The sequence below is a fragment of the Perognathus longimembris genome, chromosome 1, assembly GCF_023159225.1.
Source record: "Perognathus longimembris pacificus isolate PPM17 chromosome 1, ASM2315922v1, whole genome shotgun sequence".
In the NCBI taxonomy this organism is placed as follows: domain Eukaryota; kingdom Metazoa; phylum Chordata; class Mammalia; order Rodentia; family Heteromyidae; genus Perognathus; species Perognathus longimembris.
In genome coordinates, this window is record NC_063161.1 from 162,534,590 (window position 1) to 162,674,687 (window position 140,098).

The 140,098-nt window shown below is 48.9% G+C and overlaps 5 protein-coding genes across 21 annotated transcripts; 1 reads left to right on the forward strand and 4 right to left on the reverse strand.

Moving 5' to 3' along the window:
* Positions 1 to 1,600: 1,600 nt before the first annotated feature.
* On the reverse strand, positions 1,601 to 13,583 carry Nsmf (NMDA receptor synaptonuclear signaling and neuronal migration factor). 5 transcript variants are annotated; one of them, XM_048346985.1, is made up of 15 exons: positions 13,070 to 13,583; positions 12,683 to 12,744; positions 11,549 to 12,049; positions 9,726 to 9,801; positions 8,693 to 8,761; positions 7,790 to 7,842; positions 7,291 to 7,380; positions 5,439 to 5,563; positions 4,954 to 5,037; positions 4,563 to 4,596; positions 4,402 to 4,472; positions 4,145 to 4,224; positions 3,859 to 3,961; positions 3,523 to 3,598; positions 1,601 to 2,710 (listed from the first exon to the last, which is right to left on the reverse strand). In XM_048346985.1, exons 1-15 carry the CDS (start codon positions 13,138 to 13,140, stop codon positions 2,613 to 2,615), a joined length of 1,593 nt encoding a protein of 530 aa, XP_048202942.1. In that variant the 5' UTR covers positions 13,141 to 13,583; the 3' UTR covers positions 1,601 to 2,612. The 5 variants fall into 5 exon arrangements, with proteins under 5 accessions (XP_048202942.1, XP_048202934.1, XP_048202966.1 ...); XM_048346977.1 differs by having other exon boundaries at positions 8,693 to 8,785; XM_048346992.1 differs by having other exon boundaries at positions 2,602 to 2,702; positions 8,693 to 8,785.
* A 135-nt stretch (positions 13,584 to 13,718) lies between these two features.
* On the reverse strand, positions 13,719 to 101,398 carry Pnpla7 (patatin like phospholipase domain containing 7). 9 transcript variants are annotated; one of them, XM_048346922.1, is made up of 35 exons: positions 100,986 to 101,396; positions 98,731 to 98,805; positions 98,551 to 98,638; positions 98,055 to 98,134; positions 96,698 to 96,789; positions 96,399 to 96,539; positions 95,134 to 95,293; positions 86,239 to 86,319; positions 79,789 to 79,917; positions 78,952 to 79,032; positions 75,741 to 75,867; positions 74,407 to 74,547; positions 65,325 to 65,425; positions 64,995 to 65,141; positions 62,203 to 62,280; positions 60,424 to 60,629; positions 56,299 to 56,430; positions 55,464 to 55,587; positions 54,156 to 54,269; positions 43,557 to 43,626; positions 39,469 to 39,618; positions 30,127 to 30,190; positions 29,560 to 29,728; positions 27,768 to 27,950; positions 26,869 to 26,987; positions 19,732 to 19,888; positions 17,916 to 18,032; positions 17,679 to 17,748; positions 17,074 to 17,190; positions 16,325 to 16,473; positions 15,647 to 15,799; positions 15,406 to 15,516; positions 15,198 to 15,282; positions 14,319 to 14,428; positions 13,719 to 14,110 (listed from the first exon to the last, which is right to left on the reverse strand). In XM_048346922.1, the coding sequence occupies exons 1-35, from the start codon at positions 101,013 to 101,015 to the stop codon at positions 14,012 to 14,014; spliced, it is 4,050 nt and encodes a 1,349-aa protein (XP_048202879.1). In that variant the 5' UTR covers positions 101,016 to 101,396; the 3' UTR covers positions 13,719 to 14,011. The 9 variants fall into 9 exon arrangements, 7 of the variants coding, with proteins under 7 accessions (XP_048202879.1, XP_048202870.1, XP_048202887.1 ...); XM_048346913.1 differs by having other exon boundaries at positions 64,995 to 65,144; XM_048346930.1 differs by lacking the exon at positions 27,768 to 27,950 and having other exon boundaries at positions 64,995 to 65,144.
* A 474-nt stretch (positions 101,399 to 101,872) lies between these two features.
* Positions 101,873 to 102,644, forward strand: Mrpl41 (mitochondrial ribosomal protein L41). The gene is made up of 2 exons (XM_048347018.1): positions 101,873 to 102,007; positions 102,108 to 102,644. Exon 2 carries the CDS (start codon positions 102,116 to 102,118, stop codon positions 102,521 to 102,523), a length of 408 nt encoding a protein of 135 aa, XP_048202975.1. The 5' UTR covers positions 101,873 to 102,007; positions 102,108 to 102,115; the 3' UTR covers positions 102,524 to 102,644.
* A 2,072-nt stretch (positions 102,645 to 104,716) lies between these two features.
* Positions 104,717 to 118,624, reverse strand: Dph7 (diphthamide biosynthesis 7). Of its 4 annotated transcripts, none has more exons than XM_048347046.1 (9): positions 118,390 to 118,624; positions 117,762 to 117,895; positions 117,303 to 117,378; positions 115,102 to 115,199; positions 114,258 to 114,430; positions 107,685 to 107,754; positions 107,545 to 107,610; positions 107,138 to 107,310; positions 104,717 to 105,468 (listed from the first exon to the last, which is right to left on the reverse strand). In XM_048347046.1, exons 1-9 carry the CDS (start codon positions 118,546 to 118,548, stop codon positions 105,104 to 105,106), a joined length of 1,314 nt encoding a protein of 437 aa, XP_048203003.1. In that variant the 5' UTR covers positions 118,549 to 118,624; the 3' UTR covers positions 104,717 to 105,103. The 4 variants fall into 4 exon arrangements, with proteins under 4 accessions (XP_048203003.1, XP_048202994.1, XP_048202986.1 ...); XM_048347037.1 differs by having other exon boundaries at positions 115,102 to 115,196; positions 117,291 to 117,378; XM_048347029.1 differs by having other exon boundaries at positions 117,291 to 117,378.
* A 3,330-nt stretch (positions 118,625 to 121,954) lies between these two features.
* On the reverse strand, positions 121,955 to 131,388 carry Zmynd19 (zinc finger MYND-type containing 19). 2 transcript variants are annotated; one of them, XM_048347068.1, is made up of 6 exons: positions 131,157 to 131,388; positions 129,845 to 129,904; positions 128,410 to 128,516; positions 127,276 to 127,416; positions 123,350 to 123,530; positions 121,955 to 122,549 (listed from the first exon to the last, which is right to left on the reverse strand). In XM_048347068.1, the coding sequence occupies exons 1-6, from the start codon at positions 131,205 to 131,207 to the stop codon at positions 122,406 to 122,408; spliced, it is 684 nt and encodes a 227-aa protein (XP_048203025.1). In that variant the 5' UTR covers positions 131,208 to 131,388; the 3' UTR covers positions 121,955 to 122,405. The 2 variants fall into 2 exon arrangements, with proteins under 2 accessions (XP_048203025.1, XP_048203032.1); XM_048347075.1 differs by lacking the exon at positions 123,350 to 123,530 and having other exon boundaries at positions 131,157 to 131,381.
* Between the last annotated feature and the right edge of the window lie 8,710 nt (positions 131,389 to 140,098).

The following is a 140,098-nucleotide window of genomic DNA, read 5'->3' on the forward strand; positions in this document are numbered from 1 at the left end:
CTTTATCATACAAATACCCTGATGTGGAAGAGCTCGGAGTCTCTCCTTTTGAGCACCTGCACTGTTAATGTGTGCCTTGGCCTTGCTACTGGTCTGCTGGCCCATTTGCTTGCTTACTCGGCAAAGCTCTACCGAGTTTGCGTGCCACCGTGACCTGTCCAGGGGCCCCTGTCCCACAGGTCCCCTGCATTCTTTGTAATGTCCTTTGCCATGAACTGGGACAGTTCTGTGAGTTCTGAGAGCCACTCCAGCCAGTGAGTTGAAGTGAGGAAGAGGCTGTGGAGCCCTGGTTTCCAGCTGGCCAGTGGGATGTGGAGAGGAGATGGCATCCACAGGTGAAGGAGACGCTACCCCTGCAGCACCGCAGACCTCAGCTCCCACAGTCTGCTTCGAGCCACCTGCTGGCCTTCTCACCCTGAGCTGCCAAGCCGCGTGCTCCCGTACAGCAGAGGCGTCTTTCCCCTCGAGTTTCTTTGTGGCTTTGACTACTGTGTCTGGACTTCCTTGGGTTTATCCTGTTTGAGGTGGCCACTTCTCAGACTGGTAGGCTTAGAACGCACTAAACTTCAGATATTTTCATCTTGATTTATTCAAATGATTTCCTCAGCACTCCATTTTCCCCTTGGCTTCTGAGGGCTCCAGCATGCCAATGCTACTTCTCTTTTCACGCATAGGGGGGTGTCTGCACTCAAGAGGAGAGGCAGGGGTGGAGCAGCAGCAAGCAGCAGAGGTTGGGTGGCCCCTGGCTGGTGGTTACAAAGCTTCCTGGGCAATGGGGAAGGTGGGCCCGTGATGGGAGAGGCACTGGGGGGTGTATGGAGGGAGGGAGGCAGGTGATAATTTGCCAGTTTGTGGTGAGATCTGATGACTGATGTGGTATTCAGCCTCCGGCAGGCTTGCTCACGCTTCCCGAGTGGTCAGCCTTTCCTCAGGGAGCTGGCGGGAGGACCTGGCTCTGCCCTGCTCCCTGGACATGACAGAGAGGACTGAATAGAGATTCTGTATCTCTTTTGCATGGTGTCAGGATTTCTGCCCCAACCGTTCTGGTAGGTTGCCCCACTTACTTCTACTGCAGCAGGCTGGCAGATGGACTCCCTTCTGAAGACCCAGGAGCACCCAGAAGACCTGGCTCTCTCACCAGCATCTGGCTACTTCTGGCCCAACTCCCCCAGGCACTGGTCTCTTCTCACCATGTCTCCTGGTGCTTGTGGGTAGAAGCTGCACTGGGGGCTTCCCCACAACCAGCTAGCCCTCAGGGATATGGGCCTTGGCCCCACAGCAACAGGGATGGGGTCTGACTGCTACTCCCAGGGCTCAGGGAGGAGCCTACCCAGGATGCAGAGCAGCACTGCACGGACCACCGGGCTCCGACTGCCACGCCTGGGATGGAGTGGGCACGGGGGTCCCCGTTCAGCTCATCCCTTAACCCTCTCTTAGGGGCTCCTCTACTTCCAGCGCTGGGTGCTCTGAGAACCCGCTCCCCCCTCCTGTGGTCTAACTTCGGGGAGTGGCTGTGGCCCAGGGGCCCTGGCCCACCCAGGCAGGGGCCCAGGGCCCCTGGGACATGGAGGCAAGTGAGGAGAGCACACTGAGTCCGGCAACAGAGGGTCAGGTTTAATGGTCACTCTAGGGGACATGGTACACTGTTCAGAGCCCAGCCCCCACCCCCTTGGCCAGGGACACAGCCAGGTGCCCTCAGGCCCCAGGCTCTGAAAAGGGGGGCCAGCCCCCAAACCCCAACTATATACAAGAAAGCCCACTCTGTGGGACTCCCACAGCCAACCAGCTACTTGGCTCTTGGACCTGGGTGCTGGGTCCAGACTCCACTCCAGAGCTTGGTGAGGTTCTGGCCATCTGGGGCTCAGCCCCAACCAGGCTCCCGCCAGGCCTCCAGATGAGCTGAGCTCAGCAGCAGTGAGGGAAATGGGCAGGCTTGGAAGTGGGGAGTGGGCGCCAACCTAGCCCCCCCTACAAGAAGAGGGGGGCTAGGCTCTTTCCTCATACTGCCCAGGTTGCCCCTTGCCAGGCCCAGTGCCAACTGAGGTCAGAGCGAGCAGTGGGCGGCAGGAGGGGAGGGAGCTGACCAAACTGGTCAGTGCAGACAGGGCCAGGCTGGGCAGCTGGGCAGCGCCGCCTCACACAGAAGGGCCACCCTGGTGCTGGTGATCAAATACGGCAGGGCTGAGGGGCTGGGAGACAGAGACCTGAACACACACCGGACTGAGTCTGCTGTAACGCGCAGCACAGAGCTGAAACAGGTAACTGGTAACTCTGCTTCCCTTCAAATTGTTTCAGGGTTGTAAAAAATTGCACTTATTTCTATAACCCCATGGAGGGGATTCTCAACACTGCAGCCTCCAGGCGAGGCTTGGCAGGTCAGTGCCTGGCCACCAAGAGTCCACTGGTTCCTCCAGGCCCTCAGGACTGAAGGCTCTGTGGCCCATTGGTGCAGTGAGGACCTGGCCCCACGAGAACCTGAGCAATGTCTTGAGGGTCCCTGAAGAGCTCTGGACAAGTCACGGGCCGCACGACCCTGTGCGCAGGAGGCAGCCCAGCCCTAGCTTCCCAGACCAGAGGAAGCATCTGGTGGTACTGGGCGCGCCCTGTGTTCCTCAGAGGACATCCTCAAAGTCCAGCAGCTTTGAGTGCTGGCGGCTCTTCCACAGGCGGTACAGGCGGAAGTCAAAGTAGGTCTCGATCATCTGCTTCCCTGGGGGAGAGGGCGTCCTGGGCTCAGGCTCTGGGATAGGCTTCTGGGATTGACCTGCTGTGGCCTCTAGGACTCGGGGCTCCAGGGGATTGGCCTGCTGTGGCCTCCAGGACTCGGGGCTCCAGGGGATTGGCCTGCTGTGGCCTCTAGGACTCGGGGCTCCAGGGGATTGGCCTGCTGTGGCCCCTTGGGGCTCTGGCTCCAGGGGGTTGGCCTGCTGTGGCCTCCAGGACTCGGGGCTCCAGGGGATTGGCCTGCTATGGCCTCTAGGACTCGGGGCTCCAGGGGATTGGCCTGCTGTGGCCTCTAGGACTCGGGGCTCCAGGGGGTTGGCCTGCTGTGGCCTCCAGGACTCGGGGCTCCAGGGGATTGGCCTGCTGTGGCCTCCAGGACTCGGGGCTCCAGGGGATTGGCCTGCTGTGGCCTCTAGGACTCGGGGCTCCAGGGGATTGGCCTGCTGTGGCCCCTTGGGGCTCTGGCTCCAGGGGGTTGGCCTGCTGTGGCCTCCAGGACTCGGGGCTCCAGGGGATTGGCCTGCTATGGCCTCTAGGACTCGGGGCTCCAGGGGATTGGCCTGCTGTGGCCTCTAGGACTCGGGGCTCCAGGGGATTGGCCTGCTGTGGCCTCTAGGACTCGGGGCTCCAGGGGATTGGCCTGCTGTGGCCTCTAGGACTCGGGGCTCCAGGGGATTGGCCTGCTGTGGCCCCTTGGGGCTCTGGCTCCAGGGGGTTGGCCTGCTGTGGCCCCTTGGGGCTCTGGCTCCAGGAGATTGGCCTGCTGTGGACTCTCAGCCATACTGCTGGCTAACTCACCTTGGGCAGACAGCTCTAAGGGCGACTCGAAGGTGACCCTGTAAGGGGTCATGAGGGTCCTGAGGTTCTGGAACAGCTGCAAGAGGAGCCAAGCAGTGAGTGTGTGGTCAAGGGGGTCCCACTCCCAGTCGTCCCCCACTCCCCAGACCAGCTCAACTCAGGTACAGAGCATTTCCTAGAAGGGCTGAAGAAGTAAGGGCAGTGCTGAGACCAGCAGAGGGCCTCACCCTCTTCTCCCAGGTCTGGGGTCCCACTGCCTCTTCTCTGTTGGGCTCCCCAGAATGTAGCAGTCCATGACTGCTCCACCCTCTTCTCCCAGGTCTGGAGTCCCACTACCTTCTCCCCGTTGGGGTTCCCCAGGATGTAGCAGCCCATGATGTGGACAACATTCGGCTCGGGGTTTACTTTGCTCATCAGGCGGCTCAGTCGTTTCCAGAAGCTGGTGGGGAAGGGGTGGGTCACAGGAGGCCTCAGCCCAGGCCCCCAGATTTCAAGGGCCGAGCTCCACAGGCAACATCATGGCGGGAGCGAGTGGGAAGGTGTGTCGTCGGGCCCAGGCCCCCCTCCACCCATCCCCCCTCCCTAGATCCAGGCCCCCTCAGCCCTCCCCCTCCCCACTCACTGGATCATGTCCTCTTCCTTCTCCACTTTGGCAAACGTGGCTACCTTGTTCTTGAGCAAATAGAGGTGTCCGGGGCCTCCCTGTAAGATGCCAAGGTTAGGCAGCCAGGGGGCCACAAGGAGGCTGGCATGAGGTGTCCACGTGGAAGCACATGTGTATGCAGACCCTGGCCCCCATAACACACACATGCATGTGACCCTGGACTCCCCTTCATGGCTACACTGGGCTCCTCTAACAAGACGGCGTCTGGATAGTACCTGGCAGAAAATCAGCATCTTCCAGATCTTGGCCCCCTTGTGATACACATTCAGTTTCTTCTCTATCTCCTCTGTGGAAAAAGAATCTAAGTGCCACCCCTCTACCTCTCCATACGGGGCCACCTTCCCACCAGCAACAGATGGAGTCAGAGGACACCTACCCAAGATGTCCTCAAAGGTCGCATGCTCATGGTCCTAGGAACAGACAGGACACAAGTTAAGAGACCCTGGGAGTTCCCTAACAGGCACGTGGGTACTAGAGAGGTGGGCCGACAGCAAAAGGGTGGGTGGGACTGGCACCCCTACGATCTACATGAGAATGGGTGGGCAAGGGCAGACACTTAGAGAATAGGGATGATGGAGGGACAGGCACTCACGTAGAGAACAGGGATGTGGGAGGGTCAGGCACTCACGTAAACAGGGATGATGGAGGGACAGACTCACGTAGAGAACAGGGATGATGGAGGGACAGGCACTCACGTAGAGAACAGGGATGTGGGAGGGTCAGGCACTCACGTAGAGAACAGGGATGATGGAGGGTCAGGCACTCACGTAGAGAATAGGGATGATGGAGGGATCGTCCCTGCGGATGATGGTGGGGATATACTCAGCCTTCGGCACCTTGGAGGAGATGAGCTGGAGAGACAGGAGCTTCTCAGTGCTCCAGGCCCATCCCAGTGGGAATCCTATAAACCCCCAAAACCAAGTAAAAGAAGACACCCCATAGCCAAGTTGGAGCCTAAGGGTCCCATAGCCAAGTTGGAGTCCCTAAGACCTGCATAGGAAGGCAGAGCCTGAATCCCTCTATTAAGCCAAGGTGAAGTCCCTGAAGCCTGCCCCCCACCCCCTTGCCTGCCCCACCCCATGGCCAAGGTGGAGGCCCTACAACCCTCCTATAGCAAAAGTGGAGTTCCTGAGATTACAACAGGCAACTGAGGTGGAGACGAGAGCCCTCACACCTAGGCTGAGGGAAGTCAGGAGGAAAGGGCTGCATTCCACCCAGGGGACATGGAGAAGCACCTAGGAACCATGCTCACCATGACCTTGGGTGGCAAGAAGCCCTCAGTGTCGCAGGCCACAGCCTCCAGGCCTCTCTCGGTGTCCCAGTCTAGGTCCTCACAGGCCTCGTCCAGTGTGCAGTGTGAGCTCTGCAGATCACTGCCTGGGAGGTAGGAGGGGTCACCAGGACCATGGCCCACCACCCAGAGCCCAAGCTGCATACTGGAGGTCTTTGGGGTGGGAGGGACTGTGAGGTCACCGCCTCCCTAGTAGGACTGGGCTGGTGCCATCAGTGAAAAGTGCATCCACCGGGGAAGAGGGACCCGAGTGCATCGTGCCCAGTGTTGCCAACTATGACTGCAGCCGGGGCCCCTGGAACGGCAGTCAGCACAGCCCTGCAGCCGCCTGTCCCTGCAGCAGCCCTTAGTTAACCCCTTCTAAGAGACCGGAGATGCCAGGCACCCCCTTCTCACAGAGAGGTAAACTGAGGCTCAGTGAGCACAAGCGCAGAAGCCTAGCACTACTGTCATGAGACCCTGGCAGGGGCTGGGCTGGGCCTGGAGGTCCTCTGGTGGGAGGTGGGCCGGGCCTGGGGGGTCCTCTGGTGGGAGGTGGGCTGGGCCTGGGGGTCCTCTGGTGGAAGGGGGGTTGGGTGCGGGGGGTCCTCTGGTGGGAGGTGGGCTGGGCCTGGGGGTCCTCTGGTGGAAGATGGGCTGGGCCTGGGGGGGGTCCTCTGGTGGGAGGTGGCTGAGCCTGGGGGTCCTCTGGTGGGAGGTGGGCTGGGCCTGGGGGGGTCCTCTGGTGGAGGGGGGTTGGGTGCGGGGGGTCCTCTGGTGGGAGGTGGGCTGGGGCCTGGGGGTCCTCTGGTGGGAGGTGGGCTGGGCCTGGGGGGGTCCTCTGGTGGAGGGGGGTTGGGTGCGGGGGGTCCTCTGGTGGGAGGTGGGCTGGGCCTGGGGGTCCTCTGGTGGGAGGTGGGCTGGGCCTGGGGGTCCTCTGGTGGAAGGAGGGCTGGGTCTGGGGGGGGTCCTCTGGTGGGAGGTGGGCTGGGCCTGGGGGTCCTCTGGTGGGAGGTGGGCTGGGCCTGGGGATCCTCTGGTGGGAGGGGGGCTGGGTCTGGGGGGGGTCCTCTGGTGGAAGGGGGGCCGGGCCTGGGGGTCCTCTGGTGGGAGGGGGGTTGGGTGCAGGGGGTCCTCTGGTGGGAGGTGGGCCGGGCCTGGGGGTCCTCTGGTGGGAGGGGGGTTGGGTGCGGGGGGTCCTCTGGTGGAAGGGGGGCTGGGCCTGGGGGTCATCTGGTGGGAGGGGGGTTGGGTGCAGGGGGTCCTCTGGTGGGAGGTGGGCTGGGCCTGGGGGTCCTCTGGTGGGAGGTGGGCTGGGCCTGAGGGTCCTCTGGTGGGAGGTGGGCTGGGCCTGGGGGTCCTCTGGTGGGAGGGGGGTTGGGTGCGGGGGGTCCTCTGGTGGAAGGGGGGCTGGGCCTGGGGGTCCTCTGGTGGGAGGGGGGTTGGGTGCGGGGGGTCCTCTGGTGGGAGGTGGGCTGGGCCTGGGGGTCCTCTGGTGGGAGGTGGGCTGGGCCTGGGGGTCCTCTGGTGGGAGGTGGGCTGGGCCTGGGGGTTGGGTGCGGGGGGGTTCTCTGGTGGGAGGTGGGCTGAGCCTGGGGGTCCTCTGGTGGGATGTGGGCCGGGCCTGGGGGTCCTCTGGTGGGAGGTGGGCCGGGCCTGGGGGTCCTCTGGTGGGAGGTGGGCTGGGCCTGGGGGTCCTCTGGTGGGAGGTGGGCCGGGCCTGGGGGTCCTCTGGTGGGATGTGGGCCGGGCCTGGGGGTCCTCTGGTGGGAGGTGGGCCGGGCCTGGGGGTCCTCTGGTGGGAGGTGGGCTGACTAAATGTCCAGACACCTACTGTCTCGGGAGTCGTGGGAAGTGTCGGCTTTCATGGGGGTGGGGTCGCTCCAGGACCGGCTGAAGCTCCGCTCGCGCCGCTCAGCGAACGCTGTGGTGAGAGCAAAACCCCTATTAGCCAGCGAGGGTGAGAGCAGAGCTGACTAGGAGGTCCAGGGGAATGGTGGGACGAGGACGCACACGGAGCCCACGGAGCGCAGGGTGGGCAAGGGCCAACGGCTGTGCTGGCACAGGAGCACGGACACTAGAGTGGTTTGGCCTGAAGAACACTGGGTTGGGGCAGAGGTGTGGGGAAGGTTCACGGCTATTCCTGCTGGATGGGTGGGGGTGTGGCCAGCTGGAAGCAGGCCTTAGCATGGCAGGGGCAAGGCAGGGAGCAGGGGCGAAGCCTGCAGGCTGGAGCAGGCCCAGGGATGTGGGTCTTTCACAGGCTGCCAGGCACAGGGAAAGCTCCAAGTGGCCAAACGCAGTGCTGCCCCCTCCCCTACCCCAGGTCTTACTCTGGGCCTTCACCCGCCGACTGCCGACCATGCGTAGGTGTTTTCGGAAGTTTCTAGGGGAGAAAGCACAGGTCTGATAAGGGCCGAGGGTGGGTTGTCAGTGCCTGCCCACCCGGTCCTGAAGACACAAAGACTCCATGTTCTCCCTCGGCATACAGGCCAGAGGCCTACCCCAAGACGCCGCACTCTCTCTTGCCTTCGGCCCTTCTGTCCCTCCTTTGCCATGCAAAGGCAATTCCCATCCTACATTGTGCTGAGCCCCCTCTCGGACTCCTCTTCTCACAGTGCCTGTGACTCCCGAGCAAGCTGCCTCTTTCCACCAGTTTTGCTCCTTACTGAGACTTCAGGCAGGCATCCCTTTCGTGCACAGCCTTCCTGGTACCCTCTCCCTGGGCCTGGGCCCAACCTGACTCCACTGGGTTGCCCTCTCAGGAGGCTCCTGGGCAGCAGCCAGGGTCATCCTGTATACTCCATTCCCTGGTTGGTCTGGGGCCAGCAGGGACCCCCTCCCGCCTCAGAGGCAGGTCCTCTCTTCGCCCCAAACTTTGTGCCCTGCCAAGGATCCATATCGAGATAGACAGTGAAGCCTCCCAGGCACACCTCCGAGATTAGTGGGAGCAGGAAGGGTAGGGCTTGCCACTGGGCCCACAAGTGGTGGGCTTCAGGTCTGGACACACATCGGTGCGTGAGCTGGCTGCAGTTCAACGGTCAATGCACCCTCAAAGAGTGGGTCCAGGGGCTGAAGTGCAGCCTGGTCACGTGGCCTCTCCTGCCTGCCACGTCCCCAGAGCAGGGCCAGGCCAGTGGTCGCCACCACCCTTCCCCATCAGGTCTGTCAGGGCCAGGAGGGCCCTCTGGCCAGGCAGAGGCAGACCCTGGTGGCGAGTGGCTGGCAGGCCCTACCTCTGGATTACCGACGCGGAATCATTCTCCCGTTTCCGGCGCTTCCTCTCCGCGTAGCCCCTGAACACCCTGGGAAACCACCGCAAGTCAGCACTGCCCTTGATCGGAGGCAGGAGGGACACAGACATGGGGATAGAGGGACAAGCAGAGGACCCAGCAGGGCATCCGAGGACCGGCTCCTGACTGCTGTGGCGCAGGGGGCGCCCGGCTGCCCACAGGGAGCCAAGCCCAATGGCTCAGCGGTCCTCGCGGTGCAGGCCCAGTCCCTGGCCTGCACAAACCTATCTGGAGGTAGGTGGTGTCGTGCCCCCCACCCCCACCCCCAAGCATGGCTGGGTCCTTACGTACAAGCCCAACGGGGTACTTACGAAATGCTGAAGCCACAGCAGGAAAAGGCAGCGTGAGAGAGAAGACAGAGTGAGCCTGGATCCCAGGCTTCCCTCAGCCTCAGGGTCTCTGAGGTTAGTTCCCTGTCACTCAGGGAAAGGAGGTCCCTCTGAGGTACTCAGTCCCTGATGGGACCCGTGCTGGGCTGTGGGCTAGCCCTGACAGTACTAGAAGCTGATGGGCTGGGTGTTAGATCTGCAGAAGCCAGAGCTCTGCATCAGAGGGTGGGCATCTGCTCTGGTTTTACCATGGGGGCCCTGTAGCGAAGGTCAGACTCCAAGACCCACTGGGTTAATCACGTGTTGTCCATGAAACAGAGGCTGCAGTTTAGAACACACATGAGGCCCAGACACCCCCATCCTACAGACCCCATGTTGGTGCCACCAGCGACAACTCAAGACTAGGTTCCCTGAGGCGGGCCACAGGGATTGTGCAAGGTCTGTGGGGGGCCATGGAGGAGGGAAGGTGAGGAAGCACAGGGAGAAGAGGGGTTAGGACACCAGTCCTTCCCTGGACTCAGCCTCAGCCTGGCCTGCCAGCATGGCATTGTGGCTGTTGAGGCCCCAAGGGTAGGGCTGTCAATCTTTCTTGAGCACCAGGAGGAGGCTGACTGGCTCTGGATCCCTGTGGCAGACATTTGACTCACGCTTGCATAGTTGTGGTTGCTGTCTGGAAGCTGAAAAGGTTTTCCTTGGGGAACCAGGTTCGGATGGGGACCTCATCTGGAAGACAGAAAGAGGTCTGTGGCGAGCACGGATAGGGGGCCTGATGCCTGACCCCTCCTTGTCAGGTCCAGGGGACTAGCAGCAGCAAAGTCAAGGCAGCAGGATACCTGGCCCTTTCCTAGCAGGGAGGAAGCTGGCTAGGACAGAGTCTCTATGTAGGCCCCAGTCAGCATTTACCCTCAGAAACTCAGGATTTGATTTCTGTTTAATTCTCCCTTTAGCTGCTCAACATGAGGAACATTTTCAAAGTGTGGTCTGTCTCCAGCAGTACGTGAAAAGGATGCATTGTTTTTTGTTGTTGTTTGTTTTGCCAGTCTTGGGGCTATAACTCAGGGACTGAGCACTGTCCTGGCTTCTTTTTGCTCAAGGCTAGCACTCTACCACTTGAGCCCCAGCGCCACTCTTGGCTTTTTCTATATATGTGGTACTGAGGAATCAAACCCAGGGCTTCATGCATACCAGGCAAGCACTCTACCACTAAGCCACATTCCCAGCCCCAAAGGATGTGTTTTGTCTCATTTGAGACTTCTTAGGTATCAACTAGCCAGATGTTGCCTTCCTTGGACCCCCACCAGGATAAGCTGGAGGCCCTGGCGGAGAGTAGAGAAGAACAATTTGAAGAATCTCCTGTCCATAGTCCTCTCTGGAGCTGTGTAGATCCTAGGCATGAGCCTGCTGGCACATCCGAAAAAAACCATGCTGCAGGCTGGGAATATGGCTTAACTTGCCTTGCGTGCATGAAGCCCTGGGTTCAATTCCCCAGCACCACTTATGTAGAAAACGGCCAGAAGTAGCACTGTGGCTCAAGTGGTAGAGTGCTAGCCTTGAGGAAAAAGAAGCCAGGGACAGTGCTTAGGCCATGAGTTCAGGCCCCAGGACTGGCAAAAAAAAAAAAAAAAAAAAAAAAACTGAAACCATCCTGCAGGGAGAGGTAGCTCCTAGGAGCTCCTAGGAGCCCCAGGCCCTAGACAGCTCTTTAGAGTTGCCAAACAGTCCAGTCTTCGAGTTGAGCCATATTTCTGCCTATCCTTCCTCTCAGTCCTCACAGGCTCCTTTTCCCAGGAAGCAGTTCTAATGGACATGCACTAGGAGGGAAAAGCCATCCACAAGCACTGGCAGAGATTTTTCTCAAGAACCGTGGGAAGCCACAGTTTATACAGGGTTGGGGGTGGCAGTAGGAGCCTAAGGGTTTTTGGTTTTTATAATACCAGGGGTAGAACTCAGAGGCTGACACTTGCTCGGCTTGCATTCTACCACTTGAGTCATTCCTCCAGCTTGGGGTGTGTGTGTGTGTGTGTGTGTGTGTGTGTGTGTGTGTGTGTGTGTGTAATTGAAGAGTCTCATGGACTGGCACTGTACCACTTGAGCCATACCTCTACTCTACCTTTCTGGCTAGTTAATTGGAGACAGAGTCTCTCCCTAGACTATTCTTCCTAGGCTGGCTTTGAACCATGATCCTCTGATCTCAGTCTCTGAGTAGTTAGGATTACAGACATGAGCCACCAGCCTCAGCCCATGTTTTTTTTTGTTCAAGTCTCTTGAGACTTTTCTGCTCAGGCTGGCCTTGAACCTTGATCCTCTAGGTCTGAGCCTCCTAAGTAGCTCAGATTACTGATACGAGCCTCTGGCACCACTCTGAGGGATTTAACCCTGACTTCTGATTTCACACCATAGATGGGCACCTTGCACCCTCAGATCCCAGCATGCGCCCATGCCTGCTCATGCCTGAGACAGGCCCTCTCACCAGACACTCGATCAACGCTGTACATCCTTTCTAGCTTCTTGCGGCGGCCAGAGGCCTCAGGCAAAGGCGGCTGCTCCAGCCCAAAGGCTCGAGGGGAGGGCCCAGGGGCCAGCTGGGCACATCCAGGACATTCCTTAGAGCCCTGGCGGCTACCCGCCCAACTCTGGCATGGCCTGCTGACATCCTCGCGGCTGCTGCCTGGGCTGGCACGCAGGGGCTGGCTATGGTGGTGAGGATGCCGCTCCCGTTGCCGCCGCCCCTTTACCACAGCCAGCTCAATGGACTCGGCCTCAGAGTTGGGCAGCAGGGTGGGCTCCCCAGAGATGGTGTATACACGGGGCTGGGGGCCCTCTGCGGCAGGTTCCCCACTGGCAGCCTCTTCTGAGAGGCTGCCCTCATAGCGGCCGTTGGAGACGAGGGAGAGGCGGCGCTTGTTCTGGGGGGCGGGCTGCATCTCAGGGGACCCCTCGTGGCCAGAGTAGGCGTCAGCCAGCAGGTGATCTGGGGAAGAGGCATCGGGTAAGCCTGTAGCCTGATGGTTAGTTAGCTCTCCCAGCATCCTGACATGAGGAAGGCAAGGAATACATAGTAGGCCTTGGGCCTGATGTGGGGGCTCTGGCTGCTGGAATCTTGGTCCCTAAACACCTTTAAGAAAGGTGTTTCCAAGTCTCCTCCTCCTATCTAGGCCTGAGATCCTTGTGTGCATGCATGCGTCTGTGTGCATGTGTGTGAGAGCGAGGAAAGACAGAGAGAGACAGAGGCCTTGCTACCTCTGTATGCTTCTGGGGGAATCAGGAACAGGCAAGCCACCCCTACCCTCCTGCAGTCGCACCCATTAGCCTGGTGCCAACTTCTCCCCTCCCCCCCACCAGCTGGCCCCTAGAGACAGTGGTGCCAGCCCTGGGGGGTGCCAGGAGGCCTGTTGCCATGCCAACATCCCAGGCTGGGAGAGTGTCATGGTGATGAGTGATTGGAGCTCCTCCTGATCTCCTGGGGCTCTGGACCAGGAGGGCAGAGGTGTGCAGAAGCCAGCCCTGTGGAGTTCCTAGGTCACACTCGGCCCTCGTTGGGTCGGGTCTGGGTCAGAGCACCTCCGACCTCACCCTGGCACAGCCCTGCCTCACGTGCCCTTACCTGCACCGTTGCGGTTCTCAGGGTGACTCTGGGACAGGTACTCTCCAAACGCTCTGGCTGCCCTGCAGGTTGGCAGGGGTGAGAACGGTCAGCACACACGCGCAGATCCGCCCTCGGTCCTAGTGCGCCCCGGCAGGCGCAGGCCCCAGCTCTCCTTCGGCCCTCTATCCAGCCATCAGTCGGGGGCCGGAGGGAGAGGCCTGAGCTGCTCCCACCGCTCTCCCCACCATAACAGTGGGAGGGCGCAGGAGGAGGGGGTGCAGTATGAGTGGGGGTGCTGGAGAAGCAGGAACAGGGGTGCAGGAAGGGCGGGGGTGCAGAAGGGGCGCGCGGCGGGAAGCCCTGCGGAAGCGGACAGAGCCGCCTGACCTCCTTTCCCGCACTCACCGCACTTTGGCCGCCACGGAGGACATGGCCTCGCTTCTCAGCGCCCTCCTCCTGGAGGCGGCAGCGCCCATGGCTGCGGCGGCGGCGGCGCATCCCCCGGGCCTCAGAGCGCGCCCCGCGCCCGCCGCCTCCGCCGGGGGAGCCGCACCGCGCCGGGGGTCGCGCTGGGTTTGGGGCTCGGGGCTGCGCTCGGGATCGGACCCGGGGCCCGCATGGCCGCACTGATCACGCTGCGTTCTGCGGGCCCGCAGAGCCCGCGGCCCGACCACAGGCGACGGCCCCGCCCCGTGACGCAGGCCTTGGGCGGGGCTTGCGATAACCCCTCCCCTCCCGTGACGCAGACTTGGGCGGGGCTAGGCCATCCTCCCTCCAGCTACCCCTGAGTCTCTGGGACCCAGGGCAAGAGCTAGGGGTCCCGTCCTGTCCAGTGCAGGTGGCCGAGGACTAGCATGCTCCCCCTCAGGGCAGCAGGCGTGCATACCAGGGAGGAACAAGGGCTGAGGGGCTCGCCTTGGCTTGGGGGGGGGGTGTCCCTCGGCTCCACTCAGATCCACTCAGATCCAGAGCGCCCTGCATGCCTGGCCTGGAGTTACTCAGTCCCGTCTTGCTCTTTGTCTTAACGACCTGGGCACTCACAGCGGAGACATAGTCACACAGATAAAACTTTATTAACATACCAACGCTGGGCTCCCACACCTCATAGAGGCTTCAGTCCTTCCCTGGGACTGCTGCCTGGGCACAGGAAGTACCAGCACAGAGAAGAGGCCCAGCCTCCCGGGACCCAGCCTACAACCCCAGGGAGAAGCTGGACATACTGGCCTGAGGCCTAGACATCTTGCCTGTTCCAACTGTCAGGCAGGGGGAATGGCCTCACAGAGGGTCCGTGGAGCCTCGCCCAGGCTTAGTGGGATCAGTAGGAGGAGGGCATTAGAGATAAGGCTTCTAGGCATCTTGGTTAGGTAGCCAGGAGCATGAGGAGTCCTGGGGTGGTTCTGGGGAAGGCAGGCCAGGGTGCTGTTGCCATAGGACGGGCTCCTCCTCCTGGGAGCAAACAAGAATGGTGTGGCTGTGCCCACCAGGGTGGCCCAGATCTGGGAAGGCGGACCTTGGGCTATATCACCTGCAGTGTAGGCCTCCATTTCAAAGTGTGTTAGACAGAAACCAGGACCCAAGAAACCATGTCCTGTTTGGAACCCTCAAGGTGGGTTCAACAAGAGATACTGGGCCAGGGCTGGCCCTAGCAGCTCACCGAGTCAGAGCCCAACTCCTCCTGAGTGCTCCTGCTCTGGAAATCAGCATAAGTGTCCTGGGGGACACCTGGCAGCTCCTCTTCATACTCAGTCTGGTAGTCAGATTCATCTGGAGCAGAAGGCAGGGCCATATTGGTCCTCTCCCCAAGGGTACTGGCTGTGTCAAGCACAGCTGAAATGGAGGCAGAACACAGCCACAGACTTTCTTCTCTCTCCCACTTGGTGGCACTCATCTCCACACACAGCTATCTTAATGACAGGGCTACCGGAAGCAGCTACTGCAGGCCAGGCTCTGTGGCGCATGACACATCTTTGTCATGTGAAGCCTCTAACCCAAGATTGGTGGGTCTTCCACAAAGACATGGATCAAGTTGGCCCTCCTCACTCACTTTCAACCAGGACTGAGGGACTGGTGCCCATGATCAGGCCTCTGTGGGCAGAGGCTACAGTCTCAGGCTAACATACAGGCAGCTTAGAGTCTGGGGTTCTCTTGCCATGGACAGCCTCGAGGGTATCTCTTAGGACATGTTTTGCTGTGAGGTAGGCCACTGGCCAATAACTCCTATTGCAGGATCTAGCCTGTCTGTCCCTGCAGGCTCTGTACTTGGGCAGTCTATACTTCCATCTCCTGCTGGGTTGGGTAGGGATGGGAGGCTTCCACTTGGGTGTATGGTGTGAATGAGGGAGAGGCCTGCGTAGCCTGAGGAAGACGGTCCCATTGTTGTGGAGACTGGTGCTGGGCAAAGGGTCTCATAGAATGGGGCAGTACTGGCCATTGTAGCCCAAATGTGGATAACTTCCTCCAGTGCAAGAACAAAGGCCTCTGGGGGAGCTTGGATCTAGCCAGGTCCTATCTGTGCAGGCCCAATCCAACTCACCATCCACTGCAGCTGCCTTGGCTGGTTCAATGCGTGACACGATCTCAGCAAGGTCCGTGAAAGAGGTGTTGGGGCAGGTGAGGACCTGGGGCATGGCAGAGACAGGCTAGGGTGAATGCACAAGCACCACCAACTCAGTCCAGGGTGGACCTCTGCTGTGCCACACTCCCTGTCCCACTTCCCATGAGGAGACTCTGCCCTCTCTCACTGTGCAGGCCTTCCTCTTGCTTGTCCCCTGCTGGTCTTGAAGCATCTTCTCTAGTACACCACTCCGACCCCAGATGTCAAACACTGTTCTTCCATGCTGGTATCCCACTTCCTGTGCACAGAGCAGGTGGATGTAAGGAGCCTCCCCCTTCTCAGGCTCTCAGGATGAGGAGGAGGCAACCACCAGCGTGGACCCCTGCTAGCCATGCCCTCAGTCCCTGAGGCCAGGAGCTGACACTCACACAGATTTCGTCGAACCTGCCAAAGTCCAGGGTGCGGTAGCTGTCGATGGGGGGCCGCAGGTACTCACAGTAGCCGCTGCTCTTCACCATCTCTAGCTGCCGGACGCAGCACACATAGGCTAGGCGAGTCTGAATCTCAGCCATGTTCAACACCTGTAGAGATACACCCGAGTCTCCTGTGTTGGCCTGGGCCATCCCTTCCTGGCCCAGGCCAGAATGGACTCTGAGCTGGTTAAGCTGTGCAGCCTCTGGTCTTTTTTTTTTTTTTTTTTTAATAAGCGTTGTTTATTTGTTTTTTTTGCCAGTCCTGGGGCTTGAACTCAGGGCTTTGCACTGTCCCTGGCTTCCTTTGGCTCAAGGCTAGCACTCTACCATTTGAGCCACAGTGCTACTTCCGGCTTTGTCTGTATATATGCTGCTGAGGAATTGAACCCAGGGCTTCATGCATGCTAGGCAAGTACTCTGCCGCTAAGCCACATTCCCAGCCCTGCCTCTGGTCTTCTTGCCAGATCTCTTCTGTCCCTTTACCCCAAGCTGGCCCTAGGGCCTGGGCAGCAGTGTGGGAAATGACCCAGAGCTGCTGAACTCAGAGCCTGGGAGACAATTATAGACCCCAGGATGAGAGCTGCAGGCAAAAGCCCCAGGGAGGCCACCGCAGTGCATCTGGTACCACTTTACCTTGACTTTTGTGGCCAAAGGGTTCCACCGTTTCCAAAGCAACCACCAACCGGACAGGGAATCACCATAATTTGTGAGGTCTGTCTCGTCCCGGCTGCCCACATCAATGGCGATCACCACCTTTGCCCCCATGGATCTGGCCACATCCGCTATGGAGAAGAGGAAGCCGCAGAGCCAGGGGATAAGGCAGCAAAATACTTTTGTGGGCGGGGGGGGGGGGAGGAGAAGGTCAGGGGGAAAGGTGTAGAGTCCTGAGGGCCCGGCTTTGTGAGGTGAGGCCTGGACCTGGGGCCCCTGTGGTCTCCAGCATTCCTCCTGGGTTTATGGAGGCAGGAAGTCCAATGGTCCCAGCTGTGTGGGCAGTCATGTGCAATAAAACTGTTTAGGCCCTTTTGTCTAACAGGTAACAGGTTTGGCCTCACCCACAGCACACAGGACAGCTGCAGTCTGTTAGTTCCTCACTGTGGGTACAGATGGAACTTAATTGCTTCTAGTTTGTCTACTTGGCCTTTGTTCTGTGTGCTGCTGTGCTAACAGGCAGAGCCATATGCTGGTGGCAGACTGTGTGTGCGCATGCGTGTGCACATGCGTGTAAGTTTCTGTGCTCTGCTGCCAGCCTGACATTTTCCCTTGGCACACTCTAAGGAAAACGTGTGCCACCCCAGCCTTCCTGACACGGAGGCGGCATGGCAGGCAGCCAGGGGCAGAGGGGCCAGGGTAGGCGAGTACTCCCTTACTTTCTGCAGTACCTGGGAGGTTGTTGATGTAGCCCCCATCCATCAGGAGGTGTCCATCCTTGGGGTCGCAGAGGGGGGGCATATAGCCCGAGAGGGACATGCTAGCACGCACATACCTCCATAGAGAGCCTGAGAGATTAGAGGGACTGGTGAAGGGGGACAGGGATACCTTTCCCTGCCCACTGTGGGCTCCTGTCCCATCTTGCCTTGGTCAGTCTGAAAGCCTGTATGTCTGACCTCCAGAGAGGACAGGTGGCTCAGTGGCCAGACCACCTGCCACTAAAGGGACCCCCTCAACCCTAGAGGGACTTGTCTCCCAAATGGAGGGAGGATCTAGAGGGTCTTCTCCTGGGATCTGTAGACATCAATGCTATTCTTCTCCCATGGGATCCTTCTGTCCATCTGGACATTCTTACTCCTGTCTCTCCTGCTCCTCCTGGCCAGGGCCTGAAGCAAGGTCATCCTCTACCCTCCCTGTCTGTGACCTTTGCTTCCTTTGTGAGGCCCTCAGCACCCCCCACAACCTCACAGAGCTACCAGCTTTCCTATTCATCCTCCTGGGCCTGCTCATACCCTAGCCTACCTGCTAACACACCTGATGGGAGAAAAGCACTTACCATCTGTGTGGACCCGCATGGCAGAGGCTGTGATATCGGTGGTAATGGCAAAGTAGGGGAGCCACAGGTCCTGTGGGGAGGACAGGCTCAGAAGGGAGCTTCTCTTGTGCTGCTCCCCACCCTGCACTGACCAAGCTTGCCGAAGGCCAAAGTGAGCAGGGGAAGATGGGAGGGTTTTGAGCAGCCAGTCAAAGTCCTATGTGGCTATTCTCCTGAGGGTATTGCTAGGCAGCGCACCTCAATCTGTCGGTCCTGGAAGATGCTGCAGAGGGTGCTATTGAAGCCAGCTCCAGAGAACATGGATGTGATCGGGTAGGTCAGGTCCAGCATGGTCTTCACCATCGATGTCATATTCTAGAGACACAGGAGACCTCTACAAAGGGTTCATGCACTCTGGCTAGAGCAGCACATGAGCATATCTAAGCACATACCCCCAGCCATAGGAGCACCCTCAGGTCCAGATGATCTGACCCTAGGGGCACATGTGCTGCGGCTTGAGACTCAGAGTGGGAGGAGGCCAGAAGAAGCTTTTAGGACCTAGAAGCTGGGGCACATTCCCATGGAGCCCCAAATCCCATGTCCCTTCTTGTTCTCAGGCAGGATTTGCCAGTCCAGCCTTAGAGGGTTCTAGGGCACCCTCCTACCCTGAGGTTCCATCCAGATCTGCCTGCTTGGCACAGAGAGCACCAGGCAAGGTAGAGCAACCAGTGCTGGAGGGTCAGCAGCAAGAAATGCTCCAAGTCCAGAGCTCATTTCTTATGTGGAGTGAGGACCTGCCCTGTTTGAAGACAAATGAGTGATCAACACAAGAGATGAGAACTTGGAGATGCCATGCAGGGCCTAAATCCATTCTCAAGGAAGCCCTGCTCAGCCCCATAATTCACCCAGTTTGCCAGCACAGCAGGTAGGCAGGCATGCAACTCCACTCCCATCCTGGCCAGCAAGGGATCCCTGCAGGGTGGCTATGCTTGGAGGTACACACAGTTCACTCTCAGGATGAGGGAAGGACCAGTTCAACCTGCCTTGACTTCTCCTCGACCAGTAGGGGAGGGGTGGGGAGGGGAGGGCGAGGCTTCTCCACAGGCCCTGGGCTGGTCTCAGCCTGTGACTGCGCACTAAGCTGTACTATGCCTGCTGTCCCACATGGTGGCTGCTTGTGGAGGCCATCCCTAGTGACCACTGCCACATCACTAAGGGTGCGGGTTGCACTGCCAGGCCCTCTCTCTTGAGGATCACCTACGGGCTGATGGGGATCATTATGGAGAAGAATCATGGAGTGGCAGCATCCTTGGGGACCTGGGAAGGCAGCAGATAGCCTGTCCCTCAGCTTAAACATAGAGGATGATCAATTTTTTCCTCTTTAAAAAGTAGAACACGAATGCTTTTGATCCCACGCATGGTTTCAGCAAAGCATCATTGATGTCACAGGAGCAGCCCAGCCCTGGGAGGGTGATGAGCCACCTGCCTGCTGGGGAGCTGCAGCCAAAGGAGCCTGTTCTGTTTCCTCTGACTCTGTATTTGATGTTTGCATTCTGGCATCCATTTATGACAAGGCCAGGCTATTGGTCAGAGCAGCTCACATCTTCCCTGTGGTGTGCAGCCTGCACCCACCCCTCCCTGGTCTGAGTCATACCAAGGTAATGTTCTCCTAAGTCACCCAGGGCCAAGGACAAGGCAATAAGAGGACTCCCAAGCCTGCTGGATTGACCCACATTAGCTGATCTGAAGTTGCTCACCCTGTTATAGAAACTCCAGACCAGAGCCTCCCTTCCTCCACCTTACTACTCTCTGCTCCTGACCAGTCCTAGGCTTCTGCTGCCCCCCTCCCCAACCTATGCCTCTGGCATAGCTGTTCCTATCATTTACAGGGATTGTGAGTAACACCAACTCTTCCTCCAGTAGCAGTGTCCAATCATGCTGTCCCTCAGTGACCTCCCTCAGCAGGGACCTAGTACCACCAGACCATTTCCCATCATGGGCCTCAGTCCACCTCCTACCCAGCTGCATCCTTTCCTTCTCCAGGTTCCCCTGAGGCCTGCTTCACTGAACTTACCTCTGCCCATTGCTTGGCTCGGATCCGCATCTGGCTGTAGCACCGTTCCTCAGAATACAGGGCACCCATGAAGGCCCCAATAGATGTCCCTCCAACCATGTCCACAGGGATGCCACACTCCGCCAGTGCCCTGAGAACACCCACTTGGGCGCAGCCTCTTCATCAGCAGCAGAAACACAGAGAAGAAGTAGGTATTTCCAGGCCAATCATAGAGCTATGCCCCACCAGAGGACCTGCAGTCTGATGCCTGTGACCAGCCTGCAAGTCCCTTCTCAGTTCCTAGATAATGGTGCAAAGTCTAGGTCTGAGATGCAGAGGAGGAAAGTAACCAGGGAGAGCCACTGTGGGGTCTCTTCTACCTATAAATATAACACTTGAGACCCCAACAGGCTGAAAAGGAGAGGTCCTGGTAAATACCTAGAAGGCCACCCCAGGAGTCAGGGCAAACTGGACAGGGACAAGCCCTCACAGAAACCAGGAAGCCAGCTCAGAATGGCTTCAAACCCAGACTGAAGTTATCATCCAGAGCCTCAAATAATTGTTACCATCTTTATGCCAAATGTGAGATACTCAACCAAATTATTACCAGTTGAAAAGACTACATGACCATGAGGGGGGAAGAAAACAGACAGCAAAAGTGGACCCATAGGAAAACCAGACAATAGAGACTCCAAACACAGGTACAAACACAACCATGCTCAAAGTACCCAAGGAATGGAAAGGGAGAAACAGACTATCAGTGCTGACCAACAAAGGAGTGGGTGAACACAGCATATGTACATAGCTGTAGTGTGTACATTAGTATGCTCAGCAAAGAAGGCAGATAAAAAGACATTTACATGAGGTTCCTAGTGCAGGCAAGTGGAAAGCAGAGCTGGTTACCACAGGTAAAGGGAGAGGGGAATGGGAGGGAGCGAGTATACTCTGAGTAGGTACAGAGACACTTTGCATAATGAAAAGGTTCTGGAAATGGACAGTGCTGATGGTTGCACAATAATAGGAATGTACTTCATTGTATACAAAATTGCTAATGTTGTAAAACATACACACACACACACACACACACACACACATATATATATATAACCACAACAAAAAACTGTACTACCACCATGAAAAATGAAAAATTATGTAATTATAACTGTAAAAATTAAAGGGTTGAGCTGGGCACTGGTAGCTCATGCCGGTAACCCTAGCTACTCATTTAACCATTAATTTATACATTAACCATTCAGAAAAGAAAACCATGTCACCGAACCCATAGGTGCCACTGTTTGTGTTTAAAACAGACAAGAGAGGCAACTGCCTCATGAGAGACAGCTACAGTTTTCAGCCAGGATATCCTTATCCTGAGTGGTGACCTGGGTGGCATCTACTCTGCCCTGAGACAGGGATGGGAACTAGCATCTACCTACACACCTTCCTTTAACACTGGCAGGAAGGAAGGAAAGGGAACAAGGTGTGTGTATGTACATTGGACAGAATAAGGAAATACTGTTTCATTCTCAGAAAACATAACTGTGTCGATTGAAAATACAAAGAAATATAAAAAAGGCTACCGGCAATGATGGCTCTCATCTGTCATCCTAGCTACTCAGAAGGTGGAGATCTGAGGATCACAGTTCAAAGTCACCCCAGGGGGAAAAGGTCCATGAGATTCTTATATCCAATTAACCAGGACAAAGCCAAATATAGAGGTGTAGCTCAACTGGTAGAGTTCCAACCTTGGTCAAAAAGGCCAAGCAAGAGCAGAAGGCTCTGAGTTCAAGAGTCAATACTGGCACAAATGCATGTACACACACACACACACACACACACACACACACACACACACACACACACACAGAGGCTATCAGAAAAAGTTGTTTGAGTCAAGTTATAAAAGATAAGATTAGGGGCTGGGGATATAGCCTAGTGGCAAGAGTGCCTGCCTCGGATACACGAGGCCCTAGGTTCGATTCCCCAGCACCACATATACAGAAAACGGCCAGAAGCGGCGCTGTGGCTCAAGTGGCAGAGTGCTAGCCTTGAGCGGGAAGAAGCCAGGGACAGTGCTCAGGCCCTGAGTCCAAGGCCCAGGACTGGCCAAAAAAAAAAAAAAAAAAAAGATAAGATTAAGTTGGGTATTGGTGGCTCACATCTGAGATCCTAGCTATATATACACTGGAGGCTGAGATCTGAGGATCATGCCATCTAAAGCCAGTGCAGGCAGAAAAGTCCCTGAGTCTCTTACCTCCAGTTAACCACTCAAAAACCAGAAGTGGAACTATTGCTCAAAATGGTAGAGTGCTAGCTTTGAGTAGAAGAACTTAGGGGCAGTGCCTAGGCCCTGAGTTTAAGCCCCAGGTCAGGCCAGAGAGACAGAGAGGGAGAGAGAAAATGCTTATTCAAAACGGGAAAAGAACTTAAGTGAATACACTTTACAAAAGAAGGTAAATGGGGCTGGATTATATTTCACTAGCAAAACACGCAAGTACAAGGTCCTGGGTTCAATCCCCAGTAAACCGCGCACCCCCCCCCAATTAAGAAAATACAATTAAAAAGCCAAGCACTGGTGGGTTGGACCTATGATTGTAGTTACTCAAGAGGCTGAGATCTGAGGATCATGGTTCAAAGCCAGCCTGGCAGGAAAGTCCATGAGACTCTTGTCTCCAATTAACTACCAGAAAACATGAAGTGGCACTGTGGCTCAAGGTAGTAGAATTTTGTTCCTAATAATAAAAAACAGAAAACAACCCAAACGTCTATCAGCAAGAAGCGATACAAGGAAAGTATGGTGTAGGACCAAATAGTAATACAGTCACAGAGATGATCAGGAACACAAATCGTTAATATTATGTTGCATGAACACAACCACACACACACACAAGTGCAAGCAAACTAACAAGGAAAACATCTGCCACTGTGTTCTCAGAGAAATATAATTACTGCTTTAGTGAAACAAAGAGATAATGCCATGAAAACAAAAGTACTTACATGTACACTGTGTATACTGTATACTCTGCACACTTCTAGTCCCAGGACTTGAGAGGCCAAGGGAAGGGGATCTTTAATTCTAAGCCAGTCTGGGGGTTATACTGCATGACCCTGTTTCAAAAAGAATTTGAAGACCTGGTCTTCAAAGAATAAAAAATATTCAGGTAGCTAGGTGCCAGTGGCCCACAGCTGTAATCCTAGTTACTTAGGAGGCTGAGATCTGAGGATTGTGGTTTGAAGCCAGCCCAGGCAGGAAAGTCTGTGAGACTCATCTTTAATTAACCATCCAAAAGCCAGAAGTGGAGCTGTGGCTCAAGTGATAGAGCACTAGCCTTGAGCACAAAAATCTCAGGAACAGCATCCACATCTTGAGTATATGCCCTAGGACTTGGGGGGAGAAGGCAGGGGTAGTACTCCGGTATTACAAATATTTTAGCAGGAAAGAGTAATTGAAAGGCACATTTGAAAAACAATCCTCAAAAAAAGATGGAAAAAAGAAGAAATAATTATGAAATATAAGCATTATATGATTTACCCTAGGATGATCATGATATGCTCTAGGAAGAGAGTACAGAGAAAACTATCATCCTAGCTTCTCAGGAACCTGAGACCTGATTGTCACAGTTCAAAGCCAGCCTGAGTAGGAAAGTCTGTGAGACTCCAATTAGCCTACAATTAACTACTAAAAACCAGAAATGGCACTAACTCAAAGTGATAGTTCACTAGCCTTGAGCATAAAAGCTCAGGGCCAGTACCCAGTCCCTGAGTTTAAGCTTTCCCCTAAAAGAGACCAGACACAGTGGCTCACACTGTAATTGTAGCTACTTGGGAGTCAGAGGTTGAAAATAGCATTGCTGAAGGCCAACTTAGGCTAAAAGTGAATGAGACTCCTATCTCAATCAATAAAGGGCTCCTATTATCATAACTACCTGGGAAGCTTGGTCCGGAGAGGATCGAGGTCCAGAGATTCCCAGGCACAAGTGTGAGGCCCTCTTCAAAAAACAGTAAGCAGGAGAAAGGACTAGGGTGTGGCTCAAGTGGCAAAGCATCTGCCTGGCAAGGATGAGACCCTGAGTAAAAGCCCCAGCACAGCCCCTCCCCCACCCATTCCCAAAGCTGAAGCTCACAGAGGCACATCATCATGTACTTCCAGGATACCAAGAGTTAAAAAGAATGTCCTTTTAAAGAGATTGCTTTTAAACAGGTCTCATGATTAGAAATATCACTGGATGTCTCAACAACATGAAAATCTGTGAACACAGTATCACTAAGTGAAACTTCTCAGGGAAAATTATTTCCACTTGGAATTCTATATCTATCATTCAAGCATGAAAGCAAAATGAGGACATCCTCTCATAAGATGGTCTTGTCATTTTATCTCTTATTCATCCACCACAAAAATAAGCCATCAAAAAATAAGGAATACATCAAGACAGAGAAATCAAGAAATGTAGAAAATGAGTTGAACATAGGGCAGAAAAAAAGCAGTTCCAGAGATTATAGTGGAGAAAAATTCCAATACTAGGAGTATGCTAGAGAGCAACAAGCAGAAATAAGAGAGGGTTGGTAGGCGGGGGAAGGTGACATGAACGACTTAGAGATGACCTGGCTTGTCTGAACCTACTCAGAGGATGGAAGTCTTCCAGCAGAGTGTCTATGGGTGGACCAGTGACATCCTTTGAAACATAACAGATGAAAATGCAATAGTTATTATTTCCAAGGAAGTAAATGTGATCATAGGGAGCCATCCAGTATGACTTAGCTCTGAAACAGCCACATCACCATGATGCCACACAGTGAATGCTGGCTGGACAAGTAGGAACTGTAAATGGGGGTAGGGTAGAGAGGCAGAACAACAGATACAAGATGAGATATTCAGATTAACAGAAGTCATATGTCAAAGGGTTAGGAAATCAATCATCTAAGACTGAAAAGATCACACAATTAGTCCAATAGGAATACTATCTAGAAATGCAGAGAAGCAGCTGACCACAAAGAATTGAAAGTGGTTATTTCTGGGAAATCTCTAGATTTGGCATTGGGGTTATGAGGATAGATGGAGGAATGCTTTTTTATTTTTTAAACTAAGCCTTACAGAATAGCATGACTTTCATATGTACCTTGATTAATGTGCTATTTTCAGCCTGGCACCCATGGCTCACACTGGTAATGCCAGCTACTCAGGAGACTGAGATCCAGAAGAGTATGGGTTTGAAGGCAACCCAGGAAGAAAAGTCCTTCAGACTCTATCAACAAAGTAACCAGAAAAGGGGATGGGAAGGTGGCTTAGTGGTAGAGTGCTTGCCTAGCATGCATGAAGCCCTGGGTTCAATTCCTCAGTACCACATAAGCAGAAAAAGCCAGAAGTGGTGCTATGGCTCAAGTGGCAGAGTGCTAGCCTTGAGCAAATGAAGCTCAGGGACAGTGCCCAGGCCCTGAATTCAAGCCCCAGGATGGGCAAACATCATCATCATCATCATCATCATCATCATCATCATCATCACAACAACCAGAAAAAAAGCAGGCTGAGCATGGCACTGCTGGCTCCTGCCTGTAATCCTAGCTACTCAGGAGGCTAAGATCTGAGGATCTGATTTCCAAGTCAGCACAGGCAGGAAAGTCCATGAGACTCTTATCTCCAATAAACTACTCAATAAAGCTGGAAGTGGCACTGTGGCTCAAGTGGTAGAGCATTCACCTTGAGCAAAAGAAGCTCAAAGAGAGCTCCCAAGCCTAGAGATCAGGCCCTAGGACAGGCAAAAACCAGGCTAGAGGCATGAATCAAGTAGTAGAACACCAGACAAGCAATTGCCAGTGCAGCACAAGCACAAGATTAGCAAGTATGATGCCTTTAGTACAAAGCCCCAGAACTGGCAAAAATAAGTGCATGGAATTTTTAGAATGCCATTTTCATTGAAAATGCTCTTAATCTGGTCCATAAACCAGGCAAGGGTTTGGGTTTAATTGCCCTAATTCCCTACTGTCCAGGTTTACAGAAAGGATGTGAGCCTCTCTCCCACCTGAGAAATGTAGGCAATCACCTTATTTCTCTAAACCAGTTCTTTTTTTTCTTTTTTTGTTGCCAGTCCTTGGGCTTGAACTGAACCTGGGCACTGTCTTTGAGCTCCTTTTGCTCAAGGCTAGCACTCTATCATTTGAGCCACAGTGCCACTTCCCGCCAGGGCTTCAGGCATGCTAGCCAAGCACTTTACCACTAGGCCACACTCCTGGCCCCTAAATCAGTTTTCTGAACGTTCACATGCTAGGTACAAAGGAACAAGTGAGGTGAAGTTTCTCAGACCATGGGATCCCAAACTAAGATGAGCCCAGTGCCATCATTTCACCACCAGATGGCGCCGGGCGTCAGGGCCTCAGTGCCATCATTTCACCAGATGGAGCAGGGTATCGGGGGCCCAGTGTCATCATTTCACCCTCCAGGGCTCTGGAGGACCCCATCACTCTACACCACTGTACACCACTGCCTACCCTGCCAGGGGCCACTTCACTCCTCAACAGTACAACTAGAGCTCCAGGACAGGGCACTGGCAGTTCCCTCTCCTGGGGAGGAGCAGTATCGTGCACATTTGGGTTATCTGACCCTCCTCATACTGCTTGCTCCTAGCCTCCATTTCCCTTTAAGTTCAGAAGAAGGGTGGTAAGGGTCAGACCATATCTCAGGGTAGGAACTACTTGGCTATAGGTCCTCTGAAGAACTCACAGCCCAAAGAACTAAAGAATACTTCTCTAGTTTGTGAGAGATTATGGACTCTATACAGCACTATTAAAATGGAAAGAAACTCACTGGGATCTCAATGGGGACACTTGGCAAAAGAACAGAACAGCCAGTGTTCAGAAGCGGAGCCAGCAGTAGCTAACCAGCAAGTGAACGCTTCTAAGCAAAGACCATCGAGACACAATTTCTTTTATCTAGTTGGCAACAACAAACCCCAGCCATTCTGGGTCTGCACACACATGCACCCCAGTGCTTCAGATGTCAACCATACCCCTGCTACTCATGGGGACTTTTCCTGATGAGGATAGAGCCCATGTGCTCTTAGGGTCTCTCCATTTCTGGCCTGACCCCACCATCCTCCTGTCACCTGTAGGGGTAACCATCACCTCCACATACAAGTGGAACAGCACATGGGCGCAGGGGCTCACCTTGCTCCCCCTCCTCCAAGCACTAAGGCGATGGCATTGCCTGTCAGCACCCGTGCCAAGCGGGAGAAGTCTGAGTGTCGGTCTGGAGTTCTCTGGAAGACACGCTCATACATCTCCACCTGATAGAAGAGCCAAAAGACAGGAGATTGTATAGAATCCTAGCTAACACCCTATTTGTCCTGACTGACTGGGTGGCTTCTTCCACTCCTCACCAAAGTCCTCTCTTCTCTAGAATCTCCAGAACACAGGCCCATGAGCACATGCCCAGAGAAACCCAGGCTCACTGCCCGGAGGAGACTGCTGGGCTGCTAGAGGCTACGTGGGCCCCTTGGAGGTGTTCCCACAGGAATTACCCCACCAGATCCTGGCTAGATGCAGCCATCAAGATAAGTTGAGGCATGTGAACAGCCTCAATGTTTCCCCTCCCCACCTACCCTCTGGGCCTGGAGGGAAAGGGCACTCTCAGGAAGAAGTACCAAGGGTTTGTCAGTTTCTGCTGAGTTGGGTTAGGGATGTCAGTGCTGACCTGACTAGGAGGGATTCTGAAGCGCTCTGCTGAAAGTGAAACTCAGCTTAGCCCCTGGTTAGTATCCTGACCCATCAGGCCATCTTTCTGGATTCACTGGTCCCCAGGCTCCACCCTGATGGACCTCCCCTCATCTGCAGGACATAGGACTCTTTGGTGGCCCAAGAAAACCAAAGTCATGGTCAAGCAAACAAGCTCATGGAGAGTTCAGAAGTAGCATAGGTAAGTTTCCTAACCAGAGCTCACAGAGCTCCCATGTTGGGCAACTGAGAAAGAGGAAGATGATTTTGAATACGCTAGCATGAAGTGAGAGATCACAGGAGGATGTTGTCAAGGCCCAAGAGCCCCACTGAGCAAGTCCACCAGGCCTCACCAGCTTGGGCAAGCTCCTTCTAGAGAAGACACGACGTGGGCAGCGGAGGTGCAGGTGGCCAGAGCACCAGCTCCGCATGTTGAGCCACTCTGCAGTGTGGGCTGGCGCAGGTCCCTCTTCCCTGTGCAGTAGGACCAGTTGTTTCTGGGCACGCATGGCTGTGCTCTCCAGCATCCGCTCCAGCTGCAGGGAAGCAGGGCCCAGGGTCAGCTAGCTCAAACTAACCTGAGGACTGAGGGCACACACAGCAGAGCCAAGAACCAGCACAGGGCTGCCACCAAGGTCTGCACTGGAGATTGTTCTGTTTGCTGGCCCCACACAGGACAGAAGCCTGTAGGCAGGTCCAATGAGCTGGGCTATGATAGGGCCTCTCCTGGAGAGACTGATGTGTGCTGGGCAGTCAGGCTCAAGGGAGCAGGGTGTGAGGACCCTTTCTGCGAGCACATGCCATGTCACCCTCACAAGAGAGCGTCTCCTGAAGAATAGGAGGATACATCAGAGAGGAGGATTGGACAGGCTGGGCAGAAGCTGAAGATGAGGGCAAAACAGGGGAACAGAGGAACAATAACACATCACACCACACACACAATTGGAGAAAATAAACAGGCTGACAAAGCCCAGTACTGGGAAGGACATGGAGTGGAGCCCTGTGGCTGAACCTGCAGCCATGCACAGAGAAAACCACAAATGAACTCACAGAAAAGCAATCTGGCAATGTCTGGTAAGCCAGGAGGCACATCACTGGGTCAGTGGCTCTTAGGTATCTGAAGGCACCATGTACATGTCTTGTTACTATACAGTAACCTCACAGCCCACGGATTGAGAACACATGAGAAGATGCCTTCTGTGGGAAACCAAACAGCCATAAAAATGGATGGATAAAAATCCACCTATAAAAATGGATGGAGGGCTGGGAACATGGCCCAGTGGCAAGAGAGCTTGCCTCGTATACATGAAGCCCTGGGTTCAATTCCTCAGCACCACATACACAGAAAAAGCCAAAAGTAGCGCTGTGGCTCAAGTGGCAGAGTGCTAGCCTTGGGCAAAAAGAAGCCAGGGACAGTGCTCAGGCCCTGAGTCCAAGGCCCAGGACTGGCAAAAAAAAAAAAAAAAAAGGATGGACAAGGGGCTGGGAATGTGGTAGAGTGCTTGTCTAGTATGCATGAAGCCCTGGGTCAATTCCTCAGAACCACATAATCAGAAAAAAAAAAAACAAACTAGAAGTATGAAAAGCTAAAAGCTGTGACTCAAGTGGTAGAGTGCTAGCCTTTGAGCAAAAGAAGCTCAGGGAAAAAAAAAAAGTCCATGAAGCATTTATCTCCAATTAATCACCTAAAAACTAGAAATGGCGCTGTGGCTCAAAGTGGTAGAGTGCTAGCCGAGCAAAAGAAGCTTAGGGACCATGCCCAGGCCCTGAGTTCAAGCCCCAGGACTGGCCAAAAAAGAAAAGAAAAAAAGATGAACAAGCTGAAAACCCTATTTAGGAAAAAGGAAAATTCAGAATGATATGAAATAAGGCACTCTTTCTATAAAATCTTAAACACATGAGGAGCACTTTATATAACCTTGTGAAAGTGTGAGACAGGCTGTCTTTATAGGGAACCACCTGGGGCCAGGGGTACTTTAGGGCCCCTGCTGGGTTTGTGCTAAAGCCCCAGAGGCGAGGAACAGAAGCTGTGAAAGTGTGCTACAGTGTGTGCCACAGGCCACCACATCCCCTCTGAGTTCTTGAAATGTTTCATTCCAAGGACTAAGAATCAGGACTCTGAGGAGGGAGACCTCAGGCTCTCACCTCCCCCACGGTTGGCTCCTGCTCACCCAGGCCCACAATGAGGATGCAGTCGGCCTGTCGGATGCAACGCTGGGTCCAAGGAGTAAGTGTGCTGTCTGCTTGGTAGAGCACAATTCGGTGGGTGTCCTCCTGCTGCCCCAGCCAGCTGGACAGCCGATACTCGTGGATACTGAAAAGCATGGACGCAGCCCTTCACTTTCTGTGGCAGCTCTCAGAGGCCCTCAAAGAACAGTGGCACCTTTACTCAAACCTTCCTCCTACAGAAGCACAAGGGCCTAGGTCTAGGCAGCAAAGCAGAGGCTGTGGCTGAGCCTAGAGCTTGGGACTCAAGAAAGTGTGGTGTGCAGAATTGTTCATATAATAAGGGGGGGGGGGACTGGTGGTCCCCTGCAAGCTCTGATGGTGCCCAGCATGTGTGTAGAATGGGGTGTAGCCAGACAGTAAACACTGGAGCAGCAGAAGGGCAGTGAGGGTGTATTAGAATGACACCTACACCAAATCAGAGAAGTGAAAGTTTTCCAGGCTGCTTCTATGTGGGGAAAAACAAAGTACTAGAGGCCAGTGTACCTGTCCAGAGCAGCAGAGCCAAAGCGCTGTTTGATGTTCTCACTGGTCAGTAGCAAGACAGGGCCTGAGAATACAACCACAGTTACACAGGTCTGCCCTGAAAGCCACCTCTAAACACTAGCAAGGGTCCAGAAGGCTTGCTTCTTGTCCTGAGGGCAGCACCACTGGAGGGCACTGCACCACTGGAGGGCACTGCACCACTGGAGGGCACTGCACCACTGGAGGGCACTGCACCACTGGAGGGCACTGGCAGCCACTCGACAGAGGCTGTCATCCCCTCTTGCCTGACAAGGGCCCCAGAGCAGCATCTCTGAGCCCCGCATCCCAGTGTGTTTGTGTGTTAGTGTGTGTGTGTGTGTGTGTGTGTGTGTGTGTGTGTGTGTGCGCGCGTGCACATACTGGTGGCAGAGGCAGCAAAAGCTCTAACTTCCCAAGCCCAAATCAAAGTGGCTGCCTGGTTACCACTCTAGTTCATCCACATCTCTTTGCATTTGTGTCTCTCAGGTTAACATATCTGAGCCAGTGTCAGCATCTGAGGAAAGAACATGGTGTTACTCTCACTCTCATTATGTGGCATGCTATGGCAGAAAAGTAAGCACCTTAGTGACCTCAGAGGCTGTTTTCCTCTTAGGGTCCAAGGTCACATCATTCCAAACAAGCTTTTCTAAGAGTATGTAATGAACTAAGCACTAGCCAAGCACTGATGGCTCAGGCCTGTAATCCTAGCTACTTTAGAGGCTGAGATCTAAGATCACAGTTCAAAGCCAGCCCAGGCAGAAAAGTCTATGAGAAATGTCTGTGAGACATTTATCTCCAACAAACTACAAAAAAAAAAAAAAAAAAAAAAAAAGCTGGAGGGCTGGGAATATAGCCTAGTGGCAAGAGTGCTTGACTCGTATACATGTAGCCCTGGGTTCGATTCCCCAGCACCACATATATAGAAAATGGCCAGAAGTGGCGCTGTGGCTCAAGTGGCAGAGTGCTAGCCTTGAGCAAAGAGAAGCCAGGGACAGTGCTCTGACAGGGCCCTGAGTCCAAGGCCCAGGACTGGCAAAAAAAAATAAAAAATCTGGAAGGCTGGGAATGTGGCTTACCGGTAGAGGGCTTGCCTAGCATGCATGAAGCCCTGAATTCGATTCCTACTATCACATAAACAGAAAAAGCTAGAAGTGGCGTGTGGCTCAAGTGGTAAAGCACTATACTTGAGCAAAAAGGAGCTACAGAACAGCACTCAGGCCCTGACTTTAAATCCAAAGACTAGCACAAAAAAAAAAAAAAAAAAAAAAGAAAGGAAGTGGCGGGGCAGGGGAAAAATGAGGGAGGAGGTTACAAGTTGGATAAGAAATGTACTTACTGCTTTATGTATGAAACTGTAACCCCTCTATATTTCACTTTGACAATAAAGGAAAAAAAAAGGAAAGAAGGAAGAAAGAAAACAACTAAGCACTAATAAAAGATCACTTTTTTTTTGGCCAGTCCTGGGCTTTGGACTCAGGGCCTGAGCACTGTCCCTGGCTTGTTTTTGCTCAAGGCTAGCACTCTGCCACTTGAGCCACAGCGCCACTTCTGGCCGTTTTCTATATATGTGGTGCTGGGGAATCGAACCCAGGGCTTCATGTATACGAGACGAGCTCTCTTGCCACTAGGCCATATCTCCAGCCCAAGATCACTTTTTTTTGAGACCATGTCTTTCTGTGTTGCTCAGGGTGGCCTTGAACTCTTAGCCTCAAGTGATTCTCCTCAATCATCAAAAAACCATTTAAATGCCAGGCGCTGGTAGCTCACACCTATAATCTTAGCTATTCAGGAGACTGACATCTGCAGATCATGATTCAAAGCCAGCCAGGCAGAAAAGTCTATGAGACTCTTCTCTCCAATTAATCACCAGAAAACCGGAAGTGGTGCTGTGGATCAAAGTGGTAGAGTGCTAATCTTGAGCAAAAGAACTCAGGGACAGCATACAAGAAAGTAAACAGAAGATAAGAATTTTATCAAACAGAATATATGCAACAGTAAATAAATACATGAAAAATGTTCCATAATATTAAGCATTAGAGAAAAGCAAGTTAAATATAGGGTATAGTTCATTATTATCCACTTATTAGGACAGCTTAAATTAAAAAAATATTTTGCAAACACAAAATGTTGGTATGAGGGACAAGGTAACAAACAGTACTGTTGTGCCAAGTTGCAAGACCACCCCCAAGAAGACCACCGAGATTCAGACACTCCGAAATGCAAAAGCAAGGCAAGGCAAGGCTTTATTTAACGAGCTGCCAACTCGGGCCTCGTCCTACCCACCGACACAGCGGAGGTTAGGAGGGAGCCCCGAGCTGTGATTACACAGGGCTTATAAAGGCAAAGAACAAGGTTACAACAATCAGCTATGCAAGCAAGATTAGAACACAGGTACATATCTGATTGGCTCAGGGTTCGATTCTAAAATGGGGTTCACATGGTGGGGCCTGACTTCAAAGTCTGGCACCTCATTTCCCCCTTTTTCTTTTTGGTACCTTGGGAGCCAATCATGGCTCCATTCTGTCCATTTCAATGGCTTGCATGTCTAGGGGATGATATAGAGGTAAGGCATGGGCCAGTAGGGCCAAAAGTAACTCTGGTCCCTCGGTTTTAAAGGGGGGCTGATGGGTGAAGATCATCCATCTTCTGTAATTTCTTCAGGCTGACTCAGGGGCGTTGACCTTACCTAGCCAGGAACCTATAACCTTAGTCTACTTTACCAAGGGACTGCAGGATTCACCTCACTTTGGACTAACCACTATCACAGATGACTGGTAAATTCCTGCCCAGTAGACAGACATGGGCATTGGAAAGGCATGCTTATGAACTATTCTTCTAGGACTTCCCGGCTTTAACTTTTGAAAGGCCAACAGTAGTGACTCTAGGATCTGACACCATCTCTGCCATCCAAGCAGTGGCTTACTGCCTCTGGATGCTCCATCACTTTTGTCCCAGGAGGAGTGACTTTCGACTTGGACTCAGGGCCTGAGTGCTGTCCCTCAGCTCTCCAGCTCAAGACTAGCACCGTACCACTTTTGAGCTCCACACCACTCCGTTCCCAGCACTCTGCTGGCTGATTAGAGACAAGTCTCTCCCAGGGACCTTTCTTTGCCCGGGCTGGCTTTTAACCGCAGATTCAGATCAATGAGTCTTATAAGGGGCCACTTTACTCCAATTATAAGCAACAAGGTGGTCCACACAGAAGTAGTTTTTAAGCATGCTCTCTTACCTGGAACTTATTAAGGGTCAGTATTAGATCTCGACAAACTTGTAGGAATCACCTGTGCTTCTCTGTGGGCCTGCTGGAAACGGTTACAAAAAACCTACAAAAAAGCTGGAATGGCAATTAAACATTTTGGTAGCCATAATTCTCCTTTTCTCACTTTGCAATAATTATTTAGGACAATTTTACTTCCAAATTTCTTATCTAGAAATGTATTCTTGATTTCCAAAGCCTTTCTAACACTAACACAACACTTTAGCTTTTATCTGCATCGGAAAAACTGAAGCTCACAGGCATTCTGAAACCAGGTGCCGCCCTTTGCTTACAGGCTGCTTGTTTCAAAAGAGCCTCTTTTTTTTTTCTTCTTCAGTCCCAGTTACTGCATGGCATGAAGACCTTTGAATTTAAACTTAGTTTTGCACCATACTGCAGTCTTGAACATGTTCACACTCACACATGCACACACACATACATTTTCAAAAGATCTTAAAGCGCGCTGAATAAGCATCGGCCGTACATTTTAAGACAAAAACCTTTAACAAATGATTTTAGCATTCTCCAGCCTCATTTTCCAGGGCTTGATAGTTTTAGTAAAACATTTTTAGTCTTAGTAAAACATTTTAGCGCACCAAACAATTTTCTGCTTAAGAAGGCTGGGTGGGGGGCTGGGGAAATGGCCAAGTGGCAAGAGAGCTTGCCTCGTATACATGAGGCCCTGGGTTCGATTCCCCAGCACCACATATACAGAAAACGGCCCGAAGTGGCGCTGTGGCTCAAGAGGCAGAGTGCTAACCTTGAGCAAAAGGAAGCCAGGGACAGTGCTCAGGCCCTGAGTCCAAGGCCCAGGACTGGCCAAAAAAAAAAAAAAAAAAAAAGAAGGCTGGGTGGGGGTCCCCCTAGAGTTCTTTTTTGCAGACATTCTCACTGATTGACTGATTGTGGGCTGTCACCTGTACATCTTTCCAGTGAGCTAAAGTCAAGTCCAGGGGAGTGGAAGGAACATTCCCCATCATCCATTTGTCAGTCAGGCACAGTGCAAGAAAGAAACACACAAAAATGAGCTATCTCCTTAACCTCCCTCCAGTGAGCTAGGATCAAGTCTAGGGGGCTAGATGGAGGTCCTCAAGATAGAACGTTATCCATAACTCTGATCAGATGTTCAGTCCAAAAGGCTACAAAAAACAAACAATTAATACAAAAGGAGGAAAACACACAGGCCTAAGAAAAGCTACGAGTTGGAGATCTCCCAAGCTGGCCCACAACCTCCTACAAGGGTGCAGAAGGAATGGACCCGAGTTGGCCCACAACCTCCTGCAAGGGTGCAGAAGGAGTGGACCCGAGTACAAGGTGGGAGGTTTGAGTCTCGTTTAGGAGGCCCTCCTGGTCAGTTCTGGCCAAAAACCAAACTGACTCGCGCCCTACAAGTATAAGCAAAAGCAAAACAGACAAACAGACAAATTACAGGACAAGACAAATGAACAGCGCTGTTTTCTTACCTTCGGATTCTGGGATCTCGGGGTCTCTGGGGCTATCCCGGACGAGCCCCCAAATGTTGTGCCAAGTTGTAAGACCACCCCCAAGAAGACCACCGAGATTCAGACACTCCGAAATGCAAAAGCAAGGCAAGGCTTTATTTAACGAGCTGCCAACTCGGGTCTCGTCCTACCCACCAACACAGCGGAGGTTAGGAGGGAGCCCCGAGCTGTGATTACACAGGGCTTATAAAGGCAAAGAACAATGTTACAACAATCAGCTGTGCAAGCAAGATTAGAACACAGGTACAAATCTGATTGGCTCAGGGTTCGATTCTAAAATGGGGTTCACGTGGTGGGGCCTGACTTCAAAGTCTGGCACCTCAGTACAAGAAATGTATCCAATGCCTAACGTATGAAACTGTAACCTCTCTGTATATCAGTTTGATAATAAAAATTTGAAAAAAAATCAACACAAAATGTTGGAAAGGATGTGAAGAAACTGGGTTCTTCATACACTGCTAGTGTGATGTTCTATGAAGACAGCCTGGCAATTTCCTGTAAGACTGAACATATTCTTATTATATTTATCAGAGTCTTCAGTATTTCAGAGCAATGAAAATTCCTAAGCACTGGCTAAATTCCTGGCCTTAATATCAGGTATGGTGTTACCACTGACAAAAACCTAAGGAAGGGCTGGGAATGTGGCCTAGTGGTAGAGTGCTTGCCTAGCATAAATGAAGCCCTGGGTTCGATTCCTCAGTACCACATAAAAACAGAAAAAGCTGGAAGTGGTGCTATGGCTCAAGTGGTAGAGTGCTAGCCTTGAGCAATAAGAAGCCAGGGACAATGCTTAGGCCCTGAGTTCAAGCCCCAGGACTGGCAAAAAAAAAAAAAAAAAAAAAAAAAAAGAAAGAAAAACCTAGCAAAGAGGACATGGAGTCTTTTTTTTTTTTTTTTTACTTACCTTTTTGCAATTTCCTAGGAGTTTGTAATTGCTTAAAAATATTAAAGAAAACACATGTATATAAAGCAACATGTCTCTACAGAGCAACCAGAAGCTGCTTTTGAAAATATCCTAAACAATCCAAATAACATCACTGGAATGAATGGGATTTTCTACACATATCTTCAATACTGGCTGTGAAACAAAGAACAAGACTATCAGCTGCGTGTCAGTGATTCATGCTATAATCCTCGCTATTTGGGAAGCTGAGTGCAGAAGGATAACAGTTTGAACATAAAAGTTCATGATACCCTATCTTGGGGGTAAAACAAACAGACACAGCAACAAACAGGACTTAACAGGCTCAACTGTAAAGCACTAGCCTAGCAAACCCAAGGCCTTAAGTTCAAATCCCAGTACTGGAAAAAAAAAAAAAAAAGACTGGTAGTCAAGGCAATTAATACTTCATGTTTTAAGATTTCTTTTTAAAACAAAAATAAATAAAGGAGTGTACAGACAGGCCGTCTGTTGTAGGCGGGTGAGTGTAGAACCTGTGTGTGAGCAGGCTGGCAGCAAGGGCAGCGGAGGCCTGGGCTGTGAAGCCAAGGGCTGGATGGCAGGAATGGATGACTGTGGAGGAGGAACAGTGAGACACTGTTCTCCATTTAAAGTCTTGCTCACTCACTGTTTACTGGGATGTTGGTTTGGTGTTTTTTTAAACCACAACCTAACAACTCAGAATGATAAATGTAAAATACTTAATAAATAAGTATTAATTAAATAAGATAAAGACCCACAACTGACAAAAATAAATAAAAAGGTTAATTAAATATAAATTTATTGTAAGTTGTGCCAATAGTACAACTAGTAATATTGTAGTAACATTAGTAACATTGTTATTGCTGAAAAATGATGGAAATACATGATGTTAAATAAAATGTGTCCTAGAAATGGTGCTGTGTCTCAAGTGGTAGAGCACTAGCCTTGAGCCAAAGAAGCTCAGGGACAGCACCCAGCCCTGGTTCCAGCCCCAGGACCAGCAAAAACACACACATACAAAATTAACTTTATGCCAGACACCAATGGCTCATGCCTGTAATCCTAGCTACTCAGGAGGCTGAGATTTGAGGATCACAGTTCAAAGCTAGCCCAGGGAGAAAAGTCCCTATAAGACTCATCTCCAATTAGCCACTCAAACACCAGAAGTGGAGCCACTTGTGGCTCAAAGTGACAGAGTGCTAGCCTTGGGCAAAAGAGCTCAGGGACAGAGCCTGGGCTCTGAGTTCAAGCCATACAACCAACAAAAATAAATAAACGACAAGGACACCTGCACTTTCATGTTCATTGCTGGACTGTTCACAATAGCCAAGATAGGTAAACAACCCAGATGTCCTGCTACAGAGGAATGGATTAAAAAAAACTGTGGTACCTATATACAATAGAATTTTACACAGCCATTAGAAAGGATAAAATAATGGCATTCGCAGGGAAATGGATAGAACTAGAACAAATCATGTTGAGCGAGGTAAGCCAAGGTCAGAGAGACAGCCCTAGCCCTTTTTGCTTTCACTTACTTTTCAAATCCCAATCAGAGAAATCTAATCACTTCTTCCCAGCCTGGCCCAGACCATGGTTCTCCTTTTTACACTTCCCACATAGCTTGGAGGACAGATTCATGCCACCATGCTCATCTTTTTATTGGTTGAGATAGGGTCTTGTAAACTGCTTTGCCTAGGCTGGCCTCAAATTGTAGATCTTACTTGTGAGTAAAGGCTACAGCACCCAACTTTATCATCCAATTTTATAGATTTTCTTTGGCATGTGTTTAAGGTTTTCTATAATTGTTTGTGTCACGTAGAGAGCATTTTCTCATGGTGTTAAAATATACACTCCAGTCACAATATATTGTTTCATATACAACACTCATTACATTCATTTTCACATCGTTTTATACTGACCACTCTAAAATTTTAAGTATAAACCTATCACAAAAAATTGGCTTACTAGACTACTGTCGACATATTGTCTAATGTCGACATTACATTTAAAGTCCTAGGTGAATTTTCTTTGGCGTAGGCCACGTGGTTACTATATATGTTCTTGGTACATTGGGTATTGTATATATGTCTGCCTGACCTAGGGAAGGGAAAGAAAAACAGGGTGTAAGATATCACAAGAAATGTACACACTGCCCTACTATGTAACTGTACCCTTTTTGCACAATACCTTATCAAAAAATTTTGTTTAATTAATAAATAAATTTAAATTAAAAAAAATTGGCTTACTAGAGGATCACAGGAGCCCAATAGTTATACCCTTACGAACACATAAGATAATGCTAAGTGAAAGGAACTACATGTTATGGAAACGATTGTTATATCACAGTTGTAACTACTTTCAATGTGCCATATGTAACTGTAGCCTCTATTATTGATGATCTTCTTGTATCACCTTCCTGTGGTTGTACCTACACTTTCTCTGTATCTTATCTGAGTATATTGGAAACCGGGTATACTGATATTAGAACTAGGAAATTGTAAGCAAATACCAAAATCGAGAGACACAGGGTAAAAAAAGACAAACAACTACAAAAGCAATACTTGCAAAACTGTTTGGTGTAGGGCTGGGGATATGGCCTAGTGGCAAGAGAGCTTGCCTCGTATACATGAGGCCCTGGGTTCAATTCCCCAGCACCACATATACAGAAAACGGCCAGAAGTGGTGCTGTGGCTCAAGTGGCAGAGTGCTAGCCTTCAGCAAAAGGAAGCCAGGGACAGTGCTCAGGCCTTGAGTCCAAGGCCCAGGACTGGCCAAAAACAAAACAAAACAACAACAACAAAAAAAACACTGTTTGGTGTAAATGAACTGAACAACTCATGTGGGAAGGGAAAGGGGGAGGGGGGAATGAAGGACGAGGTAACAAACAGTACAAGAAATGTATCCAATGCCTAATGTATGAAACTGTAACCTCTCTGTAATTCAGTTTGATAATAAAAAAAAAAACTGGCTTACTATGTATCATTGTAGTCACTCACAATTACATAAAAACTTGTAAATAAAGCGTTAAGGATATTACAAAATGCCACATAGACCTGGGAATTCCCAAGAGTTCTCAGGTTGTATTTTTTGTTCTTAAAGTTCAAATTTTAACAGCTGTCAGAAATGTGCTTCTTCCTGCTGGACAGACAGTCCTTGGTTCCACACAGGACTTAGGGGCTCCCTGTGCCTGTACCGGGAGGGGACTCATCCTCACCTTCTCCTATACAAGCCATCGACCCCAAATAGGACCTTCCTCCAGGACGCCAACCAGCCCTCTGAACACTCCTGAAATACCCCCCAGAATAGAGGCATGTGTCCCCAGAAGCCTTAAAACCCAGACAGGGTCTATTACTTCTGTGCTGAGGGACAGGGATGGTGTTCTAGAGAGAGGGTCTGGGCTGAGGAACCTACCAGAAGCTCCAGAGCACACTCCCACCCTAGTGGGGCACCTGGGGCAGCTGGCACAAAAGCTCCCATACCAAAGTGCCTAAGCAGACCTTATAACCTTCTTAGAGCAGAGCCCTCCTCCCGTGCAGGTCTGTCCCAGTAAGGAGGAGAGCTCTCACTCTTCAACACTCTTCTCCACTCTCTTCTTCAACACTCAAGGGCTCTGCGTTACAGGGCACGAGATGATGTAGGCTTACCAATGGCACTTAGGGCATGCTGGAGCTCCAAGGCAAAGGCAGTGAGGGGCACATCCTCAGACACGGGCATCACTGCCACTGTGGACAGGTTGCTGGCTGGGTTTCCTGAGTCCCACTTGCTGCCCACTGTGCGGAGCCCAAGCTGGTGACCTGCAGAGTACAAGGCCAAGCATCAGTCTGAAAGGCTAATGCCAGGACAGCCTCAGTGTTTTTCCAGATGATATATGGTACCAACAGTCTCACAATGGCCAGTAATGCCCTGCCCTCTTCCTGCTGGACAATCCTGGCCTTTTCCTGATGGATAATGATCTCCCAGATTCCACACCAGGTCTGCATGCGACCAACACTGGCCCCAGGAGTAAACTAGTTTTGGTCCTAGGGAGCTTGAAGACTCAGATAACAGTGGAATTTGGAAATTTAGAAAATATTCTTCTAGATAAGAGAGCATGGAATAGGCTTTGCCACTTTGCTCTATGCCTTTGGATCAACACCTTGATCAGAACTCCAGACAAGAACAAAGCCAGATTGTAGCCCGTGGTAGTACTTCTACCCTGACACACACCAGGCTGCCCTCTGGACTGTGTCTCCCACATCCTTGAACTTGACCAGGCTGTAGACCATTGCTAGCAGACATAGGGCACACTGCAGCATTGTAATTTTAGATGTCTAAAAAATGGGGAAAACAACTAAACAAATAACCACATATCTATCAGAAAGGAATAAAACACATCTTTATACACTGACAAGAAAAACTTCATGGCTAGGTATGGTGGCTCACACTTACATTCCTAGCTACTCAAAAGGCAGCGATCAGCAGGGCATCAGTGGCTCACACTTGTAATCCTAGTTACACTCAGGAGGCTGAGATCTGAGGATTGCAGCTTGAAGCCAGCTCAGGCAGAATAGTCCCCATGAGACTCTTATATACCATAAACTACTCAAAAAGCTGGCACTGGCACTGTGGCTAAAGTGGTACAGCACTAGCCTTGGGTACAAAGAGGCTCAGGTTCAAGGATAGCACCCAGGTCCTGAGTTCAGTCCCCAGGACCGGGGGGTGGGGGGGAGAGGCAGTGATCAGAAGGACTGAAGTTCCAGGCCAGCCAGGGAAGAAAGTTAGCAAGGCTCCATCTCAAGTAATAAAAAGCTGGGTGTGGTGGTACAAAGTTGTCATGTGAGCTACCTAGGAGTATAAATCGGAAGATCACAGTCCAGTCTGGCGCAGGCATAAACACAAGACAAAAAGGGCTGGAGGCATGGCTCAAGAGATAGAACTTTCACTTTTCTAAAAAGTACAAGTCCCATAGTTCAAATCCTGGTATTATATTAAAAAAAACAACTTTCTGAGTTCCAATCCCAGTATTTTTCCTACAAAAAGGATGCAGGTGAGCAAGAAAGGAAGAAAGGAAGGGAGGGAGGGAGGGAGTGAGAGAGGGAGGGAGGGAGGAAGGAAGGAAGGAAGGAAGGAAGGAAGGAAGGAAGGAAGGAAGGAAGGAAGGAAGGCAGGCCAAAGCAGAAAAGGTTGAGAATCACCTCCCCAGACCCAATAGTAGACCTGAATCTTTCCCTCCCTCCCTCCTTGGTCCCTTCCTCTTCCTCCTCCTTTTTCTTCTTTCTCCGTCCCACGCCAATATACTCTTGCTCTTCATGCGACAGATCCTCCTTGGGAAATCCCCTACCTCTCATCTTTCTCAGTAATCTCAGATGTTAGAACCCTCCATTTAGGGAAGGAGGCTTTACTGCTTAGTTTACATAGTTCTTTCTTAGTCTCTCAGGAGGGGACTTGTGAAAGTTCTGGTTCTTACCCAAAGAAAGGTAGAGAAGGGGGAGAAAATGAAGGATGGGGTAACACTGCATTAAAAACAAATGTAATCAGGGCTGGAAATGTGGCCTAGTGGTAGAGTGCTTGCCTAGCATGCATGAAGCCCTGGGCTTGATTCTCAGTACCACATACACAGAAAAAGCTGGAAGTGGCACTGTGGCTCAAACGGTAGAGTGCTAGCCTTCAGCAAAAAGAAAAGCCAGAGACAGTGCTCAGGTCCTAAGTTGAAACCCCAGGATTGGAAAAAAAAAAAAAGGGGTGGGGGGTGGGGGGTGGAGAAAGAACATTTTACCTAGCTGCTACAAGCTATAGGGAGATGCTGGATGTGGCCAGGTTTCAGCAAGTGAAGGGAAGCACCAGGCTCGGGGGCCTGCAGGCTCAAGGTCAGACCCACTCTGCTTTAAAAAAAGAAACAAGAGGGCTGGGGATGTGTTCGCCTCGTATACATGAAGCCCTGGGTTCGATTCCTCAGCACCACATATATAGAAAACGGCCAGAAGTGGCGCTGTGGCTCAAGTGGCAGAGTGCTAGCCTTGAGCAAAAAGAAGCCAGGGACAGTGCTCAGGCCCTGAGTCCAAGGCCCAGGACTGGCAAAATAAATAAATAAATAAATAAAAAATAAACAGAAGACTTAAACTGATTATTTAATAAGACTGTTAATGGATTTAAGGGTATTTGCAGAAAGAAAATAAAAAAAAAAAGAAACAAGACCCCTTCTTATGGGATCTTTCTCCAGGGAGACTGACCAGCTATAAGCAAGCACCAGCAAACATCTAGCTCCTACCAACCTCTTCATCTATCTATACCCGGCCCTAAGGTAAAAGGTAGAGAAAGCAATTCTCCAGATCTGCTTGTGCTAACCTGGCCTCAGTAGGGACTATCCAGAATCCCTACGATGGCTCTGAGAACTGGAGATGGTACAGAACATCAAGCAGATCTCAGGATGGCGCTGGGAAGCACATGGCTTTGACAGCTGAGTGGACTAGGACGTGAGCCAAAAGTATGAGCACAATGGCAGCCTGCTAAAAGAGATGGAAACGGGAACATAGCCCAAAATATCAAGATAGGATCCAAATTGCCAGGTGTACTAAAAGCCAGAAATAAGGAAAGTCAACAGACAAAATGACATGTCATAGATGTTAGAATTGGTTGAAAAAACAAAAACAAAAAAATAATCAAAAAAAAGAAAAAGTAGCTGCTATTATAAACAGCAACAATTGACACTCCAGAAACAAATACAGCAACACAAAGTCTTCCGAAATACAACAACTGAAATAAAAAACTTTGCAGGGCCTGGATAAAGTGTCACACACCTGCAAATCCCAGCACTCAGTAGTCTGAGGCAGAAGGAGGCAAGTGTGAGGCCAGCCTATACCACAAATGAATTTCAGGCCAGTTTGGACTAACTACACAGTGAGACTTTGTCTCCAACACAAACTAAGAAACAAAAAAAATTATCTGTATAGGCCTAATACCAGAATCAGGGTAACAGAGGAAATGATATGAAGACTTATCAAAGAACCTATTCTATCTGAACATCAAAGAGAGAAAGATATAAAAAAAAAAAACAGTTGCAGGGCGCTGGTAGCTTCACGCCTGTAATCCTAGCTACTGAGGAGACTGAGATCTGAGGATTGAGGTTCAAAACCAGCCCAGTCAGGAAAATTCAGGAGACTCTTATCTCCAATTAATCACCAGAAAACCAGAAGTGGCACTGTGGCTCAAAGTGGTAGAAAAAGAGGTCAAGGGCAGCACCCAGGCCCAGTGTTCAAGCTTCACAACTGAAAAGAAAGGGAAGAAGAAGAAGAAAAAAGAATAGTTCCCCAGATATCTTAATTCTAGAAAAGGGGAAAGAATACAAGTTGAAAAACATGTAAGCTGGGCACTAGTGGCTCACACACCTGTAATCCTGGCTACTCATGAGGCTGAGATCTGAGGATGATGGTTCAAAGCCAGCCTGGACAGGGAAAGCCCATGAGACTCTTATCTCAAATTAACTACCAAAAAGCTAGAAGAAGAGCTATGGCTCAAGTGCTAAATGTGCTACTCAGGGCCAGTGCCTCACTCTGTTCGAAGTTGCCCAGGGTAAGAGCTTTGGGGCCTTTCTGAAAGTTGGACAGTCCAGTATCTCATGTCACTCCAAAGGTCTTCACATGGGCTAGGCAGGGGTCTGGTTTGGGACTGCATTCCATAGTAAGCTGCTGGAGTGAGCAGGAGAGTCAAAGCACCATACCTAGGCTACAGGGAGCACAGTAGGGGCCCAACTCACCTGTAACAGATCCCTGCTGGAGGCTGCCAAGGATCTGCTCGCCCAAGAGATGAATCAAGCGAGTTACCACCTTGAGGCAGAAAAAGAAACCCCAAGCCACACATTTTATTCTATTTTATTATTATTATTATTATTATTATTATTATTGTTATTATTAGTTATACAAATGAGTTACAATTCCATAGGTCAGGTTATGAGTACAATGCTTCTTTTTTTTTTTTTTTTTTTTTTGGCCAGTCCTGGGCCTTGGACTCAGGGCCCGAGCACCGTTCCTGGCTTCTTCCCGCTCAAGGCTAGCACTCTGCCACTTGAGCCACAGCGCTGCTTCTGGCCGTTTTCCGTATATGTGGTGCTGGGGAATCGAACCTAGGGCCTCGTGTATCCGAGGCAGGCATTCTTGCCACTAGGCTATATCCCCAGCCATACAATGCTTCTTGATCAATGTCTCCCCATCCTTCATTCTCCCCCATTTTCCCCTTCCCATCCCTACTCACAAGTTACACAGTTCGTATTTTACATAATGTATATTAAATACAATGACTGCATTTGCTCACCCTTCCTCCCTCCATATATCTTCCCCCATTGCCCTCTCCTCAAAACATGTCTCCACTTCCTGGTATATGTTTTGTTTTTGTTTTTGTGCTGGACCTGGGGTTGTACTCAGGGCTTAGGCACTCCCTCAGCTTTGTTGCTCAAAGCTAGTGTTCTACCATTTGACTCATAGCTCCACTTCTAGCTTTTTGTTGGTTAATTGGAGACAAGAGTCTCACAGACTTTCCTGCCTGGGCTGGCTTTGAACTGTAATTCTCAGATCTCAGCCTCCTGAGTAGCTAGGATCACAGGCATGAGCCACCGGCACCCAGGTAAAAAATAATTTTTAATTTGATAAAAATGGTTATGACTTAGTTTAAATGCTTTTACATAAAAATAAAGTGATTTAAGACATATTTCTCCAAAATAATGTTAAATATCAATGAACTTAATTTCCCAAAAGATGCAGAGCAACAGACAGGATCAAAAAACAAGATCTAACTATTGGTGTCACCCAGAAACAAATCTCACAACAGTCAAAGATACACATAAATTCCGTGTGAAAGGATAGAAAAAGATCTTTCAAGCAAATGTACCCTACAAGGAGACAGGAGTCATCATATTGTTACTGGATAAAACAGACTTGAGGTGAAAAGCAGTAAGAAGAGACAAAGAAGGTCACTACATATTAAGAAAGAGAATGATCCACAAAGAGGAAATTACAGTGGTCAATATATATGTACCAAACAATAAAGCACCTAAATACATTAAGCAAACAGGCTTACAAAGACTGATAGATCCCAACACAACAATAATAGGACACTTTAACATCCCACTCTCACTGAAGGACAGGTCAACCAAATAAAGGATCAGCAAAGAAGCCTCTGAGTTGTATGACACCATAAATCCAAATAGACTTAATAGACATCTACAGAGTAATCCACTCAACAACCACACAATTCACATTCTCCTCAGCAGCCCATGGAACCTTCTCCAAAATAGATCACATCCACGGACAGTCAACAAGTCTGAGCAAGTACAAAAGAACTGACATAACTCCCTGTATCCTATCTGATCACAGTGCAATTAAACTAGATCTCAACAGCAAAAGATACTACAGAAAACATTCAAACACATGCAGACTGAACAACACAACCATGAATAACAGGTGAGCCACTGAAGAAATAAAGGAAGAAATCAGGAAGTTTTTACAATCCAATGAAAATAAAAACACATCATACCAGAACCTCTGGGATACAGAAAATGCAGAGTTGAAAGTTCATAGCTCTAAGCACACACATAAAGAAAACAGAAACTGGGTGCCAGTGTCTCACACCTTTAATCCTAGCTACTCAGGAGAAAAATCAATGGAACAGACTGGAAGAACCAGAAATAAAGCTGTTTATCTACAGTTATTTGATATTTGACAAGGGAGCCAAAGAAATACTATGGAAAAAAGATAGCCTCTTCAATAACTGGTGTTCGGGTAGAAAACTAAAATTTAATCCCTGTTAGTCACAGTAAACCAATATCAACTCAAAGTGTACAAAAGATCTTAACATCAGATCTAAAACTTTGAACCTACTGAAAGATGAGAGTAGGAGAAACATTAGAAATTATAGGCATAGATAGAAACTTTTTGAAAGGAGTACAACAGATAGGAGAGAGACTTGACCAATGGTATTACATCAAAATAAAAAGTTTCTGTACTGTAAAGGACATGGTTACTAAACTAAAAGACAGCCAAGAGACTGGGAGAAGATCTTTACCATCAATACATCAGACAGAGGCCTACTATCCAAAATATACAAGGAGCTCAAAAAAACTAACTCCTCCCAAAGCTAATAAACCAATCAATAACGAGCAAAGGAGCTAAAGAGAGACTTCTCCAAATAAGTAACAATGGCAAATAGAAACACAAGGAAATACAAATGTCACAAAGGAAATGCAAATGAAAAAATAACTTTGAGATTCTATTGCACCCCAGTAAGATTGGCCAATGTCAAGAATCTGAAGAACAAATACTGGTGGGTAAGTAGGGAAAGAGGAACCCTAGTTGTAAACTAGTATAGCTACTCTGGAAGGAGGTTTGGAAATTTCTCAAAAAACTAAACATAGATCTTCCCTATAACCCAGCCATACTACTCTTGGGCATCTACCCAAAGCATTACAAGTCAGAATACTGGAAAGACACTTGCACATCCATGTTTACTGCTGCACTATTCACAACAGCCAAGACAGGGAGCAGCCCAGATGAATGGGTTAATAAAATGTACATATACACAATGGATTAATAAAATGCATACATACACAGTGCAACTTTACTCATCCATTAGAAAGAATAAGATGATGTTATTTGCAGGGAAATGGATGGACCTAGAAAAATTATACTGAGGTAAGTCAAGTTTGGAAACTTCTCAGAAGGAAGAATGGCAAATTGAAATACAAGGAAATGCAAATGCCACAAAGGAAATGCAAATCAAAAAATAACTTTGAAGGCTGAGAATGTGGCTTAGTGGTAGACTGCTAGCCTAGCATGCTAGAAGCCCTTGGGTTCCATTCCTCAGTACCACATAAAAAGAAAAAGTCATGCTGTGGCTCAAATAGTAGAGTGCTAGTTTTGAGAAGAAGCAGAGGAACAAAAAAGAAAGGGAAGGGGGGAGGGCAGGCGCCAATGGCTCACGCCTGTAATCCTAACTATTCAGGAGGTTGAAATCTGAAGATTGTGGTTCATAGCCACCCCAGGCAGGAAAGCCCCTGAGACTCTTATCTCCTATTAACCATCAGAAAACCGGAAGTGAAACTGTGGCTCAAAGTGGTAGAGCACTAGCCTTCAGCTGAAGAGCTCAGGGACAGTGCCCAGGCACAGAGTTCAAGCCCCACAACCAACAACAACAAAATAACTTTGAGATTTCCTCTCACCCCAGTTAGATTGGCCAATATCAAGAATTTGACAGATGGTGCATGTTTTCTCTCACATGTGGAAGCCAGATCTAAGATATAACTGGACATGATAACCTATACAGAACTCTAGGCATTCACAAACAAATGTCAGACTAAAGGAGGATAACCTCAGGGGAGGAACGCAAAGGTGTAACTTCTCTGAACATTTAGAATACTATATACCAAAACAAAATTCCATGAAATGGAAACATGGAGTTTGTGTGGGTTGTTATTGTTGTTGTTAATGGTGGTTTTTTGCTTGAGTTTTTTCTTCTTTTGGGGGTGGGGGGAGGAAGAGGGGACACAGAAAGGGAAAGAGGAACAGTGAACAAATGCAATCATGGTATTTAGTACACATTATATGGAAAATGACCTATGTATCTTGTAGTCAGGGATGAGAGGGGGAAACAGAGAAAGTAGAGGAAGAGATGAAATTGTCAAGAAGAAAAAGAAGAAGAAGAAGAAGAGGAGGAGGAGGAGGAAGAAGAGGAAATAATAATGTACTGGGCTGGAAATGTGGCTTAGTGGTAGAGTGCTTGCCTAGTATGCATGAAGCCGTGGGTTCAAGTCCTCAGTACCACATACACAGAAAAAGCCAGAAGTGGTACTGTGGCTCAAATGGTAGAGTGCTAGCTTTGAGCAAAAAGAAGCTCAGGGACAGTGCTCAGGCCCTGAGTCCAAGCCCCAGGACTGGCAAAAAAAGAAAAAAAGAAAGAAAGAGGGCTGGGGATATAGCCTAGTGGCAAGAGTGCCTGCCTCGGATACACAAGGCCCTAGGTTCGATTCCCCAGCACCACATATACAGAAAACGGCCAGAAGTGGCGCTGTGGCTCAAGTGGCAGAGTGCTAGCCTTGAGCGGGAAGAAGCCAGGGACAGTGCTCAGGCCCTGAGTCCAAGGCCCAGGACTGGCCAAAAAAAGAAAGAAAGAAAGAAAGAAAGAAAGAAAAAGAGAGAGAAAGAGAGAGAAAGAAAGAAAAAGAAATGTACTCATTACTTGAATTTTGAAATAGTAACCATGCTGTATAACACCTTAATAAAATTATTTTAAAATATAAAGTAATTTAAGGCCAGGCATGGTATCTTATACCTATAATCTCAGTACTCAGGAGGCTGAGACAGAATGGTCACAAGTTTGAGGCCAAGAGCTGGGAATGTGGCTTAGTGGTAGGGTGCTTGCCTAGCATGCATTGAGGTGCCAGACTTTGAAGTCAGGCCCCACCACGTGAACCCCATTTTAGAATCGAACCCTGAGCCAATCAGATTTGTACCTGTGTTCTAATCTTGCTTGCACAGCTGATTGTTGTAACCTTGTTCTTTGCCTTTATAAGCCCTGTGTAATCACAGCTCCGGGCTCCCTCCTAACCTCTGCTGTGTCGGTGGGTAGGACAAGGCCCGAGTTGGCAGCTCGTTAAATAAAGCCTTGCCTTGCCTTGCTTTTGCATTTCGGAGTGTCTGAATCTTGGTGGTCTTCTTGGGGGTGGTCTTGCGACTTGGCACAACAGCATGAAGCCCTGGGTTCGATTCCTCAGCACCACATAAACAGAAAAAGCCAGAAGTGGCATTGTGGCTCAAGTGATAGAGTGCTTGCCTTCAGCAAAAAGAAGCCAGGGACAGTGCTCAAGCCCTCAGTTCAAGCCCCAGGGCTGGCAGAAAAAAAACACATTGAGGCCAATCTAAGTTTCATAAGTCCCTGTCTCTAAATAAATAAAAGGATGAGTGCATGAATAAATAAAGTTATTTAAATGTTAGGGCTTTCCTTCCCTTTTTGTGATACATTGTATATGCTAGGCAAAGCTCAAGTGAAACTACTAGACTACACCAAGCAGCTTGCATTTTATTCCTAAAGCCAACAAGCTGACAGAGGACTGTTGAACATGCAGTCTAACCACTGGCACTCTTAAGATATAGGATAATCTGAGAAGAAATGCCACTATCCGAGCTCTAAACCCCAGATTACCTGAAGAGCCAGCGCTTGCACTGCAGAACAGTGTGATGTCATTCCTGTGAGCAAACATTAGCTTCATTGCCATTCACCCCTAGCCCTCTCTTTACCGCCACTCAACCCCTAGCCCTCCCTTCACCCCCACTCATCCCCTGGCCCTCCCATCACCTCCACTCCCCGCAAGCCCTCCCTTCTCCCCATTCCTCCTAGCCCTTGCTTTACCCTCCACTCAGCCCCTATTCCCCTCCAGTAGCTTCCAGACACCCTATAGCTGAGGGCTTAGTGTGACAATGAAAGGAACTGGCTTGGGCTGGGGATATAGCCTAGTGGCAAGAGTGCCTGCCTCGGATACACGAGGCCCTAGGTTCGATTCCCCAGCACCACATATACAGAAAACGGCCAGAAGCGGCGCTGTGGCTCAAGTGGCAGAGTGCTAGCCTTGAGCGGGAAGAAGCCAGGGACAGTGCTTAAGCCCTGAGTCCAAGGCCCAGGACTGGCCAAAAAAAAAAATAAATAAATAAAAAAATTTAAAAAAAGAAAGGAACTGGCTTGACTGCCTGGCAGTGGTCCACCTACCCAGAACAGGGAAGTGGAGGTAGAAGGGCCAATCACCTACAAGATAACTTGGCCCAGGATGCTGGGATCTAAGGCCCACAGGGATACAAGCAAAACAACCCAAAAGTTAGGATATGAGGCAATAAATAGTCTGAGCAGAGGAGTCTGAAACAGAAACCAAAGAACATGATGGGTTCCTTCCTTCCTTCCTTCCTTAATTTATTTTGTGCCAATCCTGGGACTGGAACTCAGGGCCTGGGCTCTGACCATAAGCTTTGTTGCTCAAGACTAACACTCTACCATTGAGCCACAGCTCCACTTTTGGCTTTTTCTGGCTATGTGGTACTGAGGAATTGAACCCAGTGCTTCATGCATGTTAGGCAAGCACTCTACCTAGCCTCTACTCTACTAAGCCACATTCCCAGCCCCACTTGTGGCTTTTTTGGTACTTACTTGGAGATAAGAGTCTCACAGACTTCCTTGCCTGAACTGGGTTCAAACCAAACTGCGATCTCAGCCTCATGAGTGCTCCGATTACAGGCATGAGTCACTGGTGCCCAATAAGCATGATATTTTTCATGCTGCTAATCTAAAACAAACTGTTAAATTAGAGCTTTAAAATTTTAATTTTGTTATGTAAAATTTGAAATACACACAAAGCAGAGAGGGATTCAATTCCTCCTTTGTCCTCGTTATCAGTATCATTTTATATACATCCCTGGGCATTCTGAGGCCAGTCCCAAAGACAGCACTGTAACCACTAATATCTGAACATGGTCCTGCAAGGGTGGGGAAACTTTTTTCTGTCAACAGCCATGTGAATACTTATAACATCATTATCAATCTATGCATATGGCTGCAGGAAGCCAACAAGAAGTATATGAGAAGCATGTGTGTCTGTCCTGTCATGCACCAAATAATTTTAAGGGCCTTGTGCAACTTGGTAGGCTGGACATGCCCACTCACTTATCTGAAGGATAAGCTCTTAAAAAACACAGCCCTAAGAACTTTCATAACTAAACCTTAATTCCAGGTTATTTTAAAAATGTTGACAAGTGGCAAAGGTTCAAAACAGGTCACTAAATGCATGCACAAGTACTCAGTATTGTTGCCCATCAGGGAACAACAAATCCACACCATTGCAAGGTGCCACTTCTTTCCCAAGGGAATGAATAACTTACATCAAGAGACATCCTCACTGAGTGTGTGCGGTATGGAGAGGCTGGCTCAGGCACTATGTTGTCAAGCAAGACAGCTGCTTTGGAGAACTAGCTACAGCTCCTAAAAGCACATCCACCCTGTGATCCAGCAACTCAAGAAGCATCTCAGCTGTCCACACAAGGTTAAGAACACGTTTAGCAAGCTGGGATGTGGTGGCACTTGTCTGTAGTCCCAGCTACTTGAGATATGGAGGAAAGAGGATCTTGAAGGCCAGGGCAGCCTGGGAAAAGGTAGTACCTAGATCCTGTCTGAAAAATAAAATGAAGGGGGGCTGGGGATATGGCCTAGTGGCAAGAGTGCTTGCCTCGTATACATGAGGCCCTGGGTTCGATTCCCCAGCACCACATATACAGAAAATGGCCAGAAGTGGCGCTGTGGCTCAAGTGGCAGAGTGCTAGCCTTGAGCAAGAAGAAGCCAGGGACAGTGCTCAGGCCCTGAGTCCAAGCCCCAGGACTGGCCAAACAAAACAAAACAAAACACAAAAATAAAATGAAGGGCTAGTGGGCCAGGCATGGTTCAAGTGGCAAAGTGCCTGCCTAACAAGCTCAAAGCCCTGGATTCAAACTCTAGTACTCCAAAAAACTGGAGGGGGGAGGGTTAGTCTGCTCTCTAACACTTTCCCTGACCCTTCCACCTTAGTAAGATATCCTGAGGCTGGTCACAGTGGCTCACACCTGTAATCCCAGCTACTGAGAGGCAGCAATTGAAAGGGGTGTGGTTGAAGACCAGTCTAGGCCAAAAAGTTAAACTCAGGAGAGTCTGAGCACTGTCCCTGACTTCTTTTTGCTCAAGGCTAGCACTCTGCCACTTGAGCCACAGCACCACTCCTGGCCATTTTCTATATATGTGGTGCTAAAGGAATTGAACCCAGGGCTTCATGTATACGAGGCAAGCACTCTTACCGCGAGGCCACATTCCCAGCCCTGCAAGATCTGATCTCAACAAATAAACTGATTGTGGTGGCATGTGTCTGTAACTCAAGCTATGCATGAGGCCATAGGACCACTGAGATCTGCAGCTGGCCATAGGAAAAAACAAAAACCCAAGACCCTATCAGAAAAATAACTGAAGCAAAACAGGGCTAGAGTCATGGCTCAGTGGAAGAGTCCTGACCTGAATTCAAACCCCAGTACCATCAAATATATATAGACAGATGGAGATGGATGGATGGATGGATGGACGGACAGACAGACAGGTAGACAGACAGACAGAGAGACAGATAAGAATGTGCAGCTGAGGACTGGGAATGTGGCTTAGTGGTAGAGTGCTTGCCTAGCATGCATGAAGCCCTGGGTTCAATTCCTCAGCACCACATAAACAGAAAAGGCTGGAAGTGGCCCTGTGGTTTAAGTAGTAGAGCACTAGCCTTGAGCTCAGAGAGGCTCAGGGACAGAGGCCAGGCCTTGAGTTCAAGCCCCAGGACCAGAAAAAAAAATGTGCAGCCAGGTGATGGTGGCTCACATCTGTAATCCTAGCTACTCAGGAGGCTGAAATCTGGGGATCATGGTTCTAAACCCATCTGGGCTGGAAGGTCTGTGATACCCATCTCCAATTAACCACCAAATAATCAGAAGTAGCACTGTGGCTCAGTGGTAGAGTACTATCCTTAAGCACAAAACCTCAGGAACAGCACCCAGGCCTTGAGTTCAAGCCCATAACCAACAAAAAAGAGTGTGCTTATTCATACTCCTTCCTAACAGACTCAAATGGTGGCAATTCAAACATCCAGAGAACAGACATATGATTTCCATGCACAGTGGAGCTCTGCTTGGCACTGAAAGAAGTCATGCACAGAATGCTGCATTTTCTACTAGTTCATATAGAATCCAAGGCCTTTCTGGATGACAAAAGGCAATCTGAGGCCAAGGGGCTAAGAACCCCTCACCACAAGGCTCCCCCCTACAGGGCTGGGACACCTCAGTAGGCTCACCCTAGAGTGTGATCCAAGGGCCTGATGGCAAGAACAGAATACACCCAGGGGGAAATGCTCCCCTGGTGTGGATAGCTTAGTGTTTTCAGCCAGAAATGTCCATGTGATGAGGAAGTATTGGTTCTCCAAGCTGAATCCATCCCTCTGCCAGCTTTCACTACACCCATAGCCTGCTGCTTAGCTTGTCCATGGAGGAAGGAAGAAAACTACACATGGTTTCCAGTAGGGGATTGGGTGTGAGCAGGCCAAGAGCATGGTCTACTGTGGGAAGGCTGGAGACAAGGACATGCAATAGGTCTCTGGATCCCCAAAGTAGTGGACTGAATGTACTTCTGCTACCAAGGAGCAGCCCACAGAAGAGGCAGTAGGTGGCCAAGGGAGCCAAGCTTTATCTTCCCTTGGTACCCAGCCCAGGCATTCACATCAACAAAAGGAGTCAGAGGGCCACTGCGGACACAACTCAGAGGGCTCAAACTACTGGACCTTCCAGGAGAGCCCCCATCACCTTCTCTGAAAGGGACATTGGCCTATCCTGAGGGAGAGCCCCCATCACCTTCCCTGAATGGGGTATTAGCCTATCCTGATGAACTGACACCTACCAACTAACTCCACCACGCCGCCAGCCTCCAGCTGCTGATTGGCAAGAACCACAGAGCAGCCTCTATAGATGTGTCCTGCAGCCAAGATTCCTGACTGGGGGTGCTGCCAATGGTGAAAGCACCATATCCCAGGAAGGAGCAACACCCCAGTTGCACCATACCCTGGCCCCACAGACAGAAGATGACCAGATCCACAAAAATAGAATGGCCTGTAGCTGAAGCCCTGAGCACTGGGCCTGGTGACCATGACCAACACACATGCTCCCTCACATGCTCTATCAGGCTCTCCTAGTCCGTAAATGGGCAACTACAGCAACCACAGTCATAGTTGCCAGCATCACTAGGGGTCTCTTAGAGACAGAGATCTGAGTCTGTGTCACTCTATGAGCCACAAGAGCAGGAGTGTCAGCTGAGGGCAAGGACCCTATAGTAAGCCTCAAAGACTAAAGTAAGTGAGAGGCCTGAGCTCTGATGGGGCAGAGTACCCTGAAGAAGGCCCTGGAAGCATGGAGGCCACACCACCCACATCTCCCCATTTGTTCTAGAATGAACAAGTACACCTGGCATGCTCTTCTTCTCATGCTGATTAACATTCACAGATCTGCCGTTTTCAGCCATCCCTTCCCTTTACCAATAGGCCTGGCCAGGCCTCCAAATCACCAAGTTTAGGTTCTTTCCTGTCTTGTGATACCCAGAGCATTCACAAGCAGGAAGGACAACCAGAAGATGCAGCTGACCAACCACATGCGATGCAGCATGAGTACCTTGTTCTACCCACACTGCACTGTTCCCCACATTCATCGTCTCCTCATACAATCCCACCACCTTCTCTCAGCTCTGCTCACCTGACCCACAGGTGCTCTGAGCCACACTTACCTGTGGGTACCGACGCTTGATGGATGTCAGGGCTCCTGTGGGAAGCTTGGCCAGTTCTGAGTCTCGGACAGCATGCACTGTGGTTGCCCTAGCCTGATGGGTCAGTGTCTCCACCTGAAGAGGAAAGACTAATGTCTGAATCTTAATTTTTATAATTTAAACCCACTGTAGTTAGTCCATAATTAAACTAGTCACATTTACAAAGGTTAGTTCGATATATTTCAATTTGCAAGGTTATTTACAAATTAACTGAAATTATAATCTGCTGTAATATGAAAGGACAACAATTTCTTGAATAATAAGTTGATTATGTTTTAGAGGTGAAGCAGAGATCTTTCATTTGAAGGCAATGGTTTTTTGGATGCTAAGGGTATTTGGGAGCTTTTTTGTTACATGTGTAAACTGGAAAGTAGAACAGAATAATAAAAGTTCTGTCCAACGGTATAGTATGGATTTGAGAGAGATTCTATTCAGTTACATAGTTCATGGGTTTTATAGTGGCTGATTTTATTTTATTTTATCATTATTATTACTACTATTATTAGTCAGTCATGGGGCTTGAACTCAGAGTCTGGGTCCTTTACCTGAGCCCTTTTTGCTCAAGGCTAGCACTCTACCACTTGAGCCACAGTGCCACTTCTGTTTTTCTAATGGTTAACTGGAGATAAGAGTCTCATGGAGACTTTTCTGTCTGGGCTGGCTTCAAACCACAGTCCTCAGATCTCAGCCTCCTGAGTAGCTAGGATTACAGGAGTAAGCCACCAGCTCCCAGCTTCCTGCTTATTCTTTTATTATTTCTGAAATTATATGTTTTTAGTGACTATTACATAAAGTTTTTGAAACTAAATTTCTTCAGGTAAATTGAAGATTTGTTACAAAACAAATGAAAAACAGGAAAAAGCTCCAAGCTCCAAGAATACTCCTGTAGACCTAGGAGTTCACAGTATCATCTTGGGACTAGTCTACTATAGCTCAGGTCAGAGGGATAGACCCAAAACAAGCAGCCTTGGGAGTTTCAGCCAGCCCACAGCTGCTCTCACTGGAGACCTTGGAGACTCTGGTCCCTCCCTACCCACCATGCTCCAGCACTGCCTGGGTACTCTCTAGTACCCAGAAATCAAGGACTAGCATCTAGGTCCCTCAGAAGGCACCAAGAGTTCATTCCAGATCTATTCTCAGAAAGCCGGGCCCAGAGTAAACTAACTTGCTGAGTCCTCTTCCACCCTCAGGTCTCTTAGGGAACCCTTCCCAGTCTAGGTCGCCAGCCAGGTCAGTTCCAGAAAACAGAAAGGAGGGCCCAGCACCTACCACACCAATGAGGTCTCCCCGGCCATACTCCCCAGCCAGGCGCTTCTTCCCATCATCCTTTCGGATCACAGAACGCAGTCGGCCACTGAGGACAATATAAGTGCAGTCTGACTTGTCCCCTTGCCTGCAGAGACACAGAGCCCTCAGTCCACCAGCCTTCGTGTTCCCCAGGTCCAGCCTCCCAACAGCCACCCAGCCCCCAAGATGCAAAAATTAAAATTTCAAAATTCAGTCTTCTTAGTAAAAATTTTGGTTTTGAAAAGCATAGGCATTTTTTGTTTAAATATGTTTCACAATCACACATTGATGGGCTCTTAGCTTTAAATACATTTTTTAATTTTTTTCTTGGTTTAAAATGTAACTACCATGAATACTGATGTGAAGCTGGCTATGAGTTGCTAGCTCAGATCACAGGAAACGAGCAGTGCCTTATAAAGGGCATCTAACAGGTTCTCGGGTCCTTGGAAAGGACCGCATGGACGTACGCATACAGACATAAAAAGATGACTGCGAAAATGCACTTTGTCTGCACAGGGACAGTTATGCACAGAACTGAAAATGCCCACCAAGGGCATATCCAGAGGTACCTAGGAAGATAAAGAAATCCATCCCCAGATGGTATATAATCTCCACAGGCTGAAGTTTGGTCTTCAGCTGTACCACTCTAAGTCAGGACACAGGGACATTTACAGAGAAGGAGAAATCTGCCAGCCTGTAGACCTCTCTATACACTGCACAATGGCAGGCTTCTGACACTGCAGGCCTTTGGGAACTCTCTGTACACAGATAGCACACCTAAAGGCATTTGTGTACAATGTACACCTCTGGGCCTCACCTGTATATGGCACGCCCAGCCTCAATCTCCATCCAGTCTAGAGCAAAGTCTATCTGCCGCACAAAGGATGACATTCTCTTCACTACAGTGTGTGCCACACCCAGGACCACTGCTGGCTGTTTCCGCATGATCCTGGAAGGTATTCTAGAGTCACTTTCCCTCTCCTGATCTGAATTCCACTAGCTTCACTACTCACTAAATCTCACAGAGATTAAAAGTAGATGGGATCTATAACCTTACCTACCAGACACGAGTCTCCATGTCCACTCTGAGGTAACAAGACACTGAAGGGTGGTTTGGGGCAGAGTATGGTATCTGGCAGTCATCTGCTCCCAGTTCCACAGAGCCAACAGCTTCTTAGGAGCAGGGGAGCCTTCCTCTAGTACCATCTACCCATGAAGGTTTCTTGAGCAGAGGCCACGTATGAGCCAAGATCCTGGCAGTGGAATCTCACTCACCAAACTCAGACTATGAATTGATGGTAGCAAGTGCCATGAAATGCACCACTGCTAACATAGTTGAAAGAGGCCTTAAGCCTAAAGGGCACAGAATCTACTCTGGGTAGGCTGGGAACTCTCACCCAAAATATTACATCTCCCTGGTGTTATGGACAGACTGCTTAGGGAAGGCAGCAGCAAGGACATCCTAGTGGTTCAGGGAGTGGAGTTCAGTTCATGGGCTGCTGTTGGCTTGCACTGGGCAGGGAGAAACAGGGCTGAGAGACTCCAGGCCCAGGCTGAGCAATAAAATAGAGCTGCCATTTGCTAAAATCTAGGAAATCAGAGTTCTGCCATATATACTGGATGGATGATGGGAGCCCCTTCACCAGCCCAGAGCAATAGCAAGACAGCAGTTGGATGGTGATGGCTTATGAGAAGTAAAATTCATCCTGTGTCCCCAGAGTTGAGTAAGAGACCCCAAGGTATTGGCTAGATGATTATGTCTTCAGGGTGGGAACTGGGTATCATGGGTTCTTACACCATGCACAGACATGTACACAGACAGGACTCACACATGAACATGGCAGGGTGATAAACACAGGCACAGAAGAATCAGGCTACATTTAGGCCAAGCGAGTGTTAGAAAGGGAAAGGCTATGGGCCCTGACAACCACATTAAGCTCCCTCCCTCCCCTCTCTTCCTTCCTTCCTTCCTTCTTTCCTTCCTTCCTTCCTTTTCCTTCCTTCCCTTCCTTCCTTCCTTCTCTTCCTTCCTGTCAGTTGTGGGACTTGAACTCAGGACCTGGGTGCTGTCCCTGAACTTTTTTGCTCAAGGCTAGCACTTTGTCACTTAACTCACAGCACTACTTCTGGCTTTTTCTGAGTAGTTTATTGGAGATAAGTGTCACAGACTTTTCTATCCCAGCTAGCTTGAAACTGTGATCCTCAGAGTAGCTAGGATTACAGGTGTGAGCCACCAGCACCCAGGAGTTACTTTCTTTACTTTTTCTTTTTTCCTTTCTTCCTTTTTCTTTTTCTTCCTTTCTCCCTTTTTTTCTTTTCCTTTTTCTTCCTGTCGTTCTGTCTCTCTTCCTCCCTCTCTCCTTCCTTTATTTACTGTGTGTATGCTGATTTCTGGTAGGACTTGAATTTAGGACCTCACATTCTCAAATGGTTTTGCTTGTGGCTAGTGCTCTACCAACTGAGCCATGAGTCATCTTCTGGCTTTCTGATTGGAGATAAGAGTCTCCTACATTTGTCTGCCAGGCTGGCTTTGGCAGCTAGGATTATATGCATCAGCCACCAGTTGTCCTATCTAAGTCTCTCCCTAGTGTAGATGGGCAGGGTACAGAATCGGGGCAGCAGGCTAAGAGCATGTTCTGAACCTCTGGGACTGGTATATTCATACAGTTTAGGAGACAGACAAATCTAGCTCCATACTGGGAACCCCTTGCTAGTGGAAGGACCCAGCAGATTCCCACTTCTCTAAAACATCAGATTCTCCATCTGTAAAATTAGTTTCCCCAGCACACTGAGTAGTAAGTACATCAGGGTGTCAAGCCAGAGGCCTTAGGGCCATTCACGAAGAGAAACCCAGCAGGGAGCCCTGCCCATCCTCTCCCCACACAGCCCAGACACACAGACGCTTGAATGAGTGCCAAGCAGAGCTGTGTGGTATTGTTTGGCTGAGGCTGCCACCTTCTGTACAACTGGAACCACTGCTCTGGATGTGTCTTGGCTGAGACTAAATTGCTGTGTTTCTCCACTATCTAGAGGCCCCTGACAGGTCCCTGCTGTCTGACCCTCCATTTGACACTCCAGCATAAGAACTCTGTGATCATACTAGGCATCTGGACTGAGAGAGACAGAAGCCTTCCAAGAATATACACAAAAAGGCTGCTGTGAGTTGAGTATAGGTGATTCACTACTCTGGAGGCTGAGATCTGAGAATCATGGTTTGAAGCCAGCCCAGGCAGGAAAGTACGTGAGACACTTATCTCCAATTAACCATCACAAAAATCCCAAAGGGAAGGTGGCTTAAGTGGTAGAGCACTAGCCTTTGAGAAAAAAAAAGAGCTCAGGGGCTGGGAATATGGCCTAGTGGTAAAGTGCTCGCCTCGTATACACGAAGCCCTGGGTTCCATTCCTCAGCACCACATATATAGAAAACAGCCAGAGGTGGTGCTGTGGCTCAAGTGGCAGAGTGCTAGCCTTGAGCAAAAAGAAAACAGGGACAGTGCTCAGGCCCTGAGTTCAAGTCCCAGGACTGGCAAAAAAAAACCCAAAACTCAGGGACAGCACCCAGGCTCTGAGTTCAAGCCCCAGGACAGGCAACAAAAACAAAAGTAGCTGCAGCTAGTGCTGACAAATGCAAGAGATAGGGACTGAAAGGCATTCTGGACTCTGATGGACCAAAGTTCCTAGCAAAGAAGAAACAAAGGTAGGGGCTAGGAATATGGCCTAGTGGCAAGAGTGCTTGCCTCATATACATGAAGCCCTGGGTTCGATTCCTCAGCATCACATATGTAGAAAACGGCCAGAAGTGGCGCTGTGGCTCAAGTGGCAGAGTGCTAGCCTTGAGCAAAAGGAAGCCAGGGACAGTGCTCAGGCTCGGAGTTCAAGGCCCAGGACTGGCCAAAAAACAAACAAATAAAAAACCACAACAACAAAAAGAAGAAGAAATGAAGGTAGGCTTAACTTTGGTGCCCTTTAGAGCACCAGGAACAAAGCAGCCTGTCAAGAGACCCTCCTGTCTTCAGGGGTAGCAAAAGACCACTGGGGCCTCCTAGGCAGGGAGAAGACATCTGTGGGCCCAAAGGAGAGAATCAAAGGTCAGATACACAAAGGTTTCTAGCATGATGGTGGCACAACATGAACCCACACCAGCCAAATAAGGAAGGGAATAAGCAGGAAACCCTCCTTACCTATATTGGTCTCCTGCCGATGCCAGTGGCTAACACCTGTAATTCTACTACTCAGGAGGCTAAGATCTGAGGATTGTGGTTTCAAGACAGCCTGGGTAGGAAAGACCATGAGACTCTTAACTCCAATTAACCATCCAAAAGTCAGAAATGAAGCTGTGGCTCAAGTGGTAAAGTGCTAGCCTTGAGCAAAAAATCTCAAAGATAGCAACCAGCCCCCCAATTCAAGCTCCAGGACCAGCACACACACACCCCCAATTCAAGCCCCAGGACCAGCACACACACACACACACACACACACATACACACACAGAGAGAGAGAGAGAGAGAGAGAGAGAGAGAGAGAGAGAGAGAGAGAGAGAGAGAGAGAGAAAATGGGTCTCCTAAGCATGAGCAGGCTACAAAACACAACTCCTTAGCCTTCCTATTCCAGCTCTGGCCATCAACATATGGCCATGGAATGAACCCACAGACACATGCAGGTAGGTCAGGATCACACACACAGGGAGAAAACAATACATAGCAGATATCTATGGGCCAGATAGAAGCTCTGACTTACTGGGCTTGTCATGGCACTAATGCCTGTAGCCACTTAGCTATAACAGGAGCACAAAGGGTCTAGGAAAGCAAGCAGTGGGCTCAGCCCTCAGAGTCCTCAGAGATAGAGGATCTAGGAGATATCTGAGTAAGCAGGACAAACAACAGAAGCACAGAAAGTATCCTTGGTACCTCTGTGGGTGAGAGGATGGAAGGGCACGACTCACTCATAGAAGTGGGCCTTGGAGATAGACAAGAAGCTGCAGTCCTTGTTGGCTCTGATAGTGAACATCAAGGGTTCGCCAGTGAGCACTGCCAGCTGGCCTACCATTTCTCCGGGGTGTGTAAGGAACAGGCAAGTGTCCTCTTGGCTGTCAATCTTCTGTTGGTACACGTGTAGCAACCCAGAGACCACAAATAAGATGTTTACATCCTGACAAAAATCAGAGACAGGGGCTGAGATAGTGGCAAGAGTGCTTGCCTCATATACATGAAGCCCTAGGTTCGATTCCTCAGCACCACATATATAGAGAAGGCCAGAAGTGGCGCTGAGGCTCAAGTTGGCAGAATGCTAGCCTTGAACAAAAAGAAGCCAGCGATAGTGCTCAGGCCCTGAGTTCAGCCCCAGAACTGGCCAAAAAAAAACCCATAAAACAGAAATAGCCTGGCCTTAAGGAGATGCATCAGGTGTCGCCTGGAATTTCCTATTGGCCCTGGGCCCAGGGAAGTTAGCCTTCTGGCGTTCCCCAAGTCCCCACAAACTGAAGATAATGCAGGCAGTAGCTTCTATGCTTAATTTGTGGACATAAACAGCCTTGGGCTGGGCGCTAGTGGCTCATGCCTATAATCCTAGCTACTCAGGAGGCTAGATTGTGGCTTAAAGCCAGCCCAGGCAGGAAAGTCCGTGAGACTCTCATTTTCAATTAACCACTAGAAAATCAGAAATGGTACTGTGGCTCAAGTGGCACAGTGCTAGCCTTGAGCTGAAGAGCTCAGGGACAGCATCCAGGCTCAGAGTTCAAGCCCTGCAACTGACCAAAAAAATAAAAAATAAAAAAAAAATAAAAAAGAAGCAGCAGCAGCTGCCTTGGGCACAGACTCCTACTGGGAACATTCCAGTAACTATATAGTTATTTTTCATTTGTTTGTTTTGATGGTTTTGGGGCTTGAACTCAGAGCCTGGACACTCCCCTGAGCTTTTCTGCTCAAGATTAGCTAATGTTCTAACACTTTGAGCCACAACTTCACTTCCTAGTTTCTAGTGGTTAATTGGAGATGAGTCTCATAGACTTCCTCCCCCCCTGTTGGCTTCAAACCACAATCCTTATATCTTAGCCTCCTGAGTAGCTAGGATTACAGGTGTCAGCCATCAGTACTGTCAAGTTCTACAACTTTATAATTTAGCAATACTATGGTTATTCATCAATCACAGGAAACTTACTTTCAGGTCAAATACACGCATTTTCCCCTTCCTTTGTCCTCCCACTTACTGCTCCAATTTTCCTACAGAAGTAAGGATGTAGCCTCTCTCCTTAAAGCCTGTTGTGAAGCCAGAACTCCCAGAGCTCTGCAGCCTGATGAGTGCTGTCCTGAATGTGAGCCAATGCTTGCTCGTTTTACACATCTACCATCCTTCACATCCCACATTGACACATACATCTCAAAAAACCATTCAGGGAATAACCCCAGCTTCTTTGGGAGGCAAGCACTCTAGCCACTAGGCCATATCCCCAGCCCCACCCCAGTTTCTTTGTTGTCTACTGCAGAACTCTTCCCAAATCTATTCACTCTGTCCTAATCCTTCAGGATCCAGCAAGAGGGTTAGTGTAGCAAGCATAAGCATGGGGTGGCTATACACCCAGGCACAGGGCTGCTGAGGACAAATGGCCTCTGAGATGGTGCCAGAGTTGCAGCAATCCACTGCTAAGAGAGCTGCCTCACTCCACACTCCAGTGGAGCTGTTAGTTCCCGTGGTCAATTCCTTAGGCCCAAGGCCCTCTGCTCACCTGGTCTCCCTGTTTTGATACTACTGTGCCTGCAGGGACATGGAGAAACGTCACTCGGCCATCCAACAGAGATGGGTCCTAAAACAGAAGGTTTTGTTATCATCCTTTTTTTTTCTTTGCCAGTCCTGGGGCTTGAACTCAGGACCTGAGCACTATTCCTGGCTTCTTTTTGCTCAAGGCTAGCACTCTGCCACTTGAGCCACAGTATCACTTCTGGCCTTTTTCTATATATGTGGTGCTGAGGAATCGAACTCAGGGCTTCATGTATATGAGGCAAGCACTCTTGCCACTAGGCCATATTCCCAGCCCTTAAAACAGAAGGTTTTAAGAAGATATATAAGCCAGGTACCAGTGGCTCACACCTGTAATCCTAGCTACTTAGGAGGCTGAGAGCTGAGGATCATGGTTTGAAGTCAGCCCAGGCAGGAAAGTCTATGGGATGCTTATCTCCAATTAAACACCAAAAAGATGTTATAAGGTTTTCAGAAAAGCTAAAAGTGGAGCTGTGGCTCAAGTGGTAGAACACATGCCTTGAGCAAAAAAGGGCAAGGACAGTGCTAGGATCCTGAATTAAAAAGAAGAGGAGGAGGAGGAGGAGGAGGAGGAGGAGGAGGAGGAGGAGGAGGAGGAGGAGGGGGAGGAGGGGGAGGAGGGGGAGGAGGGGGAGGAGGGGGAGGAGGGGGAGGAGGGGGAGGAGGAGGAGGAGGAGGAGGAGGAGGAGGAGGAGGAGGAGGAGGAGGAGGAGGAGGGGGAGGGGGAGGAGGAGGAGGCATAAAAAGGCATTTATGTGAAGACACAAAAAAGTGGGGGTCACATAGGATGAAACAGAGGCAGCCCGCAACAAGACTAAAATAGGTTTTGTGAACACAGACTCAACAAATACCAGAGTACTCTAAAGGAAGGATCTATGGAATATAGCAGAAAAATGCATAAATGGATTATACTATTTTTGTGAATTTATCTGAAAGAATATTCCACCTCAGTAAGGAAGGGCAATTAATTTGATGAAAGGTGCTGGCATAAAGGAAGACAATTGAGTGAAGTGGCCCTTTCATACTCATTACAAAACTAATGAACTGATGGTCATGGTTCATGCCTATAGTTCTAGTCACTTGGGAGACTGAGGCAGGAAGGTCATTTTTTCTGAGAAATTCAAACCCATCCTGAGCACATAAAGAGACCCAGGCTTTTGTTACAGGTGTTGTAATAACTAGTATTTACACTCAAGGCTTTACACTCTAACTAGCCAGGAAAATGTCAGACTTGAGGTACAACTCAAGTGGTAAAGCTCTAACCATGACAAAGAAAGCCAAGGAGGGAGTATGAGGTCTAGAGTTCAAGCACTGATACTAGTACACATAAAATATAAATAAATAATATTTATTGAGTAGGATGCTATTTCATACAACACTAGCACAGATTAACTGAGTGAATTGCTGTCTCCCATATTACCTGCAATATATCCTTCTCACATATGATACATCTGGTTAGGGGTGGCCTAGAATCTCAAAAGCCCTCCAAAATGACTAGTAATTGTCCAAAGCACAGGAGACAAGTCCCTGGGACACCACATGTGGCAGCTCAAGCTCTGGGAACCTGTGAACGTGATGCTTATAAAGTTTAAAAACATCAAAATTAAATTCATACATCGTAGAGAGAGTAAAATAAGAATGCTCATTGGTCACCTTTAGAAAAAGCAAGTAACTAAAATTAAGACAGGTAGCTAAATAATTAAACATCCCAAACTGGCCTGGGAGTGTGGCTCAGTGCATCAAAGAAATAACTGGCATCACAACCCCCTGAGGGAAACAGGGCACCTGCAACCTGGTTTGCCAAAACAGGAGGGAAAAAAGTAAGAGAGGAAGGAGGGAAGTAGGAGGAAGAAGAGGAAAATAATCTAATCCAGCTCATAGACTATTAGGCCAAGGGGTGAGGCACTGATTACAAGCAGTGGGACTGAACCAGGGATGCTGTCTGTCCCTGGACCACTATCTTGTGAAACTCCAGAGAGGAACAGCCAGTACTTCAATTTAAAAAACAAAAAGCTATTAAAAAAAAAATCAGGGGCTGGGAATATGGCCTAGTGGTAGAGTGCTTGCCTGATATACATGAAGCCCTGGGTTCGATTCCTCAGCACCACATATAGGGAAAAAGCCAGAGGTGGCGCTGTGGCTCAAGTGGTAGAGTGCTAGTCTTGAGCAAAAAGAAGCCAGGGACAGTGAGTGCTCAGGCCCTGAGTACAGGCCCCAGCACTGGAAAAAAAAATCAGGAGAAGAGACTAAGAGGAAGGACACTGTCTTCCTATAGTGGCACCTTAGTGTTCAGCCAGTATCTAGCTTTCTTGTACTTTCAGAGATGCTGTAGAGGGTTGGTGTGTCTTTAGCATCACTTCTCTCTAAGTGTCTTCCCTTCTGACTGTGGACAAGTGCTCTAGCTCTGTGCACAGAACAGTGTGAAAGACAGAGGCCCCAGGGAGACAGAAGCACAGTATAAACGACAGAGAGCCTGATGAGAGAGAAGACCCTGAGCAAGAACTATCAGGGACTGGAGAGAATAGGAGATTCTGAGAGAGTAACGTCACTCACACACAGTTAGCACCATGGAACACAAAAGCCTAAACCCTGAGACATTAATCAAGAACTAGAGCTAGGCTCTGACCACTCAAACCTATAATCCATAGGCACCAAGACCCCTTGAGGGCCCCTTTAAGGGTCTGACACTCCATGCCTGGAACACTGCATGAGGAAAAGTCAAGGTGAGCTGCTACTTCTACTTTGAGCATGCATACTTACATCCAGCTTCATCAGGGTGAGGAGGTCCTTCTTGGCAGCTCTAAAGATGGAATCCATCTTCCTGCTGGCACCAGGCTCATCCCAAGGACTGTCCGAGTAGTGAAAGACAGCAGAGGACATCTCTGAAACAATCACACTTCTCTTGGACTTCTAAAGAACAAAGACGGGGGCATCAGAAGAGACTAATTGGGAGAGCATGTGATACTCAGCTCAATGATCCACTGCTGACACTGTTGATGTCATATGCAGGCCACTTTCTCAAAGCTTCAGCAAGCGGGGGAGCAGGTAGAGCCCCAAGGGAAAAGGTGAAAACGAGAGGCAAAGACCTACCTTGCTGGTCACAGAGTTCCTAGGGTGCTCATCTGAGTGCATCAAAATCCTGGCACGGTTGTACACCATCCCCAAGTCTGAAGTGGCCCCCATGTGGCTTTCTACAAACAAAGAGGAAACTAAACTCACTGCCCACCCACATGCATGGACACACTGAGAAAAGGCAGAGGGTACCCTGAATGGAAAAAAGCACAAATCTGGTAAAGAAGATTCAAACTGCTAGAAGGCAAGGTCGCTTTACTACCTGCCCTTTTTATGATTTCCTTAGTCCCTTCTGTGCTGCAATGATAGATTCCCTGAGTCTCACTCAATACTTTATGAAGCGAAGAGGCTGATCTAGCTCACAGGTTCTGGGGACTAATCCCAGGGCCTCATCATGTTGGGTGAGCATTCTGTCGCTGAGCTTCACCCCCAGTCCCACTGCCCCACCTCAAAGAGCCACCCTGGGGACCAAGCTTTCAGCACACTAACATCTGGAGGACAAATCATCCTCAAAACCATAGCAACAATCAATAATCAACTTTTAAACATTAAATTCCAAGCTTAGCATATCCTGACCATATCTCTGGATTCTGACAAAGCATGTAGGCCTTGGATCACAAACAGCTAAGTTTGAATCCTGCCCACTCTGCAGAAGCCATGCACGCAAGTGACTTGCCTAAGCTGCAGTTTCATCATCTAAAACATAGAATTTATAGTGCCCTTTTCTCAGAGCTATTTTAAAACTTGTACAAGGTCATATAAATAGCACTTGGCATCAATAGGATATAAATAAGTTACAGAAATAAACTGCAGATACAGCATGGGTGAAAGGTGCTAAGTCCATAAGCCCCACTCCCAGTAAGTTCCAGCAAAGCCAAAATCAGAGCGTGGGCACGCAGACACCCAGGGGAGGGAGATCAGACTGTAGAAGAAAGATGCAGGCTTATTCTGGCCCTATGATGGATACACACAGAATTCATGCAGTTGCACATTGTATTACACAGCAGTGAAACACTACCACTGAAGAAACAATCCTAAACAAGAAGTCAGTCTGTGCTGACAAGGGTCCACGGTGCTCACTCTGGGGAAGGCACAGACTTTCCAAGTGGGTATGCAAAGCACTCAGCATCTCCCACCCAATGGCAGCTTCAAAGTACACATCTGGCTGTAGCAGCCCCTAGCATGCAGCTAGAAAGTGAATTCTTCCCCCACTGGTCCTGTGGCTTGAACTCAGGACTTGGGCACATATTCCTAAGCTTTCTGTGCTCAAGGCTAGCATTCCACCACTTGAGCCACAGCTCTACTTCTGGCTTTTTGGTGGTTAATTGGAAATAAGAATCCATAGATTCTCCTGCCCAGGCTGGCTTTGAACAGTAATGCTCGGATGTCAGCCTCTTGAGTAGCTAGAATTATAGGCGAGAGCTTAGTGAAATTTAAGAACCTACAATTATTGATTTAAACAGCTTCAAGTAAGCACAGAAGGCTGGCATCAAACTATACAGAAATTGTCAATGATGAGAATACTCAGTTTTAAAAGGAAAGGCACTGGAATGTGGCCAGAAAAGTTAACTTGAGGTCAAGTATTTTTCAGTCACATGAAGATAGCACTTTTCACACAGGCTAGGCCTTCACAGAGTCTGAGCTGCATGGTTTTCAGAAGATGCTCTTCCCAGAGAGGAGCAAGCCTGAACCAGACAGAGTCACAGGACACTGAGAAAGAAGTACACACCCAAAGGAGAAGCTGTTGGAGCACAGCACATGCCCCAAGACCCTTTGACCTAGAAGTGGGTCTGCACTGTGGTTTGAAGATGTTATTTAAGAGCAACTTTGCTAGCCAGACATGGTGGCACAAACCTATAATCCCAGAACCCAGAGGCTGAAGCAGAAAGACTGTAAGTTCAAGATTTCCTGGTCTACATAGCAAGTTGAAGGCCAACCTGGGATAGATGGATGGATGGATGGATGTATATACAATATAAAAAAAGAGCAATCTTGTTTCAACATAACCCTTAACCATAACCATAACAGTACTTCCTCCCAGAAACAATAAAGACAAAATTTTCTGATTGTGATTATACCTACTAATTTTAAAGTTACTTCTTATAGAAAAATATTTGATTTATATTTTCCTCTCTCTCTCTCTCTCTCTCTCTCTCTCTCTCTCTCTCTCTCTCTCTCTCTCTCTCTCTCTTTCTCTTTTTTGTCAATCAGTAGAGCTTGAACTCAGGGTCTGGATGCTATCCCTGAGCTTTTTTGCTCAAGGCTAGCACTCTACCACTTTGAGCCACAACTCCACTTCCAGTTTTCTGGTGGTTAATTGGAGATAAGAGTCACTCACACTTTCCTGCCTGAGCTGGCTTTGAATTGTGGTCCTCAGTTCTCAGCCTGAGTAGCTAGGATTACAGGTGTGAGCCACCAGCACCTGGCTGCTATTTTCTTATATCAATAGGATTTTGAAATGTTTAATAAAGCAATCAATAATAAATTGTTTATACATGCATATAACACAATTATTACATTATTTAATATACAAATTATAATTCATAAACCAAGATATTATACCAAAATCTATTTTAAAATAAAAATCTGCCCATATTCCCAGAAATAAAATAAATGCACTAAAGTACAGTATTTCCATAGAATGCTACTATATAACCATATTGTTGAAACTTAAGATGTTAGACTTCTCTGATTTAGTGCATAGTATTTTAATACACATGAATATACAAAGTTGATAAAAATGTAATGTTTACAGATAAAACCTGCTGGTTGCTAGTGGCTCATATCTATAATCCTAGCTACTCAGGAGGCTGAGAGCTGAGGATAGAGGTTCAAAGCTAGCCTGGGCAGGAAAGCCGTGAGATGCTTATCTCCAATTAACTACCAAAAGAGCCAGAGGGGAGCTGTGGCTCAAGTGGTAGATCACTAACCTTGAGCAAACAAGCTCAAAGGCAGCATTCAGTCCCTAAGCTCAAACCCTATGACTGGCACACACACACAAAAAGATAAAATCCATCTGTAATAAAGCTACATTGCGATATCTAAAATATACCCTTATGACCAGTTAGAACATAGCTCTTTGTTAACATCCCATGGAATTAGTAGTATCCATGAAAATAATTACATAGGAACCACTTATGTCATTTTTCCCATTTCACCAAAAATCCAAAATATATAATCAGGCTATAAAATCAAACAGTATTGGCTTCCTTTTCAAACCAACACCCTGTGTGCTATCCCTTGCTTTCTTTATACCAGTCTACTTCTCATCTCCTTGGAAGAAAAAAATTATCAACATAACAAAACTAGATGCAAGCACTTTACCAAAATTCACTTTTAAACAAAAGTTGGGTTTTTAGGCAAAAGGGTGTTTGTTGGTTTTGGAGCTTGAACTCAGAAACTGGGTGCTGTCTCTCAGCTTTTTTTTTTTTTTGGCTGGTCCTGGGCCTTGGACTCAGGGCCTGAGTACTGTCCCTGGCTTCTTCCTGCTCAAGGTTAGCACTCTGCCACTTGAGCCACAGCGCCACTTCTGGCCATTTTCTGTATACGTGGTGCTGGGGAATCGAACCTAGGGCTTCATGTATGGGAAGCAAGCACTCTTGCCACTAGGCCATATCCCCAACCCATCTCTCAGCTTTTTTGCTTAAGGCTAGCACTCTACCACTTAAGCCAAAGCTTCCCTCTCCTTTTACTCCTTCCTCTCTCCCTTGTGCCAGTCCTGGGGCTTGAACTCAGGTGAGTTGTTGTGCTTAAATGTAGCACTCTACCACTTGAGCCACAACTCTACTTTTGGCTTTCTGTAGTTAGCTGGAGTAAGTCTCTCAGACTTTTCTGCCTGGGCTGGCTTTGAACATGATCCTCCTATCTCAGCTTGGGAAGAGTAAGGCCCTATCTTAAAAACAGCCATAGCAAAAAAAGGACTAAAATCAAACAGAAGAATATCTGCCTAGTGAGTACAAAACCCTGAGTTCAAACTCCAATACAGCCAAAAAAAAAAAGATATCCTACTAGAAATATGAAGTGCTCAGAGAGGTGAACTCATACACTCCCACTAAGACCAGAGCAAGGGGCTGGGGATTTAGCTCAGCGGAAGAGCTCCTGCCTGGCGAAGCGCAAGGCTCCAAGTTCAGTCCTCAGCTCTGGAAAAAAAAACTATAAGACCAGAGCAAAAAAGATAGAAAATCAGTGGCTCATACCTGTAATCCCAGCTACTCAGGAGGCTAAGATCTGAGGATCACAGTTCAAAGCCAGCCTGGGCAGGAAAGTCTGTGATAAGACTTATACCTCCAAAGTGCAGCAATGGAGCACAATGGGGACACCAGACATTGATGAAAGTGAACTATGCAGCAACTCATGGGTAGAGACGGGGGAGAGGGGACAGGAGAGGATGAGGGAACAGATGACACTATGAGAAAGGAAAAGTACTTATTTCCAGATGTGTGTAAGGTAACCTCACTCTATATCATCTCTAAAACAACAAAGTAAATTGGGGAAAAAATGACTTATACTTCCAAGTAATCACCAAAAAAGCCAGAAGTGGAGCTATGGCTCAAGTGGTAGAATATGGGCCTTGAGCACACAAGCTCAGGCACAGTGCCCAAGCCCTGAGTTCAAGCCCCAGGACTAGAGGAAAAAAACAAAGAAAGAAAGCACTGCACATGCACATACAGACTTGGGCCTTCCCCAGCACTGTCTGAAAACAGCCACTGGCCACAAATGGCCAATGAGCACCTGAAACGTGCTAGCATAACTGAGGAGAACATTGCGTTTTAATGTTAATAACCATATCCTGGTATGAAGCAAGGAGGATTTCTTAGGAGCTGGTGTAGTGTGAGTAGTGAAATGCTCAGAGCCCTGTCAGTAAGTCCCACCCATACCACTACAGGTACTCTGTAACCAGCACCGTGACCAGCAGCTCCAAAAGAAACATGTATGTATGCTCAATGGACACAAAAATGAAAATGAACTGTGAGTCAACAATGTGCCTGAGCATCACAGAAATAGTGTGGAACAAAAGGAGTCATATCCAAATAAATTCATACCATTCCATCCCTTTTCTACAAAGAAAACTAGGCAAAGCTGACCCATACTCTAAAATCAGGATGGCAGGTAAGCAATGGTGGGAACAGGAAGAACAGGAATGAGCAGGCAGGGTGGTTGTTGTTTTTATGCTTTTCATCTAATAAATTTTAAGAAAAATCAGCAAACCGCCCATTTGTGATATCCATACCACATGAATACTATGTGGCCAGAGTAAGTTAATAAAAATTAAAATAAGCCCATGTTGGCGGTTCACGCCTGTAATCCTAGCTATTCAGAAGGCTGAGATCTGAGGATCACAGTTCAGTTCAAAGCCAGCCTGGGTAGTTCCCATGAGACTCTTTTTTGTTTTTGCCAGTCCTGGGCCTTGGACTCAGGGCCTGAGCACTGTCCCTGGCTTCTTTTGCTTAAGGCTAGCACTCTGCCACTTGAGCCACAGCGCCACTTCTGGCCATTTTCTGTATATATGGTGCTGGGGAATCGAACCCAGGGCTTCATGTATATGAGGCAAGCACTCTTGCCACTAGGCCATATTCCCAACCCCCGCCCCATGAGACTCTTATCTCCAATTAACCACTCAAAAAGTGGAAGTGGCACTGTGGCTCAAGTGGTAGGGTACTAGCCTGGAACACAAAGAGGCTCAAGAACAGTACCCAGGCCCTGAGTTCAAGCCCCACAACCAAGAGAAAAAAACAGAGCAAGGGCTGACAGAGTGGCTCACGTGGTAGAACACCTGCATAGCAAGAGCAAGACTCTGAGTTCAAACCCCAGTGCTATCACAAACAAACAAGCAATAGAATAATTTAGTGAGGCAAAGGGGAGGCAGATGTAATCCAATGTACAAAATATCCAAGGCAAGGAATTTCAGGAAAACATGTTAAGATCAAAGGTTGTCAGGAACTGGAAAGGAAACAGAGGAGTACACTACTGGTGTGGGATTCCTTATTTTGAAAATTCCCTAGACTTGGATGGTGGTGATTACTTGTAACTTGTATACAAAACAATAACTTTTGTTTGTTTTGTTTCATTTTTTGCCAGTCCTGGAGTTTGAACTCAGGGCTTGAGCACTGTCTCTGGCTTTTTTTTGCTCAAGGCTAGTACTCTACCACTTGAGCCACAGCACCACTTCTGGCTTTTTCTACATAATGGGGTTCTGAAGAATCAAACCCAGGGCTTCATGTATACGAGGCAAGCACTTTACCACTGGGCCATATTCCCAGACCCCAAACAATAACTTTTGTATAAAAAAAAATTATTGGGATTGTATATGTTCAAATGGTAAATCCTCTAATATATGAACTATGCCTCAAAAAAGCTATTACTTTTTTAAATCTATGCAAGTTCAGAAACTTGATATCTAAAGAAGATAACACTCTATTAAAAGGCAGCTGCTATTTTGTTAATGGGTAAGTTATCATCACATACATTAAGCTGACTTTTCCTATTTCTCACACATGGTTCATATTACATGAGTGTGAATCAAAGACCTTGATGTGGAAGATAATAAGAATGAATCCAGAAGAATATATTTATGACCCAGGAATAGCAAAAAATGATTAAACATAAAACATAAATCACAAAGTGCCAAAGGATAATTTTTCAATAGAGGAACATTGAGAATTCCTGATAAGCAAAGGCCTCCAAAGCTGGGTTTTCTGATGGATGGAGACAAGAGAAAGTGTTTGCAACAATTAAGACCAAGGGGGAAACCAGGTATGATAGTACATATCTGCACTGGGTGGCTAAGGCAGGACAATCATGTGTTTGAAACCAGCATGAACTATATAATGAATACCTGGCCAGCCTGACCTACAGAGTAAGACTGCCACAAAAGACTGAAAACAAAAGTAACAGGGCTGGGGATATAGCCTAGTGGCCCTAGGTTCGATTCCCCAGCACCACATATACAGAAAACGGCCAGAAGCGGCGCTGTGGCTCAAGTGGCAGAGTGCTAGCCTTGAGCAGGAAGAAGCCAGGGACAGTGCTCAGGCCCTGAGTCCAAGGCCCAGGACTGGCAAAAAAAAAAAAAGTAACAAAGAGAGATTGAGGTGTGACCTCTACTATAGACATAAAGAACCAATGTAAAAGCTTGGCGCCAGTGACTCACACCTGTTGGGGATTATTATGGCCTGGGAAAGGCTGCCCTTCCACCAGCCTTGGGACAATGGAAGTCCCTCCCACCTTCTGGCCTCCACCCCTTGGGAGGTGAACACGTGCGTGCCACCATGATGGGGTTGTCCCGCCCACAAAGGAAGTTTCGTGATGTCACTTGATGGACATGCTCCCTAGCCTATGACTGGCCCTTTGGCCAGCCCCCTTTCTTTCCAGCCATTACTTCTATATAAGTGCCCTTCCATATTAAAGTCTTTGAGACGCTTCCCACCACCGCAGCGTGTCCCTGATGCCTTCCTTTTCACCTCCGCCCTTGGTAACATGTGGGGGGACTGGGGGGAGGGGAAGCATCAGCAACCCTTCCTCAACTTAGCGCAGGTCCATGTGAGCACGCCTTTGGCCCTCCGCTGGCGGAGGGCCAGGCTGAGTGCTCTTTCATAGAGTTTGTGGTTACCATTCTCCCCGTGGGGGGAGAAAGGGGGTGTCCAGATCCCACACACACCTGTAAACCTAGCTACTCAAGAGGCTGAGATCTGAGAATCCTGGTTTGAAGCCAGTCTGGGCAAGAAAGTCCTTGAGATTCTTATTTCCAGTTAACCACCAAAAAGCCAAAGTGGAGCTGTGACTCAAATGGTAATACTAGCCTTGAGCAAAATAGCTAAGGGACAGCATCCCAGACCCTGAAAAGAAAAGAAACAAAGCCAGGCACCAGTGGATAACATCTATAATCAGAGCTACCCAGGAGACTCAAGTTCAAAGCCAGCCCAGGCAGGAAAGTCTGTGAGACTCTAGTCTCAAATAAACTACTCAGAAAAAGCCAGAAGGGAACTGTGGCTCAAGTGGTAGAATGCTAGCCTTGGGTAAAAGAAGCTCAGGGACAGTGTCCAGGCCCTGAGTTCAAGCCCTAAGAATATCACCAGACAGTTTTAGAAAAGGAAATCTAATTATCTTCAGATTAACCAGGTCATGAAGCTTAGAGGTGATGATCTATGAACAAGTCGGGGCAGCATAGCTGCACTGCCAGATATGGCTAGAAGGATTCCGGATGCTTCACACATGGCTGCCTATAGGCCAGCAGCATAGATATGGGCTGTGCACCCAAATGTTCTGTGTTGGCCACAAGCAAGCAGAGTTTCCAGCAAAGGTCAGCAGGGATAAGAAGGGAAGGAAAAGGTAAGCATTGAGGGGCTGGGAACGTGTCCTAGTGGAGAGTGCTCGCCTAGCATGCATGAAGCACTGGGTTCAATTCCTCAGCACCACATTAAAAAAAAGAAAAAGCTGAGAAAGTGGTGCTGTGGCTCAAGTGGTAGCCTTGAGCAAGAAGACACCAGGGACAGTGCTCAGGTCCTGAGTTTAAGCTCCAGGACTGGGAAAAGAAAAAAGAAAATAAAAAAAGTTAAGCACTGCATGCTGACTGATGTTAACCAAGTAATGGCCTAAAGGGCCCCGTGAAAACGGCAACTGAGAGCCATCAAGCTGAACATAGAGGAGACCAAGGCAACGGGGACAGGAAGCTGAGGGCACAGGTACCTCTAGGCATTAGGCTGCAAATCAGAAAGGGCTAATGTATGTGGAGCAGCTCAGTTCAGAGTGGAAAGACCAGGGGAGGGGAGCCTGACTCTGGGGAAGGGCACAGCAGTGGTGAGTGAGGATAGGTGGACACAAGACCCCAGCATGGAAGGCATCAAGCACAAAGCTGGTGGAACAGGGTTCACAGAGGTGCTCACCAGGATATCCAAAGCAGCAAGATACCCACCAACACCTCAACCCTAAGTGGAAAGTCCAAGCTTAGGCTCTGCAAGGCCCACAGGCTCTCATCTACCTTTAATTTTACCAAGTTCAGGGAATCTACCTCCCTAAGCTGTACAGGAAGAAAACACAGCACAGGATCAGCTCAGACACACAGAGACCATCATAACATCAGCCAGACAGTCATGAGGACCTTTACCTTGTGAGGGGGAAGGGTCAGGGTCACCAGTCTGGGGTTTCCCAAGCTCATCTGAGATCTCCCCATGGATTGAAGGCAGAGGGGAGGAGCTGCTCCTCTTCAGCAGAGGCCCAGAGGCTGCTGGATGTTTCCCCCCACGATCTGGGAAAGACAAACATGAACCAACCCAGGACCCACACAGCACAGGGTGTGACTCTAGCTCAAGCAGGCATATCCAGGAGCAGGATGCCCATAGCTACACATGGCCAGTGGATGGTCTTCCAAAATGCCCTGTACTCCTGCAACCCCCCCACCTCAATCCATCTCACCATCAGCACTTGCCAGTGGAATGACAAGCAAACCCTAGCCTCAGCCTGGTCCTGCTCTGATCACTCCAGCCCTGAACTCCTCTTAGCCTTCCTTTTCAGGGTTCTCCTGGACCGCTCCTTCTTGCTGTCCAAGAACTTAAGGGTAAACCCCTGTTCCTGGGGAAGCTGCTGTTCATCCTTCTCTCTGGGTATTTTGCCACAGGGGTGTCTATGTGGGATAAATTGCAGCTTTGGTGTTCCCTGGTCACTCAATGGACCCTCGCCTTGTCACCAGACAGGACACTGACTGTATCAGGCTTTCCCCTCTACAGGCCTATAAACTTCCTTAACCCTGGTCGCTGCTGAGACCCAACTGGGGACAGATGCTCTGTTCTGATAAATACCTTGAAAAGATGGGCCTCAAGCTTCTGTCAGTTAATATTAATCAAAAGTTCAGAGAGAAAATGCTACTCATGCTGAAAAAAAATTAAACAGCACATTTTCTAAAGGACATTTCTGGGAAAAATCAGATTGACCAGAGCTGGGTTTTATGGCAACTGAGATCCAAAGCCTTGTCCTAGGCAGGATCAGTTAAGCAGTACAGCCAGGACTTGGCCTCATGGAGTCTCTGCAGTAAACATAAAGGAATATTTGTGATCTAGTCCACTTAAACCCCCAAACTTGTCTTCTTTAACTTCACACATTTTTATTAGCCACTTGAAATCTGTTTCAGGATACCATAGGCAGTTAAGGTAGCTTTACAGTAATGTGGTAGGAATCACCTAAAGAACAGAGGGCAAGAAGAAGCCTCAGTATATGCCAGATAACCTGGGTACAGGCAAGGCAACCTAGGGTCAGGCGAGGAGACCAGAGGCACAGGAGGAAACCTGGGGCAGGTGAGTGGACTGAGAGCAGAGGAGGAGACCTGGGGCAGCTGAGGAGACTAAGGGCTAGGGAGAGGACCTGAGGGCACAGGAGAGACAAGGGAAGTGAGAGAGAGAAAACCCTAGGCTTGTATCCTAAGAGCTCTTCTGAGTTGAGCATTACCTGAGTCACAGGACTCCTGGGGCCGTGGTACTCTCTCCAGCTGCTCTTCTGGACCACTGAACATCTGCCTCTTGGCCCGACCAGCTGACACACTGGCTACAGACACAAGAGGAATGGCCTGGCTCTCCTAGAGATGAGGAGATACATTAGAGCTGCTCCAAAGGCTTCCCTGGGTTCCCACAGGTACACCATTAAGAGAGAACCCTGGAGCCAAGCACAATGGCTCAAGTTTATAATCCCAGATATTTGGAAGGTCCAAATTTGGAGGAGGATTGCAGTACAAGACCAACCTGTCCAAAAAATTATCAAGGGACTGGGAATATGGCCTAGTGGAAAGAGTGCTTGGCTCCTATACATGAAGCTCTGGGTTCGATTCCCCAGCACCATATATATAGAAAATGGCCAGAAGTGGTGCTGTGGCTCAAGTGGCAGAGTGCTAGCCTTGAGCAAAAAGAAGTCAGGGACAGTGCTCAGGCCCAGAGTCCAAGGCCCAGGACTGGCAAAAACAAACAAAAAAACACGCACACACACAAAAAAAGTTATCAAGACCCATCTCAACCAATAGTGCACACGCTTGTCATCACAGCCACGTGGGCACGATAAACAAAAGATCAGAAGGATCATGGTCAAGGCCAGTCTAGGCAAAAATTACAGACCCTATCCCAAATATAACCAAAGCTAAAAGAGCTCTGGGAATGGCTCAAATGATGAAAATGCCTCCCCAAGCAAGCACAAGGTCCTGAGTTCAACCCCTAGTACTGCCAAGGAAAAGAGACAGACAGACAACTGGACAGAATGAACCCTGGAGGAAACTTCAGATGTGTCCCACATAATGAGGAGAAGCCAGTAACCTCTAGGAAATCTAAGTAGGTCAAAAAGAAGTGGCTTAGCCATGTGCTGATGGCTAATGCCTACAATCCTAGCTACTCAGGAGGCTGAGATCCGAGGATCATGGTTCAAAGCCAGCCCAAGCAGGAAAGTCTGTGAGACTCTTTTTTTTGGGGGGTGGGGGGGTGGGGGGGTCAGTCGTGGGGCTTGAACTCTGGGCCTGGACGCTGTTCCTGAGCTCATCAGCTCAAGGTTAGCATTCTACCACTTGACCCACAGCACCACTTCCGGTTTTCTGGTAGTTCACTGGAGATAAGAGTCTCACAGATTTTCCTGCCCAGGCAGGCTTTGAACCTTGATCCTAAGATCTTGTTGGGGTCAGCTGTGCCTTTAAGAGGCCACAGCTGGCTTTGGCCCTTCCCCTCTCCTTCCGCCTTTAACAGGAAGAGAAGCCCCAGCCCCTTGGGCCCAGCACGTGTGCAATGGCAGGGGGGATCCCACGAACCCAGTCCTTGGGGGGCTGGGCCTCCGCCAACAAAGGAAGTCCCCTGACATCACTTGACGGACAGCCCTCGTGGCCAATCTGTATTCCCTCTCTTCTGCCCGCCCTTCGGGGTATATCTGTGGCTCCTCATTTGAATAAATTAGAAGCCCTAGAGGTTTTCTCCAGGGACCCACGCATCTGTGTCTTCCTTGGCGGGTTTGGGGCACCCTACGACCACACGCTACTGAGGGCTACCTGTGGCCATCGCTCCCACGTGAGAGCGATAAAGGACCGCCCAGGAAGGGGTGGACAAGCCCCCCAAGCGGAGGGGAAGTAGAGAGAGCCCAACAAGATCTCAACCTCCTGAGTAGCTAGGATTACAGGTATGAGCCGCCACTGCCTGGCTCCATGAGACTCTTATTTCCAATTAATCACAGAGAAAAGAAAAAAAGCTGGAAGTGGTGCTGGTAGTGGCCCAAGTGGTAGAGTGCTAGCCTTGAGCAAAAAGAAGCTCAGAGACTACCTAAACCCAGAGTTTGAGCCCCAGGACTAGCACAAAAAAAAAAAAAAGGCTTGTCACCTCTTGATATGTTCATAAAATAATATACAGACTGAAAAGAATCCCAAAGATAAGGAAACAAAGTATCTCTTCTTAATTTGTTTTGTTTTGTAGACGACAGTATTCTTTACTTCATATATGGTATATACATGTGCACATTTGAAGGAAGGTGGGAGGAGGGCACAGAATCAGTAAAAAGCAGGTGAAAAAGTATAGCAGAGGGGCCCATCAGCTGCACTGGACATTGATGAAAGTGAACCAAGCAACTCAAGGGCAGTGATGGGAGGGAAGGAATGAGAGACAAAGAGGGAACAGCTGATACTAAGCAAGAGGGAAAAAAAAAAAAATATATATATATATATCACCTCTAAAACAATAATAAAAAGAATATTTAAAATATTTTTAAATTGTGGCTTGTGTAAGCTCTGCCTGCCACTTCTGAGGCTCCATCTGGCCACAATAATGGCCCAGATGGGCAAAACTCTTCATACTTTTCCTTAAGAGAGAAAAAAATAACATAAAACATGAAAAGGTATTCCTTGAAATACCAGATCTGAGATGGCAAACCCTAATTATCACCCAAACTAGAGAGCTATCCAAAGGAAATAGTCATAATTGGCATGTACTGAGTACCTACCCACCACTGTGATAGTGGGGGGTCTGGTCCTACTTTCCTATGTCCCAAGGGCAGTGTACCCCCTGAGACTGGACAGTTTGGGATGCAGGGACACCAGGGAATCATACCATCTTCTGACTTAGTTCTCACAGTGCTCTTCTAGTTGGGAACTAGTATTTTCTATTTTATAGCCTAGGTGTCCCATAAAGAGGTGGAAGAGCCAGAATTCAAGGGTCTCATACCCATGGCAAATGTTCTGTTCCCTCCCAAAAGGTCATAGCTATCAAGGGCAGACACAGAGCCACATGCCAGCAAGAGAGGCTGCAAGAATAAAGGAGGAAAAGAATGATGGTTCAGCCTATAGTCATGGTCACTAGGTAGGCGGTGCTCTGTCCAGGGAAGGGGTGAAGGAGGTGGTTCCCTGTTCAGGGCAGGGGTGAGGGAGGCCTTAGGAACCATGTTCTCCACAAGCACTACCCTCTCTGGCACAATATATCCACTGGACAGCAACAAGGCAGGATAAACTTGTGTCCAAATCTTGACTCTCAGGAATCCTCCAGCATGACAGAGGGTACCAGATGAAACGGGAAACTGCTCTGCCTACCATTCCCTCCCCCACAGTCCTGACTGCTCACAACTAAGAGAGCCAAGGCTACGGCTGTCCTGCACAGGCACAGGTGGTGAGGACAGCATGTACCAGGCTAAGTGGTGACTCTGTACTCACAGGGTTGAAGAGCTCTGTGGTCAGGCCCAGGTAGTTGTGTAGAGCCAGAAAGGTCACCCTCTGCAGCCGCACCATGATGATCTGAAAGATGCCAAGGCAAACTGAGCACTGGTGGCTCATGCCTATAATCCAAGCTACTCACTAGGCTGAGATCTGAGGATCATGGTTCAAAGCCAGGCCTGGGCAGGAACGTCTGTGAGACTCTTATCTCCAATTAGCCACCAGAAAACTGGGAATAGAGTTGTGGCTCCAAGTACTAGAGCACTAGCCTTGAGCAAAAGAGCTCAGGGACAATACCAGGCCCTGAGTTTAAGTCCAGGACTGACCAAAAAAAAAACAAAAAAATGCCAAGGCATGAGCAACCCAGACTAGGTACAGCTGAGCCCCCAGACTCTAGCCCACAGTTCACACCCTCTCCAGAGATCCTTCAGGTACAAGACCTCAATACAACAACACACCAATAGTGCAGATGCTAACATGGGGATGATAAGGATACATGGAACTCCATTGTTCTCCAGTTTTCTGTAAATCTAAAATTGCTGTAAAATAAGATGCTTAATATTAAAATATCCAAAACTGTCTTTAAGGGAATGGGAGATTTGACAGCATCCTTGAGCTTATGAATATTAACTTATTGTAAAATATGTATCAAAAAGATTTTTAAAAAGCTCTAATTTTCCAATTCTTTATCACTAGGCAGTAAGTACTATCACCATGGCTAAAAACCACACATAACTAACATAAACTGGGAGGATCCCTGATCAGCTCTCATACCAGCTCCTAGATCACACCCAGGTGTCCCACAACAGCTATGAGAGTCAACCAAAAAAGCCTTACCTGTACCACCCTCACCAGGGTTTCAGGATATTTCTCAAAGACCCCTTGGAAAGCCACTGCTGGAAGCCGGAGGATGGTGGATGGGGCAGCAGCATGGGCAGAAACTGTTTTGTAGGGTGCAGTGTGACCCTGTAACAAAAGCTTGGTCAAGCCAGAAGCCAGTGGCTCGCACCTATAATCCAAGCTACTCAGCTGATCGAGATCTGAGAATCACAGTTCAAAGCCAGCCCAGGCACATAAATCTGAAAGACTCATCTCCAATTAACCAGAAAAAAACAGAACTGGAGGCATGACTCAAGTGGAGTGCTTGCTACCTGTGAGTGAAAAAAAATTAAGTGAGAGAGGCCAGGAGATTGACCTAGTGGTAGAGTGCTTGCTGAACATGGACGAAGCCCTGGGTTCAATTCCTCGGTACCACATACACAGAAAAAGCCGGAGTGGTGATGTGGCTCAAGTGGTAGAGTGCAAACTTTGAGCAAAAAGAGCTCAAGGACAGTGCCCAGGCCCCGAGAGGAATCGGCCTCCCCTCACCTGGAGACACCTCCCCACCCCACCCCTAGATAAGGCAGTGGTAGTGTTGGGGGTGGGAGCAGGGTTGGACCTTCTCTCCAGCCATGTGTCACCTCAGCCACAGGCTAGCAGCAGTTCGGAAATAAACTTTTCCTGCCTGAATACCACATGGCATTCTCCTTCATTGGTTACCTACTTTAATAAACCTTACAGAAAAGACAAGCTCGTTGGAACTAGACAGTGCTGACCCACAGGGATATTGACACTAGTGATCGTGTATAAACTAAGAATGAGAGACCACTGGTCACTGGCCTAACTAACTCCATTTTGTCCCTCTCTGCTTTTTTTCCTTCTGAGTCTCTCCCCAACACAGCCATCTGGAGCCTCCAGGAAGGTCAGGATCAATGGATAAACACTTTGCCAGAGAAATGGAAACTGTCCTTCAGATAACAATGTCCTTTCCTTACTACAACCACTACAGGACATCACCCATCATCTATCCTGATCTTCAACCTAGTTATGTATTACCTCTTGCCCCTGCCCCCAACTCAAGTTTATGATAAATATCCCAAAGATAACCTTGGGTTCACTAAATCTCATTGTCTTCCCAACATAACCACCTTCCATTAAATCTTTCTCTGCTGCTCACAAGTAGTGGTCTCTAATTGTTAAGTGGGGATGAGTAACAGAGGCTAGTCCAGTCAGGATTCCCAGAATCAGAGCCTTTCACCCTACAACTACAACTCCCACAATGCTTCAGAAATGTATATAGAATGATGCCATGCAGTTGGGCACATGGCTTAGTGATAGAGTGCTTGCCTAGCATGCATGAAGCCCTGGGTTCAATTCCTCAGGACCACATACACAGAAAAAGCTGGAAGTAGTGCTGTGGTTCAAGAGGTACAACACTAGCCTTGAGCAAAAGAAGCTCAGTGACAGTGCCCAGGCTCTAAGTTCAAGCTCCAGGACTGGAAAAAACAAACAAACAAAAAGGATGGTGCCATAGTTTAGAGACAAACAAAATTATTACAAGTACTGTGTGAATACTTGAGAAAATTCAGAAAAGCAGATACAGCTGAAGAAAGGAGACTGGAACTAGGGACACACAGTACTACACAGTACTGAAAGGTTACAGCTTGCCTGTGTTTTAGACATCTAGGGGTAATAGCTAATATATCTGTTAACTATATCACAGAGGATCTCATAACAACTTCATAGACACTGAAATACAGAAGCCTAACTCCCATTAAAGAAGGTAAATGAAAAAGAATAGGTAGATGAAGGCAAATGTTCATCTTTTTCCCTCTTCAAATATGTATGCTCATCTCTGCATTTTTAAAAAGATACAAACCAGGATGGGAATATGGCCTAGTGGCAAGAGTGCTCGCCTCCTATACATGAAGCCCTGGGTTCGATTCCCCAGCACCACATATATAGAAAACAGCCAGAAGTGGCACTGTGGCTCAAGTGGCAGAGTGCTAGCCTTGAGCAAAAAGAAGCCAGGGACAGTGCTCAGGCCCTGAGTCTAAGGCCCAGGACTGGCAAAAAAAAAAAAAAAAAAAAAAAATACAAACCTCTAAGGATTAAGACAAAAGCAAGCTGGGTGCCAGTGGGCTCATTCCAGTACTCCTAGATACCTGGAAGGCAAAGGATCACATTTTGAGGCCAGCCCAGGAAAAAAATTCACAAGACGCTCATCTCAACCAGTATCTAGAAACAGTATTGTACACATATCACAACACCTATGCAAAAAGCTAAAATTGGAAGGACAGCAGTTCCGGGCCAGAGTAGACAAAAAAGTTCACAAGACCCCATCTCAACAGAAAAAATATGGATGTGATAGCGTATGCTTATCATCACAGCTATGGCAATAAGTAAAAAGGAGGATCACAGACCAGGCCAGCTCAGGCAAAAAAGTGAGACTCCATCTCAACATTACCAGAACAGCTGGGCATCATAGTTAATACCTATAATCCTAGTTGACTTGGAAGGCACAGATCCAGGGTATCATAGTTCAAGCCCACCTAGGCAATAAATTCATAAAACTTCATTTCAAGCAGTATCTGAGCACAGTGATGTTTACCTGTCATCTCAACTATACAGGAGGCCAGCCTAGGCCAAAAAGTTCATGAAACTCCATCTCTATGGAAGAAGCTGAGCATAATGGCACTTGTCTGTCATCCCAAGTATGGAGGGAAGTATATAATAAGAGAATTGTGGGCCACGTGCAGGCCCAGGCCAAGTGAGACACTATCTTAATAACCAGGGCAAAAAGGGCTGTAGGGAGTGAAGCAGGAGGTCTGAGTTCTAAGCCTGGTACCACCAAAATAAAAAAGATAAAAGACTGGAAGACACCTGGAGTACATAACTGCATGTGGGCTGAAAAAAAAAAGAGGGGGGGCTGGGATGGAGCTCTGTGATACAATGTTTGTCTAATACTCATAAGGCCCTTGGCTCAAACCCCAGTAACACACATACACACACTCATATAAAAAAAAAAAAAGAAAAAAAGGATAAAAGCAAAGAGCAGATTAGGAATGCCAACAAAATTTTAGATGCTATAAAAAAAAAAAAGTGACAGTTGTGGCCCACAGAATCCTCCAACAAGAGCAAAACACCAAGAGAGAAAAAATGGAAAACAGATGACCATGACAGAGAAATTGAAGAGCAGAAAGCCAAGACAGAGAAAGTAGAGAAGAGATAACTAAGACAGAGGGGTGTCTGCGGCCATACCACCCTGAACGCGCCCAATCTCATCTGATCTGGGAAGCTAAGCAGGGTCGGGCCTGGTTAGTACTTGGATGGGACAGAGGAGTACAGAATGGATAACCAAGACAGAGAAACAAGATCCTTGGAGCAGGGCCTACAAGAGGCTCAAAAAGTGGAAGCATTGGACTGGGAATGTGGCTTAGTGGTAGAGTGCTGCTTGCCTAGCATGCATAAAGCCCTGGGTTTGATTCCTCAGTACCACATACACAGAAAAAGCTAAAAGTGGTGCTGTGGTTCAAGTGATAAGAGTGCTAGCCTTGAGCAAAAGAAGCTCACGAACAGTGTTCAGGCCCTAAGTTCAAGCTTGAGGACCCGCAAAAAGAAAGAAAGAAAAGTGGAAGCACTTGAGACAACTAAAGTAACAGGAGAAGACACCTACAAAATGCCTGCAGCTGTAAGTTTAGCCTAATAACTAAATCATCTCATTCACTACTCAGCTTGCTTTGCTCACTGACTGAAGTTTACCTTGTCCTCTCATTTTTCTCCTTTCTCCCATAATTCCTGCTCCTTACCTCCAGGCCCAGGGAGGGAGGAAGCCTTACTCAACAAGACATGGCACTGGTAAGGTGCAAAAACAAGGAAGCCCAAAACTCCTGGGCTTTCCCTTATTAACTGATACTCAGCTGGCTCACTGATATTGGTGACTCACACCTGTAATGCCAACCACTCAGGAGACTGAGCTCTGATGATCATACTTGAAGCCAGCCTAGGCAGAAAATTCTTCAAGATTCTTACCTACAATTAACACAGCAAAAAGCCAGAACTATAGGCATGGCTTAAGCAGTAGAGTGCCAACCTTGAACCAAAAAAGCTATGTGAGAGCTCAAAGCCCTGAGTTCAAACTCCAGTGTTCATGCACCCACGTGTATGTGCATGCATACACATACACATACACACACACACACACACATATCTAAAAACCTATATTCTTCCTTGGAACAAGACTATAATCCTTTGATATGCTGGTCCACTGTAGTAATTAATTTGCCTGGAAAATTAAAAATCTTCCTCGTTATTGCCAAAATCCTGCTCTCATTATTTGTGAGCTGACACTGAGACTAGAGAATTTTTTTTTTTTTGCCAGTCCTGAACTCAGGGCCTGGACACTGCCCCTGAGCCTCTTTTGTTCAAGGCTAGCACTCTACTACTTGAGCCACAACACCATTTCCAGGTTTGTCTGTTTATGTGGTACTGAGGTGTTGGGGACTGTTTTGGCCTTGGTGGGGGAAGGGTGCCAAGAGCGAGACACTGCCCTTCCCCCAGCCCTGGGACAGTGTGGGAGGGAGCCCCTCCCACCTTCCGGCCTCAACCGGAAAAGAAGCCCCCCCCCCCCCGCCCCTGAGGGATGAACACATGCGTGCCACCATGATGGGGTTGTCCCGCCCACAAAGGAAGTTTCATGACATCACCTGATGGACATGGTCTTTAGCCTATGACTGGCCCTTTGGCCAGCCCCCTTTCTTTCCCGCCATCACCTCTATATAAGTCCCTTTCCCTATTAAAGATTTTGAGACGCATTCCACCATCGAGGCGTTTCCCTGGTGCCTTCTTCCCCCACTCCTGGTAACATGTGAGGATATGGGGGGAGGGGAGGCTTCAGCAACCTTTCCTCAACTTAGCGCAAGTCCACGAGGGTACGCCTTCATTTCCCGTGGGTGGGAAATAAGGCCGAGTGCTCTCTCATAGTTTTTGGAGTTCAACCATTTGCCAAAAAAAAAAAAAAAAAAAAAAAATTTACCACTAGGCCTCTCAGAGGAAAAATGGGCTGGCCTCTGTCCTCCCAGTATGTACCAGCAACTTGGATTTGAACTGTATGAGTGAAATTACATAGTAGAAGCCCTCTGTGCCTGGCTGCTAGCTGCTAGCACCCATGAGATACATCTGCACAGGTTTGGATAGCTCCACTCACACACAAATGGACTGCTAGGAACAGGAAAGCCCTTGATCTGAAAGAAAAGGCCCAAAATCTACAAAGAGAAACTCAGGAAAGCTGGAGACATGTTAGGGAGAACAAAAAAATTCATCTTTATTCATGTAGCAAGAATGACATGTTTCTTTAAAAAATCCAAATAGTAACAAAAAGAGAGCTCGGGATAAAAAATACGATGACAGCCAGGCACTGGTGGCTCAAGCCTGTAATCCCAGCTACTCAGAAGGCTGAGATCTGAGGATCCTAGTTCAGAGCCAACCTGGACAGGAAAGTCCATGAGACCCCCGCCCCCAGACTCTTATCGCCAATTACCACCAGAAAAATGGAAGTAGTGCTGTGGCTCAAGTGGAACAGCTCTATCCTTGAGCTCAGGGACAGTGCCCAGGCCCAGAGTTCATGTCCCACAACTGACAAAAAAAAAAAAAAAAATCAATGAAAGGGCTGGGAATGTGGCCTAGTCCCGGGATTCCATTCCTCAGTACCACATAAACAGAAAAGGCTGGAAGTAGTGTTGGGGCTCAAGTGGTAGAGTGCTAGCCTTGAGCAAGAGAAGCTCAAGGACAGTGCTCAGGCCCAGAGTCAAGCCCAGGATTGGTAAAAAAAATAAATAAATAAATAAATAAATAAAAATTCAATAGAAGTCTTAGAAAATGATGAAGTTAACCCAGTACCACAGAGATGGATGACAGTGTTTCTCTCACCCAGGCTCCATATAAGATTCTATATAAAGGAAGTGGCTCTGTGGCTCAAGTGATAGAGTGCTAGCCTTGAGCTGAAGAGCTCAGGGACAATATCCAGGCCCCAGTTTCAAGCCCCACAACCAACAAACAAACAAAAATTCTATATAAAGTCCCTGGATTTTTGGTGCAGCCTGACCAATGACATTCCAGCCAAGGTTGTCAACTACTCTAAAGACATTGTAATACAGCCTAGAAAAATCAAGTAAAAGCCTCAGAGTAAACCAAAAGCAGCAAAGGAGCACTTTTGCAGGAGGATTACAAATTTGAGCTGACACAACCAACCCCTTAACCAAATGTCTGGCTGCTTGAAATATATTGTTGAAAATGCTACCATGGCTGCTGCCTTAGCCACTTAGGTCAAAGTGAGTGCCAGGCCCTCATGTCATTGTGGAGAAGTTGTCCTTAACTGTAAAGAACTGCTGTTCAAGCAAGACAGAAAAAACAAGGCCACAATGGTTGATCAAGGAGCAGTCAGGTGCAGATGCAGGCACGGGTACTCACAGTGATGACGTCCAGCATGCTGAGGAGGCTGTGGACGCTGTCCCCTGCCAGAACCTCCTTGACCACCACCTCAGTGCCATCCTGTGAAAAGCAAACAGTGATCAGTCCAGGAGAGACATCTGTCTACCAGGCTGGTGGAGAAGCCCAGCCAGCACCCAGCCGGGCCAGGAAACAGCCCTCTCCTCCATCGATAGAGTAGACACCTCAGGTGAAATAAGAGGCACTATAAGAGGGACTATCTAAATCAGAAGATTTAAAGATACAATAGCTTAAAAGAAGAGAATGGGGGAAAAATGAGGAAAACAAGACAAATAATAAACCCTACCTGTGGGTGAGGAGGGAGGGAGGGTAAGAGGGAAGGAGGGAGGGAAAAGGAAAAAGAAACCCTACCCAACACAGTCACAACACCTCAATTCTACCACTCATCCATGTTAGGCAAGTTTTCAAGCAAAAGTTTATAAATCCTAAATTGGTTTGCGGGATGGCAAAGGCTGAGGGTCAAATTTAGTTACTATCAGTTAAAACTGCAGATTTTTTTTTAATTAGTCCTGGAGCTTGAGCTCTGAGCCTGGGCACTGTCCCTGAGCTTTTGTGCTCAAGGCTAGCACTCTACCACCTGAACCACACTTAAATTTCTGGCTTTTTTGTAGTTTACTTTCCTGCCCAGGCTGGCTTCAAGCCATAATTCTCAGATCTGTTTCCTGAGAGGCTAGGATTACAGGCATGAGCCACTGGAGCCCAGCTAAAAATTACGGAACTTTAATATAATTTTCCTCTAGGCAAAATAAGACTTAACTTCAATATAATTTTCCTTTAGGCAAAATAAGAAAGAAAACAATAAATTTTGGCAATTTAGCATAGAAATGTCATCTCGGGCTAGAGGAGGAAGATGGCGTTGCCACAGTAGGGAGGCACCCCAACCCACTCCAACTGAATAGCGAGCTGGGAACTCCAGCACCCAACACCCCATCAAGAACCCAGCAAAACCAGCAGCCAGAAGCAGTGGAGAAACGCAGGAAACAAAAAGGAGAAAAAAAAGAAGAGCCTATAACCTGCACGGAGCCGGAGAATCTCCGGGGGTACCCCACCAGCAGACCCTGGCCCGAACAGGGCCAGGCTGGGAAAGGGGACCAGGCGAACGGCAGACCGACTGCCGAAAACCCACACCAGGAGCGCAGAGTCCAGACAGCAGGACTCCACGGACCCCAGGGAGAGCGCGGACCAAGACACACAGTGGCGATGGGAAGTTCGGGACCGCACAGCCCGGGATCAGACATGAGCAGCGGGGAAACCATGCGGTGCAGAGGGGAGAGCCGGGGGCGCCACCATGACCTTTCGCCACACCCCAGCACTCCACCTCCGAAGGACCAATGGCGACACGGGACACACACACAATCCAGGACCAAGAAGGTCACGCTCACCCATTGGGCAGCAAGGTTCAACAGCCAGACCCAAATCCAGAGCCAGGACACCAGGACACAAGGCTCCCGCTGACGGACCAGCAGGAACCAGCACAAAGCCAAACCAGGGAAGCCACCCACAGATCTCCAGATGCGCAAATCACAAAGAAATGTAACACAGTTCATCAAAGGGCAAGCCAACTCGCCAGCTCCAAAAAGCAGCACGACTGAAGAGGAGATGGAGAATAAAAAAATCAACTGAGGCCATGTTAGCAAAAATGATGGAAAGCTTCAGAAACGAAATCAGAAAACAATTCCAGGAGTTTAGAGTGGAAGTCTTGAAGGACATCCAGGAAGCCAAGAAAGAAATGGAAGCAAAAATGGATACAATGCAAACCTCCTTTAAAAAAGACCTTAAAAGGGCTGGGGATATGGCCTAGTGGCAAGAGTGCTTGCCTTGTATACATGAGGTCCTGGGTTCAATTCCCCAGCACCACATAGACAGAAAACGGCCAGAAGTGGAGCTGTGGCTCAAGTGGCAGAGTGCTAGCCTTGAGCAAAAAGAAGCCAGGGACAGTGCTCAGGCCCTGAGTCCAAGCCCCAGGACTGGCCAAAAGAAAAAAAAAAAAAAAAGACCTTAAAATCCTGAGAAGTGAAATGCATGAAAAAATAGATTTAAAATACAACTCTTTCTCCTTTTTTTTGTAATTTATTTATTAATTAAACACAATTTTTTTGACAAGGTGTTGTGCAAAAAGGGTACAGTTACATAGTAGGGCAGTGTGTACATTTCTTGTGATATCTTACACCCTGTTTTTCTTTCCCTTTCCTAAGTCAGGTAGACATATATACAATACACAGTGTACCAAAAACATATACAGTAGCCATGTGGCATACGCCAAAGAAAATTTGCCTAGGGCTTTAAATGTAATGTCGACAGTATACAATATGTCGACAATAGTCTTATATGAACGTACATACATAGCTTTTGAGCTATTGTGATCCACTGAGAGGTCTATTTTTGACCTTTATATGTTGAGTAGTTGTTTGGTTGTTTGGTTTTAGTTACATAATGTAGGGTTGCTGACCCAAACCTGTGGGATATACCATTTGACAAGAACTTTTTGGTATCACAGACCTAGTCTCTACAGTATCCCTCCCACTCCTTAACAGTAATATATCAGGGAGATCATGCCCCTTTATTTTCTGTGTTCTAGCCTTGTCTCGCTCAACATTATTTGTTCAAGTTCTGACCATTTCCCTGCGAATAACAATGTTTCACCATTCCTAATCGCTATGTAGTATTCCATTGTGTATAGGTACCACATTTTTTGGATCCATTCATCTGTGGAGGGGGCATCTGGGTTGTTTCCATATTTTGGCTATTGTGAATTGTGCAGCAATAAACATGGAAGTGCAAATGTCTTTTTGATATCTTGGGACCTGTTATTCAGGATAGATGCCTAGGAGTGGTATGGCTGGGTCATAGGGTAGGTCTATGTTGAGCTTTTTGAGAAACCTCCATACTGTTCTCCAAAGTGGTTGTACTAATTTGCACTCCCATCAGCAATGGAGAAGGGTTCCTCTTTCCCCACACCTCCTCCAGCATTTGTTGTTGCCTGAGTTCAGAGTATAGGCCATTCTAACTGGAGTGAGGTGGTATCTCGGGGTTGTTTTTATTTGCATTTCCTTTACTGCCAGGGATGTTGAACATTTCCTCATATGTTTCTTTGCCATTTTTATCTCTTCTCTTGTTAAGTCTCTCTTTAGCTCCTTTGCCCATTTCCTAATTAGTTTATTGGGCTTGGAGGGGCTTAGTTTTTTGAGTCCTCTGTAGATGACAGATATTAGGCCTTTGTCTGTTGCTGTGCTGGTAAAGATCCTTTCCCATATGGTTGGCTGTCTTTCTAGTTTGGTGGCTATGTCCTTAGCTGTGCAGAATTCGTTGGTGAATCCATCTGGGCCTGGGCTTTTCTTTGTTGGGAGGTTCTTGATTACCTCCTGTATCTCACTGTAAGTTATTGGTTTATTTAGTTGATTTATTTCTTCTTGGTTCAGTTTGGGCAGTTTATACTTCTCTAAGAATTGATCCATTTCTGTAAAACTATTGTTTTTTAGTGAGTTAGAGGTTCTGGAAATAGTTCCTTATGATTGTTTGAATATAATGTGTACTTGTTGTAATTTTTCCGGTAGAGTCCCTGATTTTACATATATGAGTCTCTTCTCTTCTTTTTTTTGTAAGTCTTGCAAGGGGTCTGTCAATTTTATTTATTTTCTCAAAGAACCAGCTTTTAGTCTTATTTATTTGTTGAATGGTCTTTCTATTTTCAATCAGATTTATCTCTTCTTTAATCTTTATGATCTCTCTCCTCCTAGTCATTTTAGATTCGATCATTTCTTGTTTCTCCAGTTGTTTTAGTTTCATCATGAGGTTATTCACCTGCTCTGCTTCCCTTCTTTTAATGTGAGTGCTGAGGGCAATGATCTTGCCCCTCAGTATTGCCTTAGCTGTATCCCAGAGGTTTCTTTGTGATGTATTTTCATTGTCATTGTGGCTTATAAATTTATTAATTTCATCCTTAATTTGGTCTGTGGCCCAAGTGTTAGATAACAGTGAGGGGGTTTAGCCTCCAAGACTGTGTATAGCCTCTGTGGTAACCGTTGTTGTTGAGGGTTACCTTTATTCCACTATGGTCAGATATAACACATGGGATGACGCCAATACTTTTGTATTTGCTGAGGTTCTTTGTGTGGGCTATGACATGGTCTATTTTGGAGTATGATCCATGGGCTGCTGAGAAGGTGTATTGGGTCTCTGTAGGGAGGAAGATTCTGTATAGATCTGTCAGATCCATTTGGGATATGGTGTTACTTAGGTCCTCAGCTCCCTTGCTGATCCTTTGGGTGTTGGATCTGTCTCTTGGAGAGAGTGGGGTATTAAAGTCTCCCACTATGAATGTGTTTGGGTCTATCTTATTCTGTAGTTCTGTGAGAATTTGCTTGACATATGTAGGGCCTCTTTTGTTCGGTGAGTATACATTTATCACCATGATGTCTTGATTCTGGATTTTTCCTTGTATTAAAATGTAGTGTCCTTCTTTGTCTTTTTGAGTTGATTTTAATGAGAAGTCCAGCTTGTCTGAGATCAGGATGGCTACTCCTGCCGTTTTGGTAGGTGCATTTGCTTGGAAGATCTTGTTCCATCCTTTCATTCAGAGCCTGTTTTTATCCCTTGCTGTAAGATGGGTCTCTCGTAGACAACAGATGGCAACTTTTTGTTTGCAGATCCACTCTGCCAGTCTGCTCCTATTTATTGGAGAGTTTATACCGTTTACATTCAAAGAGATCAAGGATAAGAGTGTTTTTTCCTCTTCCATTTTCCTGTTAGGATGTTTTCCTCTCTTTTTTTTTCTTGTGTTTAGTGAGCTGCTCTTTCTGTTGGGCTCTGGCTATTGTAGTTTCTTTCTGTTTCTGTCTGTGTGTCCTGTACGGTTTCTGTTGGGTGGGATTCCCCTCTTAGAATTCGCTGTAGGGCTGGTTTTTTATTCACATACTCCTTTAGATCCTCTTTGCTATGGAAAGATTTGGTTTTTCCCTCGAATATGAATTCTAGTTTCGTTGGATATCTAATTCTGGGTTGGCAATTGTTGGCCTGTAGGACTTGGATGGTGTTCTTCCACTCTCTTCATGCATGGTAGGTTTGTGTGGAGAAGTCTGCTGTTATTCAGATGCTTTTCCCATTGTAATAAATCTCTTTCTTCGCTTTGGCTGCATTCAAAATTTGCTCTTTATTCTTGAGATCTGAAGTCTTGATTATTATGTGCCTGGGCAAGGATTTTCTAGGGTCCCGTCTGCCAGGCGTCCTATAGGCTTCAGTTACCTGGGTGAGGTCCCTTGTGAGATTGGGGAAGTTTTCTGCAACCACTTTATTGAAAATATGTTGAAGCCCTCTGCTCTGGTATTCGGCTCCTTCTTCTATTCCAATTATGCTCAGATTATATCTCTTGTCATTGTCCACTAGTTCCTGGATTAGTCTGCCCTGGAGCTTTACCGTTTTTTGGAGTGTGGTAATTTTCTGGTCCTTATTGGCTGCATCATCATCCAAGATTCAGGATTCAATATGGTCAATTCTTTGTGCTGTGGATTCAAGTGTAGAGTTTATGGATGTCAGGGAGCTATTTATGGTTGCCAGATCAGCTCTGATCGTGGAAATTTCTTCCGTTAAAGAGTTGTATTTTAAAGCTATTTTTTCATGCATTTCGCTTCTCAGGATGTTAAGGTCTTCTTTAACGGAGGTTTGCACTGTATCTATTTTTGCTTCCATTTCTTTCTTGACTTCCTGAAGGTCCTTTGAGACTTCCATTCTAAACTCCTGGAATTGTTTTCTGAATTTGTTCCTGAGGCTTTCCATCATTTCTGCTATCATAGCCTCAGTTGTTTTTTTATTCTCCATCTCCTCTTCGGTCATACTTTTTGGAGCTGGCGAGTTAGCTTGCCCTTTCATGAAATTTGTAATATTTCTTTGTGATTTGCGCATCTGGAGATCTGTAGGCGGCTTCCTTGGGTTTGCTTTGTGCTGGTTCCCACTGGTCCGTCAGTGGGAGACTTGTTTGTGTCCTGGCTCTGGGTTTGAGTTTGGCTGTTGAACCTTACTGCTCAATGGGTGAGTGTGACCCTCTCGGTCATTGCTGGGGTGGTCACCCGCACTGCACTTGGAGGTGGGTAGGTTCTGTGTCTCTGCAGGATAGTGTCCTTCCGCTGTGTTGTACTGACCCTAGCGTGCCCCTGGTGGGGGTTTGTGGGTCGCTGATTCAGCGTGGCATGGAGGCTTTTCTCTTCTTTGGTTCTTTTTTCCACTCGGTACCTTGGTCAGAGGAGCTCACCTCTCAGATTGAGATTTGATGCTGAGAGGTGGCTCGCCCACCTGTGTGGATTGCTCCTGTCGGAGTAGGTGTTGCTGTTGAGGGGCGGCCCGCCCACCTGTGCGGAATGCACCTATCAGAGCGGGTGTTGCTGCTGAGGGGGCAGCTTGCCCGCTTGTGCGCTCCCGCGGGGGTGTGGGCAAGAGATCCTCCTGCTGGAGGGCTAGCACGCTGGCCCACGCTGGCCCTCCGGGGGGGGGGGCCACATGCGTGTGCACTCTAGTGCTTCCTTTGGGGAGCGTGCTGCCCCGAGTTGTTGGAGGGTGCTTGTGCCCTCTCGCAAGTTTGCTGTGGGGGTCGGATCAAGCATCCAGGCGCGGGTTGGTGCCCACAGACTCTGCGCCTCCGCTGTGAGGGGGCGTGTGTTCAGGCCCAGGTGTCCCTGCTGTGCTGGTATTGCACACCAGCGAGCCTGTGACTGTTGTTCAAAAAGTCCACGAGGACCAGGTGCCTCATCAGGTGGGGCTTCCAATGCCTACCAGTCCCCGGGCCCCTGCTGGGGAGGGGGCGGGGCCGGTGCGGCCAGATTCAGGCTCCTCTGCTGGGGCTTTGGGGGGCTGCCTGACTAGGGTGTTTCCCGGTCCCCTTGTTGGGCGCTGCTCCGCCTCTGCTAATTCCCGTGTCGTCCCAGGGGCTGGAGGGTCCTAGAGCCGCCAGATATGGGGCTCCTTTGTTCCCTCAGCGTAGGGAGCTCTAGCTTCTTTGTAGGTTTTGGGTCTCTGCTAGAGCTGGTCTCCCGATGGGAGTGGGGGTAATGGGGAACTTACTGTTCCTGGATTGTGTGTGTGTCCCGCGCTGCTGTGGGCTTTTCGGGGCTGTGGTGCTGGGGTGTGGCGATCGGTCGTTTGGTGGTGGTGGTCCCGGCTCTCCCCATCTGCACCGCCCAGTTCCCCTGCTGCTTACATCTGATACTGGCCATTTGGTTCCTCGCCTCGCCGCCGCCATCTGTCTCGGTCGGTCTGCACTCAGTCTGGGGTCTGTGGAGCTCCTGCTGTCTGAACTCTGCGCTCCTAGTGTGACTTTTCGGCTGTTGGTTTTCCAGCACCGGGTCCCCTTTCCCAGCCTGTCCCTGTTCGGGCCAGGGTCAGCGGGTGGGGGAGGAGGGGTACCCCGGAGATTTTCCGGCTCCGTGCATGTTATAGGCTCTTCTTTTTTTGTTCTTCTTCGTTTCCTGTGTTTCTCTGTTGCTTGTGATTGTTGAGTTTGTTGGATTCTTTTTTTTTTTTTTTTTTTTTTGGCCAGTCTTAGGCCTTGAACTCAGGGCCTGAGCACTGTCCCTGGCTTCTTCTTGCTCAAGGCTAGCACTCTGCCACTTGAGCCACAGCGCCACTTCTGGCCGTTTTCTGTATATGTGGTGCTGGGGAATCGAACCCAGGGCCTCATGTACACAAGGCAAGCACTCTTGCCACTAGGCCATATCCCCAGCCCCATTGCTGGATTCTTTTTTTTTTTTTTTGGCCAGTCCTGGGCCTTGGACTCAGGCCTGAGCACTGTCCCTGGCTTCTTCCCGCTCAAGGCTAGCACTCTGCCACTTGAGCCACAGCGCCGCTTCTGGCCGTTTTCTGTATATGTGGTGCTGGGGAATCGAACCTAGGGCCTCGTGTATCCGAGGCAGGCACTCTTGCCACTAGGCTATATCCCCAGCCCCAACCATTGCTGGATTCTTGATGGGGTGTTGGGTGCTGGAGCTCCCAGCTCACTATTCAGTTGGAGCGAGTTGGGGTGCCTCCCTATTGTGACGGCGCCATCTTTCCTCCTTGGATTAGCTTTTTCTGAGTAGTTTATTAGCGGTACCAGAGTCTCAGACGTTCCTGCTCAGGCTGGCTTCAAACCATAATCCTCAGATCTCAGCCTCCTGAGTAGCTAGTATTGCAGGCGTGAGCCACCAGCACCCAGCTGTACTAACATTTCCTTCCTTTCTCTCTCTCTTTCTTTCTTTCTTTTTTTTTTGGCCAGTCCTGGGGCTTGGACTCAGGGCCTGAGCACTGTCCCTGGCTTATTCTTACTCAAGGCTAGCACTCTGCCACTTGAGCCACAGCGCCACTTCTGGCCATTTTCTGTATATGTGGTGCTGGGGAATCGAACCCAGGGCCTCATGTATAAGAGGCAAGCATTCTTGCCACTAGGCCATATCCCCAGCCCCTCTCTCTTTCTTTCTTTCTTTTTCTTTCTTTCTTTCTTTCTCTTTCTTTCTCTTTCTTTCCTTCTTTCTTTCTTCCTCTCTCTCTCTCTCTCTCTCTCTCTCTCTCTCTCTCTCTCCTCTCTCCCCTCTCTCTTTTTGCCAGTCCTGGGGCTTGAACTCAGGGCCTGGACACTGTCCTTGAGCTTCTCATTACTCAAGTCTAGCACTCTACCACTTGAGCCACAGCACCACTTCTTTTTCTGTTTATGTGGTACTGAGGAATCACACCGAGGGCTTCATGCATGCTAGGCAAGCACTCTACCACTAAGCCACATTCCCAGCCCTGCACCAACGTTTTGATGGAAGCTATTCCAAGTTTTCAGATAACAGGTGACTAAGTAAAAACACCATAGCCTCAGTCCCCTCCCAAAGTTCCTCAGCCCCAACTCACTGTATCCTGGATGCAGACCTCCAGCCGTCCATCCTGAACCACATAGATGCTGGTATCTGGTTCTCCTGGCTGGAAGACATGCTCTCCCTCATGCAGCTGCACAAAGACCATGTGTTTGCAAAGTTCCAGGAACAGTGGCTTGTCAAAGTGGCCCAGGACTCTGAAACAAGCAGAATGTACCATGGGACATATTTCCAGAGAAGACAGGGTGAGAGAAAGCCTTGGGAAAAGGCTGAGGGGACACAGGCAACGTTCCCCACATGGCATGGCCAAAGCAGCAGATCCATGCAGACAACCCAGGCTATCTGGCATCAGTGTCAAACTGGATTTTTAATATCTAGGCTAACATAGTAGCATATGCCTGTAATCTCAGACGTCTCAGAAAAGAACATCCTGAGTTCTAGGCCAGCCAGTTCTAGGCCAGTTCTAGGGCAACAGAGTGAGTTCAAAGTAGACTACATACAAAGACCCTGTCTCAAAACAAAATCAGAATTTTAAACTTCTTTTTTTTTTTGGCCAGTCCTGGGGCTTGGACGGCCTGAGCACTGTCCCTGGCTTCTTCTTGCTCAAGGCTAGCACTCTGCCACTTGAGCCACAGCGCCACTTCTGGCCATTTTCTGTATATGTGGTGCTGGGGAATCGAACCCAGGGCCTCATGTATATGAGGCAGGCACTCTTGCCACTAGGCCATATCCCCAGCCCAGAATTTTAAACTTCTGAGACTCCCATTCAAAGTACTTCTTGAGCTATGATCAAGACACAAAAATGACAGAAGGCTATAACACCAAGCCACGATGTGTCTGCTCATATCAGAAAGGGGAAAAGGGAGAGATATGAAACAGAGCCCAGACTTGGAGCTTCTGGTCTACCCAGACTTTTACAATTGCTCTCAGTTTGCCACTGAAGATGAAAACATTAAGAAAGAATTAAATAGAACAGGTGAAGAGGTGAGCAGACCACAAAGCCCCACTGACCCAGAAGCATCCTGACCGTGCTAAGCACCCCACAACCACTGGCTGTGCTAAGCATCTCAATACTACTGACCATGCTAACACCCCACTACCACTGACCACACTAACACCACACTTCCAACAGTTCTGAGGCCAAAAGGAGACGGGCTTTGACAACCACCACCTGACATGTGAAAGCTAAGCCAAGCCAAGCACAGTCCAGTGAGAGGCTGGTGAAGGCCTCTACCACTGATGGGCTCTGTAATGACTCAGGGTTGCTGCTGCAGGGCCTCCTAGACCCATCTTCTCTCTTACCTGACATTTTTCAGCATGTACAATACTTCTGATGGCAAGTGAGAATTCTTCACATCAAACTCTGTGAGATCAGCCTCCAAAAGGGAGGGTGGGGGCTCCTTGGGCTGCAAGGTGGGGTACTCCTTCTTGAATCGGAGAATCCTATGAAGCAGAGACAAATTCAACTTGAGCAAGATCCAAAGGGATCTTAAACCAGTGCCCTGAGTTCTCCAAAGCTCTGGGCAGCTTCATCTTTGCCGAGTAGGGAAAGTCTGGGCAGTGTGTGAATCCTCTGACCTCACAGTACCCACCCCCAATACCTCTTGGCCAAAGACAGCACCTTGGTCCTCTTCCTGTACCGCTGCCGGGTTGCAGCTGTATTCCCAACCAGTGAGTGTGGGAGTGTGGTCACCTGAGGAGCCAAGAGAGAGGACAAGCTGCTTATCTGGGGACCAGAAGGGTTCCGCCCCCAGCCTGCCCATGGGCTTCCACTGTCCTGGTAGCAGCCCTGGGGTTCACTGCACCAACACCCACTTAGCTACTCCCTGAGTGGGACACTGCCACCACAGCACAGGGAGGACCAGTGTGGACCCAGAACAGCACAAAGCCACACACATCCACAGCATCAAAGGAGACAAGCATTCAGAGTTCTGTGGCTCCATGCCTGATGTTTCTGCAAAACTTAGGAGTGGTGATGGGGAGGCCAGGAGGAACCCTCCATGGCAAAGCTGGCCATAGGCAAACAAGAGCTCAACTTAGCCTGCTTGCTCATTACCAGATGTGAACCCCAATGCAAAGTAGATCAGGATCTGTGGGGTTTTTGGTTTGGGGGTTGGGTTTTTTTTGTTTGTTTGTTTGTTATTTTGTGGGTCATGAGGCTTGAACTCAGGGCTCGGGTGCTGTCCCTGAGCTTTTTTTGCTCAAGGCTAGAGGTCTACCACTTGAGCCACAGCTCTTCTGGTTTTCTGGTGGTTAACTGGAGGTAAGGGTCTCAAGGACTTTTTCTGACTGGGCTGCCTTCAAACTGCAATCCTCAGATCTCAGCCTCCTGAGTAGCTAGGATTATAGGCATGAGCTATCAGCACCTGGCTAGGATCTGTGTTTTGAAGGTTCCAGAACTACCATAGGTACTGAAAAGTGGGCCACATAGCTTTCACCAAAGGGAAATGTCTTCGTTAGTGACTTGCAGCCCCACATTCCCCAGAGGATTAGTCTCCTTCAGTAGATCAACTTCGGGAATCCTGACAGAGAACAAACCTCAGGGCAGAGGCTCTCAGACCCCCCCACCTTGTCCCCAGAAAAGAGTAGCTATCCATCCTCTTTTCTTGTTAACACACACAACTGTACTGCTGAGAGCCCAGGGACCTTCTGTTCTGGCGCTTGTGGAAGCAGGCTCAGGTACTTCAAGCCAGATGCCCACCCCTGATGTCATTCTGCACAAGTCCTCCCCAAACTGATATCCAGGCCAGGTGGGTTTGGCTAGGGGAGACTAGTAACACTTAGCATGACTTACAACATCCCCCAAATCCTTCATCCAGAAGCAGAGGCCATAGAACACGAGGAGAAGTAGCTACAGGGACCAAGGGCTCAGAAACCTGGCAAACATCAGGTCCCCATCCTACAGAGGCCAGCTCAGGAGGAAGCCTGGGTGCAACCCATGTCCTGTGTGTATGTTACCTTCCTCATGATCTTCCGGCCATAAAACATCACCTTGTCCCTCTTCCGAAATCTGTACTGAGGGGTGGACTGGGCTTGTCCTGTGAGAAGAGGGAAGGGATGCTGTGAGGTGACAGGTCTGTGAGCTCAGCCATGAGTGGGTACATGGTAAACTTTGCTGGAGCTAAAGTAAAGTGCAGTGCAAGGTCCTGAGTTCCATCCTCAGCACTGCAAATAAATATAAAGTGCAGGTCATGGAAAGGAAGTATAATAAGCTGGGTTCTTGATTGACTCATCTCAGTTGAGGGAGGAATCTCTCTTCTACTGCATCCTAACTTCGGACAATGGGGCAGAAACAGCTATGGACAGACTGAGAACCTCAGCCTGAACCCAAACAGGCCACCAGATTCCAGCAAATCTAGATGCCTTGAAGTCAGGCACCAGGAGTTCAAAACACCTTACAGGACACACACACAACCATCCGCCCTCTCCCCAGGGTCCCAAACAAGATACTCACGGATTCCATTAACCTTTCTGTACACAAAAAAGATGGCAATGCCAGCAAAGGTCAGGGCCAGGAGTGCTCCAACTGCAATCCCCATAAGCTGGGCAGGACAGAAGACAGTGCAGCTTCAGCCCAGCAACTACAACTTCAAGCCCACCAGGGTCCACCCCCAGAAAACCCGTATTTTGTTACCATCGTGGACTGTGAATGCTCTTCCAGGAACTGAAGCCCCCACGAACACAGGGTGGTGCCCAGACAGAAGCCAGCCTAAGAAAAGAGCAGTATGTGGGCAGAGCACTCGCCTGGCTTCCCAGCCTGACTTTGATCAGGGTATGAGGGATAAGGAACTAAGGAAGAAGTCAGCAATGTTGGAAATTCCAGAGAAGCAATTTTTACAAGTTACTAAGCTCAATCCCACTGCAAGACACACAAAGAGAGCAACATGCCACTAAGGTCATCAGTCCCACTGCAAGGACACTGAGGGAGCAGAAACCCTGAGGAGGCTGTGAGGCTCCCTAGGCCTGCGTTCAGTTTAATCCCAGCTGCTTGGAAAGAAGAAGCAGGAGTATCACTGGAGCCCAGGAGCTGAAGGCCAGCCTAAGCCCCACACCAAGACTCAGTCTCAAAAGGTAAAAATGAAACCAAGTGCCAGTGGTTCATATCTGCAATCCTAACAACTGTGATCTAAAGATTGCACTTTAAAGCCAGCCTAGGTAGGGAAGTCCATGAGACTCTTATCTCCAATTAACCATCAAAAAGCCAGAAGTGGGGCTGGGAATGTAGCTTAGTGGTGGAGTGCTTGCCTAGTATGCATGAAGCCCTGGGTTCAATTCCTCAGTACCACATACACAGAAAAAGCTGGAAGTGGCACTGTGGCTCAAGTGATAGAGCACTAGCCTTGGGCACAAGGAGATTCAGTGACAGCACCCAGGCCCTGAGTTCAAGCCCCCCAGGACTGGGAAAAAACAACAACCAGAAATGGAGCGCCATGGCTCAAGTGGTATAGTGTTACCTTGAGAGAGAAAAAAAGCTCAGGGGCAGTGCACCAGCCCTGAGTTCAAGCCCCAGTACCACACACACACACACACACACACACACACACACACACACACACATACACACACACATACAGTTAAAAAAAAAAACACACAAGGGAGAAATCAACTGGATTTTGAAGACATCCAATACCAACAGTGTAAATGCCATAGAAGAAATATCTGAGAAGTCTGCTTGTCCCATCATTCCAAAGAAGTCCATGGGCCAGCTCCATTGGCAAGAGGGAGGGGGAGAAAGAGGGCTAGGGGGGCTGGGAATATGGCCTAGTGGCAAGAGTGCTTGCCTCCTACACATGAAGCTCTTGGTTTGATTCCCCAGCACCACATATATGGAAAATGGCCAGAAGGGGCGCTGTGGCTCAAGTGGCAGAGTGCTAGCCTTGAGCAGGAAGAAGCCAGGGATGGTGCTCAGGCCCTGAGTCCAAGGCCCAGGACTGGCCAAATAAAAAAAAAAGAAAGAGGGCTAGGGGCAGGGAGGTGAGTGAGGGGCCAAGGAAGAAAGCTGGCCTATTCCCCAGAAGCCCTTCAGATGGCCTTTAGACAGGCTGGCTTCAGATACAGCTATCCAACACACTCAAGCTCAAGGACATTGCATTAGTGACCCAGAAAACACAATCCCATAAGCGTGGCTTAAATATAGTTGAGACTCCCTTAAGAACAAAGCCTCCTTCAGTGACTTCATCCCTGTGAGTGCCACAGAGAGTAAACTAAGACAGCTACAATTTCACAAAGCAATACCATCCTATGAACCCTCACACATGTGAACTGTGTTGTCAACAATGCCATTGTGCAATATGTGGACTGGTGCTTGAGAACTGAGGCACCCAGCCTCCTTCCCATTCTGTCTGCCTCAGCTCTCAAGAAATTACATGTACACACTCTAACCACACCTTGCATTTCCAAGTGTGTTCCTCTGTCCCTAGGCAGTCATATAACCCAAGGGTAGGCCTATGTACACAGTTATTGACATGAGGCATCTCAGATTTTTCTGGCCAGTGTTGGACTGTGAAAAGGAACCTAAGCAAAGCAAGCAGACTCATGGGGAAATAGGAAGTAACAATTGCAACTTTAAGAAAAAAAAAACACTCTCCACACTGTGAAATACTGATGGCTGTCTAGCAACAAGCGTCAGAGCTCTGAAAAGATGAGATCAAAGCTATCACTCCACACTCCGAATCTTCAAGAAGTTCTGCCGGGGGCATGTGGTACACACCAGTAATCCCAAAACAGAGACGGAGGGAGGGGGGGTCACAAGTGGAGGACAGTCTAGGCTATATAACGAATCTCTGTCCCAAAACAATAATAATAAGAGGAAGAAGGAAGGCGAGAACCCTTCTCTTCACCCAGTGAGGGTCCTCCGGGCCTGTTCTCACCGACCCAGGGCGCGCTCACCGGGGGGCAGACACCGTCCTCCTCTGGCATGGCCGAAAGCACGACAGCCCAGGAGGCCCGGGTTCTACCGGCGGGGAGGGCAGGACGGCGCGGCTCCGGCCGTCCCAGTTCTTTCGCCGCAGACGGCGTCTCGGTGGAAGGAGGCCCGCGGGCTCCGCGCCCGGAACCGCTGTCCCGCGTCGCCTGCTCCTCACGGTCGCGCGTAAACAGCCCTCACCGAGCCCGGCGCCCGTCCAGCCTCGGGCTCCCCTCCCGGGTTGCTCGGCCGGGGCCTGCCGGGGCCTCCAGCGGCCGCCTGGAAACAGAGCGGAGCAGAGAGGGTGACGGCCGGAACCCGGCACGGCGGGCGAAGGTACGGAGGAGGCACCGAGGGAGAGGCGGCCAGCGAACCCGCCCGGGCGTGCCGAAGGCCGGAGGCCTCAGCCCGGAGCGCGGTGGGAGGCGTGGCCGCCGGGGAGGGCGGGGGGAGGCGTGGCCTCAGCGGGGAGGGCGGCGGTAGGCGTGGCCGGTGGGCGGCGTGGCCTCCCGGAGGACCTCAGCGGGCCGGTCACGAAGGAGGCGTGGCCACCAAGGGGCGGTCCCAACCTGAAGCGGACGGAGCTGAGGTTGGCACGTGGGCAGAGCTGAGGGTCGGTGTGCCGGGACCACAAGAGAACGTAGGGGTGCGCGCTACGCCCTGGCGTGGTGTACACTGCGGGTCACTGACCGGGCCATCGGCAGACCACCAGGCACGGCCTGAGGTGCAGCTGCCGCGCCCGTCGTGGCGCACGTGAGAAGAGACCGTTAGGCCGGAGCCAGCCTCCCCGCGGCGCACGGAAACGAGTGCCTCCGCTCGCATTCCTGACGCCCCGAGGCTCTGCACGCATTGGCTGAGCCCCTGGAGTCCCGCCCCCTCGCAGTGCGGCCTTCCGCCGGAAGTGCTCCGGTGTCGCCGAGTGGCGCGGCGCTCAGTCCCGGAATTCGAGCCGTCCGCAGCCGAGAGGGAGCGCCGGGCTGCAGGCCGAGCTAGAGCCACTGCCCAGGTCAGTCCGCTTCTTGTGGCGCCGCTTTCGCCCCACCCGTCCTTGTGGTTCTCCCCACCCCGACCCTCGCTGCCCGCCTGTGAGCCGTCTCCTTCCGCAGGGCGCAGCATGGGCTTCCTGACGGCAGTGACGCAGGGCCTGGTGCGCGGCGCCGACCGAATGAGCCGGTGGACGAGCAAGCGCGGGCCGCGCACCTTCTACAAGAGCCGGGGAGCCAAGAGAACCGGCATCCTCGCCCCCGGTCGCAAGTTCGTGCAGATAAAGGAAATGGTGCCAGAATTTGTGGTTCCAGATTTGACTGGCTTCAAGCTCAAGCCTTACGTGAATTACCGCACCCCCGCTGGCACGGAGACGCCGCTGACTGCCCGGGCGCTCTTCCTGGAAGCAGTTGCACCTGCTATCGAAAAGGACTTTAAAGAAGGCACTTTCGATCCCGACCACCTTGAGAAGTACGGCTTTGAGCCCACACAGGAAGGCAAACTCTTCCAGCTGTATCCCAAGAATTTCCCACGCTAGAAAGCTCAGTAACCGCAGGCTTGTCGCCACCGGGGTCCATACTAACCCAGCCTCAGATCACCAGTTTCTGGGGAAGTATGGGGCAGTCTCTTCTTGCTTATTAAAGGCCTTTGGTACCCTGTACAGTGCGTCTAGAATATGGTCATTGAAAGTGTATCTCAAGGCTGGGCTTAGTGGCACACACCTGTAATCACATAGGAGGCATATGTGGGAAGATGGAAGTCTGAAGTGGATCAGGACCTAAGTGTGAAATCTCCCCCAAAAATAACCAAAGCAGAGGCTGGGGATGTGGTTTAGTGGTAGAGTGCTTGCCTAGCATGCATGAAGCCCTGGGTTCGATTTCTCAGTAGCACATACACAGAAAAAGCCAAAAATGGCGCTTTGGCTCACGTAGTAGAGCCAAAGCTTTGAGCAAAAGAAGCCCAGGGACAGGCCTTGGTTTAAAGCTCCAGAACTGGCAAAAAACAGTAATAACCAAAGCAAAAAGGCTTGAGTGTGGCTCATGTGGCAAAGCACTTGCCTAGCTTACACAGCTCTGGAAGTCAAGTCTGGGAGCATGCTACTGGTAAGCACACAAACCAGTCAATAGTTGACATTTCAAAGAAACAATCAGCCAGGTGTCAATGGCTCACACCTATAATCCTAGCTACTCAGGAGGCCAAGATCTGAGGATCTCTGTTGGAAGCCAGCCAGAACAGGAAAATGAGACTTTTTTTTTCTTTTTGGCTCAAGGCTAGCATTCAACCAGGAGCCACAGCACCACTTCCAGCCTTTTCTGTTTATGTGGTGCTAAGCAATCAAACCCAGGGCTCCATGCATGCTAGGATCTCCAATAAACTACTCAGAAGAAGCTGGAAGTGGTTCCATGGCTCAAGTGGTAGACCCATAGCCTTGGGCAAAAGATGCTTAGGGATGGTGCCCGGGCCCTGATTTCAAGCCCAGGACTGGCAAAAAGAAGAGAAAAAAAAAAAGCAACAGCCTATTTCAAACAGCAGGTGCTGGGCTGGGAATATGGCCTAGTGGCAAGAGTGCTTGCCTTCAACAGCAGGTGCTTTTGGCCAGGTGAAAGGGAAATGTTTTGTGTGTCCTGAAACTTGAACTCTCGGCCAGGGTGCCTTCCCTGAGCTCCTTTTGCTCAAGGGTAGTGCAACCACAACGCCACTTCTGGCTTTTTCTGTGGTTCATTGGAGATAAGAGTGTCGTGGACTTTTTTTCTGCCTAGACTGGCTTTGAACCAGGATCCTCAGATCTCAGCCTCCTGAATAGCTAGAATTACAGGCTTGAGCTATCAGTACCCATCAGGGAAATGTGTTTGTTTTGGTGGGGGGGGGGGTTGAGGGGAGGGGAGGAGGGGGGAGTATCAGGGCTTGAAATCAGGGCCTCAGGCTTCCTTGGCTAAATCTGGAGGGTTGTGGTTCAGAGCAGTTCCAAACATAAAGGCTGCTAGACTCCATCTCCAAAATAACAAAAAGTCAGGCTGGAGGTGTGGCATAATCAGAGTACTAGTCCAAGGAACATGCAAACCTAGTAAGCTTAAGGCTCTGAACTGAATCATCAGTACTGGCAAGAAAGAGAGGCTGCACAGGCAGTTGGTACTTTCATACCTAATCTATGCCTATTTCTCCGTCCCTCAAATGGGTGTTGGAATTCATGCTTAGCTGACCCTTAACTTTGTCCCTCATACAAAATGTAGAGGATAGATTTACAAGGATATAATTTAAAATAAGTGGGCCACTAGGTAGAAAATTGTCATTTTAGCAGAAAACTGTGTTGTAGACGATCTGACCTATGTTAGCATGTTTGGTTGGTATCATGAAACAAGACTGGGGTGGGAGGGGTGCCGGTGCCGGTAGAGCACTACCATGTGCTAGGCTTGGGATTTAAACTCCTACACAGAAAGGGAAACAAGAAAGGAAGGGGCTAGAACTGCATGTTTTCTAAATGTCTGTGTCCTGCTGAAGATCTGACAGATTGAACAGTAGGATAAAACAGGCATCTGTGATTCGTGCCTTGAAATCCTAGCTACTCAGGAGGCTGAGGGTTGAGGTTGGGAGAAACAGACTGACAAATCTGTAATTAACCAGCAAAAAGCAGGAACTGAAGGTGTGGCTCAAGTGATAAAAGTGCTAGCCAGGAGTGAAAAAACCCAGTGAGATCCCAAGTACCAACACACACAAAGTGACTAGAATAGGTATGCACCTCCTTTTATTCTACACATGAAGGATCTTGTCCTTTTTTAAATTACTTTAGGGATAGGAGTGTAGCTCAGTGGCAGAGCATTTTTACCTATCATGCTTGAAGCCCTAGACTCCATTCCCAATACCAAAGAAACTCCAGCACCCCCCCCCCAAACTACAACAATTATTTTTCATGTTACAAATAAAAAGAATTTAATACAAACAGTTGCTTAAACACATGAGGGGCTGAAAGTCAAAATATACCTTACAAATATGACAGTTACATGGTTGGGAAATACCATTCCACTGCCAGGTACAATTAAAGTCCATTCCCAAAGGCCCAGCAGGAAGGGCTGGCACCAAGCCAGGCAGTATAGCTGGGAAGAGTCTTTGTACCTCAGACTCAGCTCACCTCCCACTTCCAGAGGTGGAGAACATGATCATAAAAGGAGCAAGTGGCCAGGAGGTGGATGTCAAAATTTTCCCCTTCGGGGTAGAGGTCCAAGTCAAAAATCCTGGAAGCAGTGTGCTGCTGGCAGCCACTGCCACTTTGGTCTACTGTGTCCACTCTTCGTTCAAAGGAGGGTGTTAGTAGTCCACTTGCAACCCGGCTGTAGGCCTGGTCTGCCATTCTGGTGCCCATGTCGCATGGTGGAAAGGTGCAGAGTTTGGGCTGCGTGGGTTGGAGGAGCGAGGACCAGTCAGCCCCATACACCAGTGAATTGGGCAACGTGTGAGACACCAACACTGTCACTTCCTGCTTCTCCTCTGGAGCAAGAGACATAAAAAGAAACACAACAACCATTCCCAATGATGGCCTCCATCCACCTCCAAAGGGAGACTCCATTAAAAAAAAAAATGTTCACTGGGCAGCTAGCACATCTGCAGAAGAATCACTAGGACAAGGACATGTGGGCAGAGAAGAAACCATACATGTGTCTCACAATGTATACCTCAGGACAAAAGCTAGAGCTGTAGAAACAAATGTGGGGAATATTTCTCTAAGCTGGAAAACTTGGCAAAATCTTCAGAGGAAGATATACCTCCAGATTTGAAGCTAGAGAAAAAAGGAGTCAGCCCGATAGGAAGCTACCAGAACCAAAGAAAAGATAGCATGTGTGTGGTAGAGGCCAAGGCCATGGAGCTTGTGAGCTGGCGGGCCTGGCTGCAGTGGACAGTGAGTGCCTCAAGGTTGGATGGTTCAAAGCATACAGTTCCCTATGTCCTGAGGAAGATTGCAGTAAGTTTATTGCCAGCAAGTTCCAAATGCAGTTTGGAGGGTGGTGGCAGGGCCAGAAAGAAGCCTGCATAGCATTCCAACAGTGCATAGCCACAACATGGCACTGTAACCTGTGTGGCCAAACCTGGGCAGGACACAGCTGGACAAGAACAGTTCAGGGGGCTGGGGATATGGCCTAGTGGCAAGAGTGCTCACCTCGTATACATGAAGCCCTGGGTTCGATTCCCCAGCACCACATATACAGAAAAAGGCCAGAAGTGGCGCTGTGGCTCAAGTGGCAGAGTGCTAGCCTTGAGCAAAAGGAAGCCAGGGACAGTGCTCAGCCCCTGAGTCCAAGGCCCAGGACTGGCCAAAAAAAAAAAGAAAAAAGAAAATAAAACTTAGTAAAAAAAAAAAAAAAAAAGAACAGTTCAGGATTGAGGAGGAAATGAGCTGTGATGCTTGCTTGCTTAGAAGACTACTGCTACTAGCAGTATCCGGGCTTCAAGTAAGAAGGGTTGTGTGCATGTACAAGAAGCAAGGTAAAGGTGCAGCCATTCGTAAGACCAGGCTAAATCCCACAGATGCTCAGAACTGAGGAGTTTTTGTTGGAACTGAGGTATGGTGGCACTTGAGACTTTGTGCTTGCTAAGCTTGCTGACTCAGTTGGCTCTCTACTACTTAAGCCATGCCCCTAGCCCTGCTTTTTGCTGGTTATTTTGGAGACAAGAGTCAACAGACTTTCCTACCCAGGTTGGCTTCAACTGTGATTCTATAGCTCTCAGTCTCATGAGTTGTATAGCCTCCTGATGATTACGGGCATAAGCAGATACCTGGCTGAGATTTGTATTTAAATGATTCAAGAAGCCACTGGAGGAGTCGGCACACATGATGGTGGTTTTTAAAAGGTCACTGCTGCCAGTGACTTATACCTGCAATCCTAGCTGCTCAGGAGTCTAGTACTCTACCACTTGAGATAAGTCTTATGGACTTTCCTGTCCCACTTGGCTTCAAATCATCATCTTCAGTTCCCAGCCTTCTCAGTAGCTAGGATTATAGGTGTGAGCCACCTATACCTGGCTAAGACAGTAGTTTTTTTAAAAGTGAGGTCTGGCTCTGACACAGTCAAAGGCAGAGGCAAGGTCTGGGTGTGGCCTGTAAGTGCTTGGAGGTTGGGCAGACTTCTTGCCTAGAGACCTGCTGTGCACCCCTACTCACCTACGGCCCTCTGGCAGTTGAGGATCTTGAAGCCACTGTGCATGCAGGCTGCCAGAAGAAGGTAGTGGTGCACTGGGTGCCACTTGAGCCTCCACACCCCGCCCTGCACAGGCCTGTCAGCAAACGGCTGAGTCATGTTCCGAGTGTCCCACAGTAGAATGTGCTCATCATAGCTGGAACATCCAACCAGTGGTATGCAGAAGAGTCAGTGCTCACTTCCTCAAGGCCCGTCAGCGGCAGGGAACACCTCCCAGGAATCCATCCTACTCACGCTTGCAGACATGGGCCCCTTTTCAGACCCAGCTACCTGCACTATGGGTTGAGAGCTACAAACAGACCATCAGAATCCCCATGGAGAGAAAGTGGCAAGATAGAAGTACTGGAGAATGAAGACTTATAGGACTCACCTTCCTGTAGCCAGAATATGCTCCTTATGGGGGTTGCTCTGGATGCTACATACACCCATGGAGTGTCTGCAGGCAAAGGGTGGCATCTGAGGGCAAAGTACTGGGGAGGGAACCAGGAGGGCCAAACCCAAGCCAAATACCTCTTGCTGGTAAAGACAGATGTGCCAGAAGTCCTGGTGTCCCAGACTTTGAGAAGACCATCATCCCCCCCTGTATGGACACAGAGAAGCCCATCACCAGTGGCACTGATGACAGCAATGGCATTTCTCAGCATGTCCCACATGCTTTCAGTTTGCTACTGAGCAGAAAAGCTCTAGAAAGAACACCAGGAAAGGTCACTACTGCGCCCTGTCTTCAGGCTGAGGAGGGCTTAGGGAGAAAGGGAAATCGATGGGCTATGGCTGTGCCTGCAGTAAGAAAAAGGGAATAACTGGAAGTGGTCAGGCATCGGACTCCCTAATAAATGATAGAGACTGCAGGTCAAACCTGGCCATGCTGCCTTCAAAGGGCTCCAGAAACGGAGCCTCAACTGCCCAGAGCCAGAGTGGCCATATCCAACATCCCTGCCCAGGAACAACATAAAGGAAGCAGTAGACATGAGAACTCCAGAAGGTTCTGGAAGCTTGAAAACACTCCAATGGGCTATAAACAAAGTATACCCCTTATAGCCTTAAAATAAAAAAGACCCCCATATTCATTTTAGAAGAACTGAAGGATAGTCACTAATTGAGTACTTGGTATCCTGATCAACAACCAGTCTTGGAAGAAATGCAACAGCAAGACATAGGGTAAATGGTGGTATCCTGCTGGGAGAAGAAAGGCTTGAGAAAAAAAGGAAAGATAAAGGCTTCATAAAGGCTCATGCCTGTATACAATCCTAGCTACTCAGGAGGCTCAGATCTGGGGATTACAGTTCAAAGCCAGACTGAGTGGGAAATTCTGTGAGACTCTGACCTCCAATTAACCACCAGAAAACCAGAAGTGGAGCTGTGGCACAAAATGGTAGAGCACTAGATTTCAGCAAAAGAGCTCAAGGCATGCCCAGGCCCTGAGTTCAAGTCCCATGACCAACAAAAAAAAAAGGGAAAAAAAGAGAGATTTTAATGCGGGGAAAGAGGAACCCTTCTCCACTGTTGGTGGGAGTGCAAATTAGTACAACCACTTTGGAGAACAGTGTGGGGGGTTCCTCAAAAAGCTCGGCATAGACATACCCTATGACCCAGCCATACCACTCCTAGGCATCTATCTTGTACAACAGGTCTCAAGATATCAAAAAGACATCTGCCCATCCACGTTTATCGCTGCAAAATTCACAATAGCCAAAATATGGAAACAACCTAGATGCCCCTCTACAGATGAATGGATCCAAAGAATGTGGTACCTATACACAATGGAATACTACATAGCGATTAGAAATGATAAAATATTGGTATTCGCAGGGAAATGGTCAGAACTTGAACAAATAATGTTGAGCGAGACAAGCCTAGAATACAGAGAACAAAGGGGCATGGTCTCAATATATGACTGTTAGGGGGGGTGGGGGGGACACAGTAGAGACCAGATCTGTGAAACAAAAAACTTCTTGTCAAATGGTATTTCCACAGGTTTAGGTCAGCGACCTTACATTATGTATCTAAAACCAAACAACTACTAAACATAAAAGGTCTAAAATAGATCTCTCAGTGGACCACAATAGCGCAACAGCTATGTATATATGATCATATAAGAGAAGGAAAAGCAAACTCTATTGTTGACGTTATATTTAAAGTTCTTGGTGAATTTCCTTTGGCATATGCCACGTGGCTATGGTATATGATTTTGGTACACTGGGTATTGTATATATGCCTACCTGATCTAGGGAAGGGAAAGAAAAACGAAGGTGTAAGATATCACAAGAAATGTACTCACTGCCCTATTATGTAACTGTACCCCTTTTGCACAACACCTTGTCAACAACATTTAATTAATTTTTTTAAAAAAGAGAGACTTTAGAGAAGGGCCCACATGGAGGCTAAAAGAACAAAGGAAAAGACTCTCTACTTCACTACCAACCACAATCACCTATCTACTCAACCACCATCTATTATCTACCATCTTCCATCCACCTATCCATCATTCATCCATCACCCACTACCATCCATCCATCTAACTTCTACCCCTATCTACCCATTCAATAGGTATTTACTGAAGATACACTATGGACCCCTGTAACAGCTACTTGGGAGTTGGAGATCAGGAAGATAATGAATAGTTCGAAGCCAGCTTGGGCAAAAAGTTAGTAGTGAGACTTCATCTCAACTAACAAGTTGGACATGGTGGGATGCAGCTATGATTCCAACTACATGGGAAACATAGTGGGAGGACTGCAGTCTGAGGCCAGCCCCAGGTAAACACATGAGACCCTATTGGAAAAATAACTAAAGCTGGGGGTATGGCTAAAGTAGTAGAGTGCTTGCCTAGCAAGTACAAGACTCTGAGTTCCATATATGTTAGAAAACATCACTCTCTGCTTAATATCCTGAAATAACTCATTTTCACTGTGAATAGAAGCCAGAGTCCTTCCTGTAACCTGGGACCTGATCCTGTTGCCTCTGACCTCAACCCCTTCAATTCCCTGAACATGTTAGCTGCCCTGCTACCTGACCAGACCCACTTGTGCTATGTGGATGCTGCCCACCAGCCTGGCACTGCCAAAAGGCAATCACCATACCTACCCCAGCATAGCTCTTCTATCCTCTTTCCAAACCACTGTCACTTCTGACATACTGTGAAATTTCCTCATTATACATTATGCTTCAAATTTATTTTCCATCTCCCTCGATTCAGTATAAGAAAACAGGAATGTGTTTCTTCATTGATCTATCCCTATCACCTAGAACAGAATTTAACACAAAACACTTGGAAAGGGAATATGGCCTAGTGGCAAGAGTGCTTGCCTCATATACATGAAGCCCTGGGTTCAATTCCCCAGCACCATATATATATGTGGCCAGAAGTGGCGCTGTGGCTCAAGTGGCAGAGTACTACCCTTGAGCAAAAAGAAGCCAGGGACAGTGCTCAGGCCCTGAGTCCAAGGCCCAGGACTGGCAAAAAACAAACAAACAAAAAAAAACACAACACTTGGAAAGTACTTGCTGAATGAATGGATTAGTTCTGAGGTATTCACAACACTGCCCTACCACAAACTCGATTTGAATTTGCTATAACTCAAGGCAAAACCAATACTGAGATCATTCAAGGGGCTGATAGCACACAACATAGATAAGGAAAGAACCATGCCTCAGGGGGAAAATAGTAAGCATTAAATTCATAATCATAGTGGGTTATGGTGGCTCATGCCTATAATCCTAGCTACTAAAGAGGCTGAGATCTGAGAATCCTAGTTTGAAGCCAGCCTGGGCAGGAAAGTCCATGTAACTCTTATCTCCAGCTAACTACCAGAAAACCAGAAGTGGAGCTGTGGCTCAAAGTGGTACAGTGCTAGCCTTGAGCAGAAAAGGTCAGGGACAGTGCCCAGACCCCAAGTTCAAGCCCCTATGATGGGAGGGAGGGAGGGGAGGGGGGGAAACACTAATAATTAGGATGAGAGGAGGATGCCATATGAACAATGACAGGGAGCCAGAGGCATTACTCAAATAAGCAGAGACTCTGCCTATACAACGCAAGGCCTGGGCTGGGAATGTGGCTTAGTGGTACATTGCTTGCCTAGCATGCGTGAAGCCCTGGGTTCAATTCCTCAGTACCACATAAAAACAAAAAAAGCATGGGGCTGGGAATATAGCCTAGTGGCAAGAGAGCTCGTCTCGTATACATGAAGCCCTGGGTTCGATTCCCCAACACCACATATATAGAAAACGGCCAGAAGTGGCGCTGTGGCTCAAGTGGCAGAGTGCTAGCCTTGAGCAAAAAGGAAGCCAGGGACAGTGCTCAGGCCCTGAGTTCAAGCCCCAGGACTGGCCAAAAAAAAAAAAAAAAGCTGGAAGTGGTGCTGTGGTTCAAGTGGTAGAGTGCTAGCCTCAAGCAAAAGAAGCTCAGAGATAGTGCCCAGGCCCTGAGTTCAAGCCCAGGACTGGCAAAAAAAAAAAGGGGGGGGGCTGGGAATATGGCCCAGTGGCAAGAGTGCTTGGCTCCTATAAATGAAGCCCTGGGTTCGATTCCCCAGCACTACATATATAGAAAACAGCCAGAATGGCGCTGTGGCTCAAGTGGTAGAGTGCTAGCCCTGAGCAAAAAGAAGCCAGGGACAGTGCTCAGGCCCAGAGTTCAGTCCCCAGGACTGGCAAAAAAATAAAATAAATAAAACAAAATAAAATAAAATAAAAAGATATAGGTCAAGCCTGGCATTGGTGACTCACACCTGTAATCCTTGTTACTCAGGAGGCTGAGATCTGAGAATCGCTGTGCGAAGCCAGGCAGGCAGGGAAATCTATGAAGGTCCTCTCCAATTAACCACCAAAACAAAAACAAAATAAAAATGCCAGAAGTAGTTGTGGCTCAAGTGGTAGAGCATTAACCTTAAGTAAAAAAGCCCAGGGACAGACCCCAAGTTCTGAGTTACACACACACACACACACACACACACACACACACACACACACACACACACAAGAAAGATAAAAGAAAAAAATGGTTGTTTCTAGAATACACTAATTGGAGTGAGGAAAATAACAACAGAAAGCAATAGTGGCTCACAGCTATAATCCTAGCTACTCAGGAAGCTGAGATCTGAGGACTGGGGTCCAAAACCAGCCCAGGCAGTTAAGTCTGTAAAACTCCACCTAACTACTAGAAACTGGAAGTGAGGCTGTGGCTCAAACTGGTAGAGTGCAAGCCTTGGGCAAAAAAAGCTCAGGGACAGCACCCAGGCCCTGAGTTCAAGGCCCAGGAATGACCAAAAAAACACAAACATCTAGACAGAAGTCAGTGGAAAACTACACATTTCTGGGTAATGGGAAAAAGGCAAGCAAAGTAGAAGGAAGGGATTCCAAGGGACAGAGAGTATCATAATGAGCCAAGGAAAGGGAGGTGAGGCATGCTGGCTGAATGGGCTGAAAAGCAGCTCCAGACAAAGGTTTAAGTGTCTGCTGAACTGAGAGCCATGGCAATCAACAAAGACCTTGGCAAGAGCAGCTGAGTGTACGAGCCTGGAAAATGGGATAAGATCACATAGTGTTTTGACTGCCCAACCAAATGTGATTGCATTTCAGGTGAGACATGGGCCAATCCAAAGAAGTTCAAAGGTCCTGTTCAAGCACCAGCATAGCAAAAACAAAAAGTGGGAATGCTAGCTGTTCATGACTCACACCTGTTATCCTAGCTGCTCAGGAGGCTGAGAGCTGAGGACAGAGGTTAGAAGCCAGCCCAGGCAGAGAAGACTAGGGAGACTTATCTCCATTTAACCACCAAAAAGCCAGAAGTGAAGCTGTGGCCCAAGTGGTAGCATGCCAGACTTGAGTGAAAAAACTAAGGGACAGCACCCAGGCCCTGAGTTCAATGAGCCCCAGGACCAGCACACACTGACACAGACAGACACAGACACACACACACACAGACACACACACACAGACACACAGACACACACACACACACACACACACGGAACTAGAAGCCTGTTATTTTGGATTCTATCCACTTTAGTGTTGAGGGGAGGGATTGTTTTCTTTTCTTTTCTTTTTTGCCAGTCCTGGGCCTTAAACTCAGGGCCTGAGCACTGTCCCTGACTTCTTTTTTGCTCAAGGCTAGCACTCTGCCACTTGAGCCACAGTGCCACTTCTGGCCATTTTGTATATATGTGGTACTGAGGAATTGAACCCAGGGCTTCACGTACAGGAGACAAGCACTGTTGCCACTAGGCCATATTCCCAGCCCACAACAGATTATTTCTTTATGCCAAACCAGGACAGAAATGACAGAACTTGGCAGCTCTTCTGTCCAGAGCCCAAGCCTGGCTCACTAGCCAGCTCCACTTGAGAGCAAAGCTGCCCAAACTGTCAGTTATGTCCATTTCTCATTTCCGCATCAGCATCCCCAAAGTACAAATCATTCAAAAGACCAAGAAATTCATCTATTTTGATGTTCCCTTTCCTTTTGGAAGAAAAGCTATATCCAACAAGGCATAAACTTGCAATCTAATATGACTAAGTCAGTAGACAGACTGCAAGTCAGGATTCCACACTAGAAGCATCATGGGCACAGGGTGGTCCCGCAGGGTACTTGTCCTTACACATTCCAACCGGCTCTGCTGAGAGCCTGTAGTAACTTCCTGAAGAGGACAGAGTTCCAGCCAAAGCTGCTGGCCCAGAGGCGCATACTCCACTGAGAGTCACCCAGAAGTACTGCCTTGCCCATTGTCTCTCAAAACTCCTCCCTTAGTGCCTAGGCCGTACAATGCCCCAACCAACAAAAAAGATTTTCCTTTGAAGCCAGGCACTAGCAGCTCATGCCTGTAATCCCAGCAGTAGTCCCAGAGGTTGAGATCTAGAGGACTGAGGTTCCAAAGCCAACCTAGAAAAAAAAAGTTTGTGAAACTTCATATCCAATTTGTCAGCCAAATTCTAGACTGGATCTATGGCTCAAGTATTAAAATGCCAGTGGGGGGAGAAAAAAAACAGAGAAGGGGCACAGGCCCTGAGTTCAAGCTTCAGTACCAGCACAAAACAAGTAGGTCTTCCTCTGGAGACAATTGTGGCAATGTCCAATAGAGGAATACTGACCTGAATATACAATTTCCGTTTGCCAATAATTGAAAGCAGCAACCCAGGCCTCAAAGTGATGGGCTTGCCATGAGGCTACTCGGTGTAGTTCAGATCCTGCTTCATTCACCGTCAGGAGGTGCAGCTGCCCCTTGGAGTCACTGCTGATGATTTTCAAGGGCTGGTCACTGACCCTAGACACAGGGAGCCAATGAAGAGCCTATTAAACTCTACTTATCACACACACCCCTCTCTCTTTCTACCAGTCTCAGAGCCTGGGCACTGTTCCTGAGCATTTTACTCAAGGCTAGCACTCTACCATTTGGGCCACAGCGCCACTTTTGACTTTCTGTTTATGTGGTGCTGGGGAATCGAACCCAGGGCTTCATGCATGCTCGGCAAGCACTCTACCACTTGAGCCATATACCTAGTCCCCACCTTCTCTTTTTTTGAGACCAGTCTCAGTGTATAGTCAGTATAGTGAGACAGGCAGCATGGAACTTGCGATCCTCCTGCCTTGGCTTCCCAAAAGCTGGAATTACCATGTATGCCACCACACTCAGGTCTTACTACCCTCTCCTGTTCCCAAACATGTCCTAGGAGAGATGCTTCATATGTGAGAGGCTTCTCTATTTATGTGCCAAAGGCCCAAACTATCATTTAATTTATCACAGAAATTAGTGTTAGCTTCTCTTGATGAAAACATTATCACCATTTATGGTGATATGCTAGGATTTTCTGTTAGGATTAGTAACAGTCCGTCCCAGTTTAAGGAATTAAGGCTTGCAGAAGAAGGATGTAATTCTCTCTGGTGTGGAAACAAGAACTGTTCCTTAGGGCCCCTGACCAAGCCTGGTCTCCTTACCTTCCAGATTTCCCAGTGGACCAATCCAGGGACAAGGCCAAACACTGCTCCCCCAAGGCAAGGCTGGATATTGGCTGTAGGATATAACTGCTCTTCTGCTGGAGAGAATGAAACTCCTTGTCCAAGCAGACCTGTTCCCTCAGTGACTTTAGGCACAAGCAAGGAGTGGCAGCTACTAGCAAGCTATTTTGTTTGTTTGTTTAGAGACAGGGTCTGGCTGTGCTACCCAGGCCAGTCTGGAATTTACATGCTCAAGAATTTCTCTCAGGGCTATGGCCTAGTGGCAAGAGTGCTTGCCTCGTATACACAAAGCCCTGGGTTCGATTCCCCAGCACCACATATGTAGAAAATGGCCAGAAACTTACTGTTTCAACAAACCAGAAGACAAGTGATTGTATATGAATTAATAAAAGGCATAAACTAAAAAAAAAAAAAAAAAGAATTCCTCTCACTTCAGTCTTCTGAGTTACTGAAACTGGCAGGCATGTGTGGTTGGTTTGGGGTTTGGGTTTTTTGTTGTTTTTTTGTGCATGCTAGGCAAGCAGTCTGCCAATGACTAACACTAAACCGCCTGCCCTGTTCTAAACATTGAGTAGGATCTGAAGATGTACAGGAGCTCACACCTGAGGACTCTGTCATGTACATGACCTTGGGGCAAAGAGGCTCTCAGCTTAGCCTCTGTACACCTACAATCTTCAACTACCCCTGCAGGCTCCAGCACTGCTGCTGACAGAGCCCCTAGGGATCTTGTTTTGGTTTGGTTTTTTGCCAGTCCTGGGGCTTGAACTCAGGGCCTAAGCACTGTCCCTGGCTTCTTTTTGCTCAAGGCTAGCACTCTACCACTTGAGCCACAGTGCCACTTCTGGCTTTTTCTATATATGTGGTGCTGAGGAATGGAACCCAGGGCTTCACGTATACGAGGCGAGCACTACCACTAGGCCATATTCCCAGCCCCACCCCTAGGGATCTTGACATACTTATTCTGTCCCCAGAGTTGGGGACATCTGTTTTCCATTTCCAAAACCACAATAGCCATTAAAATGCTACCTCTTGAAAATGCCAAGCAAGAACTCAAAAGCTCAGACTATAAGTGTATCAAGCCCTACTACCAAAACATACACACTCACACTACTTCTCTTACAGATTTACAGAGCTTTCACCTCTATAATAACAATAAAGTAAATTAATTTTTTTTTTTTTTTGGCCAGTCCTGGGCCTTGGACTCAAGGCCTGAGCACTGTCCCTGGCTTCCTTTTATGCTCAAGGCTAGCACTCTGCCACTTGAGCCACAGCGCCACTTCTGGCCATTTTCTGTATATGTGGTGCTGAGGAATTGAACCCAGGGCCTCATGTATACGAGGCAAGCTCTCTTGCCACTAGGCCATATTCCCAGCCCCAAGTAAATTAATTTTTAAAAAAGGATTCATGGAGTTTTATTACCTAAACAACCCAGAGAGCACTTGACTCCATCTGCAGGACAGAGAAAGGACCAAAGTCCTTGCTTAGGCATTTGTGCTCCTGTCTTAAAACCTGGTCCTTGGGTCCAATCTTCCTTAGACACTCCTTTCTCCATTTCTAGGACAAAGCTAACTTAAAGCAAGACACTTTCTACACAGGCTCTCAAGTGCCATAAATCAATGCCTGCTGAACCTATGCTCTGGCCTCTATGAGTGTCCCTGCCTCCTATTAGGACAAGATCTGTGGACTGTTGATGTCACTCCACTACAGAAGAGTTCTGTTTCCCTCTCTCCCACAATAAAAGACTGTTTTGCAAAAGCATTGTAGAGAATCACTGTATGACACTTGGGGGAGAGTAATCACATAGGAAACATATATTCTCCCAATACTCAAGAGAAATAACATTTTCACCTGGGGAATTCACTACTGTTCTTAACCCCAGCATCAACTCAGGTCATGCTTGCCCTACTTTTCTATAGAACCCTAAAACCTATCAAGAGGTGACAATAGCAGCTTATTATGACAGCCCTTTTTCTGGAATAAATGAAGCAAGCTCCTTTCACCAGAACCCTGTATGGTTTAAAACAGACATCATGCTTTTTTAGAACTCTTAAGACACAGCCCACTATTGTAGAGACCATTCTAAGGAACAGAAGCACACTCCCTGCGACCCCCAACACTCCCCACTCAGGTCTCTTTCCCACCATGCAGCCTAGCCCATCATCACTGACCTCAGATCCTACCAGGCGGAGCAACTCTATAGATCCATTGGCATTTGCCACTCCTAGAAGAGGATGGCCACTCACCCGGATGTGGCACCTGAGGAGAGAACTCACATATGAGGATACAGGATGCTCAAAGGAGTATCATGCAGGCAAGTGATTTATTACTTATTTCTCAGCTGCAAAAGCATGTTAGAAGACATGATTTTGTTCCCAAACAATGGGTTCTCCAGCTTATAAAATCAGAGCTCTTTTACCACTTCCCAGACTGATTTTGACCTTAGGCTGGGAAATTGACCAGGGAGATGTTGTGCCCAAGTGAAGTGCCTTCTGCCTGCCAAGAGATGGGTGGGACAGCAGAGAGTGTGATCCAGAGTTCAGTTATTTCCTGTGTCTTGAAGGTCCTCAGGCATCAGGCTCCCCTGATTAAGTGAACAGAAGCTCATGGCAAATTCCGAAGTGAAGTTACCAAAATCGTACCATTTCATGTCCAGGATTGCAGAAGTCTCTCTTCTTTGGACCTCAACCAGGGGCGTCCCAGAGCTGTCCTCATTAAAACTAAACAGGTAGAGACAACCTAAACGAACTTGAGGTTGGTCAAGGTCCAGTCCACCCTACAAAACATAGTCTCTGATTACCTTAATAGATCCTGGATACCCTAGGGATGGGCAAATTTAGGAAACAAAAAGGTGGCCCAAGACTGTCAGGGGAGTTCTGTGTTTAGAAACAGAAGCCCTAAACTTAAGAACAGAGTCTCCTTACTGGCATGTGATCAATGAGCAGGGGAGCTCTCCAGTACCCAGAGTAGAAAGCTCCACCAGGACCGGTAAGGCCAGGGGAACTGTTTGGAAGGTGCAGAGCTGCCTGAGCCCGCAGTTCCAGGGACAGCGTTCAAGTCCTAGTTCCGACGCTGGCAACGCCAGACCTGGTCCTGAGGCATCCTTTGCCATCACTGTAGACCCCAACTGCGTCAACCTCGGGATGTTTCTTGGGACTCCCTGTCCGGTCCGCCCCCCATGCCTCCTTCCTAAGTCCCGCCCCACCCCTCCTCCCAAGCCCGCTAAACTCACCATTCCTCCCAGGTCCCCGCTCACAGCCCACCACAAACCTGGCTCTCAGGACCCGCAGGCAAGTCCTCCGGCCTGCATAGCTGGTAGGTGCCGCAGGCCAGCAGGCGCTGGCAGCCATCCAAAGGGCACCACTCCACGGTGTCCGCAGTGAATTCGGTGTCCACGACCTGCAGCGCCCGCACGCGGCTGCCTGCCATCCACCCGGAAAGACACAGCCTCGCTCTAGCCCCCCACTCTCCCGCGCCACACGCTGCGCTGCCCTCCCTCCCGAAACTGGGCGGGACTTCCGGCCAGCATCAGCATTCTGAACACCCAATCGCGGCCTGCTTCCGGACCCCACGTGTCCAGCTCACCCGCCCCAGAGTGTCCTGGGACTGCTGCAGGTGTGGACGGCGGGGGATGGGCCGAGTCAAGTTAAGAGAGCCTTATCAGAAGCAGAAAATTTCTGTGCACCAGAAGTCTTGAGGAAAGCAGATTTTACACGCACGCGCGTCGTATTTTAAACCATGTATTCCCCACTCCCCAAGATTTCATCTTTAGAAATTGAGTTTTCAGAGGTCAAGATGGGCTTTGTGAGTGTACCCTCATCTACTTATGACTTGTTTTTATAGTAAGAGCACGGCACACCTATAATCCTAACTTCTCAGGAGGCTGAGTTCTGATGATCACGGTCCCAAGCCAGCCCAATTATCTCCAATAAACTTTAAAAAAAAAAAAAAAAGCTGGGTGGGTACTGGTGGCTCACACCTATAATGATGCTAGCAGCTCAGGAGGCTGAAAGCTGAGGAACAGGGTTGGAAGTCAGCCTGGCAGGAAAGTCCAGGAGACTCTCCAATAAGCAACTCAAAAAAAGGCAGAAGGGGTGCTCTGACTCAAAAGCTCAGGGACAGTGCCCACGCCATGAGTTCAAGCACCAGGACACCAATAAAGTGGGAGAGGAACAGGGCAGCTACAGAGGCTAGACCATGTGATAAATGGAAGCCTAACCTACAAACCCAGGAGAATCCCAGATGCTGAAGACTGGCTGGAGGTATAGAAAAAGGTCTTTGTATCTGTGCAGGAAGTGACCCTGGCAGCAACTGAGACTCCTGGCTTCCAGTACCATGAGACAATTCCATACATAGCCTTTTTCAGGCAATGTAGTTTGTACCAAGTACTTGCTCGGGAGCAGCTACAGGAAGTTAGGTTGAAGCAGAAATTCACTTGCTACCTGGGTGTCCAGCATGGGGTATAAGAAGGGCTATTGCTAAAAGAAAAGAAGCAGCACCACAGCATTCTGAACCAACCTCAATCTCCTGACTGCCACAGCATGAATACTCAAGCGGCACACAGGGTTAAAAACAAGCCCCATATTTGAGCCATCTAAATATTCACTATCTTCTCATACAGCTGCCTAGATTGTTGTATCAAGAGCTATCAGAGGGACTAGATGCAAACCATTTTTTGAAAACAGCCTCACCTGCACAGAATGATAAAGGAAGCCAATAGGCATCCCCAAATCTGACCACCTTCCCCAGAGCAATACTCACTGGCTGGTTGTCTCTCTTTCAGTGTAATGTTCTGATCAAAAGCTAAGTGCAGGGGCTGGGGATATGGCCTAGTGGCAAGAGTGCTTGCCTCGTGTACATGAGGCCCTGGGTTCAATTCCCCAGCACCACATATACAGAAAACAGCCAGAAGAGGCGCTGTGGCTCAAGTGGCAGAGTGCTAGCCTTGAGCAAAAAGTAGCCAGGGGGGCTGGGGATATAGCCTAGTGGCAAGAGTGCCTGCCTCGGATACACGAGGCCCTAGGTTTGATTCCCCAGCACCACATATACAGAAAACGGCCAGAAGCGGCGCTGTGGCTCAAGTGGCAGAGTGCTAGCCTTGAGCGGGAAGAAGCCAGGGACAGTGCTCAGGCCCTGAGTCCAAGGCCCAGGACTGGCCAAAAAAAAAAAAAAAGTAGCCAGGGACAGTGCTCAGGCCCTGAGTCCAAGCCCCAGGACTGGCCAAAAAAAAAAAAAAAAAAGTAGCCAGGGACAGTGCTCAGGCCCTGAGTCCAAGCCCCAGGACTGGCCAAAAAAAAAAAAAAAAAAGCTAAGTGCAGCCAGGTACCAGTGGTTCACAACTGTAGGTCCCTCTTTCAGTGTAATTTTCTTTCTTTTTTTCTTTTTGGCCATTCCTGGGCCTTAGACTCAGGGCAGGAGCACTGCCCCTGGCTTCTGTCTGCTCAAGGCTAGCACTCCACCACTTGAGCCACAGCGCCACTTCTGGCCGTTTTCTGTATATATGGTGCTGGGGAATCGAACCCAGGGCTTCATGTATGGGAGGCAAGCACTCTTGCCACTAGGCTATATTCCCAGCCCCCAGTGTAATTTTCTGATAAAAAAGCTAAGTGCAACCAGCATACCAGTGGTTCACAACTGTAATCCTAGCTACTCAGGAGGCTGAGATCTGAGAATCATGGTTCAAAGCCAGCAAAGTCACTTTAGCTCTTATGTCCAATTAACTACCAAAAATGCTGGAAGTGGTAGAGGCTAGCCTTGAGCACAAAAGCTCAGGGGCAGCATCCAAGCCTTGAGTTCAAGCCCCAGGACACGGACACAGACACGGACACAGACAGATGGACAGGCGGACACACAGACACGGACACATACACACACACCATTCTAAGTGCAGAGTAAATAGGACAACTCCTTTTGGTCAAGGATATAACTGACATGCCCACTTGATCATTTCACTAAGAATAGGTGCAAAGATTACAGGACCTGCTACAATGCGTGTGCTTTATCTCCTTAAGACTGAAAGAACACCTAGTGATAACTCAGGGCTCTACTCATGGAGTTTACCACAAGCCCAAAATGCACAAAAGATACGCTATGTCAATAGCCATGCTCACAACTTGACTGAAAACAGGAGGAAAACTGGGGTTATCGCAAAGGCGGGCTATAGCAACCACCATCTCTTAGGACACATACATCTCCCCCGCAAATTCGGGTGCTAGTTAATCTGTGGTTGAATTAACTGTGCTATAAGACGGCTGTAAAAGGGAGATGGACAGTACAGCTGGGATCTGAGGGCCAACTGGACCTCCTGTCCGGCAATACCCCAGCCATAGCTGGGCTCTTTTCCCCAAAGTGACTGTGTAGACAAGGTATTAACCAACCCTCAGACACCTACAGATCCTAACAAAGGGATGCCTTGTTCTGAGGGGGGTCACAGCCTGTACAGTGGAAAAGGAAAGGGACAGAGCACCCTGATCTAGCCCATTGTAGAAACCCACAGGCCTGTTGGGCATGTCCTGTCAATTCTTTGGACAGAGGATTACTTGCCACTGGCTTCCAGAGGTTTCATGTGTAAACAAGGTATGAATTTATCAATGCAGGAGTCCAGAGCAACCCTCAGCCACTAAAATTGTGCCTACCCTAACAGTATCGGCTTCAGACAGGATAGTCTGGGTCTTACTTGCATTCCTGACGAGATAAAAGCCCAACATGTTCATCTTAGGCAACAACAGGAGCCAGGACTGTTGTCCCACTACTCTGCATCACGTAACCAATTCCACTTGAAAGTAAGGTTGAATCTAAACTGCAGTATTTGAAGAGTAGAGAATGGTCAACTCAGAAGATGATTCCTCCCCTTTACTCTGCCCTTTCAGACACAGCACTGTACAGGCCGCTTCTTGGGACTCCTAAGCCCAGGAGAGAAGCTTGGCTACATGACAGTTTCTAGACATGTGGCTGACCGTTTGCCATTTGAACATTACAGCAAATGATTCTATTTGTGGTTTCTAACCCCCCTCTCCCTCCCCCCAAAAAAAACTGTACATGAGTTTACAAACATATTAACATATAAATAATGAGAAAGGTCCTGGGGAGCCTCCCCGATGTCTCTGCTGGAGATAACACTTGAGGGGAGTTGTCCCCACAGACTGCATGTGCCCTGGGGAGTCTCATGGTGGCTTTCTGGGCCCACCGCCAGCTTCTTTGGCACCTCCAGGCTCAACCGCTAGTCTGACTTCTGCTGTACCCACAGAAGAGCTGGAACCCTGCAGCAGTAATGGCTCTTCTGCCCGTCATCGCTCTGGCTCAAGCTCATGCTGAAAGGGACGCTTCCTCTCCCGACAATGCTTCTTGTGGGCAGGCCAATCCTTCTGCTGGCACTGGGAACCACAGTACCGGGCCACCTGGCAACGCCCACATATGTTGAATTCCCGAAGCTGAAACATAGAAGACCATAACTCACCTTCACGTTGGGTTACAGAACGTGGTAAAGTTACATTTCAGATGCTGGAAGGAGGGGATGGGAATGTGGCTTAGTGGTAGAGTACTTGCCTAGCATGTACAAACCTCTGAGTTCTGTTCCTTAGCACCACATAAACAGAAAAGGCTGGAAATGGCGCTGTGGCTCAAGAGGTAGAGTGCTAGCCTTGAGCAAAAAGAAGTCAGGGACAATGCTCAGGCCCTGAGTTCAAGCCCCAGGACTGGCAAAAAAAAAAAAAAAAAAATCAAGCCAGATGCTGGAAGGACCCAGCAAAACTGCATACAGCAGGCCATGGGTTTGACCCCCAACATCACAAAAAAAAACACAAAACACCCCAGACATGGCAGTTGATGGTGGCTCACACCTATAACTAGGTACTAGGAGGCAGAAACCTGAGAATCATGGTTCAAAGCCCGTCCAGGCAGGAAAGTCTGTGAGACTCTTATCTCCAGCTAACTATTCAGAAAATGCCAGAAGTGGTACTCTGGCTCAAAGTAGTAGAGCAAAAGAGAAAGCCCAGAGATAGCACCCAGGCCCTGAGTTCAAGCCCCATGACCAACACACAAAAAGAAAAAAAAAAAAGACACCATGGCTAGAGTACATGGCCCTTCTTGGAAAGGCACAACAGCAAAGGGAGAGCCACCCTGATTAGAACATAGGAACCCCTAGGGGACTATGGGGGTAAGACTCCATGCCACAGTTGAACTGCTGGACAGAGTTGGACATGAGCCAAGGTCTTACTGCAATACATTGTACCTGCTTCTCGATTACTGTGCAAGGAGGATAATGACACTCATAGTAGGTGCAGGAATTCTCTTCCTCCTCTACCACATCCCCATTGGCATTGTAGTACCGCGTCACATTCAGGACAGGGAACTGCTCTTCTATGGGGTCCGTGGGCAGCTGCTGGATTGCAAGCCAATACAAGCTTTGCTCTCTGAAAGAAAGCAGAAACCTCAGTAAGCTCCAGCCAATCAGGTCAGTATGGGGAAGGAGGTTGTAACTCTAGGACACACCACCTGTTTTTACTCCATGAATTTTGATTTGTTTGCCCATCTCCACTGTGTATACTTACTACTATATACATTACCATATGCAGTCTTTCACCCTCTAACAAATAAGCACTTATCTATTACTCTCTCCAACAAGGGTACATAAGCAAACACAGCCCTTGGGTGAAGACAGGTGGCTCCTCACCTTACCCTTGACCCTGGAAGGTACCTGCTATTACCCTGTCAGCTTTCTTCTCCTTCAGTGTTGTGGTTGTCCTGCATCTTTATGGAAACCTCTCCTGTAAGAGTAAGCCACTGCACATTCCACCAAGAACTGAAATCCACATGTGACATTCACAAGTAAAAAGCCCCAATGACTGGCTGATCAAAAGTGAGCACAGCAGCCCCAGCCCTGTGCAGGGTTTCATAGGAGTATGTTTAGCTCTCGACAGAAGCCAGACTATGCAGCACATGGTTATAAAGGGAAGAGCAAGCAAGCAGACAGATGCATACCTGCATGCTACTAGGCTATGTTTGGGTTATTTTCTAGTACCAGGATTTGAATCCAAGGCCTCACATTAGTTGCTTGGCCAGTGCTCTACCACTTGACCCATAGCCCCAGCTTGTTTTTTTGCTAGTTATTTTGGAGATTAAGTCTTAGGGACTTTTCTTACCAAGCTGCCTTGGAACTGAAATTCTCTGGGTCTCAGCCTCCTAAGTAGCTAGATTACAGGTATGAGCCACCAGCAGACAACAGAAGTTGCCCTTCCCTGTGGTTCTACAAGTCAGGCAAGGTTCAGATGCATCCTTCTAAAGGCAGAAAGTGAGAAGATACCTTTGTAAAGAGGCGACTTGGACAGCTGAACTGTACTCCTAGTCCCACTAACCAGTTCCTGGGAGCAACAGAAAACTCAGGCCTGAGAGAAGCCAATGCCTATTCCCAACCAAAGGCAATGTAACCCCACCAAAAGGGAATATCCTACATCGAAGCAACAAGCTAAAAACCAGGACACATAGCCCAGACTATCTAGGACTTCCAGCCCACTCAAGAGTGGGCCTAGGGGCTGGGAATGTGGCTTAGCAATAGTGTTTGCCTAGAATGCATGAAGCCCTGGGTTTGATTCCTCAGTACCACATAAACAGAAAAAGCTGGAAGTAGCACTGTGGCTCAAGTGGTACAGTGCTATCCTTGAGCAAAAAGAAGCCAGGGACAGTGCTCAGGCCCAGAGTTCAAGCCCCAAGACTGGCAAAAGAAAAGAGTGGGCATGACTGCTGTAACTAGCTATCAGTACAAGTAGGTAGACCCTATAACAACAGGTCAAAAACATCTATACACATGACTGGGTCCTGGGTTACCCATAGCTCTAGAGAGAGAGAGAGAGAGAGAGAGAGAGAGAGAGAGAGAGAGAGAGAGAGAGAGAGAGAGAGAGAGAGAGCAGGAAATGGAGCTGCTCAAGTGCCAGCCTTGAACACAAAAGCTCAAGAACAGTGTCCAGGGTAGGGAATGTGGCTTAGCAGTACAGTGCTTGCCTAACATGAACAAAGCCCTGAGTTTGATTTCTCAGTACCATATAAACAGAAAAAGCCAGAAGTGGCGCTGTGGTTCAAGAAATAGAGTGCTAGGAGCTGGGATGTAGCTCAGTGGCAAAGCGCTTGCCTAGTAAATGCAACATCCTGGATTCATTCGATCCCCAGTACCAAAAAAGAAAAGACAAAAATACAGTTTAAAAAAACCCAACCAAGAGATAGAGTGCTAGCCTTGAGCAAAAAGAAGCCAGGGACAGTGCCCAGGTCCTAACTTCAAGCCCCATGACAGAATATACACATAATATCAGTACACACACACACACACACACACACACACGTATGTATGTTAATTAAGAAAGGACTACCTTTTTGGTACACTGGGTATTGTATATATGCCTAACTGATCTAGGGAAGAAAAAGAAAAACGAGGGTGTAAGATATCACAAGAAATGTACTCACTGCTTTATTATGTAACTGTAGCCCTTTTGCACAACACCTTGTCAACAAATTAATTATTATTATTAATTATTAATTAATTAATAATAATAAACAAATAAAAGGACTACCCAGGCGCTGGTTGCTCACGCCTATAATCCCTAGCTACTCAGGAAGCTGATTTCTGAGGATTGCTGTTAGAAGTCAACCAGGACAGAAAAGTCCGTGACACTAATCTTCAATAAACTACTCAGAAAAAAACCGAAGTGGTTCTGTGGCTCAAATGTAGACTGATAGTCTCAAGCAAAAGAAGGTCAGGGACAGGACCCAAGCTCTGATTTCAACCACAATCCTCAGCTCTCACCGTCTTCAGTAGCTAGTATTACAGGTATGAGCTACCAGCACCCAACTATCCGTGCGACTTTTAGCTCCAATTAACTACCAAAAAAGCTGGAAGTGGTACTATGGCTCAAGTGGCAGAGTGCTAAAGCTTGAGCTGAGGAGCTCAGGGACAGCGCCCAGGCCCAGAGTTTAAGCCCCACAATCACCACCACCAAGACCCCAAAGGAAACGACTGTAAAGGTCTGCACATTCCCCGAAACATCAACCTACCAATGCAACTAGTATCTTTTGGTGCGGCCAGTGACACCCAGGGATTTAAGATGCTTGGACACCCCAAGAAGCCCCTATGAGCAGAATAATTCATGGCTAAGAACTCTGCTCTCAATTTGGTTCTATGCCATGCTACTGGTACCTTGGCTTTTCCTTGGAGATCTGTAAGACTCAGAGCTGGGCTGATCCTGTATAGAGGAGGAAGTAACCTCTAAAGTAGAAAGCTTATGTGGAACAGTTTTCAGGACCACAGGATGCTAAAGGCCAAAAAGCCTACTACAATATCCCACTTCCCTTAAATCACTGTTCAAGGAAAACTGTTGAGCAGAACATGATAGAGACTCATCTGTGTATACAGGAATAGGTCCAATGCTGGCTCCACTCCATCACATCAACTAAAGTGTTCCTAGAGCCAAGTATCACAAGATCAAACTCCTCAAAATATAATCATCAAAACTTCCCATTCAGGTGGGCACTGGTGGCTCATGCCTGTAATCACTCAGGAAGCTCAGATCTGAGGATCGATGTTCAAAGCCAGCCCAGCTGAGGCAGAAAAGTCCATAAAAGTCCATGACACTCTTACTCTTATCTCCAATTAACCACCAGAAAACTGGAAGTGGTGTTGTGGCTCAAGTGGCAGAGCACTAGCCTTGAGCTGAAGAGCTCAGGGACAGCACCCAGGACCAGAGTTCAAACCCTAAGACCACCAACAACAAAAAACCCCTTCCCATTTAGTTGGCATTGGTGGCTTATGCCTATAATCCTAGTTACTCAGAAGGCGGAGATCTAAGGATCAAAGTTCCTGAAGCAAGCCCAAGCGGGCAAATCTGTAAGACTCTTATCTCTAATTAACCAACAAAAAGCCAGAACTGAAGCATGGCTCAAGTGGTAAATGCCAGCCTTGAGTGAAAAAGCCAAGAAGAGTATAAAGACTGAGTCTCAGCCCTAGTACTACTAAGCATACGTACACACACACACACACACACACACACACACCTCACACTTTGGAGAAAAATAACTGAGGTCCAAAAGGAGTCAAAAGCATCAGGTCATAGTAGAAACATAGCCTTTTTGGTACCAAGCACCTGGAGGAGATACTACAAGAGGAAGACCTACCTCTGTTTGCTGGAGGTCTCTTCAGCTTTGGGCCGCCAGCCCCATGGTACCAGCTGCAAGTTGTCCAGGCGATTGTCCACTGTCACTGAGTTGAGATGCACCACTTGAAACCCAGGAGCCACGCCTCCCCTGTGCCGCTCCCTGGGGAAAGATAACACTCTCAAGTGCCACCTCTGATCCACAGGTACTTCTGGTTAAGCATGAAAGTCCAACCAGAAACAAATACCAGCCACATAGTGTAACCTGGGCGCTCATCCTGCTGATGGGGGCACACCTAGGTAAGGCTACTGAGAGGAATGTGGCCCACACAAACAGGGGCTACATTGATGATTCAACCCCTGAATTTAGGCAAGTCTCAGAGTCAAGAACAAGACCCCAAAACTGCCAAAAAGTAGCCTAGAGATTGGGTGCTCCCAACACGTCAGAGCCCTACCTTGCACACTGAGTAGCAATGGCCCTATCCCAGAGAGTTAGCCTGTATCTCAACAAGCTCAGCCAAGAGCTGGGTGAACAGCAGAACCCCTCCCTCCACAGGAAGCACCACACCAGCAGAACCCCACTAGGCATTTCATTGGGCCATTGTCATTTCTTTGGGCCAGTGGTAAAGGACACAAAAATAACTTTCATCCAGGGGCCAGTGGCTCATGCCTGTCATCCTCACTACTCAGGAGGCTGAGATCTGAGGATCATGGACCCAAGCCAGCCTGGACAGAAAAGTCCCCATGAGACACTTATCTCCAATAACCACTCCCAAACTGGAAGTGGAGCTGTGGCTCAAAATGGCACAGCACTAGCCTTGGGCAAAAGAACTCAGGGATAGCACCCACGCCCTGAGTACAAAACTCAAGACCTACAAAAACAAAACAAAACAAAATAAAAACTTTTAGACCCAAGAATGGCAAAACAAATATGACTCTACTGGGCAGGTAGCTCTCCTGCCTCCAAACATCCTGTACACACTGCAGTTCACCCAGACTGCTCATGGGAAACAGGCAACTAAATAATACCCACCAGGGGAAAAATTGGGGAGTCCATGGAAGGGGTAACTGATCAAGATGCATTGTATTCACAACCTGACTTCTGGAATTATAACATCTTTGTAAATAAAACAACAAAATAATAATAGTAACCTACCACAGCAGCTCATGGAGGAGCCTACCCGATCCCCTTCCTCGGTTTTTGTCGAAGGCATATGCAAATATCTTAGCACCATTTCCATCAGCATCTACTTCCATTCGAGCCTGAGACAGAATAAGGGAAAGGTCTGTTAAAAAGCTTCCAAAGGGGCTGAGAATGTGGCTTAGCACTATAGTGCTTGCCTAGCATGTATGAAGCCCTGGGTTCAATTCCTCAGTACCACAAAAACAGAAAAGGCTGGAAGTGGAGCTGTGGCTCAAGTGGTAGAGTGCTACCACTTGTGGCTCAAGTGGTAGAGTGAGCAAAAGAGCTCAGGGACACCACCCAGGCCCTAAGTTCAAGCCCCATGACCAACACACACACACACACGCACGCACGCACGCACGCACGCACGCACGCACGCACAAAGCTTCCAATTCTCAGCAACACTTCAGGAGGCTGAGATCTCAGGATTGAGGTTCAAAGCCAGCCCAGGAGACTCTATCTATTCACCACCAGAAAACCAGAGTAGCACTGTGGCTCAAAGTGGTAAAGCACTACTAGCTTTGAGTAAAAAAACTGAGACAGCACCCAGACCCTGAGTTCAAGCCCCATGACTGATTTTAAAAAATAGGGGGGGGGAGCCTGGAGGTGTGGTTCAAGTGGTAGACCACCTGCCCAGCAGGTTCAAAGTCCTGAGTTCAATCCCCAGTACAACACACATAAAAATACCAGTATATGGAGGAAGAGAAGTTCCTAGCCAAGCAATGGCCATGTTAGTGAGGTGCTGAGACCACTGTTGCTCAGGGATGCTGAAATGGGGAGTGGGTGGCACATCAGGAGCAGAGACAACAGTTTCTTTTGTTTTTTGCCAGTCCTGGGGCTTGAACTCAGGGCCAGAACACTGTCCCTGGCTTCTTTTTGCTCAAGGCTAGCACTCTACCACTTGAGCCACAGGCGCCACTTCTGGCTTTTTCTATATATGTGGTGCTGAGGAATCGAACCCAGGGCTTCATTTATACAAGGCAAGCACTCTTGCCACTAGGCCACCCAACCCAGAGACAATAGTTCTTAAAGGAACATTAGGAAGGGGAAAAGTTCTCACAACAGTTACAGATACAGAACTATTTTCACTTGATTTAATAGACACCCAATCAAACTGGGAGACAGTCTGGTATGTTTTTAAGCAGAGCCAGCAACCAGGGTGAAAGTGAGGAAGACAGTGTCACAGAGACTTCATGGGTCTGGGTGGGTACAATAGGCCCTACTGAGCATTGACAAGCAGGGCTGGGGATACCTGGGTTCTGGACATGGCAGCCCTGAGGGCTCAAAGGCCAACCGTGATGTTTTCATGTGAAGTCTCTACCTCTCCCAGCATAGGGACAGAAACTCATTCTTCATGACCCTTCCTGGGGCAAAGAGCAAGCAACACCAAAGAACTAATCATCCTTACCTCAAATGAGTAGCTCTCCACCAGGGGGATGTCTTGCTCATCTATCAGTGTGTACTTGGTCTGAAAATTAACCACATTTCAAAATTAGTCAAAAGATACTCACAAGGCACAATAACATTGTAACCAAGAACTGATTCCTTTATTTTGTGAAGCATAAGGTAACCATATGCCTCTTCAGACTAAAACAATTAGCAAGGGAGGTTGCTCAGCCAAAGGGCATGGGGTGATCAGGGCCAAAAATGCAGGCAGAAACTGTTAAAAAGTCAGTCAGGCCAATGGGTGGCAGATATCAGGCTTCAATACCCATCCACAACAGGATCAACCCCGACAAGTGGCACTGAGCCTTTAATATGACAATAAACCCAGTCAGAGACATTTTCAGTGAAGTAGGGAGGGGGTGGGACGGAAGCAGAATATCCAAGTTCCAAAGAGTGTTTATTCATTAGGCAGGGCAGTAGATACAGGTGCTCACTGGATGGCCAGGCTCAGCTTTCTGTCTGAAACGTAGCAAATAAAAGCTTCTCAAGGGCTTATGTTTAGGCAATCAGTTTCTTAGAAGTCTCCGACAAGACCAGGGTCCTAACGACTCTGCTCAGACATCCCCAACACCCTCTGCCTGAGATTCTGCAAAAATGGCAGGAAATGGTTCTCAAGATGGGATCATCCTACTCTCGTGGATTTTCTAGGATCTGAACCCGTCCGCCTGCCTGACTTGACGCCTCTGCTCCTCCCTCCCTCGCTCCGCGCAGCCAGTGGGCCAGGAGCAGGGAAAGCCCGCGGCTCCGGGCACCGCCAAGCCTCGGAGCCCACAGGTGATGAGGGAGCAAAGCCTCCTGCTGAGAGGCCGGGGCCGGACAGAGACCAGTGAGAGGGGCCCCCCGGTCGGCCGGCATCAGGGTCCTGGGTCCTGACGGGAGAAGCCTGGGGCTCAGCGGAACACGACCGGCCCTGGCCGCGAAGCACTGCCGCCCACGGGCAGGCCCCAAGCAGCCCGCCGGAGTCGCGCCCGACTAGGGGCGGCGCGGCGCGCGGCCTCAGGAAGGGCGCTGGGTTCGAACCCCGAGACCGCAGGTGCAGCCGGCCTCTAGGACCCCCGCGGGCAGCCGGGAGCGCTCCGCGGCGCGGGGCCACCTCGCCCCGCCGGACCGGCGGGGCGAGAAGCGTTCAGAGCCCGAGGGGCGCGCCGCCTGCGGGAGGGAGAAAGGCGGCGCCCGAGCCCGAGCCGGAGCCGGAGCCCGAGCCGGGCCGGCGCACCCCACCCGCCCCGCCGCCACGGCCCGCGCAGGCCTGACCGCGGCTCCGCGCCGCTCACCTTCCCGGCCACCCGGCCGAGCCGCACGATGCCCAATTTGAAGTCGGTCATGGCCGGGCCTGCGCTCTCGGCCGGCGGCGACGCTCCCTCAGGAGGCGCCCGGCCGGGCTCAGGCGAGGCCGCAGCACCCCCGGGCAGGCCGGGGTCGGGCAGGGCGGGCCCCGGGCGGACGAGGCTGGTCCGGGCTCGGGCCGCCACCGCCGCCGCCTCGCGCCCGCCGGACCTGCCACGCGCCGCCGTCGCCGCCGCCGCCGCCGCCGCGCGCACCCCAGCGAGCGGGGCGGAGGGCGGGGCGCGGCCCGGGACACACCCCCCGTCGCCGCCAGCTGGCCAATCGCACGGCGCGCCCTTCGCCGGCCGGCGCGCGCCGCGACGCAGCCCCCAATAGAAGCAAAGAGGCTGCGCAGGCGCCCTTGGAGCAGGCCAGGCGGGGGAGGGGCCGGCCGGGGGGCGGCGCCTGCGCGACGGCCGGCGCGACGTCAGTTTCGCGGGAAGCTTTGTGCGGGCGGTGGCTGTGGCGCTCGGGCTGTGGGGCCGAGGCCGGGGCTGCCACCTTCGGCTGCCTCGCGGCTTCCGCAGCCCGCCACGGCCTGTGGAAGCTGCGTCCGTGAGCTGGGCATAGCAGGGCCACTTGGAACGGCTGGCCGCCGCCTGCGGTCGCAGGCCGGTAGGACGGCAGCGGGTCTTCCCCACGGGGCCTCCCGGGCCCCAGGCTCCCCGCTGCGGAGCTGCGCCGGCGGAAACAGCTTCCCCGGCCGCGGTGGGCACGGACGCGGTGCATGCGGAGACGGAGTCGGGTTAGGCCCCCTGAGAAGGCCGAAACCCACCAGAGAGCCATGGCGGGCTTGTGTCCAGCCGTAAAGGAGGCCTCGTGGGCCAGGCTGGGGGGCAGGCAGGGACTTGTCCGGAGCTCAGAGGAGGCTCACTGCTTCATGGTCCTCCGAAGAGGCTGCTTCCTCACCGGGCCTCGTTTGAGAAATAACTGCCCGGAAGGTTTCTTGTGTTTTCACGAGTGAGGCCAGAAAGTCCCGCTCTGGGACTGCCGGGTTTCCCAGACCGCTGCAGGGGAGGGAAGAGAAACGCCTGGGAAGCGGCTGGTCCCTCCTACCTGCCCAAAACGCATTTGCCCGACTGACCTCTCCTAGTGAAGATGGGTAGAAAGAGCGTTGCAGGAAAGAGGTGCCCTGGCTAGAATGGTGCTCAGTTGGTGTTTCCACGGATAGTAAAAAGTGCCCTCTGAAGCTGACTTAAACAGATGGGAGGGACCCCCAGGAGGCACCAGTGGCAGAAAGGGAACTGCTACACCAGAATCAGTATGGGAATGGTCCTCATTACCTTCTCCAAAACTAGGTACTCGCTGCACCCTGACACTAGATGGTGAGAGGTTGCCTTTTTTTTTTCCCCATAGTGGGACCTGAACTCAGGGCCTGGGCACTGCCTCTGAGCTCTTTGAGCCACAGTGCCACTTCTGGTACTTTTGAGTGGCTTGGAACTGAGATCCTCAGATCTCATCCTCCTGAGTAGCTAGGATTACAGGCATGAGCGATCAGTGCCTGGCTGGGAGGGGGTCCTCTTAACCACAAAACGTACATGTGGTAAAGAGCAAACAGTCCTGGAGCTTGAACTCAGGACCTGAGCACTGTCCCTGGCTTCTTTTTGCCCAAGGTTAGCACTCATCACTTGAGCCACAGCGCCACTTCTGGCTTTTTCTATATATGTGGTGTTGAGGAATTGAACCCAGGACTTCATATATAGGAGGCAAGCACTCTACCACTAGGCCACATTCCCAGCCTTAGGCAAGGTTCTTTCTATATAGCTGACTTATGTGGAGCTAGTCACATGTTTGCCATTCTACCCAAGCCTAATGTCCTGTGGGGAAATCAGGTAATTTAGGCAGTGCTTATTTCCAAGTAGTATGTATCACCCATCAGCAGCATCATAAAAAGAAATCAAAGCAGGGGCTACACAGTGAGACTCCATCTCAAAAACAAACTCTTGGCTCCCAAGTCCCTCCAACCACTACCTCACTTTCCTGATCCTATCACAGCCAAAGTTCCCGAGAGTTTGTTGTGATCTGGGAGCAAAGAAATCCACCAGTGCATGGTTAAAGGTGACAAATGAGTTTTAGTCTGCAACTGCCTTAACCCGGGCTACTCCAGAACTTTCCACAGGCTTCACCTTTCCAAATGCCTCTCTGCAGGCCTCTTGTTCTCCACAGGCCTCTGCTCTACATAGGCCTCTCCACTCTCCACAGGCCTCTGCTCTTGCAGGCCTTGTAGCTCTCCATGGGCCTCCGCTTTCAGCAGGCCTTGGCTCCACAGACCTCTGCTCCACAGGTCTGGACTTGGGCCTCTCCACTCCGCCTGCCAGGACTCGGTCCTCTCAGGCCTCAGCCTCTGTTCTCTGCAGGGCAAGACTCAGGCCTCTCCTCTCCCCAGGTTGGGACTCCAGCCGCTGTTCTCTGCAAGCCTGGACTCGGGCTTTTCTACTCCACAGGCCTAGACTCTCCTCAGGCCTGAGGAGAGCCCAGGCACTGCTCTGCTCCATGAGGTGCCTCCTCGTGCCTCTCTTCCTCTGAATCTCTCTTCCTCGACTGGAACCCCACCCAGAGTGCGCACACACACACACACACACACCCCAGCAGGTGGAGTTCTAGCCCCAGCACTGGAGGGGAAGGGAACAAAAGTCCTCTCACATTTAGTGTTTGCACTTTGTGCATGTATGTAATAGAACTTGAACTCAGGGCTTAAAGCTCTTGTATAACTTTCTCATTTAAAGCTAGCACCCTGACAATTGAGCCACACTTCCACTTCCAGTGTTTTGCTAGTTAATTGGAGATAATTTTTATCTGAGTCCAGTTGGCGTTGGAACTGTAGCTAGCTTTAAACTACCATTCTCAGATCTCAGCCCGGGTAATTAGGATTACAGATGTAAGCCACTGGCACCCTGATTTTGGGGTTTTCTGTATGGGTTTTTGTAGTTTTTCTGGAAATAAGGGTCTTAAGCCCAGGTACTACTCATTGCCCATACCTGTAATCCTAGCTTCTCAGGAGGCTGAGATCTGAGCATCATGGTTCAAAGCCAGCCTAGGCAGGAAAGTCTGTGAGACTTTCATATCCAAGTAACTACCAAAGTGCTTGCTTAAAGTGGTAAAGCACTAGCCTTGAGCACAAAAGCACAGGGACAGCACCTAGACTCTGAAGTCAAGCTCCAGGTTTCACACACACAGTCTTAAGGACTTTCCTGCCAGGACTGGCTTCAAACCATGATCCTCAGATCTCAACCTCCCGAGTAACTAGGATTACAGGCATGAGCCACCGGTAACTGGCTTCTAAGATTTTTGATAAAATCTCTAATCCAACCCAGAAGAGAGGACCCCTGATAGCCTCATGACCTGAGGGGCCCACTTAATACTATTAATAGTAGTGCATTGGGGATTAAACTTAATATTATTTGTTTGGAGCAATACTAGGATTAAAATCATAGCAAGTCATAGCAAATTAGATGAGATCACTGTTAGAGAAATGTAGACAGAAATAGAGGAAAATACTGAGCCATGGAGCATGTCTATATCAAGGGAGGAAGAGACTGGAAAAAGGAGGATCCTCTTTCCAGGTAAGAAGGAAACAAAGAAGTAAAGGTAGTATATGTGGCAGATTCGGCAGATTGGTCCTGTAAATTGACAGCTAAGAGTGAATGAATAGATTTGGCAACATAAATCCACTGGCTACCCTGAAAAGTACAGTTTTGATAGAGGAACAAGTATGAGTTAAAGGAATAGCCAGGTGCTGAGTGACTTATACCTGTTGTCCTAGCAACTAATGAGGCTGAGATCTGAGGATTCCAGTTTTAAGCCAGCTCAAGCAGACAAATCTGAGAGAATTATCTTCAATTAACCAGCAAAAAAGCCAGAAGTAGCAATATGGTTTAAGTGGTAGGGCACTAGCCATGAGCAGAGAAATCAAGCAAGAGTTCTAGGCCCTGAGTTAAAGCCTCAGTACTGGCCCTGCATGTGTAGGCTGGCACACAGGCATGCACGTGTGTGTGCACACAGACAGACAGAAAAGGAATGGCCTGGTGCCGTGGCTTACACCTGTAATCCTACCTATTCGAGAGGCTGAGATCTGAGGAGACTCATCTCGAATTAACCACCAAAAAGCCAGAAGTGGAGCTGTGGATCAGGTGGTAGAGTGCTAGCCTTGAGCACAAAAGCTCAGGGACACCACAGAGGCCCTGAGTTCATGCCACAGGATTGGCACCAAAAAAAGAAGAGGAGGAGGAGGAGGAGGAGGAGGAGGAGGAGGAGGAGGAGGAGGAGGAGGAGGAGGAGGAGGAGGAGGAGGAGGAGGAGGAAAGAAGAGGAGGAGGAAGAGGAGGAGCAGGAGGAGGAGGAGGAGAAGGAGGAGAAGGAGGAGGAGGAGAAGGAGAAGGAGGAGGAGGGAAGAGGAGGAGGAGGAGGAGAAGGAGAAGGAGGAGAAGGAGGAGGAGAAACGGAAGGCCAATCATAGTAACATGCATGTAATTACACTAGGAAGATTTCCAAGTCTGAGGGCATCCTGGCTGGAATACACAAAACACACAAACAGTATGGAAGGACAGAAATTGGATACGATGAAATACACAACTGTTTCCAAGCATTTTGCTGATGAAAGAAGTAGGACACGGTAGGGTGGGGGGCGGGCGGGGACTGGGAATATGGCCTAGTGGCAAGAGCGCTTGCCTCGTATACATGAAGCCTTGGGTTCGATTCCTCAGCATCACATATATAGAAGAGGCCAGAGGTGGCGCTGTGGCTCAAGTGGCAGAGTGCTAGCCTTGAGCAAAAAGAAGCCAGGGACAGTGCTCAGGCCCTGAGTCCAAGCCCCAGGACTGGCAAAAAAAAAAAAAAAAAAAAAAATGTAGGACACAGGAAGAAAGGAGAAGAGAGGTCATTATGCCAGGTGCCACACCAGTGGCTCACACCTGTAATCCTACCTTCTCAAAAGATCTCTGAAATCCAGAGGATGGATGTCTGAAGCCAAGTTTGGGCAGAAAAGTCCACAAGACTCTACCTCCAAAACAACTAACCAAAAACAAGGCTTGAAGCATGGCATAAGGGTAAATTACTGCCTGAGTAAACAATCCTTGAGACCAGACCCAAGAAGAAGAAAGGGAGGAGGAAGTGGGGGGAGGAGAGTTGTGTTATTTTGAAGGGTGTTTTTTTTTTCTGTTTTATTTCCATTTTGTTTATTTTTTTCAGTCTTGGAGCTTGAACTCTGGGCCTGGGCACTGTCCAGAAGCTCTTCATCCTGGCATTTTGTTTTAAACAGTGGGAGAGCTGGGCACCAGTGGCATATGCATGTAATGTTAGCTACTCAGGAGGCTGAGATCTGAGGATCTCAGTTCAAAGCCAGCCTGAGCAGGAAAGTCCATGAGACTCTTATCTCCAATTAACCACCAGAAAACAGGAAGTCATGCTGTGGCTCAAGTGGCAAAGCTCTAGCCATCACCAAAAGAGCTCAGGGACAGCACCCAGGCCCAGAGTTCAAACCAAGACCCAAAACAAAATGGATAGAGGAGGAGGAAGAGGGGGAGGGGAGGGGGAGGGGAGGGGGAGGAGGAGGAGAAGGGTCTTGGCTAAGTGACTGGAGCTGTTTTATGAATGAAACTGGGAATCTCTGTCCCCCTGGTGTCAGCCAGGAAAGCTCTCTGGGACATCTCATTTTATGGTATCTCATTCCCCATCTCATTTCCCCACATGGCCAAGCTATATGCCCAGGACTCCCATACCGCACAGAGGCTGTACTGTAAGTGACAGTTCCCACTGACAAGTATTTATTGAGCTCCTCCTGGAAGCTTTCTCACTAGTATCCACTGGCCAAAGCTAACCACATGGGCAATCCCAGCCAGAGTCAGTGCAGAAAGCTTAAGGCAGAGCACGAGTAACATGTGGTTTGGGTCCCTGTCCTCCAAGGCCTGTGTGTAACAGGCTTAGTCACCAGTTCCCAGCACTATGAGAGACAGGGTCTCTGGGAGGTCTTTGGATCATATGAGGAATATCCTTGAAGGGGATATTGACAGGTTATCCCTCCCTTTACTTCTTGTTCCACCTGCTTCCTCCACAATGTGCTCCTGATATACATGTTGCCTTACCACAGGCCAAAGACTAATATGGGCAATATACCAACTTCTAAACTGTGAATCAAAATAAACATTTTTGGGCTGGGAATGTGGCTTTGTGGTAGAGTGCTTGCCTAGCATGCATGAAGCCCTGGACTTGATTCTTTAGTACCACATAAACAGAAAAAGCTGGAAGTGGCACTGTGGCTCAAGTGGTAGTGCTAGCCTTGAGCACAGGCCTTGAGCTCAAGACCTAGGATTGACAAAATAAACAATAAAAAAAATGAAACTTTTCTTTTTTTGGTTCTTGTCATAGGGCTTGCACTCAGGACCTGAGTGCTGTCCCTAAGCTTTTTGGCTCAAGGCCTAGTGCTCTACCACTTGAGTTACACTTCAACATTTTTTTTTTTTTTTTGGTGGTTAACTGAATATAAGAGTCTTGTGGACTTTCCTGTCCAGGCTGGCTTCCTACTGAAGTCCTCAGATCTCAACCTCTTGAGTAGCTAGGATTACAGATGTGAGCCACCAATGTTGGCCAACCTTTCATCTTTATAGGTTAATTATCTCATATTTTGTTATAGTAACAGAATGCTCACTTACACAACTGGAAGGCACTGCTGATCAGAGAGATTACTAATGTAAGCCTGCCATCCTGTGCCTCCTGATTCCTCCTACAGCCTCCAAGCTTGAAACAGGTGTGATGTGGAAAAGGCACCTTGGGTTTGTCTTTTGTTGTTGTTGTCAGTTGTGGTGCTTGAACTCAGGCCTGGGTGCTGTCCTGAGTTCTTTAGCTCAAGGCCACAGTTCAGCTACTGATTTTTGTTTGTTTGTTTGTTTTGAGTGGCTAATTGGAAATAAGAGTCTCATGGGGACTTCTCTGCCAAGGCTGGCTTGGAACAGTGATCTTCAAATCTCAGCCTCCAGAATAGCTAGGATTATAGGCATGAGCCATAGGCGGCCAGCAGGTTTGGTTCCTCCTCCTCCTCCTCCTCCTCCTCCTCCCCTTCCTCCTCCTCCTCCTCCTCCCCTCCCCCCTCCCCCTCCCCCCTCGCCCTCCCCCCTCCCCTCCCCCTCCCCCTCCCCCTCCCCCTCCCCTCCCCCTCCCCCTCCCCCTCCCCCTCCCCCTCCCCCTCCTCCTCCTCCTCCTCCTCCTCCTCCTCCTCCTCCTCCTCCTCCCCTCCCCCCTCCCCCTCCCCCTCCCCCTCCCCCTCCTCCTCCTCCTCCTCCTCCTCCTCCTCCTCCTCCTCCCCTCCCTCCCCCTCCCCCTCCCCCTCGCCCTCCCCCTCCCCTTCCCCCTCCCCCTCCCCCTCCCCCTCCCCCCCCTCCTCCTCCTCCTCCTCCTCCTCCTCCTCCTCCTCCATCTTACCCAATGATGAAATTGAAGACATTCAGTAGACCCTCTGTCCAAAAAGGGGCTATATCCAGAAGTCACTGGTCCATAGCAATCCTGAAATCTATCAGACCAATAACCAATCCTGCTGACTTTAGGGTTTGACATGCTTCTTGCAAAAGTCCCCTACTCTGAGGGGACTGGGATTTTTGTTTTGTTTTCAGTTCTAGGGAATAAATCCAAAGCTTGGTGCATCCTAGACAAGCACTATGCCATTGGGCTACACTCACATCTGTTTCAGCAGTTCCTGGCTTTCTTTGGGCTTCTGGCTTTTCAATGAGAATCCTCCTCTTTCTATGGAAAATGACATAAGTTTGGAACTGAGTAATTTTGTCAGCATACTTTAAAAAATTAATTACTCTGGGCTGGGAATCTGGCCTAGTAGCAAGAATGCTTGCCTCGTATACATGAAGCCCAGGGTTCGATTCCCCAGCACCACATATATAGAAAATGGCCAGAAGTGGTGCTGTGGCTCAAGTGGCAGAGTGCTAGCCTTGAGCAAAAAGAAGCCAGGACAGTGCTCAGGCCCTGAGTTCAAGGCCCAGGACTGGCAAAAAAAAAAATTAATTACTCTATTGTTGTTTTAGAGGTGATATACAGCAGGGTTACCTTTGCATACATCATGTAATAAGTACAGTTCTTTCCTTTCTCAGAGTGTCATCTGTTCCCCTCATTCTCTCCCATTCCCCCCTTCCCATCTCCACCCACTAGTCGCTTGGTTCACTGTCATCAATGTCCAGTGCAGCTGGTTGGACCCACTGCTGCATTTTTTCACCTGCTTTCCACTGATTCTGTGCCCTCCCCACACCTTCACTTGGATATGCACGTGAGTATACACTATATATGAGGTAAAGAATACAGAGGAGTCATTTGAAAATAAAAAGACAAATTAAGAAAAGGTCCTTTGTTTCCTGATCTTTGGAGTTCATTTCAGTATGTGTATTATTTTATATACATATGAAGAGGTTTCAGCTCACTTTTTGTCCATAAAAAAAAAATTAGGGGCCCTGATCTGGGTACCAGTGGCTCCTAGCTGTAATCCTAGCTACTCAGGAGGCTGAGATCTGAGCCATCCCAGGCAAGAAAGTCTGCAAGACTCTTATTTCAATTAACCACCAAAAAGCCAGAAGTAGAGCTGTAGCTCAAGCGGTAGAGCACTAGCCTTGAGTAAAAAAGTTCAGACCCAGCACCAGGCCCTAAGTTCAAACACTAGAGCAGTACATAGACACAGACACAGACACAGACACACACACACACACACACACACACACACACACACACACACACAAATTTAGGTCCCTAGCTGGGAATAACAAAACACAATCCCAATCCCAACACTTGAGAGGTTGGGGCAGGAGAATCACAAATCTGAGAAAAACCCAGGTTGAAGTAAGACCTCCTAATTCTGCTAGAAAATGCAAGTGTCTTCTCTAGTTCATCTCTCTGTTCTTAT

Bases quoted from the DNA above. Each gene is read 5' to 3' on its own strand.
- Zmynd19 (XM_048347068.1), bottom strand. From the start codon at position 131,207: ATGACCGACTTCAAATTGGGCATCGTGCGGCTCGGCCGGGTGGCCGGG. The intron at 127,417-128,409 runs GTAGGTTACTAT...ATCTTTCCCCAG, and splicing joins CTCCTCCATGAGCTGCTGTG to GGAGCGGCACAGGGGAGGCG. The intron at 122,550-123,349 runs GTACAATGTATT...TCTATGTTTCAG, and splicing joins GCACAGTAATCGAGAAGCAG to CTTCGGGAATTCAACATATG.
- Pnpla7 (XM_048346913.1), bottom strand. From the start codon at position 101,015: ATGCCAGAGGAGGACGGTGTCTGCCCCCCG. The intron at 95,294-96,398 runs GTAAGAGAGAAG...TGCTTGTTTCAG, and splicing joins TACATGCTGAAAAATGTCAG to AGTCCTGGGCCACTTTGACA. The intron at 17,749-17,915 runs GTGCGCTGCCTA...TCCTCCCCACAG, and splicing joins TCCAGGACCGACAGATTGAG to GACCTGTGGCTCCCCTACTT.
- Nsmf (XM_048346977.1), bottom strand. From the start codon at position 13,140: ATGGGCGCTGCCGCCTCCAGGAGGAGGGCGCTGAGAAGCGAGGCCATG. The intron at 12,745-13,069 runs GTGAGTGCGGGA...GCCAACCTGCAG, and splicing joins TCCGTGGCGGCCAAAGTGCG to GGCAGCCAGAGCGTTTGGAG. The intron at 5,038-5,438 runs GTGAGCATGGTT...CTGTCTCTCCAG, and splicing joins TCTTGCCACCCAAGGTCATG to CTCATCTCCTCCAAGGTGCC.
- Dph7 (XM_048347029.1), bottom strand. From the start codon at position 118,548: ATGGCAGGCAGCCGCGTGCGGGCGCTGCAGGTCGTGGACACCGAATTC. The intron at 117,379-117,761 runs GTACGATTTTGG...TTCTCTCCTCAG, and splicing joins GCAATCCTGGACATGAAATG to GTGCCACATCCGGGTGAGTG. The intron at 107,611-107,684 runs GTATTTGGCTTG...CTTTGCCTGCAG, and splicing joins TCTGTCTTTACCAGCAAGAG to ACACTCCATGGGTGTATGTA.
- Mrpl41 (XM_048347018.1), top strand. From the start codon at position 102,116: ATGGGCTTCCTGACGGCAGTGACGCAGGGCCTGGTGCGCGGCGCCGAC.